The sequence below is a fragment of the Acomys minous genome, assembly GCF_964271855.1.
Source record: "Acomys minous genome assembly, chromosome: 11".
Taxonomy (NCBI): domain Eukaryota; kingdom Metazoa; phylum Chordata; class Mammalia; order Rodentia; family Muridae; genus Acomys; species Acomys minous.
This window is the reverse complement of record NC_140492.1, coordinates 72,169,219-72,284,275: the sequence shown is the minus strand read 5'-3', so window position 1 is coordinate 72,284,275 and position 115,057 is coordinate 72,169,219. Positions and strand designations below refer to the sequence as shown.

The 115,057-nt window shown below is 43.7% G+C and overlaps 2 protein-coding genes and 1 pseudogene across 6 annotated transcripts; 1 reads left to right on the top strand and 2 right to left on the bottom strand.

Moving 5' to 3' along the window:
* Positions 1-8,800: 8,800 nt before the first annotated feature.
* On the bottom strand, positions 8,801-13,342 carry MRPL40 (mitochondrial ribosomal protein L40). Its single transcript, XM_084802466.1, has 4 exons — positions 13,189-13,342; positions 12,537-12,620; positions 10,083-10,241; positions 8,801-9,240 (listed from the first exon to the last, which is right to left on the bottom strand). Exons 1-4 carry the CDS (start codon positions 13,242-13,244, stop codon positions 8,916-8,918), a joined length of 624 nt encoding a protein of 207 aa, XP_084658592.1. The 5' UTR covers positions 13,245-13,342; the 3' UTR covers positions 8,801-8,915.
* Positions 13,343-14,114: 772 nt separating this feature from the next.
* Positions 14,115-94,753, top strand: HIRA (histone cell cycle regulator). 4 transcript variants are annotated; one of them, XM_084802422.1, is made up of 26 exons: positions 14,237-14,253; positions 29,192-29,254; positions 30,284-30,308; positions 30,848-30,958; positions 32,128-32,218; positions 33,827-33,921; positions 40,175-40,270; positions 41,393-41,553; positions 44,275-44,442; positions 46,757-46,870; positions 49,970-50,040; positions 50,514-50,619; positions 53,921-54,136; positions 55,455-55,540; positions 61,142-61,336; positions 63,219-63,380; positions 75,377-75,581; positions 76,429-76,533; positions 78,455-78,603; positions 80,459-80,620; positions 80,930-80,988; positions 81,359-81,464; positions 81,907-82,029; positions 82,477-82,640; positions 84,115-84,203; positions 93,878-94,753. In XM_084802422.1, the coding sequence occupies exons 4-26, from the start codon at positions 30,880-30,882 to the stop codon at positions 93,992-93,994; spliced, it is 2,919 nt and encodes a 972-aa protein (XP_084658548.1). In that variant the 5' UTR covers positions 14,237-14,253; positions 29,192-29,254; positions 30,284-30,308; positions 30,848-30,879; the 3' UTR covers positions 93,995-94,753. The 4 variants fall into 4 exon arrangements, with proteins under 4 accessions (XP_084658546.1, XP_084658548.1, XP_084658547.1 ...); XM_084802420.1 differs by lacking the exon at positions 30,284-30,308 and having other exon boundaries at positions 14,115-14,253; XM_084802421.1 differs by lacking the exons at positions 14,237-14,253; positions 29,192-29,254 and having other exon boundaries at positions 30,292-30,427.
* On the bottom strand, positions 91,480-92,306 carry LOC311609388 (peptidyl-prolyl cis-trans isomerase NIMA-interacting 4-like; annotated as a pseudogene). The gene has a single exon. The product of its transcript is annotated as a peptidyl-prolyl cis-trans isomerase NIMA-interacting 4-like (transcript).
* Positions 94,754-115,057: the final 20,304 nt, after the last annotated feature.

The following is a 115,057-nucleotide window of genomic DNA, read 5'->3' as shown; positions in this document are numbered from 1 at the left end:
GCACATAGCATACAAACACATGTATGCACACACAAATACATGCATATAAGTACTCAAACACATGCAAGCACACTAACAAATGTGCATATTTAGCCAGGTGTGGTGATGCATGCCTTTAATCCCAGCACTCAGGAGGCAGAGGCAGGTGTATTTCTGTGAGTTCATGACCAGCCTGATCTACAAAGTGATCAGCCAAAGCTAACACAGAGAAACCCTGTCTTGAAAAAACAAAACAAAAGCCAAAAACAAACAAAAAATACAAGTGTGCATACTTACACACAAGAACACTAGTTCTTATAGAGGTCTCTTTATTACTAAGATGGTCAAATGTCCTGTGGTTGCACTCCAGGCCTTATCTGAGATGCTAAGGCCACTGTGGTCCAGCTACATGCCCTTTCAGCGGCCTTCCTGGCCATAAACAGTAGGGTGACCATCTGAGGCAAAAATATGGATTGCTTCAGAAAAGGATGCATTGTAGAATAAAATTTCCTGTCTGTGTTCTACACTGTTTTGAATGTTGGGACTTTGGTGCTCACAGGAACTCTGGACAGTCAGCCCCCGGCCTACACTGTGCTGTGTCATCAATGTGTTCTGCCTCCCTCCTTCACAGCTGCAAATCCACACCAACATAGAGTTTGGGCAGAATTTTCCTGCATTTACCCTGTGTTCGTTTATTTTTTGTTCCTTATTCAGTGTGGAGAAACAAAACCAGGACATTATGTAAGGGGGTCTCAGAGTCAGCACAGAACACACCCAGACACCAAAATTTCAGCACAAAGATCTATTACCCTCAAGGGATGGGGGAGGGGGCAGGGAGGCGTGGAGGCTGCCCCTGGATTGGACAAAGACAGACAGCAGATCTTTCTTTCTTTTTCAAGACAGGGTTTCTCTGGGTAGCCTTGGCTGTTCTAGACTCACTTTGTAGAGCAGGCTGGCCTCTAACTCACAGTGATCTGCCTGCCTCTGCCTCCTGAGTGCTGGGATTAAAGTGTGTACTATACTACTGGGAGAGACTTGTTCTGGTCACTTGGCTCTGGCCTGGGACGTGGGAAAGTTGCAATAGCAGCCTAGCTCTGGATGAAGAGACTCAGAAAGGCCCATAGAGTTGAGGGAGCCAGTGTTGACAGGACAAAGATGCTATAAGCTGTGTTTGAGGGTCTAGGTAGGATCCTTAGGCGGGTGGGAATATGAAGACCCAACCTTTCATTTTATACTAATATCTGGGTGCTGCATGGAAGAGAGGCAGGAGTGCACATGCCTGGTGTGCACAGAATTGGCTATTGGGGTAGGGCAGGTGACAGTGGCTTGGACATCAGATACAGCTGAAGAGGTTAGGAAAAATGGTTGCACATAGGGTTAGAATCTGAGGTAGAGTCAATGACTCAGAACCTCTATGCTGCATGTTACTAGCAAACCACACATTAATAGCCCAGAAGGAAACTTTTGCCAAACATTTTTTGTTGGGGTAATGGTGATACCCAGGGCCAGTTATTCATGGTATGTAAGCAGTGAACTACTGAGTTACACTCCTAGCCTTGTCAATCTTGGACAAAAGTACCAAGACCATTAGCTGAGTAAAGAACGGTGGGTGATGCTGGCAAAACTGGACCCCTGTATGCAAAAGGATGAAGATGGAGGGGCTTGGGACATGCCTCGGGGACAAAGTGCTGTGCAAGTGTGATGACTTTTTTAGTTTGGATCTCCAAAACCCACACATCCCTCCCTAATCCCTGTTTCTAAGGTGAGATGGCAAACAGCTTGTGGGCCAGCTAGCTAATACTGCCTTGCAGAAAGCTTTGAACAATAAAAACACCTTGTCTCAAACAAGTTGAAAGGTGAATGTTAGATTCCTGAGGCAGCTTAAAGGGACAGGATGCAGAAAAGAGACAGGAGCCAACTAACCCTTCACCTGACAGGACTGTGCTTATTGGCAGACACAGCGAGGGGCAGACACCCATGGGAAGCTGAGTGGTCTGCCAGAGAAAACAGGTGGCTGGGACCCTTTATAGGGGTGGCTTTTCATCAATCTACAATACCAATGTAAGATTTTTGAAGCTAGTAGATTCAATAATCTACCTTTTATTCTATAAACCTATACCTTCCCCTCCTTCCCCCCTTTTCCTTAGTATTAGATGGGAGAGAAAGATAAGAGAGAAAGATAGAAGAAAGAAATCCCTAAATGAAACGTTCATTAATTTATAGCTAACCCCCTTAGGCAAAAATGAGCATTGGTAATCCACTAAAAACAGCACCCCATCTACTGGGAATGGGGGCATCGTGTTCTTAAAATTACTTTATGTTGTTTAGGAAAAAAACATCTTTTGGGTTCCCTAGAAAAATAATATATTAGCCAAGTGCTGGAAAAGCTAGCTGTATCTGTTTTTGTCCAGTCTTTTTGGGATTGATCCTTTTGGCCAGCCCTTTTATTGTTAATATGCATGCAATTTCTTGAGGAAACAGTAGCGTCAGAGGCAGAGGTTTTGTCTTCATCGTTGTTTTTTGCTCTGAAAGTAAGCAAACTTTTGAAATCATTAGTATAGGTATATTAGTACACATATAAGTTTTCAAGGAAACAACAGTTGAGGCACCTTGCTCTCAGTGCCAGAGGCATTCTTTTGAGGCCAAATCACCCAGGCTGCCTGCTTTGTCTTCATCGTTGTCCTATTTTTTGCAAATAATACAGGGCTCTGCCTGCAATGTACATGAACAGGCCAGAAAAGGGCATTAGTTCTCCAAGCTGTATGAAACAATGTCAGGTTGTAAGAAACAGGGTAGCTCTTAAGATTCACTTGCTATGTGGTCAGATCTAATCTTTCTAAGTTTTGTTGGTAACCATATTTTTTCATTCCCTTTGGAAACATGCATACCTGCGACCCCATCTCAAAACTATTGCAGGTTTCCATTTCATACTTGACAAATCTTTGTAGAATATTGCTTGTCCTAGCGCCTCAGTTTTTTCTATCACCCAATGTAACTCCACAGCTGTTGTCCCTTCATCATTATCATTAAGAAAATTTAGAGTCATCAAAGCATTATTTAATCAGTCCCTGGGGGTCTTTACCCTTCCCTTTTGCTTAATAAGCATTTATTTTGAGGTACAATTAGCTCTTTCCACAACTGCTTGTCCTGTGGGGTTGTAAGGTATACCAGTAACATGTTTTATATTGTAATACACAAATAATTTTTTCATCTTAAGGGACGCATATGCAGGGGCATTGTCAGTCTTAATTTGTGCAGGTATTCCCATAATTGCCATTATTTGCAATAAATGAGTAACCACATAGCCAGCCCTTTCAGAACTTAAGGCAGTTGCCCATTGAAAACCTGAATATGTATCAATGGTATGATGCATGTACCTCATCTTTCAAAATTCTGCAAAATGAAACACATTCATCTGCCAAATTTCATTCCTTTTGGTACCTCTAGGGTTAATTCCAGCAGGTAATGGGGTTTGATTATATAAGGAACATGTAAGACACTTTTTTATTATTTCTCTGGCTTGTTGCCAAATAGTAGAGAATCTTTTCTTCAACCCCTTACCATTAACAAGACGTTTTTCATGAAAATTTGAGGCTTTGAATACATTACCTATTAATAATTTGTTGATTTCTTCATTTCCTTGTGCCAATGGACCTGGTAAACCTGTATGGGATAGAATATGAGTAATATATAAGGGATAGTTTCTGCTTCTAATGACATGTTGCAGTTCTATAAATAATGTAGTTAATTCTGAGTTATCAGGAGTATATGTAGCAGTTTCTATATGCAAAACAACTCTTTCAGCATATCGAAAGCCAATAATTATATTAAGAGATTCAGGAAAATCTAACAATACCATAATGATTGCATACAATTCTGATTTTTGAACTGATATAAAGGGGCTTTTAATCACGTTAGTCATTTTATCAGACTTATAAACAGCCATACCTGATTTATTTGCATCAGTGAAGAAGGTGGGTGCCCCTGGAATTGGTGACCTCTTTACAATACTTGGAAGGATCCAATTAGCTCTTTTTATAAACTGTATATGTTTGCTTTTTGGGTATCTATTGTTAATGTCTCCCAAATAGTTACTACAAGCTTTTTGCCAATCTTCATTAATTACCCATAATGACATAATCTCAGAATCAGTAACAGGCACTACAATGTCCATCGGGTCCATCCTTGACAGTTGGCTCAACCTTAGTCTTCCCTTTGTAATCATTAAAAATTTTTCTCCATGTAAGTTTTCAATTTTCTGCTTTGTTTATTTGCCAGGAATATCCATTCTATGATTCTGTCTTCCCTTTGCATAAGAAGCCCAGTAGGAGAATGTTTTGAAGGCATAATAACTAGAATGCAACCAAGTTCAGGATCAATTCTGTCCACATATGCCTTTTGCAGTTTTGCTCTTCCAGAATTAACTCCTTTTTTTGTTTCAGCAGTAAGACATCTTTGGTCTGTTTAAATCTGAATCCCCTTGTAATGTTTGAAACAAGTTACTTAACTCATTGGTAGCTAACTCGATTGTAGGCTTTAACCAGTTAATATATCTCATTAATTTTTGAAAGTCATTAAGAGTTTGCAATTGATCTCTATGGATCTGTACCTTTTGTGGTCGAACTTTTTGTTCAGTTATTTTATGGCCTAAGTAGATAATTGAATTTCCTCGTTGTAGTTTTTCTACAGCAATCTGTAATCCCCAGCATGGCAGAATTCCTTGTGCTTCATTAAACATTTTTTCTAAAACATTAGAATCAGAATAAGCTAGCAGTATATCATCCATGTAATGGTAAATGACAGATTGAGGAAACTGCCTATGAATTATTTCTAATAGTTGTTGCACAAAATATTGGCATTCCCTGTGGAAGTACCTTCCAATGATATCTGTTCATTGGAGAATTACTGTTCAGAGTAGGTATTGAGAAAGCAAACCTTTCCCTGTCCTTCTCATGCAGAGGTATTGTGAAAAAACAATCTTTTAAATCAATTGTGATTACATGCCAAGACTTAGGTAACAAGGAAGGCAAAGGAATTCCAGGTTGAAGTGAACCCATGGGTTGAATCACCTTGTTTATGGCCCTCAAATCTGTTATCATTCTCCATCCACCCGATTTCTTTCTTACTACAAACATAGGGGAATTCCAGGGACTGGAAGATTCTTTGATGTGTTGACCCTCCAGCTGCTCTTTCACTAAACAGTAAAGCGACTGTTACTTTTCTTTTGTTAAGAGACACTGCTCCTGCCATACAGGTCTGTTTGAAATCCATTATAGGGGCAGGGCTGTTGGTATCTCAGCAGGGGCCCCTCTTATAAATTTGAATACTCTAAACCTGAGGAGTTCTGAGGTTGGACGGTAGGCATAGCTTGTGGTCGCTCCTGATCACTTACATTAATCTCTTCCCCAGAAGCACATACCATTTCACCCCTAGTTTCAACATTATTTATCTCTGTAATTGTAGGAATATTAATCTGAGTATCCCATTGTTATAAGAGATCTTTTCCCTATAGATTTATGGGTATGTTAACCACATAGGGTCTCAGCCTCCCTGTTTTCCCTTCTGGTCCCACACACTGAAGCCACCGCACACTTTGTTTTATTTGAGATAATTTACCAATTCCTATAATTTCTGTATGAACCTTCTGAAGTGGCCAATTTGGGTTCCAAGACTTCTGACACATGATTTAGACATTGGCTCCTGTGTCCACCAAAAGCCTTCTATTTGAACTCCATTCATTTGTATAATTAATTTAGGTCTCTGATCATTAACTATTGTTTGCCAGAAGTGTAGGTTAGACATCCCAATCTTTTTGTTTTTGTTTTTTGAGATAGGGTTTTCTCTGTGTAGCCTTGACTGTCGTGGACTTGCTTTGTAGACCAGGCTGGCCTCGAACTCACAGGGACCTGCCCTGTGTCTGCTTCCTGAGTGCTGGGATTAAAGGTGTGCACCACCACACCCGGCCAGGCAGCTTCTTTTAATCAGGACACAGGAGGTCAGTAGAGCTGTGAGAAGTGCTCGTCTAGAAAGAAATAGTTACCATTGTTAGCATACTGGCTCTAGTCCGCCTAGCATCCTATGCTGTCATTACCTGCCTGCCACTAGATGGGCTAGCTGCCTAGCACATGAAGGACAAAGCCACCTCGCCTCTCTCTTACCTCTCTTGCCCTCTTGCCCCTATCTTATCTCTTACCTTCCTCTCTTGTTCCTTTCTTCTCTCTTGCGGTCTCTATCTCTTCCTGTGTCTCTCTTTCTCTCTGGGCACCCTTCCCTCTATAATAAACTTCTCTATATCATATCTGTTGTGTGGCTCATATTTCATTTTTAAAATTTGTACCAAGATACTTGATTCCCTATGAGCATATTCAGAGGGAGGAAGTCCCCCTCAGTCACAGTCATAGAGGAGGGGAGTAAGGGGAAAATGGGAGGGAGGGAGGAATAGGAGGATACAAGGGAGGGGATAACCATTGAGATGTAATATGAATAAATTAATAAAAGAAAGAAAGAAAAGGGGAAAAATTTGTGGTCCACATGGGGAAAGCAATCACACAGTCTTTACCCTGGGAACTTTCTCCACCTGCACACAACAGATCTGCTTTCTCTAAACTCTATTCTCAGTCCATGCTGCTATGCTGCTACCCTCTAACGTTGGCTGATGATGACTTCTGTGTGCACCATTACATCCAAGAACAGCAGGACACTCTTGGGCAGCAGATGGTTTTTCTGTTGATCTATCTTCCCAGCCCAGCCATGATTTATTTACTATGTAATCAGTCAAAAAAGATGAGCAATGTGGGGGCTGGAGAGATGGGTCAGAGGTCAAGAGCACTGCTCTTCTAGAGGTCCTGTCCCCAAAATAAATCAAACCAAAAGAAAGCTCAAAACCTAACCATAGTCCATGATGTTGAAAAAAAAAAAAAGAGATAAATTGAACTTCACATAAATGTAAATTTTCATGCATCAAAAGATTACGAATAGTAGGGTTTGGAGAGATAGGTCTGTGGTTGGGATCACTTGTTACCCTTGTAGATGACCTTGTTCCATTGTCATCACCCCCACAGTGGCTCACAGCCCTCATCACTCCAGTTGCAGGGGCGTTGTGGATGTAGGCACTAGGCATGAATGCAGTGATACACAGACAGGCTTGAAGGGAAAAACACCATATATATTTGGAAAAAAAAAAAAAGAAAGGCTATTGATAGTAAAACGTTTTCTATGGGAGAAAACATTTGCACATCACATCAGTAGCCATTAGGAAATACAGACCAAAACCACAAGACCACCTCGCACCAATGAAGAAAGCTATTACCCAAAACCCTGCAAATAAGTGTAGGTGAGGATATGGAGAAGTGTCAGTAGTGACATAGGGACACCGGAACTCTTCTGCACCGCTGGTGGGAATGTATCGTGGTACTGGGGAGCACATGGTGTTACAGCACTTGGGGAGTGGAAGGAGGAACAGGAACTCATAGCAACTCTGGCTACACAGTATGTTTATAAAAAAAAAAGTAAAATGACTAGAATTACCATACGAAAGCAATTCCCTTTCTGGGGATAAAGTCAAGAGAGTTAAAGAAAGCAGAGGGCTATGGCAGAGCTAAGTGGTAGAACTTTCCTAGCATGCTCAAAGCTAATATTTTCATCTCCACCACTTTTTCCTCAGAAAAAGAATTTAAAGCAGGGTCTCGGCGAGATCTGTGATCACAGCAACTTCGATCATGACAGCTAAACCATGGATGCAACAAGGTGAGTGGAGAAACAAAATATGATTTTTTTTTTTTCGAAACAGGGTTTCTCTGTGTAGCCTTGGTTGTCCTGGACTCACTTTGTAGTCCAGGCTGGCCTCGAACTCACATCGATCCGCCTGCCTCTGCCTCCCGAGTGCTGGGATTAAAGGCGTGCGCCACCACGCCTGGCTCCAAAATATGATTTATTCATACAACTAATTCACCCCCAGAGAGAAAGAAAACAAGTAAGGGATCAAGGCCAGCCTAGGTTACAATAGCCAGACCCTGTCTCAACCCCACACCACCCTAGAGAAGGGGAAAAAAAAATCTAGTGGTGTGTGCCTGCTGGTACACACTAGTAGGCAGTTCCTTGGGAGGCTGAGGCAGAAAGATCATTTGAACCACTTTGGGGGTAGTTTTCTAAAATATTTAATATATAGAGGCAATGTGCTTGGAGAAATTAGGCCCAGCAGAGAGCAACACTGATTCCACTAACTGAGGTGCCTGTCCTAGATGTTTTGTTGTGTAAGCTGCCCATGGTATTTCGTTATGACACCTGGTACAGAATACTGCATTCAGTAGTTCAGAGTTGCTTTTGTTTTGGAGACAGAGTCTCACATTGCACCTTAGGCCAGCCTTAAACTCCTGGCAGTCTTTCTGCCTCAGTCTTCCAAGTGCTGGAATTACAGGAGTCATTTCAGATTAACTGTAGTGAATGCAGCAGCCTCAGCCAGGTCCTACCCTCCCCTGAAGGCCAGAGCAGCTCTTGCTAACGTGTCCCTAGCTTGTTCTGGTCCAGAAAGCCCCTCGTCACCTTGAAACTCAAAGGGGAATCTTGCAGCCGTCCTTCAGCAAAGGTCCAGCTTCTGTCACACTTGCCCAACTGGCAAAATCCTGCATGACTTTCACCTCTAGTCCTTTGGGTTATTTTGTGCCTTCTGCAAATAGTTCAGAACATAACTAAGATCTTCATTTTTAAGCCATATTTCCCCTACTGGAGGGTCAATGTTGTTTTTTTGTCATTGTTTTACCAGCATCTGAAAACCAAAGCCAAACTTAGGTGAATTCATTTTGATTGAAATAAACGACAGAGATGCTTCTGATTTCACTTTATTTGTTACAGGGATGTCTCATCTGGGGAAAGCAGACTTCAGCTCGCTCATCCTGATTCCTGCGGCCAGCATGTCCTGAGGACAGCAGTTTTCAGTTCTATCTTTTGAATTCTACTTGTGTGTACACCTTGGTGATGTCATTGTACCTGCCTTCTGGGGCCTGGTAGTTAGAGATAGGCGGCGTGTGATGCGGCCCTTCTCTCTCAAAGGGGAACAGGCTGGGGTCCCGCTTCACGGCCTCAGCATGGAGCTCGGCCGACTCGAGCTTCAGCTCCTCCAGGGCTTCCTGCTGGGCCTGCAGCGCGGTTCTGATGGCGTCCCTCTCCATCTCGTGTTCCTGCTGCTTGTACAGGGCCCACCTCTTCAGCAGAAGAGCTCTGCGCTCACTCTCCTCGGAAGAATGCTCCTCCTGAGGTCGCTGTCTGTGAAAACACAAATCCAAACGTGTGAGGCCAAAGAGTGACTACACATGACTTAAGGGCTCTATGCGTAGGCACTGCCAGGAATAACCAGGTAAACTTGGGGGTAAGTTAAGAATGTAATGTCAAGGCTGGAGAGCAGACTCAGAGGTTAAGGACATTTAGTGTTTAAGAATTCCTCTCGTAGCACTAGAATTAAGTGGCTCATAGCTGCTCATAACTCCACCTCTCTAGGATCTGCTGCCCTCTTCTGGCCTCCGAGGGCACCTGCAGCCACATGAACATACCCTCAACACAAGCGCGTAAAGAAAGAAAGCAGCGCAGAACACGGCAGCAGTTGCTGTCCCCCAGCAGAGGCAGCATGCTTAGTGAGAACTACGTGAGAGAGGGTGCACAGAAGAAACATGAAAACACCAAATCCCAGCGACAAGAGCCTGTTTAGTCCTAGAGGACCACAAAAGCACCCTGACCTGCAAGGCTTTTAAAAACTGTGCACTTTTCCAAGGAAGCACAAGCTGCTGATCTTACAACTACACAACCGCAATACACACTCACTGAACATTTGTAGCAGAGGCTGAGAGTTTTCTATTGCGGCAATGGGGTGAAGGCTACGGAGCCAAGGCCTACGTCATGGTCACAGCCAACATGCGTGGAGATGAACAACATGAACCTTGGAGCAAACGTGATCTAAATTCCCTTGAGTTATGTTTTTCCAAATGCCCCAAAGCACAATCAAAATAAAAAGGGCCGAGTCAACCCTACTCACTCCTCCCCACCACAGACCAGAGCTTCAATCAGAACGAATTCATGTGCATTTAGGATGTCTTCCAGAGGAGAACCCTTACCTTGATTTATCCAAGAACCTCAAAGGGGTAATAAAATCTTCAATAGGAATCAGTTCTTGAGTGGCTTTTTCCAGTTTTCGTATCCTCTTTTTCAAGCGGTCCTTTGCTGCTTGGTCCTTCCTGGGGTCTACCTTCTTCTTCTTTCGTAGGGGTTCTGCTCTAGTGGGTACAAACATCAATGATTCTCCTGCAGTCTCAGGACAGGTATGGCGCTCAGTGAAGTGCCTCATACTTGTACCATGTGCTACAGGAAAGAGTGTCCCCAGTCCAGACTCCTTGAGTTTAGTCCATTGTCGCTGTGAGGACTTGTACGGGTCCTACCAACTCCAGGAAGCAGCACAAAAGCACGGGTTTTTGCTAAGAGGAACTGTTAACTTTGTCTTTTCTTTTACTTTTTTGTTTTTTTCCAGATAGGGCTTCTCTGTGTCACCCTGGCTGTCCTGGAACTCACTTTGTAGACCACGCTGTCCTTGAACTCAGAGATCTGCCTGCCTTTGCCTCGCAACAGCTGAGATTAAAGGGGTGTGCCACCACTGCCTAGCTTTTTTTTCTTCTTCTAAGACAGGGTTTCTCTGTGTAGCCCTGGCTGTCCTGGACTCACTTTGTACACCAGGCTGGCCTTGAACTCACAGCAATCCACCTGCCTCTGCCTCCCGAGTGCTGGGATTAAAGGCCTGCGCCACCACACCTGGCCTTCTAACTTCTTATTTTTATTTTTTTTAAAAGACAATTTGTCACATAGCCCTGGCTTGCCTTGAACTAGCTATGTAGTCAAGGATGCCCTTGAACTCTGATTCTATTGCCTTTACATGCTGAGTTCTAGTGTAGCTTTTTTTTTTTAATGATTCTGGTATTATAATGCTAGGGATTAACTTAAGTAAGGCTTTGTGCATACTAAGCAAGGACTCAATAAACCAAGCTACATTCTTGGCTTGGAAGTGTCAGTCTGTGATTCAGGGATACCTTGAAACTGCCCTGAGAAGTGAACTTTTTCAATTAATGGATTAAAAGTTGGGCGAAACCCTGTTTTGAAAAACCAAAAAAAAAAAAAAAACCCCAAAAAACAAAACAAAAACAAACAAACAAAAAACTAAAACCAAACCAAAACAAACCAAAAAAAAAAAAAAAAAAGAGTCCATCCACATTTCAAATGAATTTGTGATTTATAAAATGCTTTGAGCCTAAAAGAGACAGGATAGTCAAAGAGACTGGCTATGTCTTTATTTACTTCTCAGAACTTGCTACCAATTTCTGGGGTGTTGAGATGGCTCAGTGGTTGGGAACACTTGCGGCTCTTGTAGAGGACCTGGGTTTGGTTCCCAGCACTTACACAGTGGCTTACAACCATCATTAATTATAGTTCTAAGGGACCTGGCACCCTCTACTGGCCTTTTTGGGAACCAGGCATGCAATGTACACTCATACATGCAGACCTAACATATTAAAAACCAACCAACCAACCACAACCACCACAACAACAACAACCAACCAACCAACCAAACAAAACAACAACAACAACAACAACAACAACCAACCAACCAACCAAAAAAACCATGTCCTAAAGCTTTGGCAGTTTCAACAACAACAACCAACCAACCAACCAACCAACCAAAAAAAACCCATGTCCTAAAGCTTTGGCAGTTATCTGGTTTACTTTTAGGAACACACCTCCCAGGCATAATTTGGCATTAGGAATAAGCAAATCTGGGGATGGAGAGATGGCTCAGAAGTTAAGGGCGCTTGCTGTTCCTGATGACTGGAGTTGGTTCTCAGCACCCATATCCCGGGCTCACAACTGTCTGTAACTCTAGAGGATCTATAAACCCTGACTGGCCTCTGAGGGCACCTGAAAACATACATATAGCAGGCACATACACATAAAAAAAAACCTTAATAAAACAAACCTTTTATAGCATTAAAATCACCTAAATCAAGTTCTAAGAAAGTATCCAAAGTTCCTAGAGGAACTATATTTAGTTTTTTTTTTTCTTTTGGTTTTTCAAGACAGAGTTTCTCTGTGTAATAGCCCTGGCTGAGCTGGAGTCGCTTTGTAGACCAGGCTGGCCTCAAACTCACAGAGATCCGCCTGCCTCTGCCTCCCGAGTGCCCCGCTCTATTTTTAATCTTTGAACCTTCCTCCCACTCAGTGATTCACAATGAGCAGGGAAAAGCAAGGCCTGTGGAAATATAGACGTTAAGATACGCCCCTTAAAACACACAAGATTCCTGACAGCTAACTGCTATTTATTTAAATGACTTTACTATCAGTAGCAATGCATATATGCTGTCATAGTACAGCGCTTGTTGAAAGGACAGGCATCTACCTAAGTTTAACCATCAGCTTGACAGACTGTGAAATCTGCTAGCCAAAAGTTGGGCAGTCTTGCTTTGTCTTGGTCATATGCACACATGTGTTTCTCACACCCCAGGAGCAAAGGTCATGTTGAATTTTACCTCATAGGTATGAGCTCCCAGAAGGACAACAGCGAAGCTCTCTGGTGGGTGTGTCTGATCTGTGTCTGGCAGGTTCCGGGGACCCTGAAGGAGAGAAGGGTATGGAGAAAGATCTGATTGGGGAAAGAGAGGTACATACACATAACTACAGGGCTCCCCAAAACCTGGAGGGTGTTTGTAAGTATTTTTCACACAAAAGTCCATTCGGGCTATCCTGGAACTTGAGGAAATTCTCTTGCCTTGGGTGATCCAACAAGCCTAGGTCAAGCAAGGTCAAATTGATTATTTTTCAACTCCAGTTTCACACTTGGGATTTATTACATATCTATGTATCTACCTAAGGACAGGGTGTAATATAGCCCGAGTTTTACACGTGGCATGCAGCTGTTGATGACCTTGAATTTCTGACCCAGCCTCTATCTCCATAGTGCTGGGGTAGCCGGCGCGCGTGCCACCACGCCCACTTTTTTTGTGTTGCTAGTCTGGAGCCTTAGGCTTCACACTCGTCAGGCAAGTAGTCTGTCAACCGAGCACCCAGTTCGGACTTTCAGTAGCAACAGACGCGATCAATAACCTTTGAGCGCTAGAGCAGCTCCGGTTGCAGAGCCCGCGCACGCGTCTTAGGTACCCCGCCACCCGCGGCTGCACTCACCAGCTCCCAGGCCGCCGCAGAGCCCGCGTAGCCCACAGCATCACAGCGGTAGCCATAGCTTTTCACGCCACCCGCAGGCGGGCAGCTTCCGGGAGCGCGTCCTTGGGCGGTGCGATCCGCGGTGCCCGGTTGGATCTGGCAGGCCGCTGCCCGGAACTCGCAGAGGCGGGCCCGCTTCTGGCCCCGCCCCCGACGTGGCCCCGCCCCGAGCGAGCGCGGCAAGCTTCGTAGCGTCCTGCTACTGGCGTTCCGCTTTTCTGTGGATGCTGCGGTGCAAGTCCGCTTGTGCTGGGGTGGCTGCTCTCTGCTCCGCCTGGCTTATGTGTTCACGTCTATGCAAACGCCCCGCTCTTCCAATAAACGCGCCCGTCCGGCCCCCTGCCCCTCTCCATCAGGCTAGCTTTTTTTTCTGCATCTTATCGAGCCTAGGGCCGATAGCTTCCGAGGATAGCTGCATGCTGGCGCCGGCCCGGCTGGCGCTCACGAGATGGCCCAGTAGCGCGTGCTGATGGATGACGGATGCTAGTTACTAAGCTGGACTCGGAGCCGCGGACGGTAGAGCTAGATCTGGACACCACCCTGGCCCTGCATCGCCGGGCGGGATCTCCAGGCTCTGCCAGGCTGCCCACAGCGAGCCTCACCAACGACCGTGGCCGTGCCAGACCCAAAGCGGAGCAGCCCGGCGTTCTCCCTGCCTGCCAAAGAGCAGAGGCGGCCCCGTCCGCGTAGGGATCGGTTTCCCGCCGGGGCGATTTGGCAGGTGCGCGCCGTGACTTCCGGCGTTGCCCCGGAGCCGCCGGAGGAGGAGCGGCGCAGGGGATGCGGCTGTGGCGGCGGCGGCGGCGGCCGAGCGCAGGAGGCGGCTGTGGCGGCGGCTGGGGGCGCGGGCCGGCGATGGCGCGGCGGCGCTGAGGGAAAGGGTGGGCGGCGGCCGGAGGGCGGGCGGCGTGGGAGGAAGCTGCAGCGGCTCCATGGCCCAGGCGCGCTGAGGGACCCGGCTCTGGCTTCAGCCGGGCAGCGGCCGAACAATGAAGCTCTTGAAGCCAACCTGGGTCAACCACAATGGTGAGTGCACTCGGGAGTCGTGGGCGGCCGAGCCTGCCTCGGGGTAGGGTCTGGAGTTGGCTTGTGGCGGTGCTCAAGTCCCGCCCGCCTTGTCGGGACGCCGGTGCCGGGTGCTGGGAGCTGCAGAGCGGGCAGGAGCCGACTTTGTCCTCGGCCCGGGGACACTGGCGAGCCCGGGCACGTGCTTCGGGCTGGTTGCGGTGAAGTCCGCCTTCGCCCCAGGCCATGGCGCTGCGTCCCGCGCCGCCCACCCTTAGTCTGGGGTGCCTGGCGCTTGGGTGCTGTAAGCCGGCTTGAGCGCCGACCTGGTGCTGCCACTCGGCTTCACCGTTTAGTATGTGCTCAGATGGTTGTTGTGAGTATGAAACTGGGGCGACATCCCCCTTGTGGCCTTTCAGTGGCTCGGTGAAGATCTAGAATCCGCCTGCGAGACTGATTGTATTGCTGTTTCTCGGGCCTGGAGCTTGTGACAGTGCCCCCACTCGGGCTATTGCGTCCTGGACTGGGTAGAGCTGGGGCTCAGGTCCTTCCGAAGGACCACGAAGGGACCACGCTTAATGCGGAGTCCGGGCTACAGCGTGCTGACTAAGCTCGGAACTAGTGGTGCACAGGTGTGTCTAGGAGATGAGCGACTTTGGATACGTGGTGGTGACTTCAAAAAACACCCTGGTCCAGATGGCTGCTACAAAGCAGCCGGTGGCATCCAGTTTTGCCGAGAACTACTGCAGGAGTTGGTTTGTTCTGCCAAATGATCGCAAAAGAGCTAGAGCCTCTCCCAGCTGTAGTACTTGAGTCTCTGGAAGCACACGAAGGGCGCCCTAGTCAGCGGCTACCCTCTGCTGAAAGGGAAAGGGTCTCCCTGATACTGTCTTGTTCCTCATTTCTACTAAATGCATCTAGAGGGAGCCACAGTTTTTTTTTTTTTTAAAGCAAGAGTAGTAAGATGCATTTTCCTTTTTTTCAGAATCCACGTGGTCTTTTCATTTTGTATTTGGTCCCGGGTGCTTTTTACTTACAGCCAAACACCTGTGTTTTCGGTCACAAGGAACGTGGTCCAGAGTGTGAATATGTGCTCTCTGCACTTCACGGAATGATTGTGAAGTTAAGCTAAGAACGGAGACGTTAAAGTTCATTGCCCAGAAAATGCATTAGAAATCTAAGTAACGGGGAGGGAAAAGAATACGATAAAAATATATTGCATGTATTTAAAAAAATCTAAGCGATATGATTATTAATGATAAAAGATGTTGAGACTTAAGCAAATTTCTTTTTTTTTTTAATCTAAAGGCAACCTCCATCTCTAATTTGTCTCTATCTATGAGATGATGCTGTTTGTGAGTCACTACTAAGCAGGCGTTTAAAGATGGTAGTGAGTAGTTGGAGTTGCTTCCTTGCAGGACCCTGAATGGTAGTAGTAGCTAGTAAAATTAAGCTTCCTTTGGGTGAATAAACAGAACCTACTGCATTGGAGGGGATGCACGATTGTGCTTCCTGGCGTTCGCACTCTGCAGTTGTGTTTCCTGTCTTCTTAAACAGCATGGACATACTTTTCTGTAGTGTGAGAGTTCAGAGGAGAGGAAAAGAGAGCTGAAGGTTTCCCCTATGATGGCAGGGGACCCATTTAGACAAGACAGGCATCTAGAAGAGGCTAAAGGCAGAGAGAGAAGTGTTTGTTGGTCTTCATTTTTCTGGCCCAGCACTAGAGAAGCCTCTAACATAGCATTTTCAGCCACACACCTGTTTTAGGGGCTGCTCTTTGTATTGTGTGATCCTTACTTGACATCAGCAGTACCCACCACCGTAGTTGCCCATTTACCACAACCAAAAGTCTCAGTGGACATTGCTGATGTCCACTGGTAGTCTAGATCACCTACAGTGGAGATGTTCTGATGTATGGTTATCAGCAAGTTAATAAATCTTGACAATGCAATTTTGCAATGTAACTTACTTTGAGCCGGTGCATGCCTGTAATCCCAACACTCAGGAAGCAGAGGCAGGTGGATCTCTTTGAGTTCGAGGCCAGCCTGGTCTACAAAGTTTCTACACAGAGAAATCTGGTCTACACATACACACACACCAAAAGAGAAAGAGAGAGAGAGAGAGAGAGAGAGAGAGAGAGAGAGAGAGAGAGAAAGAACATGCTAGGGAGTGAGCTCAAACTCGAGAGGGGAGAGAAATTTGCATTGGATGTAGATTTAGGCTGAATTCAAGATAACATCACTTACTAGTTAAGGATTCTTGGGTTTTACTAATTTTAGGCCTTGGGAAAATCATGTAAAAACACTTCAGGCAGAGGCAGGCGGATCACTGTGAGTTTGAGGCCAGCCTGGTGTACAAAGTGAGTCTAGGACAGCCAAGGCTACACAGAGAAACCCTGTCTCTAAAAACAAAAACCAAACCAAAACAAAACAGACTTTTTTTTCACCTTGTACTCAATATAAAAGGTTGCCCCTAAAGTGTGATACAAAATAACAATAAGTATTGCTTATATTGATGTTGTATGCAGTATACTTTCCACACATTTTTGAGATGTAATCTTGTTGACTATATTTTACTTACTTATGTTTTTTGGAGACAAGATCTTTTAAGTGCTGAGATTAAAGGTGTATCATACCTGGCCATACAGTTTACTTTAATCATGGCAAAAATAAATTTCATTTCTGAGCCGGGCGTGGTGGCACACGACTTTAATCTCAGCACTCCGGAGGCGGAGGCAGGCGGATCTCTCTGAGTTGAGGCCAGCCTGGTCTATAAAGAGAGTCCAGGACAGCCAAGGCTGTCTGAGTAAGGTTAAGGTTATGTACTGGGTGCTAGTTGTAGTGGCACACACCTAATTATAGTAGGTGGGGAGGCTGAGGCAGAAAGAGTGAGTTAAAGAAGGGCTTATCTCCAAGTGTAGATGTGTCTCCGGGCAGAATGTTAATAACAGAGAGGTTGTTCTTGGAGAGTCAGGATCAAACAGAGAATGCTGCAGAAGGTAAACTAAGAAAGAAAGAAAGAAAAGAAAGAAAGGGAGTGTGGCTTGGGGCATGGGTGGAGTCATGAACACCGTGTGAGGAACTTGGGTTTTCTTTTTCGGTTGTGGCGAGGGGAGCATTGAAGTTTTTGAGGGTTTGGACATCTAGCAGGTGTTTTAGGAAGTCCTTGTAGGACTCAGAAGGTGTTCTCTAGATCTTGGTAAGATGTGCTGAGACAGGGAGGAAAAAAGGTTAGGGGTGGCAGAGATCAGAAAGAGGAGGCCCTGTACATAACGGAAGCATTAATGGGGCTTGGCCATTACATGCATGTAGTGTAGAATCGAGTGTTTTGAGTTTATTTCTTAAGCGTTCTGGAGAAAGACTACAGATGAGAGATGGGCAGCGGTGTTTTCTTTTGTGTGTGTAGTGTATGTGCACATGTATGTGTAACACATTTGGAGGCTAGCAGAGGATGGCAAATGCTCTGCTCTATCACCACTCTGCTCCTTACATCCCTGAGACAGATGTACCCTGGCAACCAGGAAGTCCCAGTGAGTCCCCTTCTTGCTACAGATGGATAAGTGTACAGTTTTGGGTTTTTATATGGGGGCTGGGGTTTTGAATTTAGGTTCTCATGTTTGCTCAGCAAACTCTCTTTACTCACTGAGCCATCGACTGAGCCCCCCAGTGCAGCTCTCAGGTGTTTATCTGTTTGTTTGCTTGTTTATCATGTTTGTGCGTGTGTGCATGTGTGCCAGAGGTGAATGTCAGGTTTCTTCCATTGCCCTCTCCCTTTTGAGACAGTGTTTCTCACTGAACCTAGAGCCATCCTTTGGGCTTAGGCTACCTCAGTGATCCCTCCAGGCACTCCTGTCTTTCCTCTCAAGTGCTGGGATTGCTGGTGTGGTGTGACACCTGGCTTTTCATGTAGGTGCCAGGGACAGAATTCAGGTCGCTTTACCAACTGAGCCATCTCCCTGACCCCAGACCCCTAAACATTTATTTTAATCAATGAGCTATACATGGTGGCTCATGACTAGAAACCTCACACCCAGGAGGCAGGAGGACTGCAGTGAGCTTGACTGAGGCCAGCCTGGCCAATAGATTGAGATCCTTTCTGGTATATATCTTGTGTGTGTGTATGTATATTTTTTTCATTTTAGAATCTTAATATAATAAGTGGTTGAAAATGCACTTTAAACTTTATAAGGAGATTCATAGTTTTACAGCTGGGAGGCACACCTGAGCAGTCCCTGCCTCTGACTAGTGAAGCCAAGTGGAGAGCCTGGTGGTTTTGTCTCAATCTTGGGCCTTGTGAGTCTCCATGGAAGTGATACATACTGTGTCTGTCTCGCCCGTATAATTAACCCAGATATTTCTAGTGTAACCTAATTACTTTCTGTATTTGTTTATAGATTAAGAGGGGCCTAGCAGATGACACAGTTCTGGTCTAAAAATTGAGGCGCGTTCTCCCCAAAGTCAGCAGCATCACTCAGAGGACTGGGTGGGGCTGTTAATGGTGGGAAAGGGTGCTGCTGGTGTCTGGGTTGCCTCCTTTGCCAGCAGAAACCCGAGGTTCTTTTTCTACAGGACAGTCTGTAGGTTGGGGCACATGTGCTAATGCTCCTAACCTGGTATTCCCGTGAGTGCCAAGGAGTGGTTTTTGTTTGTTTTTGTCTTCGTTTTTGCCAGCCCATCTTGCACTTTATTGTCATTGCCACCTCAGGCCTTGACTGCACACTTGTGCAGTGGATACAGCTGCTCCTTCCGCTGCTGCTTCTTGGTCTTCAGCTTCTCCTCGTGCTTGGTGAGATGGCGGCGCATGGCCATTTTTGTAATCACTTGGTACCTTAGAACTTATGACCTAGTAGATTTCATTTGAGTTTCTTGAAGAAACTTCTGGCAGTTGGCTTTTGAGAATTCTTTGGTCATGGGGGAATGAAAGCTCTGCTTTCTGAGACAAGCAGGAGGGAGGGACCTGTGCTCTTTCTTGGACCATCTAGGTTGTATGCCTTCTCATGTGCTGGTTACTGTTGCCCTCTGGCTTATATGGGTGAGAGGCAGATAAAATTGGAATGGCACTAGAGCCTGCCTACAGAAAGGCGGAGACTTTGTCTTTGCCCTTGCCTTATTCCCAAAGCTGAGAATGGTGCTCGGCATAGCCTACAGTATTCACCAACCCTCACCTGGTGAACACTGTGCTGGACCCTGAAGGAGGAGATAGAAGGTGGCCACTACCCTTGACTTGCTTCCTGTTTGTCCCAGCTGTGTCTTCTTATAGATCGGGTTTCTGGGGGAATCTGCTGGGGACTACAGTGATAAGGAAACATTTTGTTTAATCGTCTACCTAAGGAATTCATTTGTGTCAAGATTTCTTAAATTCTACTTATTTAAGTCTCTCTCTGTGTGTGTGTGTGTGAAGAAAGCAAGCGGTCACAGGCACATTGTGGGTATGGAAATCAAGGGCAACTCTTGAGAGTCAGTTCTCTTCTGGAACCTTGTGAGAACCAAGGAACAAACTCAGGCCTGTGTCTCTACTCACTGAGCCAAGAGCCACCTTACCAGCACTGTTAGGGTTGAAATATTTGCACTTTTTTTTTTTTCAAGACATAGGGTTTCTCTGTGTAGCCCTGGCTGTCCTGGAACTCATTCTGTAGACTGGCCTGGCCTTGAATTCAGAAATCTGCCTGCCTCTGCCTCCCGAGTGCTGGAGTTAAAGGCATGCACCACCACTTTGGCAACTTTTCAATTCTTGACCAATTTTTTAAATGTGCTTTTAGCTATATAAGCATATCATATCTATTGATAATAAATTTTAATTTAATACAATTCTATGCTATATAATTTTATCATTTATTGAAAACAGAATTTATATACTAACAATGGATATGTTTATTTTTACATGAAGATTTGAATCAGCTGAATAGTTGATACTGGGTGATGTAAAATAATCTTAGACATTTTCAGAGGTGATATTTTAATTTTATAATCGCCAATGCTGAGAATTACTTTCTGTATACATAGTGCAAAATGGTGGAAGTATGTTTAGGAACATCAGGAATGTTTTCAAATTCCCTTTTTTTTTTCCTTTTTCGAGACAGGGTTTCTCTGTATAGCTCTGGCTGTCCTGGACTCACTCTGTAGACCAGGCTGGCCTTGAACTCAGATTGATCTACCTGCCTCTGCCTCCTGAGTGCTGGGATTAAAGGTGTGTGCCACCACTGTTTGGCTGCAAATATTATTTTAATGCCAAGCCAAAACTACTTGAACTGTTTCTTGTGAAACTGAAATTAGAAACTCAAATAGCAACTTTAAAGTCAAACATTTCTAATACAACACTGTCTAAACCAGTGTGTTTCTATAAAATGAAAATGTCTACACAGTAAAAACACGATGGTTCGTGACACAGTAATCTTGAGTCTGAGCTGAGATGTTTCAACGGTGCTGCTTTGCATGATGCATGTGCAGTGAAAAGTGTGCATGTTGTAAGTTTAGAACTGAGACTGCAGTGAAGTTGTGTAGTGCAAGATAGACAAGAACTGCCAGAAACACACAGAACCTCTACAAGTTTGATCTTGAATCTTTGGCCATTGCGCTATCATAAACCTTTTATTGTTGCCAATTTTTCTGTGGTTCTTACATATGGGTGTGTGACCCACAGTTTAGGAATCCTGAAGCTGGGCCATATCCTTGTAGTTTACTTCTTTCCTTCTTTTCTCCCTCCCTCCTCCCTCCCTCTCCTCTCCATCCTCTCCCTCCTCCTCCTCCTTCTCTTCTAATTCTTCTTCTTTCAGATAGTGTTTCTCTGTGTAGCCTTGGCTGTCCTGGACTCACTTTGTAGACCAGGCTGGCCTCGAACTCACCGTGATTCGCCTGCCTCTGCCTCCTGAGTGCTGGGATTACAGTCATGTGCCACCGCACCCAGTTCGTAGTTTTCTATTTTAAGAAGGGAAGTAGAGTAAATAGAAAAGATAGAAAACAACTGCCAAACACCCCTCCCACAACAAAAAGAAAACTCATTTAGGTCAAAACTTGTTCCTAAAACTAGTATTTGTCTGCTGTATTAACTAATATAAGACAGGCCAAGCTTATACGGAGGTTGTCTTGGAAAACAGCACCATAGTGAGGGGTAGACAAAAGGGGCAGCAAATCTCCTTCGAGGACTAAGGATAGAGCTTTCTTGGAGCAGACTTTGGGGCTATGGCACGGTCCAAAGACATTCTGCAGAGAATATAATAAATATAATAAATTTACTCACTTGAAAAATACCAAGTGCTAACTGTGTGCCAGGGGCTGGGCTTAGAGCTAGTAACAATGAGAAGCTAAACAGCTCCCCAGAACAAAGCTGTCCATCTAGAGCTGGGTATCTTGTTCACAGGAAAGAGGTGGTAAGGGGGAGAGCTTCCGGAGTAGGCATCTAGCAAGTGACAACTAGAAGAAGGATGGAAAGCCACCGGTGTCAGCCTGGCAAGTAGGATGGTAGCAAGTATGTTGTCATGTGAAAATGGCAAGACAACAGCATTGCAGGTAAGGCCAGAGAGCAAAGAGACACCCTGAGCAAGAGCTGTCTGCAGTGTTAGGTAGGTCAGTGTGGAGGGGAATGACAGAGACATTAGCAACACTAGGGAGAGATGGGTATAGGAGAATTTCAGTTATTTGTTAGGCTTACTGGGTTTTTATTTGTTTTGAGACAAGGTCTCAGAATTATACCAAGGCTGGACTTGAACTTTGTAAATTCAAGAGGTTCTCCTGCCTCCCATGTTTCTGGAACTACACATACGTGTTACTATAACAACCTGAAATAGGAAAATTGTAAATAAAAGGCGCTTTGGGAAAAGCCTGAGCAAATACTTCCCTGCAAAGGTTGCCTGCTGCAGAGTTTTGTATGCTCTTCGCAGTCACACCAGTGTGAATTTGAGAAGTGATGTGGAAGGATGATGAGCTGGGAGGGAGGCAGAGCAAGAGCCACAGGTGGCCTCGTGAGGAGGAAACAGCTATACCACAACAGGAGGAAGTGGGAGCTGGTGACTCTTACGAAGCTGTTGTGGTGACCCAGGCAAGAGATAATTATATCTGATTGAGGTGGTGATCCTGATAAGTCACAGATGGTTTTATGTATGGAGCTGAATTGTCCTAAATCAGACTGACGGGTCAAGGCCTTTGGATTCCCTAGGATGGAGTTAGAGATGGCTGTGAGCCTCCATGTGGGTCCTCTGGAAGAGCAGCCAGTGCTCTTTACTGCTGAGCCATTTCTCCAGCTTTCCCTTTGATTCTGAGACAGGATCTTGCTTTATAATTCAGGCTGCCTTTTTCTCAAGGCTCAGCTTTCAACTTACTTTGATATGTACTCAGAAGTAGAATTGGTGGGTCACAATAGTTATTCTATTTCTGATTAGCCCTCAGACTTTCATATTGCCATTATACCATGGTTTATATTTTCCCCATCAAACCATGGGTAGCCAGGAAGCAATGAAAAGATGGTCATTCTCATCAATCTTGAAATCCAAATCAAAATGAGGCATCATATTACTTCAAGTCCTCGCAATGAGCAGCAAGTGACAAATATTAGCTTTGTAGAGTAGGCTGGCCTTGAGCTCACAGAGATCCACCTACTTCTGCCTCCATGCCCAGGGTCTAAAAGTTCTTAAAGAATTTTAAGGATTTTCTTCCTTCCTTCCTTCCTTCCTTCCTTCCTTCCTTCCTTCCTTCCTTCCTTCCTTCCTTTTTGTTGTTGTGTAGCCCAGGCCTCCAACTCAGAGATCTGTCTGCCTCTGCCTCCCAAGTGCTGGTGTTAAAGGCATGCGCCACCACCATCTAGCCCTGAGAATTTCTTAATAACCAAAATAGTCTTAAAAGTATAAAGTAGGTAAACCAGGTGGTGGTAGTGGCACACACCTTTAATCCTAGCACTTGGGAGGCAGAAGCAGGTGGATCTCTGAGTTCGAGGCCAGCCTGGTGGTCTACAAGGTGAGTTCCAGGACAGCCAAGGCTACATATATAAACCCTGTCTTGGGGGGGAAAAGTTGGAGACCTCATACGTTGTGATGGAAATAAAACAAAGCAAAACCAATCAAAACAATATGGGATTGCCTGGCATAAGACACCAAGAACAGTGAAATAAAGTAGGGAGCCTGGGGGGATACGGCCAGTTGACTTATCAAATGGTTGTTGCTGGCCCTGGAGAAGAGCCCAGAGCACAGCACATGGTAAGGTACTCTCCACCCCTGCGCCGTATGCCTGTTTGTCAAGTGACTGCTGACCAGCTGGCCTCAAATATCCACCTCCCCAGTTCTGGATTAGAGGTGTGTGATCGCTGCCTGGCTAGTCAGTAGATCATGTGTGGGCTGAAGCGGGGTGATCTGGAAGCAAATCCTTGGAGAAGAAGTGGCCTGTGATGAGTGTGTAGGAGTGGTCTGGTTCAGGTTGACTGGTAGAAAAGATACTGCCCAACACTGCTAGAGTTCAGGGTTTAAGCTGATTTGTCTTTTGTCTCTGTCTCTGTTCAAAGAATGGCCTGAAGTTGGAGGCAGTTGGGAGTTCATCATTATCTTGCTATGCTGAAGGAAAAGTCCTTTAGCCCGCCAGGGTAAGATGGTTTGCTTAGCTCCACTCAGAGAACCAACCCTTCACTAAGGCCACTCCCATCGACAAGGTGTAGTGACTGCTTTCCGGGGGCTGAGAGGCCTCTGCCGTAGGGAGCTGAGAGCCAGCACTTCATTGGCAGTGCTGCGAAAGTCCACCCCACACTAAACTGCTGTGCATCAAGTATCACTAAGGTAGAAAAAATGGTGCTACGTAAACCAGTCAGACCTTTGACTAAAGTGTATCCTGGTCTGAGAAATGCTAAGTGGATGCATCTGAGAAGCACTGTATCTTGGTCTGTCCACAAGGAGCAGGTGTGTGTGTCCACACCACAACTTCTACAGATTAGGAATCCAGTGTTTGGGACAATCAAACACTTGATCACGGTTGTAGAGAAGATAGGAGGTAGGACTGGAGAGTTGTCTAGAGAGGAACATTAAAATGTTCCTTTGGAGTAAGAGCTAAGCTCCTGGACGGAGCCTTATCTGACCATGCTTATAACCTCATGATCCAAAGCTGTGTGTCTCTACCTTTCTGCCTAGCTTGCCCTCTGCTGGGACTTAATTCAGTTGTTACTTCTGAAGGAAGCCCAAGGCTAGGTTTTGTGTGCGTGCGTTACATGTTTTTGTATTGGGCACATTGTAGGTGTTTACAAATGTGGACTGGGTGAGAAAACCTCTAGGGGATGCTTCAGATGTAAGTGTAAGGACACGGGCTATAATTGGTATCTGCGTACTTCTTGGGTAATAAGAACGGGAAGTGTTCTGACAAGCTTCCTAAGAAGGCCACTATTTTCTTTCTTCTTCTTTGGTTTTTTGAGACAGTATTTCTCTGTGTAGCCTTGGCTGTCCTAGACTGGGTTTGTAGACCAGGCTGGCCTTATACTCACAGCGATCTGCCTGCCTCTGCCTCCCTGAGTGCTGGGATTACAGGTGCATACCACTAGGCCTCTCTGAAGGCCAACTTTTAATATTACATTTCACAGACTTAAAGGACAGAAAATCATTCTTCCTTGATGCTGTCACAACATAGAGCTTTTTTATTTTTTATTTTTAAGTTAAAATGACTAATGTCTTTCTTAAAGTGTCTGAAGCCAAAAGGTAGATGAATTTTGTATTTTTGCTTATCCCTTTTGTGACATACACCTCCTATATCAATAGGCTTAGTGATTTAAAACAGCCATTTTTATCATTTGCTTATGATTCCACAAGTTGACAAGGCTCAACAAGTTGACCTTACCTCAGATTTCCTGAGTCTGCTGGGATGGCTTCCGCAGCCTGCAGGTAGAACACCTAAGCGTGTCTTTGCTCAGGGCCTTGATTTTCACTCTAGTGTACTCATCAGACCTCTTTCTGTGGACTGGGAACCAGATTTCTCCAGATGGCAGAAGCTGAGATGCTAGACCTTCCTAAGGTTCAGCCTATCGCAGGAACAGTGTCTCATCTGCTTGTTGGTTAAAGCAGCTGACAGACCAGTCCCAACTCAAGGTGGAGGAGCCCATATCGGAGCAGGGGTCCTAGGGAGACCCTGTGTATTTTACTGGGGCCTGCTGAGGTAGCCCAAAAGCCTGGAGTGATGTCTGGCACAGCAGGTTGTGTCAGGAGGACACATTCATGCTCTGGCCCACGTTCCCATCCTTCTTTGCTTCAGAGCCTCGGTAGGTGGTAATCGCTTAGCTAGTCCTATCACAGCACTCACAGCTCCAGGCTTTAGAGCTGTGTGCTGTATGGCTGTGGGCAACTTTCTGAGCCTTTCTGTGTGCCTGGGTTCCTTCCAAGTATAAAATGAGAATGTCAGAAGTATTTATCCAGGAAATGGTACAAGAGTCAGAAAATGCCTAGGCTGAGCACCCCCTCCCCTTGAGTTTGTGGGGCAAATCAGATACACAATAGCATGTTCTGCTAGTGAGGCTTGATTCTAGCCTTGGAGAGGCAGCATTCATGAGGTGTGCCCAGCATGGCCCTGGCTCTTCTTCCCTAGGAAGCCCCCAGTGGGGGTGGCTGTTGCATTCCTTACTGTACTTGGAGAAGTCTTCTGTCCTGGATGCTGCAGGATGTATTGGTGCTAATTTGCCACTGTACCTTGGTATCTGGCAGAACTCACCGCCTTAGCTTACTGCTGTATGCCACACCTGGAAAAGTACCTGCATGACTTGACATTAGGCTCACAGCCCCAAATGGCTTTCCTGGTTTCTCAAACCTTTTCTGTGAGTGGATGGGCAAGAAAGCTACTGTCTTGGAGTTCCTTCTCTCCTGTCCTTTAGCCTCTGGGTAAGTGTGATGCCAAAGAAGAGCAAAGGCATGCCAGTGTGCTAGGTGGGTGTACTGACAAGAAGGTACCAGGTGGAGCCCTTCTGCTCTGCCTCAGCTTGCTTTTAAGATCTACCTTCCATTATGCCACTGTAAAATTTCTGCATCCTCTTCTTTTTCTTTCTTTCTTTCTTTTTTTGGTTTAACTTTTTAGTGTGTGTGTGTGTGTGTGTGTGTGTGTGTGTGTGTGTGTGTGTGTGTGTGTGTGTAGGACAGAGGACAACTTGCAGGAGTTGGTTCTCCCACCATGTGAGTTTTAGGGGTTGAATTTAGGTTGTCAGACTTGGTGGAAAACACTTTTACCTGAGTCATCTTGCCAGTCAACGGATTCTTTTCTTTCTTTTAAAGATGTATTTATTATGTATACAGTGCTCTGCCTGCATATGTGCCTGCATGACAGAAGAGGGCATTAGATCACGTTATAGTTGGTGTAAGCCACCATGTGGTTGCTGGGGATTGAACTCAGGACCTTTGGAGGAACAGCAGAACAGTCAGTGCTCTTAGCCTCTGAGCCATCTCTCCAGCCCCCATGGGTTCTTAAAGACTAAGACAAAACTAATTAAGATCTGCTGTATGTGGCATCTGGGGGAAGACTTTGAAGCCCTCCCACCTCTAGGTGCAACCACTGTCAGGTCTGTTCTTCAGAGCTATCTAGAATAGCTCTGAGCTGTGTGGAGGCTTATCTCATGAAGCCCAGGAATAAAAGGATAGCCTGTGTCAGAGAGAACGAGGACTGAGCCTTCTACATGTCCAATGTCCAAGATAGCTTTTAGCAGTGTGTGTGTGTGTGTGCGTGCACACACACACATACACATGCTCCAGAGAGGCACCAAGCAGCTGCTTGTCTAGACTTGACCAATTTCTGTAGCATGCAGATCACACTGAGGGGACTTGGGGACCAGGAAAAGACTACCATGCGATGATGGCGTCTAATGTGTTAGCTTGTTAATTTGGAATTCAGCAGCCTCTAGAATATGTAGTGCGATGTCAAAACTTTCCAAAGGTTCCTATTTGTATTTGACATACCTGTTCTGTAGTGGTCTTGCACAGCTGTTTCTCCCACTACCACTTAGTGATCAGTAAGAATAAAAATATATTTCCCTGTGTTGTGGGAGTTCATGCTTGATTAGATCATACAGCTAAGTCTCAGGAAGATGATGCCAAGGGGCATCACTAAGGACCCATATAGGTTACTGCCTTTGGGTACCCACTTTGGATTTTCCATACTGGGATAGGGTCCATGGCAGGGTTTACAGCTCTCCCTCAGGTAGACATCATGAGCTCCCACCTTATTACTTGTGAGAGTCTAGAGCTGATGACTGCATCCCTTGTCTGTAATAGTAGCTGCTGATGCTCAGTTGACTGTCACACTTTTAGTCACTCATAGGCTGAGGATGTAGTGTGAACTCAGTAGCTTCTAATATGACACCTTCAGCTTTGGTGCCCTTGGCCTTGGAAGCAGAACAGGGAGATGGCCATTACCCACTAGGCACAAGGCCCTTGGATTACCTTCCACAGACTGCTTAGTTTTGGTTTCTTTGCCTGATTTGGTCTGCCCTGAAAACCAATTTCGTAAGCCAGGCCTGTGTACAGAGGGGCCCTTTGTGGTTTCTTTTCTTCTTTTTGGTTTTTTGAGACAGAATTTCTCTGTGTAGCTTTGGCTGTCCTGGACTCTGTAGACCAGGCTGGCCTCGAACTCCACAAGGATCCACCTGCCTTAGCCTCCTGAATGCTAGGATTAAAGGTATGAACCACCACCTCCTGGCTGCCTTTGTGGTTTCTTAGACCCTGCTTTAACCCCTGACCCTCAGGAACTCTGATCATTCAGTTTAATAGAGTGTACACTTTAACAGAGGACTAGACAGGGGGATGCTGAGAAGGTGTCATTGTATGATACTACTCCTGCAGAAATGTGAACAAATGTCTACTCATTCCATGTAGGGAACCAGTGGTGAGCCAGTGGGTTTTTCAGGTTACTTACAGGAGTATGGAAGACTCAAAGACAGCTGTATTTCTGAAAGCCCACCCTGGCTTGAGTGACAGCTCTTGAAAGCCAGAACCTAGAGTGTACTGCATAGCATGCGGTGCAGGCAGCTTGTAGGTTACAGAGTGTCTCTCTCAGCATGCTTAGTTGGTTTGAGCCTCTTCTAGGCAGCTCAGCTGGTCTGAAAGTCTCTCAGTAGGCCTTATTGCCTATGCAGTTTTGGGGAGGAAGGGGGACCAGTGTATCTGTCAGTTTCAGAAATTTCCTGAGGTTTTTGTTGTTTACTTTTTAGTTTTAAGTAACTTCCCTGAAGTATGGAATGTTTTACCTCCCTTCAGAACATTCTGAGTCTTACGAGCTTCTCTCCAAGATGGAGTGCTTTATCTTGGAAGGAATTGCTACACATCCTGTGAGTATAGACTTACAGGACCACTTGGAGGAACCAAAAGCTTAACAATGGAAGAGAGGGCCCTAGGCTGTAATGACCCATTGGACCTGCTTATAACCTTCTTTCCAAGTTGTTGGCCAAGTACAGACCCACGTGATTGGAATATGTCACCAGGCATAGATGTGGACCCTTTCATAGGAACCTGTGACTTGAGCTTTATTGCAGACAGTTTATAGCCTTTATATACTCAGGTCCCCAGGAAATACGCAGAGATGCGGTAGTCTCTTATTCTCAGTGGTGGCGTGCTTAGTGTCTGTTGGGCTTTCAGCTGTCTAATGTTGCTTGGAGAGTCTCTAGCAGTTTTGACTAACTGAACCTGTTTGTTTACCCCACTCTTACAGGTAATTTTACCTATAGCCTGATGGTTTGCCCTAGGTGTAAAAAATGAGAGATGTTATTTGAATAACCAATATTTTATTTTATTTTATTTTTTCTGTTTTCTTTTTGGTTTATTGAGACAGGGCTTCTCTGTGTAGCCCTGGCTGTCCTGGACTTGCTTTGTAGACCAGGCTGGCCTCGAACTCAGAGATCTGCCTGCCTCTGCCTCATGAGTCCTGAGATTGCAGGTTTGTGCCACCACTGCCCAGTGTATCAATATTTTGTTGTTATTCACCAGTGAATAAAAGCCCATCTAGATATGTTTTTTCTTTATTTCCAGGCAAACCGATATTTTCAGTTGATATTCACCCTGATGGGACCAAGTTTGCAACTGGAGGACAAGGTATGTTTGTAGAGTGAACATCACTTCCCTGTTGCCATACTTGGCTTCTCCTGGTGGTCCATGGTTAGCTGTACTGAGACAGTCTGTTGGCTGGCAACATTGCTGCACAATTTGAGCAGCTTAAATCACAAACTTCTTTTGGAGCTGGATATGGTGGCACAGGCCTGTGCTCTCAGCGTGTGGAAGACAGGAAGATATAAATTCTAGGCTAGCCTAGACTGCAAAGTGAAGTCCTACTTCAAGATGAACATTTTTTTGGGGTCTGTAGGATGATCTTATAAATATTTTGAAACTGGCTTATCATTCTAAATACTTACTGCTTTTTATTAAGTTAAAGCTAGAATGAAATTGTGTCCCTACACTCAGGTTATTAGATATAAATTGGTAGGAAGCCTCCTTAGACAAAGACCAGCTACAGAGCAGCAAGGATTCTGTCAGTAATTTCAGCTGAAAAGAGGAATAGATGGCTAGCCTGTGCCCATTGTCTAGACAAAGGAATTTGACTGCATTAGTGAGAAAGTAAGACTGTCAGAGCATTTGAAAATATCATCCATAGTGTTATCAATATGCTTCATTTGGCATCTGTTGTAATATTGAGATAACATAGCTCTGTTTGGAAAGACAACAAGCACCGTTTTTTAATGCCAGGAAACCAAGCTTTTATTTATAGCAGTGAGAAGTAGCATTCGCTCAGGATGCCCCACCTCCACCTTCCAGGTGCCCCAGGCTGGGCTGACAGTAGGCCATTTGCACAGAGGTAGGTGCAAGGCTGTTGTGGTTGAGACTTTTCCCTCTCAGGTCTAGGAGCGATATTTAGGAAATATTTTTACATAATGGCCAAGAAGTGGTTTCAAGCATTTTGCCAATACTTCAGAGCATCCATTCCAGACATTCATTATTTTCTCATGACTTGTAAACAATCAATCAAACACAAATAATTAGTAAAATGTATAGATAGACTTTCAGCACAGCTGGCATCAACTTATGACCCTCCTAAATTCCCTCTTCTGGTTGATCTCCCATCTATAGGTGACTGCAAAGGGCAGATAAGAAGGTAATGAGCCCTTTTTCCTGTGTTCAGGGCACATTTCAAATTTGGGTCTCAAAGCGTCCAGTCAATTCTGGAAACAGCCACCGGATCCAGGCAGCACCTTGAAGGGGAGGGAGACCCTGGTAGGGACTGCACTTTTCTCCTTTTCCTCAGTGCACAAGCACAGACCTGAAGGGGCCTGGTAGTGACTTTCCTTCCTCTTTGTTTTGTAGATGAGGAGTCTGTGTGTTCTTGATGAGAATGAGGACCTCAGAGGCTAGATGGGGCTCTGTCCCCTCCTAATTTGTAGTTCAGTCAGCACTCTTTTTATAAAGACAGGCTGGCCTCAGCTACTATTAAATTCACTCTCTTTTGGGTCCCTGTAGGTCCTTGTTTTTCCCTCCTTCACCTTTTGTGTCATTTACATTAATAATTCAAGATAAGTGCTTAGATCTAGTCAAGTATGAATTATAGAAACTAAATGAGCATTTTCTATAGTTAATGTTATCAATTTCAAATTTCCACTTTCTGCATATTAAGCTTTTCTTGCTCCTTCATTCCAGGACAGGATTCTGGGAAGGTTGTGATCTGGAATATGTCTCCAGTCCTCCAGGAGGATGACGAGAAGGATGAAAATATTCCCAAGATGCTTTGCCAGATGGACAATCACTTAGGTATTACAGAGTGGCCCTTTGCAGGCTTTGCGTGTTGGCAGAGTGCCCAAGGTTAGCACATGTGTTTGTAATTAGAGAGATAAGGCCCCGTGCGGCGTTAACTCCCCTCGGCCTGCTGTCTGAAGGCACAGATGTTGGCTGCACACCTGGGTGAGTTATTCGGCAGAAGACTCGGCCCGCCCACAGAACCGTCTTTGGACAGTCTGCAGGTACCTCTGGTGATTTCCTGCTCATGAGTCGTTACTGCCTGATTCCATGGGGCTTTGGGGCCAGTGACCTGGACACAGTAGGGTTCTGGGGAAGGGTACATGAGAGACACCAGATGTCTTGGATTGGCGCTATGTCAGTAAGAGTTTCTCTGCCAGGACCCTTTAGACTGCGGAACGATTTCATGTTTTCCTTCCCTGTTGTATGTAAAGCCTAAGTGCCTGTTGGCAGTTACTAGTGTCTGGTGTTAGTCCTTTCCTCTGCTTTGTGTGCTCTTCCCCTCCCAACAAGCCTCTTGGACTCACTAGGTCTAGAGCGTAAGTTGCTCATGGGCCGTGCGTTGGTGTCAGTATTATTAGGTTCCATCATATTTCATATCTCCCAAGATTGGGCTGTGGGTGCTCCTGGAGGCTCGGACCTAGCAGAAGCCTGAGAGGAATTCTGCTGGACTTAGCTTAACTGCACGCAGAATCAGTCAGTCTCCTGTGCTGATGAGTTCCAGAAATCTGAATTTAAAAGCGCTGACTCTGAACAATTGAAGTTATTCAGAGCTGTATGTTCTACCCAGCAGCTTCTTGTAAAGTTCTGGAAAAGGCATCTTGGCCTTCCTAGTACATGTTTCATTTTGAGAATAATTCCTATTGAAATTTGCCTCATCAATAGATTCCAACTCATTATTTGGAAATAATGAAGTTTATCACTGTTTATAGAAATAAGCCTCCTGCTGTCTGTTTCACTCAGCACAATACTCAGATGATGCATATTTCCCCTCTAGACTGTTCTGGTCATTTGTTATGGTATAAGATTAGTGTCTAGCTGAGTTGTTTCTCTGGGTCTCTTACACAGTAAGTGCTTTAACTAGATTGGGTAGTTTTTATAAACCTTTTACTTCTTGCCAGACTGCATAATGCAAATGGGCATGCCTATTGGATGTTCATCACCTTATTTTTTTTTCTTCCCAGCATGTGTGAACTGTGTGCGGTGGTCAAACAGTGGGATGTATTTAGCTTCTGGGGGAGATGACAAACTGATTATGGTGTGGAAGCGGGCTACGTAAGCATCATTTTCCTTTTTCACGTTTAATTTTTAGAAGCTTCTTTGCTGGTCTTTATCAAAGTCACCTTTCCCACCCTGGCGTAGAAGCCCCAACTTCATAAGTAGCAGGAAGTTGCCATAGGTCAGAAGCGGATGAAGCCTGACAGTGGCTTGGAGGCTGCCATCCTGCGCGCTGACCAGGTCAGCTGTCCTTAGCTGAGAAGAGAGGGCTGCTCCCTACAGCACTGACTTTGTGCCTCTGTTTGTTATTCAAATAAAATTGCATGTGGAACCTTCACCTACAAAATGGCTACAGTCTGATGGAGTCAGGCCTGGGGACCCAGAGCTTACCTTCTTTGCCTTATTTGTGGTAGCCTTGCAGTACTTCCTGCTCTGTACCCAAAATGAACTAAGTTTTCATCCAAGGAAATTTTTTTCTTTACCCCTGAGCATAATGGGTCCTGGTACTGTGTCCCATAGTAAGCTTTCCATGTGACTCTGGGTCACTCAGGCTGTGCGCCAGACCTGGCATCATTGTTTGGTCAGAGTAGCTATGGCCATGGCTTTGAGAGCCATGTCTGCTTAGCTGCCTCCTGAGCTCTCTGGGAGTGCAGAGCTTTCCAAGAACAAAGGGCATTCACAGAGGCCTTGGACACAGGTGCCTTCCATGTCACTTCACCTGGAAGGAGTCAGTACCTGTGGCTCTTGTAGTTTTCTTCCTTACTTTGTAAGGCAGGGCCATTTAATCCATTATAAAGGGACTTAAAATTATTGTTCTTTTTTGAGTCAGGTATAGTGGCTCCATCCTGTGGACCCAGCTACTCAGGAGGGATTGGCTTGAACCCAGGAGTTTGAGATTATTCTGGTAATGAACCGAGTGAGACCTTGCCTTCAAATAAAAATGCAGTTGACATTCTCCTTTAAAAAAAAAACAACAAAAACAAAAGCCAAAAAAACCAAACCAACCAACCAAACAAACAAACAAAAAAACTCCCAGAGGTCTTATATAGCGCAGACCCTTGGTTGACCTTGAATTTCTGATACTGCTGTCTCTACCTTCTGAGTGCTGAGATTAGCACTATGCACCACCATGCCCAGGCTTGCCTGCCTACCTACCTATTTATTTATTTATTTATTTATTTATTTATTTATTTATGATATCTTAAATAGCCAACACAAATAACAGTTTTAGTATGCAGTTTGGAAATGATAAAAATCTCTTATAATCTTACCACCTGAAGAGAGCTATGGTTAAGTTTTTTTTTTCTGATGTATATATATTCCTTTGCTCTATTCCATGTGTAGAGTATTTGTGCTATTTGTATTTTTTACTTTATATAAATGGTATCATATTATAGATGATGTCCTTTGGTCTGCTTCTTTTACTTAGTCTGTCTTAAAAATTTTCCTGTTGAAGATTTGCAATGGCTGAGTAGCATTTCACAAGCGCACGGACTGATCATAGGTTACCCCCTCTGCCACACCTTTTGTTTGGCAACTTGGTTCTTTTAGCTACTATCTGGCTTTGCTTTTTCTGTTTGCTATGATAAGCTGTGCTACAGGGAGCATCTCTGAACAGTACCTGGAACACTCCATGAGTACATATCTCATGCCTCTTCCACACAGGTACATTGGGCCCAGCACTGTGTTTGGCTCCAGTGGTAAGCTTGCCAATGTCGAGCAGTGGCGGTGTGTCTCCATCCTTCGGAGTCACTCAGGTGGTAAGTGGCTACTTGTTTGGGTGAGCGGGTTCCTGATAGTTGCCTTAGAAAATCGATAGTACCTCTGTGTCTCTTTGTTAGTATTTGGTCCTTTAAGTACTATCTGGGATTTTGGGATTTCCCTCTCACCACTTGTCCCTTAAGGCTTATGCAGTCACTGGTGCCACCACCTGCCTTCACCTGCATTCAGTTACCAACACACACTCTGAAAGCAGGTAAATGTATGCGCTTAACATGGAAGCCTCAGGTTTCTGTTGTCTATTCTGCAGGAGTACCTTCATTGGCTCACTAAGTCCATAAACACATTTTATTAATTCTTGAGAAACAAGCCTGTAGGTGCTTCTTTCTTTACACACACACACACACACACACACACACACACACACACACACACGTTACCTTATCTGTCTTTGTGAGCATGCATACCATCATGAACATGTACAGGTGAGAGGACCTTGTCTGAGTTGTTTCCTCTGCTCTACTATGTGAGTTCTGGGGATCAAAGATAGGTTGTCAGGCTTGGTAGCAAACACCCTTGCACACTGAGCCATCTCACTGGGCCTATTGGAAACTTTCTTAACTTGACTTTGATATATTTATAAAACGTTTTAAATAGGTTTGCTTTGGAAAGAGTGGCATTTTACAGATTGAAGCTGAGGAAGAGGAAGATGGGTCTGTATAGAGCCTGTGCCCTTTAGATACCAACACCATAATCCTCATGTATACAATTCAGATTGTTTGGAGAAGGCTGTGCTCCAGCCCAGTAGGGACTGTGGGCAGCAGAAAGGACAAGGCTGGATTGGGTGTGAGTGTTGAGGTGGAGCCCCTTATTTTATTGTTTAAAACCATAGCTGACCTCCACAGGCACAACAGGGAGCAGCGCAAGTGAGGCTGGCCAGGCATGCATGGCTGGGTCCTAGGAGATTAGTGTACTCCATTCATGAGATACTCACCATGGAAGAGCCTGAGTTGTTATGTGCATTGAAACATGAGAGTGGTCTCTCTAAGCACTCTGAGGAGCAGTTCAAATTAACGCTGCAAGGGCCTGAGTCTTTGGGAAGGCAAGCAAAGAGTGGGAAACCAGTTTGCAGAAAATGGAGGAGGGTGGTGATGAGCACCAGGGAAAGAACCATGGGAGTTGTTGGCAGGTGCTAGGGAGCAGTGAGGAGAGGGGAGATGCTATTGTGAACATCTTCCAGTGAAGCCTTACTGAGCTTGGTGAGCTCTAGAGAGAGAGGTGAGCTGGGGCAGAGGTCATGGAGTATGGACCTGTGCTTGATGTTTTCAGGGAGCATCCAGTGGGTGGAGGGAGCATGTAGGAGTTTTGGGGCTGGGCCTTTGAGACCACTGTGAGCCCTTTTGTGAGTGAACAGCAAGGTCACAAGGTTTTTCAGTGAGATTTTGAAGCCTGTGGCAGTCTCCCATGGTCAGGCTTAAAAGGCGGCACTGGAGAGACCAGTAAGAGGAAGCTGATCCAGGTGAGAGGCATGTTAGCCTAGTCCTGGGCCCTAACTTGGAATTCATCTTAGGAGTTCTAACACAAGTTCTGAAACCCGCAGAAGAATTCAGAGAAGATCATTTTATACTATGTCCATCCTGAGCAATGGAAAACGATGTCATTCTCAGAATTCTGAGATGTCTGTTTGCAAGGAGAAAGGTTTCTGAGTTTGGTTGTGGACAAGCTGGGGAGAATTTAGAATTAGGAACACAAGTAAGAGATGGAATGAAGGTTTGAAATGTTGAAACTAACAAGGGATGAGATGTGTATGTTCATTCCTGTGTGTCTGTGGACCTTTCTCAGCAAAGGAGGGCAAACATGGAGATCCCCCAATGTGCATGCAAACACTAGCTAAATGCTGGTTGAGCTTCCTTTTTTTTTTCTCTAACCATTCCCTACCTCATGATTGTCTTAAAATATTAAATTCATTTTCAATCATTATAATAGTCATTCATTAGGCATTTTCCTTCATAATTAAGCATGGCACCACTTCTAGAATAAATATTTTAAAACCCCTGTGTTGGGGCTTGAGAGATGGCTCAGTGGTTAAGAGCACTGGTTGTTTCTTCAGAGGACCTCGGTTCAATTCCTAGCACCCACATGGCAGCTCACCACTGTCTGTAATTTCAAAAGCCAGCACCCTCACACAGACATACAGACAAAACACCAATAAAAATAAAAATAAATTAAACAACAACAATAACCCTGAGTTACAAAGTGTGCTGTACTAAGCCCAGGTTCCACTGCAGGTCTGCTGTGTGGTGGATGTAAAAGCTTCTCTGGCAGTTTCACAATCACTTCTGAGTTACAGTGGTAATACCCTAAATTATATGAGGTAATACATATAAAATGTCTTTCCAGTTGCAACATAAAAATGTAAATTCAGAAGGAATCAGTTTGGACATTTCAGATGACCCTTCAGGATAATGAGAGTCATGAATAGTATAATAATTTGGGTAATCAGAATGTCTTTTTGTAGAGAGCTTGTCCAATTTATTTTTAAAAAGCAGTGATTAATTTGGTGGTCTTAGGACTTTTGTACTTTTATATTAATTTTATAGTCATTCTGTTTCTGTAAAGAATGACATTGACATCTGGGCATGGTGGCACTTCTTTAGTCCCAGCACTTGGGAGGCAGAGGTAGCCAGACCCCTGAGTTCCAGGTGGCTAGTCCCATAATATTCTTCTATTCTACAAACATGAGAAGTCTATCTGTCCTCTAGTGTCTTCTTCAGTTTTTTCCTTCAGTATTTTAAAGTTTTTATTGTATAGGTCCTTCCATCCTTAGGTTTGTCCTCAGGGTTTTGTTGTTTGTGTGTATGTTTGTGGCAGTTGTGAATGAGATTGTTTTTCTTATTTATTTCTAGCCATGTTTGTTATTGCTATATAGGAGAACTACTGATGTGGGATGTTTAATTTTGTACCTTTCTACTTTGCTGAAAGCAGTCAGATCTAAGAGTTCACTGGTGAAGAATTTAAAATCTCATATACAGAATAATGTAATCTGCAAATAAAGATGCTTTGACTGCTAAGAAAAAAAGGTGTGTGTGTGTGTGTGTGTGTGTGTGTGTGTGTGTGTGTGTGTAGAACAATTGAGCAGACTGTTTACTGAGATAAAGTGAGGCTTGGACTTAAGAACATGGAAGCCACTGTTGGTCTTGGTAGTTGCAGGTTTTGTTGGTGACATGAGGTTAAAGCTTGTTGGAGGTACTCAAGAAGGACAGAGGACAGCTGGATTGAACCAGGCTGACTTGTATGGGACCTGTGAAGACAGGCGAGGGCAGGGGAAACTGCTAGAAGGAATACATTCTCACTGGGAGGCATCCTGGACTGCCGTTAGAGCTGAGAATGAGATGCTGTTGCTGACTGGAGTTGGAAAGCTGGAATTGAGATCAAGGTTATTTCAGTAAGCTGTCCTGGAAGATTCTTCAGTGTGGCTGTGGGTGCAGCTGTGGTAGAGACTCAGGGGGCCGAGGAGTTAAGCAGTCTAGAGCCATGTGTTTTGGAAGACTGCCTCTTGGAGTTGCTAGAATGATGGGGTGATGACCAGAAAGTACATCGTAAAGGGTGGGCATGGGACTCAAGGGTGCTGGTCTTAACAGGAGGGAAAGGAGTGGTGTGTGTAGTTAAAAGACAAGCTCCAAGAGCGGAACTCAGAGAGTATCATTGCAGGTGTGGATTCTCTGAGAGCTAGACACAGATGTGAGACTGGCCAGTAGATAAATACTGTTACGGTTGAGAACATTCACAGTATCAGTCGCTGACACATTGTAAGCTTTGGATAAAGCAGCACACAAGAAGGCTACACTGTATTGAAAGAACTTTGTATACTACACGGACTCATCCACTTTCAGAAAGGGAATGGATTCTCCTCACATATCCCATAGTAACCATTAAGCACTTTATGAAGTTAATTTAAGGCCTCAATAACTACAGCATGCACCCAAGTAAATAGGAGAGAAACACTAGATAGTTAAACCAGGAGAAGACAGAAGCGACTATCAGATCTCTAGCCACTAGGACATTTTCAAGGTTAGTAGGAATAGAAGACATTATAATGGGTAGTAACAGACTACTTTAGTAAGCTCCTGCAGTATGGAGCTGAGGAGAGTGTGTTGATGGATAGGATATGTGACACTAGTCTACAAGTTGCTAAGAAGATCATGTCTATTTTCTGGGTTCTATTTGACCACATCACTATATAGACTAGGCTGTCCTTGAACTCAGGGATCGGCGTGCTTCTGCCTCCTGAGCATTGGGATTAAGGCAGTACACTACCATGCCTGACTCCTCCCTACATCTTTTCTGCTGTAGACTTGGCATTACAGATTTTAGAGCTTATGTGTCTACTCTTTATTTTCCTCACCAAGTAGACACTGAGTTCAGTTATGTTAGCATCCACTGTTCTGAATGGTTTCACAGCAGACAGTCATACAACATGAGCACATTAATCTAAAAAGACTACTTTAGATAATAGATTTCCTCGTGCTAGTGATCTAATTAAAGGCTTCTATTACAAATGGTGCCTAATAAATTAGAAGGAAAAATGGTTGCAGTCCTCATTGCTATTAAGAGAGTTGTGAAGTGGATGCATGTAGACATGAAGAGGCACTAAAGTCTTTTTCCTTATCTTGAGACAGGGCCTTGGTTCCTAGTCTAGCCTTGTTGTACTCACTGTGCCCAGCTCACAGAGGGCTTTGGCAAGTAGTCTACAGAGCATGGGCAGTGACAAGCACCTGTCATCCTAGCAGCGTATTGAGTTCAAGACCAGCATGAGTTACAGAGCAAGACCCTGTTGCCACAAAATAGAGCCCTGGGAGTCAGTGTTCAGTATTAATTTAGGTCTGTTTATGGTAATGAATGGTTTCTATGTAGAATATAGAGTAAAACAAAGGGAGCTGGGAAGATGTCCTAGACAGAGTATGGATGAAGCGTGCTGGTATAAATGAAGTGTGGGCCAGCAAACAGTGCAGCGAGGGGAAGATGCTGCAGGCGGTCACTGAAGATTTAAAAGGCTAGAAAAAGGTGTGATAGAAACTTTGAATATTTTTCTTCTATCTTAAAAAAGTTTCTGCATGTAAAGGTGACAATTAATTGTACCAGGGATTGGTGTTAGAAAAATAACTAAAACCATATTCCTTACCCCAGGAAAGATAAGAACCATTGTCACCAACACAGCTGACTGTTGTCAGTGCCTTTGAGTCCTTCACTGTTCTCTTGCAGCTTCTCACGTTTCATCCTCACAGTATTCTTAGGACACTAGACACTTAAAAAAAATCATTATTTTACAGACAAGAGAACCGAGTCACAAACAAACGAGTGTTAGTAAGCTCATGCTCATGGCAGCTCATACTCATAATCCTAGCACTTGGGAGGTCGAGGAAGAATGATGAGGAATTCAAGGTCATGCTTTGCCTACATATCTAGGCCAGCTGAACTGTGTGAGACCTTATCTCAAAAAATCAGAAGGGAACGAGAGATAGGAAGGTAAGAAATAAATGTTACTTGGTTTTGTGGTCTCAGTAGGGAAAGAATATTTATTCCTGGTAGATCAGTAGTGGGAACAGGCCCCTACGACTTTCAGATAGTCATATGCTCTTGATTTGGTTGTGTCTTCTGCTGCATGCTTTCCACTGTCTCATCTAATGCTGAGAAGGTTCTGGAGAAGGCCCAGTTAGAACTGTAGAAGAAGTTAGCAAGCGAAAGAGCAGCTTTGAGGCCACAGAAGCAGGAATGTCAGTTTATGTATGGTTCTAATATGTGGGCTTGAGGCCACAAGATCTAGATGTTTTCTTACAGGCTGTGTCCTCGGTTGCTTTGTAAATAATGTGGGTTACATTAGTCAATTTAGTGCTTGAAATTCACTACCAGGTGGTTAGAGGATTGGCTCAGCTGTTAAGAGCACTAGCTGCTCTTTCAGAAGTCCTGAGTTCAATTCCTAGCAGCATCCACAACAATCTATAATGAGATCTGGTGCCCTCTTCTGGTGTGCAGGCATAAATGCAGGCAGAACACTTCATATGTAATAAATCTTTAAAAAATGAATTTACTGCCTACTGAAAAATGCTAAATAGGAATTTTTTCAGCTTGATAAAATAAAAGTAGCTGTTTAACGGTCTCAGGCTAAGTGTCCTCATATGTGAAAACCCAGGGTCAGTTGACCTGGCTTAAAGAAAAGGCTGTTGCTAAGTGCCCATCATCACCCAAGTGCACACCAGGCAAGAGGTCTTACCTTTGCATCCTGTCTTCTTCCAGATGTGATGGATGTAGCGTGGTCTCCCCATGACGCCTGGCTGGCCTCATGCAGCGTGGATAACACTGTCGTCATTTGGAATGCCGTGAAATTTCCAGGTCTGGGACTGTTGCTATTCTCTGTGTGGAGCAGGGAGGGGGTGGAGAATGGGCTATCTGTCTTCTTAAGTGGTCAAGGATTTGAGTGTCTTGTTGGCAACCTGGTTTTACCGTTTCTTCCTTATCCGCTGTATTTATCTAAGTTTATGGTTAAGGAAAATTAGCTGAGCACTAGCTTGAAAATGTCACAGTTCATGGAGGTGGCATTGGGAGGCTGCTTTGGGATCTGGCCTCGGCTCAGTTGCCATCTGAAAGCACCCAGCAGATATGGGCTACCGCAAACTTAGTTTTGCAGGAGAGTAGCTTTTCTTCTTCTTTGCATCTAAAATTATGAGATTGTGCAGTTTGATATAGTGTTATAGTAAAATAATTGTCCCAGCTGGGTATGATGGCACATCCTTTTAATCCCAGCATTCAGGAGGCAGAGACAGGTAGATCTCTGAGAGTGTGAGGCCAGCCAGGGCTACACACCCCACGTGCTTCTGGAGCCCATTTTTCTCATGGGCTAAAACCACAAGATCCATTGAGTAGATTTAAGTGATTTTAATTCCTTATGAAAGCTACTACCAGTATGGGTGGGGCCCCTTGTTTTGGCCTTAGGAGGGGCAGTTTTAGGGACTGGTACAGCTTTGGGTACAGATGTGAGGTGCCTTCATCATTGGCTTCTAGATAACTCACTTAAAAGTTCTTCTTGAGATGATAGGCTTGCTGCCTCTGGGGCCTGTCCAGGAGGCCTGCATCAGAGTTCCTTGAGGAACCTTCTTGGTTACAAATGTCTGTGCCTGCTGCAGATAAGATTTGGGGGTCAGAACTGGCAGCTGTGGTGCCAGCCTGTACCCTTGCTGCTGTTCCTCTTGGGGCATGTGTGACCCCCCACATGTGTTAGCTCATGCTGGCCTCTATGATGCAGCCATTTCTTCAGTTTGCTGTTGCCTTGGTGGAGGTGAAATATGGGGCTCTTCTGCTTGCATTTATTTAGGGTTGAGGTTGGTCAAGGTAAACTACTCAGGACCCTTAAGGTCTGTTCTATAGGCTGTCACAACTTATGTTTCTGTATAGTGTTGTTTTTCTTATAAATAACACCTGTTCATATTTAAATTTTTTTTTTTTTTTCCTGAACAGAAATTCTTGCTACTCTGAGAGGTCATTCTGGCTTAGTGAAAGGGCTGACTTGGGACCCTGTTGGTAAATACATTGCCTCTCAAGCTGATGACCGAAGCTTGAAGGTATGGAGGACGCTGGACTGGCAGCTAGAGACTAGCATCACCAAGCCTTTTGATGAGGTAACCAGAAGCAGTCTAGAGCCTAGCCTCTGCCTCTGCTATAACTTCCTCAACAGAGGGGGAGCTGGCCATGGCTCAGGCCCTGTCGGGGCATGCAGTCTAGGGGTCTGAGCTGTAGTTTTATGAATTAGGTGATTAAAATCCTTCCTTTCTAAGAACGTGTTCAATAGCCAGCTTTGAAATGAAAAATATGTTATTATAGTTTCAATATTCTTAATTAGCGTATAGTTTTTTTAGGTTTCATTATATATTTTTCTTTTTTGTTTTTGTTTTTGTTTTTTTCAAGACAGGGTTTCTCTGTGTTACCTTAGCTGTCTTAGAACTCACTCTGTAGACCAGGCTGGCCTTGAACTCAGAGATTTGGCCTGCCTCTGCCTCCTGAGTGCTGGGATCAAAGGTATGTGCCACCATTTCCTGGCTCATTATAGTATTTTTAAACATAATGTATTGTTGTTGATCTTCCTCCTGTATCTTTCCTACTTCCATGTCTTAGGTTTTGTTGAGTGTTCCACTTCCTTAGTTGTTCTTTTCCCTCTGCGGTCCCTTTTTCACTTTAATGCGTGCGTGCGTGCGCGCGCGCACACACACACACACACACACACACACGACACACTCTTTCTGAGTCTAGAGTACCTTGCTTAATATAGTAATTTTCAAATCTATCAATTTTCCTGAAAATTTCATAGTTTGATTTTTTTCCTGTACAGCTGAATAAAGTGCATTATCCATTCATTTGTTCATGGACATCTGGGTAGTAAGTAACCCAGCTGTAATAGCCATGGATGTGTAGGCATCTCTGTGGTAGGGTATAGAGCTGGGTACATGCCCAGGAGTGGTAACACTGGATCATATAGTGTTATATTCCTAGTTTTTTTAAGACACCACTTTACTGATTTCTGTAATGGTTGCACCCCTATCACTGAATAAGGTTCCTTTCCTCTCTATCCTTATCAGCCTCTGTTCTTGAGGCTAGGCATTCTGACTGGGATGAGGTGGAAACTCTAAGTAGTTTTAATTTGCATTTTCCACTTGGTTAAGGATAGCAAACGCTTTTAAAAGTATATAAAACTGTTCTTTTGTGTTTTTCATTTCATTAGGCATTTACTGATTGTCAGCTTTACTTTATTTGGTATTAAATTTTCACCATTCCTTTAAAAATTTTTTAAAATTTATTTATTTATTTATTTATTTATTTATTTTTCAAGACAAGATCTCTCTGTGTAGCCTTGGCTGTCCTGGACTCACTTTGTAGACCAGGCTGGCCTCGAACTCACAGCAATCCGCCTGCCGCTGCCTCCCGAGTGCTGGGATTACAGGTGTGCGCCACCACGCCCAGCTTAAATTTATTTTTTGATAGCTTTATCACATGTATATTTTAATCATACTCACTTATCTCCCTTCTTTCTATGGAACTTTTCTAATACCTTGTTCCTCCTATTTTCTTTTTCATTTTGGAGACAGGGTCTCTCTGTGTAGTTCTGGCTGTCCTGGACTCTCTGTAGACCAGACTGGCCTCAAATTCAGAGATCCATCTGCCTCTGCCTCCTGACTGCTGGGATTAAAAAGGTGTGCTCCACCAGTACCTGTTTTTTTTTTTTTTAAATTAGATCTCTGAGTTTAATTTCGGTTGCCCAGACTACAGAGATAGCCTAGGTAGGGGGCTATGTGACAGAAGGCTTCCCAAAGCATGGGGCACAGGAATGTATATTTTCAGAGAGAACTAAGTTGCTTACTGGTATGGTCAGTTGCAATAGGAAACTTAAAATCATGTGTTCAGCTCTCCTTAAACCAACATCAGCTGCTTGGTTAGGTCTAGGACTAAGGCCAGATTTCACCTTATTTTCCCCACTTTCCTTGCTCACAACTGTGGTGTAGGGCATGTAGCTATCACATCTAGAATTTCTAGAGGCTTTGACTGCCAGGCACAGGGCTTCTGTGAGCTGTGTTCCTAGACTGGCTGTAGGAGGGCCCTGAATACTAGTGAGGTATGGTAGTGCTCGCGAGCCTCTGCTGGGGCCATCCTGCACAGAGGTGTAAGGAGGTGCTCCCACAGGACTAGGTTATGCTTTGCTATTCTGGGACCATGACGTAAGATCTTAACCCTAGTCTTGAAGGTTGCTCCTGAGTTTGGTGTTAGGTCTACTATGGAGGGATACCTGCCTCAGCCTTCAGGCCAACACAGGCCTAGTGCCTTTCCGCTGTGGCTCTCATAGTGTATAAGGAGTGTATGAACTTCTTTTCCTTCACAGGTGCCCTCACCACTCAAGGGACTGGGTAGCACAGCACTCTCACCTACTATGCACAGGCACAGGCTCCTGCTTGGCTTGTGGGCATCTGTAGGCCCCCCCTTTTTTTTGTAGCATTTTTGAGGTTGCTTTGTAGATACTCTGTTCTGGGGCTAACAGGTGCTGTGCAGAAGCAGTAGGCAAGTGGCCAGATAGATCTGGCCCATGCAGAGCTGGTGGTCTAAAGGAATGGTCTTTCTGCAGATTCTGTCTTCTGCTATTTTATATTCACTCGTGGATAAGTGGAGAGTGGATGATGCCACAGTACCCATACTCATTTGACCTAGAGCTCTTTCTGGTATGCCACCTGTGGAAACTAGAGTTCAGGCAGAATATGGTGTGTGTCACGGGAACATACATTTGTAAATCATACCTCGCTTTGTCCTTGACGCCAGAGTTTTCTTGAGCTCCTTTCAAGCTCAGATGTTTTTTACAGTGTGGAGGAACGACCCATGTGCTCCGGCTTAGTTGGTCACCTGATGGCCATTACCTGGTATCTGCCCATGCCATGAATAATTCTGGCCCTACCGCTCAGATCATTGAACGAGAAGGCTGGAAGACCAACATGGACTTCGTGGGGCATCGGAAAGCTGTGACTGTTGTGGTGAGTGTCCTCACCTCAGAAATCCTAGCAGCCATCACTCCCATCCTGAGCTGTCTAGAGCAGTGACATACATGGGTCTTGAGAACTCAGGGAGTGTCAGCTTCCCCAAACACTCCCTAAGGCTGTGTGTCTCATGTAGACTGGGCGGTAGGCTCTGGGAGTCAGCACACTGTGGTGCATCTTTCATTTTAAGCATGCTTAAATACTTTAGGGCCATTTTTGTAAATGGAATATGTATGTAGGATTGTTTTATAGTTGTCAGATTCTAAAATGGTAAATGCCTTCTGGGTCAGTCTTAGGAATACTGTAGCTCAGTGCTAACCCATAGGTGTTCCGTTGCCCAGTTCTTGTGAAGAAAACATTCTGGGTACCCTTGGAATGGTGTGCTTCTCCCTGTGCCCAGCAGCAGTACATCTGTAGTTGACTGCCTGAGCTGAGAGTACTGGTGCGTGCATCCAGTCTCTGTTGTGTTTTGTGGTGTTGGAGCCCAGGGCCTTGTGCATCTGTCACCGAGTTATAGCTAAGCCCATGCATTCAGATGGCCGCTGCTCATCCTTTAGGCTTGAGATAATGTCCTCCACTCTGGGTGACTTTAATTGAATGTCTGGAGAATGCCCAACACAGGCTATTAAGGAGTTTTAAATAACCTCTTAGAACCTGGATTTTCTTTACTGTAGAGTAACCAAATATGAGAGATTGATGATTAGGTTGATGACTGAAGGATCATCCAGAACCTGATCAAAATGGAATCTTGATTACATGTTTTTTAAAACTGATCATAAACAAGTATACATTGTACTTTAAATTTTTTTAGGAGTAAATTACTGCTTCTATACATTTGTTTTGTGTGGGAGTCCATGTTGGATTTTGTTGAGACTAGGGCCTTCTCACTAGATGTTTGGAATTACTGATTTATATTTAGTGCAGTGGTTCTGTGTCTCTCTTATGTGATCCTCAACAGCTCTGTAAGCTTACCAGGACCCACAAAACTTTTCAAGCATAACCAGTGGTAGTAGGAAGTCAAGCTCAGGGCACAAACCTTCACCTTCTGTCATGTTCAGTATCTGTTCTTCTGATCATTGCTGCTTATCCTCTGGAGGGAAAGCCTCTTTGTGCATCAGATACCAGGCTCTTAGGAGTAGATGTACTCCTTTATGATTTTAAGAACTCTACTGTCTTAATTCATGAAGGTGGCAAAGCACTCACTTTGTATGCCTAGCCTTTCTTAAGGCATGAGCCAGGTACCTTAGGGAATCAGTTGTCCAGACCAGCAGACAGTTAAGGAGGTCATTGTCTATCAGCAAGACACAATACATGGAGGAGAGGGGGAATTAAGAGGACCTCCTGCCAGTCCCTTTGGGCTCCCTTAAGAGATGCAGTGAGACATGGGTCAGTGGTGAAGAGCACTGGATGCTCTTCCAGAGGACGTGAGTTAAGTTCCCAGCACCTTTGTGGCGGCTCACAGCCATCTGTGACTCCAGTTCCAGGGGATCTAGCACCATCTTCTGGCCTTCACAGATGCACACCAAACACTCATTAAAAAAAAAAATGCAGTGAGCAGGCTGTGGTGTCTGAAGTCCCCTGGCAAGCTCAACTTCTCTGGTCCAAGGGCTGACTACCAGGCGAGGATGATTTGAGAATGTCAATTTTTATTCCCTTGATCTGTCTCCTGGCTTCATAAATAGAGCATTTGGTAGTGCTGTCTTCAGTCTTCACTTTACCATTCTATGCATTTATTTTCTGACCTCTTTGAGCTTTCATTTGCATCATCAACAAAATATCTCATTGTAGTTTTCAAGATGCATACTCAGAGCTGAGCTTAGCGTCTGTGAGGGACTCGTATCTGTGAGCTGAGAATTTGGTGTGTTTCTGATGCTTGCTGTTCTAGTTTGCTTTCTGCTGCTGTAATAAACACCATGCCCTTTTGGTAGAAACTTGGGTAGGAAAGGATTTATTGGGGTTACACATCCGGATGATAGTCGGCCGTCGAGGGAAGCTGGGGCAGGAGCCATGGAGGGCAGGAATATGCTTACTGGGTTGCTTTCTCTGGCTTGCTCAGCTTGATTTCTTATACAACTTAGCACCACCCACCCAGGTGTGGTACTGCCCACAATGGGCTGGGCCCTCCCACATCAATCATTAATCAAGAAAATGTCCCTTAGACAGTCTGATGGAGGCAGTTGAGATTTCTTTTTCCCAGAAGACTCTAGTTTGTGTCAAGTTGACAAAAACTACCCAGTATACTTGGGTGCTTGTACTTGGAGGACATCTTGGTAATAGATTATTTATTTTAACCATGGTTATTTGGCTTTAGAAATTCAACCCAAAAATCTTCAAAAAGAAGCAGAAGAATGGGAGCTCTGCAAAGCCCAGCTGCCCATACTGCTGCTGTGCTGTTGGCAGCAAGGACCGCTCGCTCTCTGTCTGGGTAAGTGCCTGAGCTTTGGTTGCATGGAGGTTATGAACTGGGAAGAGTCTGGAGGACTTCAAGGAAAGAGAGACCCACTGATTTTGATGGTTCTCAGTGTATTCCTCAACCTGTACCTGGCTCAGCTCCTTTTCAGAAACACTGAGGCTTTCCTGCTATTAGAAGGAAGCACTGAGACTGGGCCTGGGCAACAGAGGGCACCCTGCCCTGCACCTGCACCAGCTTCTGCAGCTGTCAGTGCCATAGCTGGCATGCTGTATCGCTTCCTGCTGGGAAGTTCTTTGTGTCTGTATATACTATATATAAAGTGTGTTCACCTGAAAGGTACAGTTAAGTGAATTGTCACATATGTTTGTGCTGTGCCAGTACCACCTTGAACACTTCCTATTCCTGACTTTACCACAGCAGCCCCACTAATAGCCTCTCTAATTGAAAGGTTCTTGAGCTTAATGTAAATGCAGTTGCTCAGTATATACTTTTTGTTGTCATTTAACTCACTTAACATAGTGGGTTTTGAAATTCTTGTGTGTTGTATTTAACAATAGTTTATTCCTATTGTTGTTTTATAGGGTTTAACTTGATGACCATATCATAAACTGTTCATGTGTTTGTCTGTGGGCAGATAATAAGGTTGTTTTAGTTGAGACAAAGTCTTTTTGTGAGGCCTGGGTTGGCCTTGAGCTTGAGCTCCTCCTGCAGTCCTGGCCTGCGTGTGTTGACTTGTTTATGTGATTAGCTGCTACCTCCATTGACTTGTCTGTTTGACACTTGAGATAACATTGATGATTAAAGACTGTGTGTCTTGTTCTCTTTGCTAGACAGTAGTGTCCAAGAGGAGGGTCTGTCTTAAGCTCTTTAGACCCAGCTCGGTGTGATCCATCATACAGATTCTCAGCATATATTCAGTGATAAATTGAGAGTGAACTGTGAGGTTTTTCAAGATAGGGCTTTGAAAGGTTGCTACCAGAGACTGATGTTCTGTGACCTAAGACAATTCCACCTGTCTTGTAGACTGTGCATGCTGAAAGTCTCTCTCTCTCTCTCTCTCTCTCTCTCTCTCTCTCTCTCTCTCATACACACACACACACACTTAGAAAAATAAATTAAAACTTTCTTCAAAAGCAGAATATATTTGAGGTTATGTATTTGGAGATTACCCTCTGGCTACATGCATTATAATTTGTACAGAGAACTGTGTTGCTGGAAGGGACCCAGGTAGCATTCTCTTCACACCAACTCTGGGTCTCTGCTTACAGTGAGCAGTTCAAGGCATGCTCTTTTGGAATCTGCCCTGTCTGAGGCCATAAAGGGTGCTGCCTTAGTTTGATATAATTCTGAGATCAGATGGTATACATACTCCAGATTTTAATGGGAAAATGGACAAAATTGTTTTCTAGAAATATGGTGGGCTAAGATACTTTAAGTAAGATCCAGGTAGCTCAAACTCTAGTCTCAGATGGCTATGCCTCCTCCTTGCTCACCGGTGTAAGGCAGAGAGATCAGCCTCCCATAATCTGCCATGGCATACGGAAGGACTCCCCTCCCCCACCCCCACCCCCATCATGTGGACAAGTGCATTCTTATCAAATCTATGGGACTTGGCTCTGCACCTGTCTTTTTAAAAATATGTATTTATTTATAATGTATATAGTGTTCTACCTGCATGTATACCTCCATGACAGAAGAGGGCACCAGATTTCATTAGCGATGTGTTTGCTGGGAATTGAACTCATGACCTCTGGAAGAGCAACTAATGGCCTTCACCTCTGAGCCATCTCTCCAGCCTGATCTGCGCCTGTCTTCGAGTGCTCAGGCACTTGGTATGAGAGATGGCACTTGTTACAGTGTTAGAATGACTAGCTGCTGATCACCCACCTGCTGAATATTACAGAATCATCTGCAAAAGGTTTTCACAGGATAATCAATGACATGTTCATGGTATGAGGAATATAAAGATAATTCACAGACATATTTTGTTTTAAAAACTAAATATTTACAAGTTCATCAGTTTTTTATTTTATTATTTTTTAAAAGATTTACTTATTATTATGTATACAGTGCTCTGCCTGCATGTACACCTGCACTCCAGAAGAGGGCATCAGATCCCAATATAGATAGATGGTTGTGAGCCACCATATGGGTGGCTGAGAATTGAACTCAGGACCTCTGGAAGAGCATCCAGTGCTCTTAACCTCTGAGCCATCTCTCTAGCCCGTTAATCAGTTTTTTTAAAAAAGATGTATTTAAAAAAATTTTATGTATATGAGTGTTTTGAATATGTGTATGTGTGTGTATCACATGTGTGCTTGGTTGCCTGTGGAGGCCAGAAGAGAGTGTCCATCCCCTGGAACTGAAATTACAGTTGGTCGTTAGCTTCCAAGTGTGTTCTGTAAGACAGTAATTGCTTTTTAATGCTGAGCCATTTCTCTAGACTCCTTGCCCATTTTTACGTGTATAGCTGTGTGTGTTTGTGTGAGCATGCGTGCACACATGTACTGTGGCCAGAAGTAGGTGTTGGATCTTCTGGGAGCTGGACTTAGAGGTGGTTGTGAACTGCCTGATGTGGGTGCTAAAACTGAACTCAGGTCCCCTGGAAGAGCAGCAAAGTGCTCTTGACTCTTGCTGAGCCATCTCTCTAGCCCTATATTGGAGTTTAGCAGTTTATTTTGTGTTTAGGCTAAGGGAAATTTATACTGGTGTGTGCTTGTGAGCTATCTGACACACAGGCATGAGCCTGAATGATTTATATAACTGTCTTCAGGAGCCTTGAGTACTGTGGAGCTGAGCTCTGCCTAGAGCAGGTGAGCGGGTTCTTTCTGAGACTATCTCATCCTGCTCTGTAGAGCCTCTGCTTTTGCTGTTGCTGAATGATTGCAAAGCTGTCCCCTCTGCCAGATAGTAGCTTCTTTAGTGTGTGAACTTCTGGTGGGTCTTAGTTTCCCCAGCTTGGGGTTTTGGCACTTGTGTTTTGATTGAGTTGAATATGCCATGTACGTTAGGGAGGTGACTGAAGCTCCCGGGCACATAAAAGATGGTTGAGCTGAGTGCATGAGCTGGTTCTCAGTGATTTCATTAACTTTAACCTTTTTTTCCCTGTAGCTCACGTGTTTGAAACGGCCTCTGGTTGTCATCCATGAGTTGTTTGACAAGTCCATCATGGATATTTCCTGGTAAGATGGATTCTTGCTGCAGTGCACTGGCCCCTACAACATGAGACCTCTTGGATATGTTCGGCCAGGCAGCCTGTTATCTTCCTCGGGCCATGTAGGCCCCAACGTGCTGTTTGCACTCTGCTCAGTAGCTGCAGCTCAGCTCTGCTGCTGTGAGGGTCTGCACAGCCAGGGTTCGTTGTAGGGAAATGCCTGCTTGGACAGACTGGGATTTCTGTAGGTTTATAGCAGACACATTCCTCAAGATTTAAAAAACAGAAACAAAAAACTTGGTAAGAGATTCTTTGCACTAGTACCTAGCCCTAAAGGTCCCCAAAGGCTGTGTCTATTGCCCGTCGTTGCCAGTACCTATCTTCAGGCCACAGAAGGGAACCTTAGGTTTCCAGCATCTATCAGAGGATTCTCTGTGTGTCCTCATGTGGCCACTGCAGGTACATTGTCCTACCTAGGCTGCTGACAGCTGTCTCTTTCAGGACTCTGAATGGGTTGGGTATCCTGGTGTGCTCTATGGACGGCTCTGTGGCGTTCCTTGATTTCTCCCAGGATGAACTCGGAGACCCGCTGAGTGAGGAGGAAAAGGTAGGCTTGTGGTCTTTGTGCTGCCTTAGTAGCTCTGAGACCCCTTCAGTTGGGTCCTCTTCTTATGGAAGACTTAGACCCATTAATTCTTAAGTATTCTAACATGTTTGCTTTTTATAGATTATGTAATCCATTTAAAAATAGATTAATAATAAGTAGTCATGTCAAAAATAAGTATTTGGACAAAGAGTAAACTGGGTGTCTGTGCTTAAGCTGAGAGAAGCAGTAGCTATCAGGAGGCCTTCATGCAGGGTGGGAGTTGGAGTCACTTCTGTGGGATTCTTTCTTAGGTCTCTTCCTTCATCTGTTTCATGCTGGCATAGCAGCAGCTATGTGACAGTTAATACTGGTCATTCTTAGCATCTATGCCAGGCTCTCCCCAAGTACGGGCTTTGTAAATGTTTATCATTTAAACTTTTTACAATTGCTGGGTGCAGTGGCATACACTTTTAATCCCAAAGAGGCTGAAGAGAGTTCAGGGCCAGCCTGGGCTACATAGTGAGACTGGTTTAAAATAAGTAAACTAAGAAAACAGAATAACCATTTGCAAAGTGAGGCTTATAGATATCAGGGATCAAACCCAGGGCCTCCCACATGATGGGCAAACGCTGTGGCCACTGAGCTATACCACCAGTGATTTATGTTTCATGTTATTTTAAGGAATGTCTGTAAGGCCTTCCTGAGGGCGCCCTACCCCCCGCCCCCCCAGCCCCAAGACAAAGTTTCTCTGTATAGCCCTGGCTGTCCTGGAACACACTTTGTAGACCAGGCTGGGCTCGAACTCATAGAGATACGCTTGCCTCTGCCTTCCAAGTGCTGGGATTAAAGGCATGCACCACCACTGCCTAGCCGTTTGTATTTTTAAACAGTGTTTTAAAAAAGTAAGATAAAGTTGAAAACTTGGTAGAAAAATTGCCAAGAGAAGCTTTGCACCAAGAGACCAAACCCAGTTGCTGAAAAGTAGGAACTGGAGTAAGCCAGTGCTTCTGTGGAGGTCCGTTTGCTATTTTATTTTTCTTAACATGGTGTTTGACTTCTGCCTTCTTTTTCTGGTTTGTATTTTTTTTTCTTCTTCTTCTTACATCAGTTTCTCTGCAACCCCTTTCTTCCTAGATGCCATAATAAAGGACTGAAATATTTTTATAAAAATAACATTTATAAAGCAGGTCTCATCATTAGTGAGGTAGCTAAGCCTAAGAAAAGAGCATGGCCCTTTGTCATTCTGTCCTTAAGTTAAAAAGTGGCTGTGTGAACTGGGCCTGCTGCCTTTGAGTCAGGCTCCCTCACCTGTGTCTCTTCTCAGAGGATGGGGCCTCCCTGTACTTTGTATGGGTTCTGGGAAAGGCTCTGCTTTACCTGCTGTAGACACAGAAAGTGTTCTTCCTACCGATAGACATTTGCCAACCATTAATGGGGTATTGTAGGCTCAATTTTCTTAACCAATATATTTTATTAACAACTTAGTGACCGAGCATACATCACTTATAACCTGACTAACCAAAACAATAGGAAATGAGGATTAATGGACACAATAACAAAACCATAAGGGTATCAGTTCTGAGGAACGATTCTCCTGGCACAATCTGCAGGATTTCTTCTGCTGGAACCTAGAGCAACCAGAACCCAGAACCTCAGCAGGAGCTGGAGCCCCAAAGCCTTCCCTCGTGGTTCTCTCTAGGAGAGTCTCAAAGTGCAGCGATGAACAGCCAAAACTATCCCAAGTCTCCAAAAGGCCCCGTCTCCAGTTCTGGGCTCATTTATATATCTCCTCCCAGAGTCTGTTCACGGTATCTTTTCAGCTGGCAACAATTAAGCTCCTGCACGAGGTGGTTGCTCTTCTAGTGAATTGACCTCACCTGTTCTCTGACAAGACCCTTCTGATCCCGCACTTGGGATCCTAAAAAACAGGTTTATCTCGCCTTCAGGGTGTTATATCCATTTGTCTGAATGGAGCTCTGTGGAAGCCCAGAGCAGATCAGCAGCTATCCTCTTAGTGGTGCTGTTGTTGGGGGTAAGCCACCTCTTCACCTGCTGTGCGGCAACACCCGTAACTAAGATGTGATTGATCCCTGGGGTGGAGTCTACCTTATGCGCTATGCTTGCAATGGGGGAAGCCAGGGTTTGTTTGTTTGTTTTTTGTTTTTCGAGACAGGGTTTCTCTGTGTAGCCTTGGCCTTCCTGGACTCACTTTGTAGACCAAGCTGGCCTCGAACTCACAGTGATCCGCCTGCCTCTGCCTCCCGAGTGCTGGGATTAAAGGCGTGTGCCACCACGCCTAGCTGCTGCCAGGGTTTTTAAAGGAGTATGTTTCTGAGTGACCTAGAGTCTTCATTCTGCCTTATCCCTGTCATCAAGGACCCTTGGATCTCTCAGTGCCTCTTGGAGAGTCACTGTGAGAGCCTGTGGAGGAATCCCAAGTGTCTTACCATTTCCCAGATCATTGACAGTGACTCTGTGTTTAAGGAACTCTAGAAAAATCCTGGCCAACGTCAAAATTTTAGCTTGAGGTTACAGAGGTTGGGCTTAGAAGAGGGGACAGGACAGCAGAAAGGGAAGGTCCCTGGGCTTCCTTAGGTCTTATAGGAGTGAGAGTCAACCCCTGTCATAGAAAGCTACCTACCAATTAGCCATCATCTGGTATGAGCCAGATGCCATTAACTCTAGTGCCTGGTTCCTGGGCAGGGTACAGCACTGTCATCTGCACATCTGTTTGTGGACCTACTTCTCAGAATGTTCTTATGAAAACTGTTTACTATGGTGTTCTGGTATGCTGCTATTCTCTCCTGAGGTTCCTATCTAGCTTGTTATGGCGTAGGGTTGGGAGGATACCTTACTCAGAAGGACCATAATGGGGGAGCTGAGAAACCTCCTGGGCTCTTGAGATACAATGCTAGTTTCAAGGGACCCCTTGCTGTGGTGGCTGGCATCCACAAGAACAGAGAGAACAGGTTGGTTTTGTGAGAGCACTTAGGGTTCTTGGCATGACATCAGAACCTCAAGGAACCAGTTCAGGAACCTGCAGTTCAGTTGCGAGAGTATCCATGGCCATTTGTTTTGTATTAGACGATGTAAAAAGGTGATTTCTTGTCAGTATCTCACTATCTTCCCAGTAAACACCTTGTGAGAGGTGAGAGGTTTTGACAGATATGTATAGTCAGTGGGAACTGATGGTGAGCTGGCCTCCTGGGCCATTCTGCTGTTAGAGCTAGGAGAGTGAGCACTAAAGTGCACCTGCTGGTAGGCAGCTTCGGCCATAGTGATACTCAAATCCATATGTCAAACCTTTCCCTGCTTCTTACAGAGCCGCATTCACCAGTCCACCTATGGTAAGAGCCTGGCAATCATGACTGAGGCCCAGCTTTCCACAGCTGTTATTGAGAACCCTGAGATGCTCAAGTACCAGCGGAGACAGCAACAGCAACAGCTGGATCAGAAGAATGCCACGGCTAGGGAGACAAGCTCAGCATCCTCAGTCACGGGTGTGGTAAATGGGGAAAGTCTAGAAGATATCAGGAAGGTGAGAGTGTGGCCTGGTGGCACTAAAAGACATGAGCACATGCCCAGAGACAGGGCAAAGGGGACAAACAGATGGAACACGAAACAGGATGCCTGGACAGGCCACAGAGACAGGGCTGGGGCATGAGTGGTGGTGAAGAGGGTATGTGGGGAGTATGGGGCTGGACCAATAGCCAGCTGCGGCCCATACTAGTAATGGCTTGAAACACCTTTATCAGAGGTCTTTTTCCCTCCCAGGGAGCCATAGAAGAGGTTGTTCTTTGCAGGAACTGCAGAGCCTTCATTTACTCATCAATCTGGGAAATTGTAGATGATCAGACATTAGATTACTTGCCTCAGAGCTGTTTGGGCTCCCCTTCTCCTGGAACCCTGAATTTCATTGGTGGACTGGGATAATGGGGCAGTGCAGAGTAAGAGACATGGGGGCTCACTGGGAAGTGAGAATTTAAGTAATAATGTGTAGAAGCTTGTGGAAGTCAACAGATCTCTCCAGGTCAATCTGATGGAACACATGGCTGGGAACCACTGTTACATGCCTTTTATGAAGGAAGGAAACTGTGAAAACAGTCAGTTTGGAAGCCAGCAATGTTGGGTCACATCTATAATTCTAGCACCTGGCAGGCTGAGGCAGGAGAATTACTGCAAGTTGAACCCATCTTAGGCTATATAATGTGTTCTAGTTCAGCCTGTGATACACGATTATTATTTATTTTAAATAAATAGAGTCACCACTTGTGACAAGAGTGGCCCCTGCACTAGCTAATGTCTGTTAGATGTCATATGCTTACGGCTGTGGTCTTGTCAGGTACTGATGACAGGGCAGAAGGCTCTTGGAGCCAGTTCAGCTGGGAGCTCTTGATCTCTGCTTCTTCACTGTGTTGAAAATAAAAAAGATGCCCTGCTAACCATGTCTGTGCTTGGCAGCTGCTTGACTGTGTGCCAACAAGGCTATGGAAAGGGGAATTAGAACACATTTCCTTAGAAGCCTTTATTTTCATCACCATAGTGATATAGATGTGGCATAGCCAGAAGCAGAACTACTGCCTGATGAGAATAAAAGTAGTCAAATTCAGAAGAGCAGAGAAGAGAGGAGTGGGTGCCAGGGGGTTGGAAGGCAGTGTGAGCACCAAGCCACAGTCTTAAGAGTTCTGTTGTACAGCATGAAGACTGCGGTTACCAATACTTTAGTTCATATTGGTTTCCTAAAAGAGCTAAATGGTCTCATCACGAAGGCAAAACAAAAGACAGCTTTCTTTTTGGATGTTTGGAAATGGTTAGCTGAAACTTTTGTATTCACTTATTTGACTCTACTTTGCCAGAATCTTTTGAAGAAACAAGTGGAAACACGGACAGCAGATGGTCGGAGGAGAATTACGCCTCTCTGCATAGCACAGCTGGACACTGGGTACTCATTCATTCACCAAGCTTTCTGTGACCTTGTCTGGGGAGGTCTTCTCTTTTTCTTTTGTCAGTTAGCTAGTTAGGGTCTTAGAAGACTCTGGGGCCAACCCCCACACTCTCAAAACCCCGTGGTCCCAAGAGAGCTCTTGACACTTGTGGAAGGGTAGGAACTGAGTGGCCTGAGGCCAGCAAGACCCCACTTGCTGCCTGCCTGTCTATCTACTCTGCCTAGCTGCTGGCAAGGTACTGCAGGGCAAGAAAGGAAGTTATGTTTTCTTTCTTACTTTTGTAACAGTTTTTCTTCCCTGACCATGAAAGACATATAGTTGAAAAATTAGAAAGATAGTAAAAAGTCTAAAGAAGAGGATAAATATCATTCATAATCCAGCTTCTGTTTTTATTTTGATATCTGTATTTCCAGTCCTTCCCCACTTGCTTCTGTATCTTGACCTTTCATCCACTAAATAAATAGTCCTCTGAAGCATTGCTTGCTGATTATCCAGATTCCTGGCGTCTGAATGGACCATGAGTTAACGGACCAGCTCCTTAACTGTGGACTTCTAGCTTGTGTCCAGTTTTTGTGACTGTTACTCTTTGAACACACACTTGACTGTCCTCTTGGGTAATTTCTGATGTGGGACTGCTGGCCAGAGGGTAGGGCTGTGAGATACAGGGACTGGAGTACAGCCTCTTCCCATTTGCTACTGTCTGCACATCTGCAGTCAGTTTGTGTTTGTAGTGGTTGTTTTCTAGCAATGACCTGTGCTGAATCAGAGGGTACTAAGTGCTCTTGTAGGAGCACCCACTGTCAGGTGTCTCACTCAGGGATTTAGACCCACATAGTGAGTAGCTCAGGGCATCACGAAGTCCTTCACAGAGACTGTATAATAATCATTGACATTTTGCAGTTGCCTGTTTATGTCCGTTGAAAGCTAAAGAGGCTTCATTCATAAGATGTGCTAACCCCACTTCTCAGGCTAGGTGTATTAGACACCTGTTGAGAATCCGCTATCTTATTTTCACCAGCCCTCCCCCATTATAGGGTAAGGCCACCTTCCTAACCTTATTAGAATCAGGTGCTTTGCGCACTGCAGGCCTGTGGCAGGGAAAAGGTAGTGGTGGTGCATTTTGATCCATTGCATCTTTCCATGCCTTACCCAGTGAGGAGGCAGAGGAGATAGGGTCTTTGTTGCTGGCCTTGAGTCAGCTTTCTATTACGGGGCACTTAATTCTGGTATCAAAACTTGTATTATGTTAAAACTTTCACCCTCCTATGTCAAAACAAATAGCTGTTTAACAAGTTATTAGCTAATCAAGAAAGAAAAAAAAGCTGGGCAGTGGTGGAACATACCTTTAATCCCAGCACTTGGGAGGCAGAGGCAGTTGGATTGCTGTGAATTTGAGGCCAGCCTGGGCTACAAAGTGAATCCAGGACAGTCAAGGCTACACAGAGTGAGACCCTGTCTCGAAAAACAAAAAACAAAACAAAACAAAACAAACAAAACAAAACAAAAAAAAGAAAGAAAGAAAAAAAAAGAAAAACAAATATGCAAGGTAATTATAAGTGGGAATTAATCACAGATAAAGAATGAGTAAGAAGGTTGAGAGACTTTGTTAAACTCTGAAAATAAGTTTTATATTTATGTTTAAATAAACACTTAAATAAATATTAAGTATTTATTAAATAAAAATGTATTTAAATAAAATTACTAAAAGTGAAATATTGCTGGACCAGAAATTGTGTTCATGTTCCTTAAAGTCACCAGATTAGAAAAGTTTCACAGGGGAATGCTAATAATATGTTACACGTTCAAGTACGTAGATATTTTAAATCCAAATGTAACACAAATGGCGATTCATTCTAGTACAGCACATAATCCCCACTATCCGGGAGACTGAAGTAAGATGGACACCTGAGCTCCGGCATTCTGATAACATTCAACATTGTTCTGACTTCACATGCAATGAAATGAAAGCAGGGAGAGGCTTCTTTACCTGGTAGTTTACCAGTTCTTTCACATCCCATTTAGAAATAAAGCAATCTTCTTTAATATCACATTTAGAAATAAAACGCCCTTGTACACCCTTGATTATAATTTAATGTTCCCCTTGAGGCTCTTTGTAGTTAGTCAACACTGAGTTCCAAAGGAGAATAGGAAATATGCTGTTACTCAAGGATGATGTGAGCTGGAGGAACATGACTGGGTTGCTGTGGACAGCAGAGAAAATAATAAAGCTCACTGTGCTGCCGCATGCCGCTTATCCCAGCATTTAGGAAGTGGAGGCAGGGGGTTTGTGTTTATGGCAATCTTGGCTACATAGCAGGACCCTGTCCTGAAGAAACTCCATGAGTGAAAGCGTGCACTGGATACAGCTGAACTGAGATCAGGCTTAGAAGCAGTTCCTTTAGAAGATATAAACTTCACAAATAAAAATTAAAAAAAAAATAGTGTCAACCCCCCCCAAAATGGCCCCCCCCCAAATCAAAACCAAAACCAAAAATAGATGGTGTCTTATTCTCTTGCCCAGACTGTTCTTGAACTTGCAGGTAAAAGTAACCTTTCCCCCTTACCCTCCTGAGTAGCAGGGCTTATAGGTGTACACTGTCAGATTGAACTAATATATATTTGTGGAGAAAATTGTAAGGATTCTGCTTAGTGGGCTGGGGAGATGGCTCAGTGGGTGGAAGTCTTGCTGCACAAGCATGAGGACCTGAGTTCCTGTCCCTGGCGTCCAAGTAAACTCCAGGTACTTGTGTGTGTGTGTGTGTGTGTGTGTGTGTGTGTGTGTGTGTGTGTGTGTGTGTGTGTCTGTGCGTGTGTGTGTGTGTCTGCGTGCCTGTGCACACACCCGTGTGTGTGTGTGTGTGTGTGTGTGTGTGTGTGTGCGCGCGCGCACAGAGATTGCCAGATCTTTGGGGTTTACTGGCTGGCTATTCTAGCTGAAATGTTGAGCTCCAGGTTCAGTGAGAAAGGTGGTATCTAAGAAAGATAAAGATCAACCGGGTGTGGTGGCACACGGCTTTAATCCCAGCACTCAGGAGGCAGAGGCAGGCAAATGGTTGTGAGTTCAAGGACAGCCTGTTCTACAGAGCAAGTCTAGGACAGCCAAAACCACACAGAGAAACCCTGTCTTGAAAAACCAGGGGGTGGGTGGAAGAAAGAAAAAAGATGAAAAGTAATAGACACAGGTACTTGGCATGGACCTTTGGCCTCCTCATAGGCATGCAGACATGACTTCTCTCACTGCATACACATGCATTCACCATACATGCACATAGAGAATTCTGAGAGCCTTAATGAAAACTGTACAAAATAAAAGTGCAAAGATGTGCTACTCATTAGCCAAGATGATTCAACATCAAGACTACCAGGTCATTTCTAAGCAAACTTAATATGAACCAAGAAGAATAGCCATTTCTGAAGTTATATGGAGAAATAACAATATAAGAGATATTTCAGAAGGAAAAAGTGGGGTTGATTAGGGAAAACTAACTACCAGAAAAATAAACTGTAAGAGATAACTTGTTTAAACAAGGAGATGCTGACACGTGAGCAGGCAGACCAGTAGAATATAAAAGAATTTCCAGAAAAGGCCCAGATTGTCAAGGAAGTAAGTGTGTGTGTGTGTGTGCGCGCGCGTGTGTGCATGTGTGTGAAGGCAGAAGTTGTCATAGTGTCTTTCTCAATTGATTTCTACCGTAGTTTTTGGGACAAGATCTCTTCCTGGACCTGGAGCTTACTAATTTACCTAGACTGTCTGGCTACCACATTTTCTGCCTTCACTTCCCTAGCACTGGGATTATAAGGCTTTTTATGTGATTGCTGGAGATCAAAACTCTGGTCCTCATGATGTTGTGGGAAGTAGTTCCAACTGAGTCATCTCACTACTCCATTCAAGGGATTTTTTTTTATTAAAGACAGAGTCTCACTGTGTAGCCTTGGCTAACCTGGAACTCACCATATAGACCAGGTTGGCATTGAACTCACAGAAATCCCCCTGTCTCTGTCTCCTGATTGCTGGTATCAAAGGTGTGTGCCACCATGCCTGCCTTATGGAATTTTTAAAGATAATGTCTCAATTAGTGATGAAGCATTGGCCAGTTCAGTAAATGAGAAACAGGACGATTGTATCCCACCCTCTTTACCAATTTAAAAGTTGGAATGTCTACAGCTTAACAGTCTTTTGTTGTCATGTAAAACTTTTATTTTGAAAGCCAAGGTCTCACTATGTATCCTTGGCTGGCCTGAAATCTAATATGTAGACCACATTGCCTTTGAACTCACAGAGATCTACCTTTCTTTACCTCCTGATTGCTGGTGTAGAGGAGTGAGCTACTGTGCCTAGCCTTAAAACATTTTTTGTTTATAATTTTATAAGATTTCATTGAAAAATACTTGTATAATCTTAGAGGCAAAAGTTGTTTTCTATAAATGATATAAATTTAGACTACATCAAAATGTCATTGTTTTAGCCAAGCTAAAATCAATAGTAGCAAAAACCCCATTCTCATTTGTTCCCTTTGATCAAAACTGTAATAAAATACTATTTATTATCCATCAAATTGAATGGTAGCAAGAAATGTGATAAAACTGTAAGGGTGGTCCTTGCAGGACAGGCCTGTAAGCCTAGCTACCCAAGAGGCCTGTCTAGGCCACAGAGTGAGTTCACGCCTGTCTGGGTAACCTACCAAAACCTTTTATCAAAATGAGAAGTCTGGGTGCATGGCTCAGTGATATTACAGTTGCTTTACATGTGTAAGGCTCTGGATTCTATCCAGTACCACAGAACCAACCAACAGACACAACCACCACCACCACCACTGCCAGCTCACCAAACTTAAGAATCCTGGTAGGGCACGGGGAAATAGGCACTCCCCTTAGGAGGAAGCTTTAGAGATGCTTACCAGAAACCATGTGTAAACATTACATTTGCTACTCTAACTACATTTCTCTGAATATATTACACATCACACAGGAATTGGATAGTACAAGACAGTAACTTTAACTCCATTATATTTGAGCAGCTGTTATGTGCTCTATATACGTGCTACTCAATATTCTTTAATCAGGGTTTAGTCATAACCCATTGGAGAGAGTCCAAGCCCTTGGCGTATGAGAACTTGAGGCACAGTGGATGTGACTGAACTGCCCAAGTGTCGGAGCTTGCAGTTGGCCAGGGGTTGCCCTGCGTGCTCTGGCCCAGGTCCCTCAGTCTCAATACTTACCTCGTACCTTCTGTTGGGGCAGTATGTCACAGCAGCAGGGAGGTTAACCTGCTTCTCAGTAGAGGCTGTGTTAACTAACTTAACATGCCCATCTAGTAGGAAAGCCTCTCAAAAGGGAGGCCTCTGTAGGTGCTGTAGGGTGCAGGGTAGGCCCAGGAGCATCTAACAGCTACAGATAACAGCCTGGTTGTCTTTCATAGTCGTATGTGTATTCCTAGATATCTTTAGAGTCAATCAAATGGTATATTAAGTGCTTTTTTTTAAAAAACTCTTTGCAAATTACCCATGCCTCAAGAACCAGAAAAAATTTTATTTGGAAATTGTAAAATACTAGATGTGACATTTTTGAGCTGACTTCCTTTTCCTTGTTAACGACAGAGACTTCTCCACGGCATTCTTTAACAGCATCCCACTCTCCAGCTCCCTGGCAGGCACCATGCTCTCCTCTCCTAGTGGGCAGCAGCTACTGCCACTGGACTCCAGTACCCCCTCCTTCGGCGCCTCAAAGCCTTGCACAGAACCAGTGGCAGCCACCAGTGCCAGGCCTACAGGCGAGTCTGTCAGTAAGGACAGGTTAGTAGACGCCAAGGATTAATCACGTCCTTGGGGAAAGTTCAGGTTTGGGACATGGTTCCAGGGATAAGAATTTCATTCTAGGGGCTGGTGAGATGGCCTAGCATTTGAAAGCACTGGCTGCTCTTCTAGAGGATCTGGGTTTAATTTCCAGCACCCACATAGTAGCTCACAACTGTCTGTAATCCAGGTCCAAGTGACACCATCAACAAAGACACACATGCAGGCAGAACACCAGTGCACATAAGACAAAAATAAATAAATCATTGAAAAAAAGTTATATTCTATTCTTAGTTTGTGGACATTTTACCAGAAAAGAGAAGAAATGCTTGCTTTCAATTGAGGATCTTCCTTAGATGGGAGGATTTGTTTAAGTTAGTCTCTGTCTCTGAGGCTGTGTCAACTTGACAGAGAAGCTGGCTGAGGGTAAAGCCACAAAGGTTTGGGGACCTACCAGAGAGGTACTTACTTCCTGCAGCAGGATCAGTCCACTTTCCTGCAGTCTAAATTGGAGGTAGCCTGACATTTCTGGCTCTGGCCTTCACTGAACTGAGTTTTAAATGTCATTCCTGCCAGGATGATCCTGTGAGCATGTAGATTCTCCCATTACACTCAGAATCAAATGAACTCAGAGTCCTTATCTCTAACTGTCCATCCTATCTAGTCAGGACTGGGGAGCATGAGTAAAGTGAACATTGGCCGCACTCCTATTCTGGATACTACATTGTAAGGATCAGGTATCTACAGGGCATTGACTGGCAGGTGCTTGTCCTCCAGTCAGGCTTGCAGGGTAGCTCTCAGGGTCTTTTAGCAGAAAGGGCTGTTTGTCCATTGGAAAGTTTAGCAAGCAGGTTTCATTGAGACTTTAGAAAGTATTTCTTTCATAGCTCATGAAAGACAGTCAAAGAGCCAGGACAATGGCAGAAGCAAAGCTTCGAGTCCCTTAGGTGGACTGGGAAAAGAGGGAGAAAAGCTGGGTTCCTCTTCTGCACTAGGTAGCCTGGGCTTTTCTCAGAGGGGAGACAGAGGCCTTTGGGTTCCGGTAGGCCATGGGCCCAAATGTAAATAGCACCTCCTCCTCATGCTCCCTGATAAGGAGAGTGCTTTCCTGTCCGTGGAACAAATCTCACGTTACTGCAGCCTCCTAGGCTCTGGCATGATGGCACCAAGCAACAATGTCACTGCATATCAAATCATGAGTGCACATCAGAGTGGAAGCAGTGTAGCGCGGTATTCAGGAAGCAAAGCAAGGGCTGTCTGAGAGGGACAGATGCCACCAGAGCTCAGCAGTGTTTCATAGGTTGGAGTTAGAGATCGTGTAGGAAGAAAACAGTACCATTGGAGATGGCAGGCAGAGGAAAGTAGAGTAGCCCGCATGAGGTAAGGCAAGGCGTGGTAGCTTTGCTTCGGAATTGGCATAGTTTAGAGCAGGAGGAAAGCTAGACAAGCTTTCCCATAGAGTGCTAAGGTTGACTAGAGGGAAGAAGAAGGGCAGGGGTTAGCTAAGACTTCGAGAGCCCAGTGAGGGCCTTCCCGTGGCCACCGTGGAAGTGGCAAAGCTAGTGGTTGAGTGACTTGGTGTGGACATTCTGTCTTCAGGTTGTGGAGACACAGTACGTGGTCTAACTCCAAAAACTGTTAGAGCAACACAAAAGGGAAAATGTGACTATATTAGCCCTTGAACTTCTCAGGTAGACTTCCAGAATTTTAGTGCATGAACATTAAAAAAAACAAACTGTAGATTATATTTTGAAGTTTTCTTGTATTTGTAGAAAGAAAGTTGATGTTTATGCTTCTTTAGATAGGCTCCAAGTTTTGTATGCCCTCGACTGTAAAGTCCTTTGTTCTTGTGTTTGATGAACCTCCCATCTTCATTCCCCAGCACGAATGCTACCTCTACTCCTGCTGCATTGTCACCCTCCGTGTTAACAACCCCATCCAAGATTGAACCCATGAAAGCATTTGACTCCCGATTCACAGAGCGGTCCAAAGCCACACCAGGTGCTCCTAGCTTGACCAGTGTGATTCCAACAGCTGCTGAAAGGTAGGTGGCAGATGCTTCTCTCCCCAGGGCTTCCCCCATGCATCCTGCCTGCAAGACGGCAGAGCCTCTGAGTGGAAGAAATGAGTGCCTGCTGAAAGTGGGCCGGTGGCTGGGAGGAACTGTGGGGGAGGGTATTGTAGCCTAAGGATAGGAAGAAGAGCCACAAGAGCCAGGTTTTCTAGCCTGCTAAGAATACACTCTTTTGAATGGATCCTAGAATTTGCTGAGCAGTGGAGCAAGAGTGTGGTTGGCAAAGTAGAAGGCTCTGCTATGGTTACACTGAGGAAGTCAAGGCCTTGTGCTCAGAGGTGACATAAGACACAGACATTTAAGTGAGGCCTGTGTAGGACACATAACCCTCTAAGCTCTACAGACTGCATGACTTGCCTGATTCTTCTGTCTTCCTAACGTATACAGTAGATACTAGGCCAGCCAGGGCCACATAGGACCCCTGTCTCTAAACATGCAAAAAGCAAGCAAACAAACCCACACCTCTAAAAATATGTGATTATTTTACAGTACCCAGGACCTAAAATCTGTGGATGAACAATTTCAGAGCAGTGTAAATACTAGGTGACAGGCTAGCAAAGGACCTTGAGTTTTGATGCCACATGAGTTCAAGACAAAAAGTCTTTGCTCTGAGACATGTAGGTGTTGTGACTGAGTCACTAATTTGAAGTCATGCCACTTGGAAAAGCATAGCTCCATTGAGAGTTGAGTGCTAGGAAAAACCCAAGTGGACTTTCAGAGAAGTTGGAATGTCTGAGCTAGTCCCAGTGTTAGGTGCCCTTGGAGTCAGTATATTACTGCCTGTGTCAGCTAAGAGTCACTAACCCAGAAATGAGCACAAATGAGGATTTTGTTCTTGTTAACATCTGGAGGCACTTGGCAAAGACGCACATTTGGGTTGCCGCCAGTAAACCATCACCTGGATGGAAATAAAATACGTGAGGAAGCACGTGTAAATACACCTGTAATCCCAGCACACTGGACTTAGAGACAGAAGGATCATGGGGGTGGGAGAGACAGGAATGGTGTGAGGGGGAGGGAGGGAAAGAGAATCTGTTACGTAGAAATGTTAAGGATGTAAAGGACATAAAGCTCAGGCTTTGGCAAATCTGATCATAGAATTGTTAGAAGAATGCAATTGTTGAAAGACACAATTAGTATTTTATATCTATAACAGTTAGGAAATGCGGCTCAAAGAGCTGAAAGTATAAAACTCATAGGAAAACAAATCTGTATATCATTTGGTTAGACAACTATTTTTTTAGATTTGCTATCAAAGTACAGGCAACTAAAAATAGATTACTGAAAAGTCCTTGAAATGTAGAATTTAGGCTTTCTGAGGACACACACATCTCCAGGGAATCTCTTGCAGGATATTTGGTGGGACACTTGTTGAGTTCACATGTCTGTTTGAAGGCACTGAAATCTGTTTGGAAAACGAAAGAATTCTGAACTAAATGCTGACTGGAGAGAGCAGTAAAGCATATACACGGGAAGACCTTGTGCTCCTTGTGAGCTATGTCATGACTCACTTAGCAGTTCTAATGGCCAATCACCATTTCCTTCAGTAGCATACTTGGTGGCACAGAAGCTGAGCGTAAACTCGAATTGGCAGTTTTATTGAACATCAGGGTTGGTCTTTCCTCAGTGGCTTTGTCCCCAAGGTCTCACAAAACCTAGCTGTGCATATATAAGAAGGGTGTGGTTTAGCTTCCCAATCTGTGGATGAGCATTCAGCATTCACTTCTTCTCAGTAGTTTAACCAGCTAGAAGTGTCTTTGATCAAGGCTGGCAGCAGCACTTATCTAGAAACAAAAGCATAAGTATATATAGAAGGCAGTGGTCGGGCGTGGTGGTGCACGCCTTTAATCCCAGCACTCGGGAGGCAGAGGCAGGAGGATCTCTGTGAGTTCAAGGCCAGCCTGGTCTACAAAGTGAGTCCAGGACAGCCAAGGCTACACAGAGAAACCCCGTCTCAAAAAACCAAAAAAAGAAAAAAGAAAAAAAAAAAAAAAAAAAAGAAGGCAGTAAGTATATAGGTATATAAGTATCTCATATCCATTTAGGAGAACAACCCTTGAAGCTTCTAGAGTGGGGTCTATGATCTCTCTAGCCAAGGCTTTTGCTGAGGTTTATAGTAACAGATAGTACAGTGTCTTCTTGTGGAGTGGGCCTCAGTTCTGGTAAGACAGTGTTTACTTACCGTCATGACAGGTTTGCCACTATTGTACCAATGGACACATCGTGCTTGATCATTCAGTTTGCATGTAACATGTAAGGTCTGTAGCTTGGTAATATGGTTGATGACAGTTCTGCCCCATCAGCCTGCACAGCACCTCCTGGCGCTATGAGGACTAGCCGGCAACGAAGAAGGGCCCATTCTAGTTTCCGTTTAATTTTCTCTGTCTTGAGAGCATGTGGTATCTTTGACAGTAGGGCTTTACCATCTAGCTGAAGTGAGCAGTCAGTCTTAGTGGCAATTGCTTATATTATTTCAGGGTTCTCAAGGCTCCCTCACCAGTGTCTTGTAAGGAAGTAGTCCTGACATGAAGACTTTATTTAATAACAGGTGGCTTCTGGGAACAGTTTCATCCACTCTCGCCTGGCACTGCCATTCACTCTTCTTTTCTTTTTAAACCTTCATTAGTGTAGCAGGTGTGGTCTCCTGTGGCTTTTTCATACACCCTTAACTTCGGTTGGTCCTGCACTTCCTCTCTCTTTCCCATCTCTGTTCTTTCATCTTGCTTAGCCTTTGGCTCCTAGCATCCCTCTTCTACATTCATATCACATGTGTTACACTTCGCTCTTCCTACACTTGTGCCTGTTCTTTAATGGTCTTCTTTCTTGTTTCTTAAACTTAACATTCATTCTCACACGAATGCAGACATATAGAAATTAAAAGCTAGGATTTGCATTTGAGAGAGAAGTAGTTACTGTGAGCCTGGGTTACCTCACTTAATATTTTATTTTTCTTTATAGTTGAATAAAATGCCAGTGTTGATTATCCGTTCATTCATCTGTTGTTTACCTCACTTGCTTCCTATCCCGAATAAACATGGATATGTAAGCACTGCCGTGGTCCTTTTGGTATGTGCCCAAGGTGGTGTATCTGAGTTATGTGGTAGTTCAGCTTACACTCACACTAACAGCGAATAAAGCTTATTTCCACACACATTCTCACCATTTTATTTTATTATTTGTTTTCTTGGTAGCTGTTCTGACAGGGTGAGGCAGAGTCTCAGAGTAGTTTAATAAATTATTTTATTGCAATGATTTATTTATTTAGTGTAGAATATATGTTAGTATGTGTAGGCATGTGCATGCCACCTTATGCATGTAAAGTTCAGGAACAGATTCCTTCTACCACGTGAGTGCCAGGGGATTGAACTCAGGATGTCAGGACTGGTGTCAAGTACTTTTTATCTGTTGATCCAAATTGTTAGTCCCATGTCTGGTGGAATTTTGCAGTAAATTTCCCTGTGCTTGGGCTTTTATTGCTTGGGAGATTTATTTTTTATTACTGCTTTAATCTCATTGCTTATTATTGATTTGTTTAAATTATTTATTTCATCTTGGCTTTTGCGTCTAGAAATTCACCTATTTCTTTTAGATTTTCCAGTTTAACAGTCTATAAGTTTTTAAGGTATGTCCTATCCTAGTGCCTTTCTGTATTTCACTGCCATCTGTTGTCATGAATGACTCTCTGTTCTTCTCACTCTAACTTGGGTGCGTTCTCTCTCTCTCTCTCTCTCTCTCTCTCTCTCTCTCTCTCTCTCTCTCTGTCTCCCTCCCTTGCTCCCTCTCTCTTGTTAGTTTAGCTGAGGGTTTTCAATTTTGTTTGTCTTATCAAAGGACCAAATCTTGTTTTTGTTTTGCTTTTTGTATTTTCTTTTCGTTACTTGTTGCTATGATGGCATTTCTTTCTGTCTGCTGATGTGGGGTTTTGCCTATGTCATTGTTGTTTTCCCAAGGTGCTAAGGCCCGCTGTTTTTATTTGTGGTTTCTTTTGTTTTTTAAAATGTATGCAGTTCTTGCTATAAAGTTCCCTCTAAGGGATACTTTTGTTTTATACAGATTTTGGTATGTTGTGTTTTCATTTTCATTCACATCTATGTTTTGTGTGTGTATTAAGTGACAAATGAGCTAAATTTTAATAGTATTTTACTAATTTCAGTGACTTTGTATATAGTTCCTTGATTTCCAGCTTTATTTGCTTGTGGTCAGATCAGGATAAAAAGGTTGTTTTAGTTTTCTTATATTTACCAAAATTTCCTTTTTGTGCCAACATGTGATCTGTTTAGTGAGAGCTTCAGGGGAAGCCAAGAAGACTGCATATTATACAGTTGTTTTAGTTTTATTTCAGTTGCTATGACAAATGCTCCAAGGAAACACCTTAAGGGCAGAATTTTATTTGACTTACAAATCTGGGTTGCAGTCCATTATTGAGGTAAAGTCAAGGCAGGAAATTAAGTTAGCACATTCACAGTCAAGAGTAGAAAGAAGAAATTGCTTGTTCTCCGCTAGCTTCTCTTACACTCAGCTCTGCCTAGGAAGTGCGTGCGCCCCGCAGTAGTCCATACAAGTAGGACAGTCTCCTTTAAACATGCCCTTATGCCTGTGTGAGCTAGACTAGATAGCACAGTAGTGTTTGTGTTGAAGGGTCTATAGATGGTTTTAGGCATATTTGATCTGTGATGTCTGAATGGAAAAAAGAAATAAAGGAAAGGAAATGACACGACTGCTCCTAGGTTTAGTGGAGCAGAAAGTTAGTATACATAGGGAAGAGCATAGCCAGAGGCAGACCCATCTGGGAGAGTCCAGAGTGGTCATGACCCTGAACCTTGTGGGGAGATGGGGAGTAGAAGAGAGAGTGGGGGTGGAGGATTGGGGGGGGTGGGGGGGGGTGGGGACCTACACCAGGTGCAGCATCCAGGAGGCCAAAGGAACAAAAAAATAGGCAGGTAACCAAACTGTCTTGATAATTTAGGGAAGACCCTCTGGGGGAAGGGGCAGCCCAGCCCCTGGGCTGGAGAGTTCAGGGTAGAGATCAGATGTGCCAACCATACCCTGTAAACAGGTAGGGACTGAGGGATTCTGGGGGAAGAACCTGGAGGCCAGATACACTTGGATATGTTAAATCGGCACATCGGCCCCTTGTGGGAGAAGTGTGAAACTTCACAATGTTGTTTAACTTTGATGTTTCTCTGTGAGTTTTTCATGTGTTTGTTTATGGTCTACATGACCTGTCTTACTAGCCGTTGTTAGATAGATAGGCATTGATGGAGGTGAAGTGGGAATAAAAGAAAGCTAGGCGTCTGCAGAAACAGAATTATTCTTTAATTAGAACAACTGGAAGGCCACAGTCTTTCCATGAAGTAGAGACCGCATGCATACCGTGGGGACTTCGGCTTTTTTAGGATAGAAAAGGGGGCACTTTGGGTATTGCAGATTGCATCTGCAGTTCAGTTCCCCTACAGCCTTGAAGTGGTAGGGAGCAGTGGGCTTGGTGTGTGGGTTTTGTTACTGAAGCATCCACAGATGTTATCAGCCGAGTCCGCTTTCCTGTCCGCAGCTTCTCAGTTCACCTGGGCGTTCAGGTTATTGAGTACACTTGTATTTGGTGTGTGCATGTTCTTGTATTGGGCTCTTGATAGTGTGTACCCCTAATCATATGAAGTAACTGATTCATTACTTCGGACTAGTTTTCATTTGAAGTCTATTTTGTCAGAGTAGTGATGCCTGTGTGTTGTATAGTTCCATTTTTCTTGGGGGATCATTTTTTTTTCTATCCTTTCACCCCAAAGTAGTGATGATAAAGTGTGTGTCTTGGAGGCAGCAAGTAAGTGGATCCTGTTTTTAATCCAGTCTATTTGTCTGTGTCTTTTGGGGAATTGAGATCATTAAGTAATATTCAGAGTTATTATTGGAAGGGTTGTACTAATGCCTGTTATTTTGTAGTATTTGATGTTTTCCTACTCCTGCTCTTCACAACTGCCGCATTAGCTTTGTTAGTTGTTTCCTACAGTTTTTTGGGTGTATTTAGCATTTTCTTTAGTTTGCAGAATTCCTTCTGGTATCCTTTATAGTAGGATACTGTAGGGCTTAGTGCTCACAAATACATTAAGATTTTATCATGGAAAGTTTTTCTTTTTCCTTCAGTTGTGACAGTTTAGCTTGGCATAGTAATCTTGGTTGGTATTCTTTTCCTTTAGAACTGGAAACCATGTTTTCAAGTTCTGTCATTTAAACTTTCTGTTAAGATATCTTTTGTTAGTCTACATTTATATGTGACTAAGTACTTCTCTTTTGTAGCTTTTAATACATTCTTCTCTGTATTTAGTGTTTCAGTTATAATGTGGTGTGGGTTCCCCCCCCCCCCCCCCATTCTTGTCAGTTTGGTGTTCTCTATGTCTCATGTATCTACACAGGTATCTATTGAGGTATAGTGAATTTTCTCCTATGAGTATATTGAAAATAATTTTTATACCTCTGTCATGGAATTCTGTGCCTATACTTTGGCCTTTTCACAGTGCCCACACATCTTGGGTGTTTTTATTACTTTATCTTAGGCTTGAGTGAGTGTTCTATTCCTCTTTAAATTCTGATAAAATATTCCTAATAATTCCTTCTATTAGTGAGGCTTTCCACTTATCTTCTTGTTACTTAAAATAAATAAATTCCTTTACTAATTGTACTCAGGGTTCTCTAAAGAAACAGAACTGATATAAAGAGTGATGGGTGTGTGTGTGTGTGTGTGTGTGTGTGTGTGTGTGTGTGTGTATGTGTGTGTGTATAACCATGTCTGTCCCATGAATCTGGTAGTTCTATTTATGAGACTGGAGGTCTCAGCAGTCCCAGTCTGGTGCTAGAGTCCTGGAGGATTCTTGAGAGTCCTTTGGTCTCCATTGAAATCCTAAAGACATTGGTGCTAATACCAATGAAGGAATGCCTAAGCAGCAGAATAGATAAACTTGCCAGTGAAAGTGGAGGCAAAAAGCAGAGTTTCCCTCTTCCACATCCTGCTATATAGGCTGACACCAGAAAGTGTTGCCCAGATGTAGGGTGCAGCCAAGTAGACAGGATAGGTCGTCACACTTGTCTATTTATTTATGTGTGCATGTTGTATGTGGTACATGTGTGAGTGTGCAGGTGCATACATAGGTGTGCACATTTTGAGGCTAAAGTAAAATGTCATGTTTCTTTTATTACCCTCTGTCATGTTGCCTTGAGATAAGCTCTGTTACTAACCTGGAAGCACACTGTTTAGAATAGGCTGACTGGCCAGAGAGTTCTCAGGAGCCACCTGTTTCCAACCCCTGTCCCTCAATCTGCTGCTTGACATCTTATGTGAGCTCTGAGGATTCCAACTCAGGTACTTGTGCTTGCAGAGACAGTATTCTTACCCATCTGACCTAGTTCCCCAGGGACCCTACGTTTTTCTGCTTACATAGTAAATTTTGCTAATTCTCTCTCTCTCTCTCTCTCTCTCTCTCTCTCTCTCTCTCTCTCCAGCTCTCTTGTTTTTTTTTTTTTTTAAAGACTTATTTATTCATTATGTATAGTCTTTTGCCTGCATGTACACCTGCAGGCCAGAAGGCATCAGATCACATTATAGATGGCTGTGAGCCACCATGTGGTTGCTGGGACTTGAACTCAGGACCTCTGGAAGAGCAGCCAGTGCTCTTAACCTCTGCCAGCTCTCTTGTTTTTATCTGAGAAAATATTTTCCTTATTTTTTTTATGTTTTCCTCTTGTGGGACTAGCTGTGTAGTTCATGCTGGTCTGGAACTCCCTGACCTTTTGCCTCAGCTTCTGGAAGGCTGCGATTACCACCATACCAGCTCTCTCTATTCCTAGGTTGTGTATTGTTTGGTTTAGATGGAGTCTTGTTTTATTCCCCAGGTTGGTTCCAAACTCCTAGACTCATTCAGTATTTCTGCTCAACCTCCCAAGTTGTTGAAACCACAGATATATACCACCATACCTGTTTTGGTTTTTCTATTTTTTTAAACACTTTTAAGTATTTTTCTTTACCCAAGAAGTTTCAGTAGTGAGTGTAATTGTTATCAAATACAATGTGGCAAGGGGTATCTTTGGTAAGGCTAATGCTAAGGTGTACCCCTGGGAAATTACATTATGCAACAGATCTGATGTAAAAGAGGTCTTTTGGGAGGCGAGGGGTGATGAGTGAAGCCCTGATGAAGGGAAGGAGGCAGACAAGTGGACGTGTAGATAGGCAGACAGACAGACAGGGAGCAGAGAGAGCGCCATGAGGGTACACACAGAGAACAGTGAGAAGAAATGCAGAGCGAGCTCGCGCCGGGGTGGCTGGCGGCTCTCGTAACCCGTGGCACACACCTGGCACACTTGGTGGCAGCTGCAGGTGATGACCTAAGCAGTTGCTAGGTCCTGAGAGCAGGCCAGGGGAGCTGTTTTTAAGAGAGGAAAGATGTACTTGGGCTCATAGCTGTAGTGTTTCACTGCCATGTAGAGCAGCCTGAAGGTGCTCGAAAAAAATCCTTCTCAAAGAAGTAGGAGCAAGACAAAAGTAACCTGGAATTATAGCAATATCTATTTTTCTGGAGGTTTGCTACACCCCTCCCTCTTTCCTCCTAAATAGCCATTTGGATTTTCTACCTCACTTTAGACTGTTTAGTTCCCAAGTAAAAGACATCCTTTTAGATTTATAATAAGCCTTAAAGCACTAGCGCTGTGCAGGCATCAATACTCTAAGCTATTTTGCAGTTTCCCAGGCACATACAAGTTACTGGCCTTAACTGCTCCTGCCTGGGATGCTTCTGTTCCGTTTGAGCAGCCCTCATGGCCACATGCTCATGGTCCATACGGCCCCATGGTGACTTCCTTCTCCCCAGCTTCCTCTCTGGCTTCTCTGCCTACCTCATGGTCCCCATGTGAACCCAAGCCTGGGGGCCTGAGCTTTGCCTGCTTCTTTTCTGCCCTGCTATAAGATGTGTAGCCTTTTTTTTTTTTTAATTAACCAACCAACTATAAATTGGGGAGTAAAGGTTTCTTCGTTATCACTTGGTATATGTGAGAAAATGCTCATTCAGATAGCAATCAGATCGTGGGGGCCACTATTTAGCATTGGAATATATAGCACTGGATCTGCTCTCAACATAGCAGTTTCTTCTTGAAAAAAAAAGATATGCCAGGTTAATGGGCGCCTCAGCTAGCCATTTGTCCCTGGTGGGTTTTGACACCAGGTAAATTAAAAAAAGATATAAAAAGGAAAGGACATGACAGGCGGTGGAGGAGGTTTGTTGTAGGTAAAAGGGAGAGCATAGCCAGAGGCAGAGACATCTGAGCGAGTCCAGAGTGGACTTGACCCTGAGCCATGTGAGGAGGAGGGGAGGGGAAGGAGGTGCAGGAGCCAAGAGAGTGAAAGCTAAAAAGATTGGCAGGTAACCAAAGTGGCTAGATCATGCAGAAAAAGGCCGCAGTGGGAGAGAAGCCCAGCCTCCTAACTGTGCTGGAGAACGTTAGAGTAGGAGATGGAGTACACCAGCCAGGAGGACGGTAACAGGTAGGGACCGAGGGATGCTGGGAGAACCTGGCAGCCAGGTCTGCTTTGATATGTTCATGAGCACTCAGCCATTCATCCTGGGTTTGAGACCTGACATGCCCTGTGACCCAAACAGGACTAACAAGTTCACAGGTAGGAACTTGACGTAGTTTTTGTTCTAAGATAGTGACTGTGTCTCATCCTATTGGTGGGGACTTGACCTCACAGTCTTACACAATTGGCTAATTGGTATGAAGGACACAGCTGTGACAGACTCTAGGATTTGGGCAAAGAGATAAATCATAAGTTGGGGAAGTTTATGAACTGTTGACCCTTGGTGGGCTAGCTAGCTACCTTTGATAGGAAAAAACACTTTTTCACAAAGAGAAGAGTAGTTCACGGTGTGGTGGGTAGAAAGCAAAGACACTTCAAAGATGATTCTGCACCCTGCCACCTTCTTACAATTCTTTTTTTGTCCTACTTTTCGTGGTTTGAATATAATGTTTAGGCATGGGCATTTGCTATTATTATTCTCGGTTATGTTATAATCCCTATCTTTACTATGTAATGTCCTTAATGTTTCCTACCACAGCCATTAGTATGTGAATGATACTTCATTAAAATTTTAACCTTGTAGTTTCAGAATTTCTGCAATATCCAGATTTGATCCTGCCTTTTTTAAAAATCAGGGTCTTTTTATATAGTCCTGGCTGACCTGGAACTTGCTGCATATATAGACCAGGCTGGGATTGAACTCATCAAGATCCATCCACCTCTGCTTCCCAAGTGCTGGGATCAGAGGTGTTGCCAACATGGCCAGATTTTCTTGAAGCTGTGCTTTGTTTTGAGATCTATTTTTGTTTTTTGTTGTTGTTTGTTTTCATTTAGCTTTTTCAACATGACTTAAGATTTTTTCTTTTAAATTGAAATTGGGCATATTGTATTACACAGGTTAGAAGTTAGGATCTGTTTTCTGTTTCCTATAACCGTTAAAACACAGTTTTGCACAGCAGCTTTCTTTTGTCTGTAGTTGTGTTTCATGTTCCCAGAAGCAGCTCCCTCAGCTGTAATCTGTTACAGAACCTGCTGCGTGGTGGTGAAGAATTGATGCTGTCATGGTGATGTCTGGGGTTTTAACAAGGATTTCTTTTCTGCTGTGTTGAAGAACAAAAAGGCAGAGGCAGGAAAAGCAGGGTCTTGGCGTTTAGCCAAGTTTTATTGAAAATGACCCACTCACATACAGCAAAGCATCCAAAGGACAGATTCCCCAAGCTGGAATCCAACAGATCCACAGCTGGAATCCAACTTTGTCTGGAAAAATCAGACTTTTCCTATGTTCTGTGGTAGAATGGGTCCCCCTCCCTGCCACCACCATCCCCAGAGTTGGCTGGTTTGGCCTGTTTCGGGGGACTGGATAGTCTAGACCAAAAAAAGGAAAATTGTTTCCTGACATAGGAGCTTCAACGCAACCCCCCAAGATTCTAAAGTCTCTCCAAAGAGTTTCCTTTATTGAAGAAAAAGCCCACCAAGATTTTATCTTGGAGAACTCAATCTTCTGAAATGGTTAAGCAAAAAGTACATGAATCTGCTTAGAGCCTCTTTCCCTGTCTGCCTAATGGCCAGCTGACTGGCTTCTCTGCCTGTAATCTTATCATTCACCTTGTCCCTTTGTTACTGCACTGGAATCCCTGGGCCTTTGTACAGTCCATGAGCGCATCGATCCCCCTTTAAAAGAATCCCATAGCCTGGGGAGCAGCCGCTAGCGGGTTCTGGAGCTGGCTGCTTGTTTGCCCACTGGCAGTGAGCAGGGCCCTGGTACAGTAGTTTTCCCGAGGGAAGGATATTGTTTTGGAGAATGGAAGGGTCATGGTTCAAAATTGCTGTTTTCTCCTAAGCCATGGGGAATTTCTTTCATCTTTGAAAAGCTAGAAGTATCCTTGAAAGTAAAAACTGAATATGTGGGAGCCCTTCTGTCACTGGCTCCAACAGCTTTAACTCGAGGTTGCCGGCACTCAGTGCCTAGCACATAACTGGCACTGTCATCCTCTGATGGGTCAGTTCCCAGCTATCTTATTGTTACTGAACATCACTGATCTGTTACAGCTGAAACCACAAGCCCTCTCCACACCATTTATCATCTTTTGTGAAGAGTGGAGTTCTAAAAAGTACAGGGTTAGGCAGATGGCTTGGGGTTAAGAGCTCTTATTGCTCTCAGATAGGACCTATGTTCAGTTCCTGGCACCCACATGATGGCTTCTTACAACTGTCAGTAATTCCAGTTCCAAGAGGTCCAGTGCCCTGCTCTGACCCCTGGAGGGCCCCAGGCACATACGTGGTACGAAGATACACATACAGGCACAATACCCATACGCATAAAACAAAATAAATAAAATCTAAAAGAAAGAAACAAACCGTTATAGAATAATGGCTTTGTAGACAGAATTATAGATGTCTTTGTTTTCAGGTTGAAAGAGCAGAACCTGGTGAAAGAGCTGCGGCCCCGGGACCTCCTGGAGAGTAGTAGTGACAGTGATGAGAAGGTTCACCTGGCCAAGCCCTCTTCACTATCCAAGCGGAAACTTGAGCTTGAGGTAGAGACAGTGGAAAAGAAGAAGAAAGGTCGTCCTAGGAAGGATTCCCGTCTTCTGCCCATGTCTCTGTCTGTCCAGGTAAGGCCTGCCCAGCCTGCTTCCTTGGGAGGCCCTTGCATTTGAAGGTGTGTCTTATTAGTGTGGGGTGCTTAGACACACCGTTCATGGTACCTTGTAGGCCATGTTCCTTCACATCTGCCTGCAACTCACAGTCAGACTTTGAGCTAAGACTTTTCCTGGGAGACAAAGAAGAAGTGCCCATTTACTTCAGATAGGGTACCGACCACTCAAAGAAATGATTCCATCCAAGTCCAGCTTTGGGTTACTTAAGAAGCATGATCAAGGAGTATAGATGATTAAAAAGCAGTGACCCCACTGAAAAGTCCCACCCCAGCACAGGTGACAGATCATATAACCTGTATTGCTGGAGTCCTACCTTCAGTCAAGCTTTTGCCTTAGTACTCTAGCCTACTCCTTAGGACCACGTGCAGCCTGGTGGTGGGAGGGAGTGTCAGGTGAGGTCTAGTAACCTCCCTCCCCCAACTTCACCGAGGGACTGATGACAGCTCCATTATTGGTATCGTAGACCCAGCTATCACTGTGTTGTTTTGCTTATTTCGTTGCCATGACATGGGGCCAACATATTCTGTAGGTCACCACAGCAGTCTCTGCTCCATGATGGCGAGATGGTACTCAGAGGAAATAGCTACACCACAACTGGTCCCCTGATGTCAGCCCCCTCATCTGTCAGGTGGGGATCCTTGTAGCATTCCCCTGTGCTTTCTGCCTTCCAGAGTAGGTGGATATGTCTTGGGAGCAGGCCCAGCCTCATCGTAGGTCCTTATCTCTGGGTGACTTACTCTCCACCCTAATGCTACCTCTGTAGTGTTGAGGTGGAGCTCAGGGATGTTTCTGGCTCTTTTAGTCTCCAGCTGCCCTGTCTACAGAGAAGGAAGCCATGTGTCTGTCTGCACCAGCACTTGCACTGAAGCTGCCAATTCCAGGCCCGCAGAAAGCGTTCACCCTCCAGGTGAGGACTGGGGTGCCTACCACTCCCTCACAAGTGCATGCATTCTCTTTCCCGTAACACAAGCCCTACCTCGCCACACCCTGGGGGCTCGGTTTTAGTGGCTCCCCATCCCCTTCTGGAGGAATTCTAGCAGACTGGTGTATTGCTAGCCTCCCATCCCTACCCTCATGCCTCTTCCGCTCTCTAGTTTTGCTTTTAACTTTCAGCTGCCAGGGCTGTCCTCATTATCAAATCTGGACAGCAACTCCTTCAAGGCCTGGCTCATGTGTCTCTTCTGAGAAGCCTCTTGCTTGCTTCCCACCACTCTTGACAGCTTCAGGATCGGTGCCCATATGTTTATTATAAGCTCAGTACCTGGCTTATAATAAAAGATTCTTTCTTGGGGCTGGAAAGATGGCTCAGAGGTTAAGAGCACTGGCTGTTCTTCCAAAGGTCCTGAGTTCAATTCCCAGTAACCACATGGTGGCTTACAACCATCTATAATGAAATCTGGTGTCTTCTTCTGGTATACAGGCACACATAGGCATAATGCTGTATAAATAATTAATTAATAAATAAATAAACAAATAAATCTTTTTAAAAAAGATTATTTTCTCTTAAAATTTTTTTTTTCTTTTTAGATTTATTTTCATTTTGTGTGTGAATATTTTGCCTGCATCTATGTATGGATATACAGCATACATGTTTTTTTCCAACAAAGGTCAGAAGAAGGCATTGAATCCTCCGGAATTGGAGTTACAGAAGTTGTGAGCTGCCATTTGGGCACTGGGAATTGAACTCAGGTCCTCTGCAAGCACAGCACGTGCTTTAAACCACTGAGCTATCTCTCCATTCTAAGAGTAGAGTCTTAAAACCATGAAATTATTCAAACACAGTGTTAGAATAAGTAGTCCCTTTTATGCAAGTGTGCCCTCACCCTTGAGCACAGCATCTGTGTCCACGCCTCTCCCATTACAGTGGCTTTGCACTCCACTGTCACCTCACGACGGTCTCTGACATAGCTCAGTGCCTCTGGACTCAGTAGATGTCATTTTCCTCTGGCTACATGGTGTGGCAGGCCTGAGCTGCTGTTGGGGTACTTGAAGTAGGTACCATCTCTTCCAGCCATAGGTCTCTGTGGATCATGCTGCAGAAGAGGAGAGCAGGTTGAGTGGAAGGACAGCACCTACATGGTTTGCTCATGTGTGTGTGTGTGTGTGTGTGTGTGTGCGTGCGCGTGTGCGCGCGCGCGCATGTGTGTTGAGTACTTTCAGCAGTCAACAGCTCAAAACTCAAGTTCTATTAGATCTTCTCCAGGTGTCTTCACCTCTCAGCACCACCTGCAGCCATCCTTGGTTGTGCTGTCAGTAAAGAAAGTGTAGCCCTTTGCTTTTAGCCTCCCTCCATTCCAGTTCATCCACTTGTATTGCACTCATGGAAACTTGTCAGCTGCTCTGCTTGGGTTTCCATACAGAAACCCAAATTATATAAGTCAGACCTGCAGATATGTATAAGGCCGAATCCATTTCACATCAGGCACTGAACTAAACCATGATAATATGTGTTATGCAATACCGTAGCATCATATAGGGGAGTTTGCTAATGTGGAGAGCACACTGGGGTTTTTTATACTTTCCTCTCTTATCAAATATTGCAGCCTTTGGTGATCCTTCAGGTAGCAGGCTTACTCCCAAGCTCATTTCTGTTTGGCTGTAGTCCTCACAGGTATTCTTGGGCAAGTTACACCTCTGTGCGGTGACATCCCCTGGTCCCTGTCACCCTTCTCTGGTGGCCAGCCAGCTAGTCTGCCTCTTTGTTGTCTTTGCCCCGTCTCAGAGCCCAGGTTGCCATACAGTCCCCAGCTGTCCTACGTTTCCAAGAGACCACCACCTGAACAGGCCCACTGCTACCTGAAAAGACATGTTTGCTTTCCTCCATCCAGGTGAGCTCTGACCCCTCCATGTACATTGAGGTGGAGAATGAAGTGACCGCTGTTGGGGGGATAAGGCTGAGTCGCCTGAAGTGCAACCGTGAAGGGAAGGAGTGGGAGACGGTGCTCACCAACCGTGTCCTCACTGCTGCTGGCAGCTGGTAAGAGCAGTGATGAGCAGCACTGGCACAGTTATGTATTGTGACCTGTGAGAAGAGATGGCTCCGATTGAGCCTCCACTGGGCCTTCCCCTGCACATGCTTATTCACCACGTCAGCTCCTCCTGCCAGTGTCAGCGTCCTCACCACGTGCTATCACAAGGCAGGCTTCGAGCCTGGGCTTTATTGCCGTGTGTAGCAGCAGCACCCCTGACTGAGGTCTGCCTGCAGCGCTCTCCCTGGCCTGGGCAGGTCCTTTCCCTGGACCCTGAATTTTTATCCAAGGTCCTGGGTAGGGTGCACTGATGGTGCTGCAAATCATAGTCCTGCTGGCTTGTCCTGTACTGCATGGGAGGTGGGGCCGTGGTAGGGGTTGTCTTAGTTCATTCAGTGCTATCACCCAGGGTCTTCTTACAGCAACACAAGGGTCTCAGCCTTCTTGTCTTCCTTGGAAAAGATGGCCAGCACTTTCTCTCAGGCACCTACTAGTCTTCTGTTCACAAATGTCTATTTTCCAAATAAGAATGTAAGAAAACTTTGAACAGGACCCAGCAGCAGGGAGGGAGCTCTCTTTGATGATGTGACTGTGTTCTGTCAATCATCTCACTTCCACTAGGGCTTTACAACAGTGATCCCTCAGAAAACCACTTCATTTAGATCCTTAGTTGCCTGTCTTGAGGTCATGTGTGAATGTCTCTCATTTAGCTATCCAGGTAGGTCTTAGGATTCCCTTGGACCCAAGTGACTTTATAGTTTTAGGTCCTGAAGAACCCCACAGTTCAGTGCCTCCTTGGGACTCTCTCTTGGCACAGCTCACTGAGCTATAAGTCCTAGGTTCCTGTGTGTTTGCTCCTGTTGTGGCATCGGTTGTATGTCTCTGGTTCTAAGGCAAGTGGCATGTCCCAGCACAAGTCCAAGGATGCAGCATAGACTCTACTGCAGCAACACGGCTGCTGGCGGTGGAGCCTCTCCTGTACAGGCCAAGCCCTCAAAGAGCCCTGGCCAGTGTTGCAGCCCATGTCACAGCTTCATTGCTTAGACCTGGCTAAGGGAAGGTCCTGTCACATCATCAGAGAGAGCTTCCTCCCTGCTGCTGGGTCCTGTTTAAAGTTTTCTTGTATTCATTCTTTGAAAATAGACATTTATAAACAAGAGTGTCTTGCTTATGCTCCTTCCTTAGAATCCGGTATCATGTTTCATTATGGAAGAGACTGTGTACCTGCCTCACTGGGTTAGACATAATGAAGGGGCTCCATATGTCTTGCTAGGGGGTGAGCTGTAGCAACTCCTGCCCCAGTGGCCTGGCATTGGAAGCCATCTTGGAAGGCAGTGGCCTCTTTGTGCTAGGCTTCCTTTAGGGCCACATCTGAATCAGGGGTGCTCTTCTGAAGCACTCCTTGCCCATGGAGTAACGGACCTCTCCTGTCCTAGCTTGGCCGCCTGGAGTGCTCAGCTATAGCAGGTGAGGCTAGAGTGCTACCCTTCTCCCAGCTGTCCTCTAGACTCCCCTGACTAGTTGTCAGCTGGGCACTCTGCTCTTATCTGATGAGTTGGACATACTTTTTGGGTGACCATCAGGTGTAGTAGCTCTGTGAAGTTCCTGCACCCCTTGGTCAGTACCAGTGTGAGCAGCTCTTCAGGTGAACAGGGGAGGACAGAGGTCCCTTTGTAAGAGCTCCAGCAGGCTGCCTGTGTGTTGTTCCTGCCTTGGTCCTTGCATAGCCCTTTCCTTGCCACGCCAGTAGCAGCACCTGTTCAGTGCAAATGTATTATTAGACCCACTAAGGCCCTGGAGGAAGCAAGGCTCTGCATCATTCACCTGGCCCCTGTGACGCTTTCCCCTCCTCTTCCCTTGCAGTGATGTGGTGTGTGTTGCCTGTGAAAAGAGGATGCTGTCGGTGTTCTCTACCTGTGGTCGGCGTCTCCTCCCTCCCATCCTCCTTCCATCTCCAATCTCCACTTTGCACTGCACGGGCCCCTATGTCATGGCACTCACCGCTGCAGCCACACTGTCTGTCTGGTGAGAGGCAGGCACAGGCTGGGGCCTCCAAGATATGCAGGGGTTGGGTTGGGGAACCAACAGAGAAGTGGCCAGTGGGCCCAGAACAGTTGTTTACTGGTGTGATGGGTGTCTTAGCAGAGGGTGGCTACACTCCTGTTTCTTTGGGTATGGGTGTTAGGAGTGGCCCAGTGGCTCTGCTGCCTGGAAGTTCTTATGTAGATTTGGGCAGAGTGGGTGGGGACATATGCAGGGACCAGGGTGTTGAGCAGCGAAGACATTTGGTGTCTTTGACTTGGGTGTAGAGTAAGATGTTCCCTGTCTCTTTAGGGATGTTCACAGGCAGGTGGTTGTGGTGAAAGAAGAGTCTCTACACTCCATCTTGTCAGGTAACCCCTATGCTGGGCACTCCTCTTCCCCTGGGGCAGAGTCCCAGGTCTGATACAGATATGGTTCATGGCCTCCTAAGCCCATACAGAGAACCAGGCTCAGGGTACAGCTTGAGACTCGCAGTGAGCTAGAGCTGGGAGACATGCTTTCTGGGCAATGATTAAATGGGTCCCTAAAATGGGTGTCAAAGATCCTGGTGCTTATCAGAATGGCTTGCCTAAATAAAGCACCATGCATCAATACAGAGATTATGTAGCAGTACTCCAGAGGTGTAGTGTTGGGATCGTGGGAGCCAGGGTTCTGATTTCTCCATTAGTGAATATGTATTCATATTTACTAATTAGAATTTATTGCTATGGTATTTCCCAGGAAGTGATATGACGGTGTCACAGATCTTGCTAACACAGCATGGGATCCCAGTGATGAACTTGTCTGATGGGAAGGCTTACTGCTTTAATCCATCACTCTCCACATGGTAAGAAGATGCCCTTCGGTCTTGTTCCCTGGGAGTGTGTTGACAATGGACACCAGGGCACAGGCCCTGGGCCCTGGAGGTCAGTTCTGCTTCTTTTGAACGCTCATCCTGTATATGCACTACCATCCCCGTGGGATACCATGGGTCTGGGCTTCCCTCCCTTCAGATGCTGTGGGTAAGGGCACAGGGCCGTATGCAGCCACAGCGTTGTGTGAGCCAGGCATTTAGAATACACTTCATACAAGAGTCTTTTAGACATCAAGAACCAAGACTGTATAGCTAAAATGTTCAGACTCATGACTAGAAAAACTGCCAGTAATGGGCACCTGTAGTGGAGGACAGAGGCTCTCAGTTTCTGCTGGTGTACTGCCAGTGCGGTGGGCAGGGTTTGCTCTCCTGATTTTTTTTATCTTTTGGTTTTCCTGACACTTTGCTTTCTCAGGAACCTGGTTTCTGACAAGCAAGATTCACTGGCCCAGTGTGCGGACTTCAGGAACAGCTTGCCATCCCAGGATGCCATGCTGTGTTCAGGACCGTTAGCCATAATTCAAGGCCGGACCTCCAAGTACGTGAGCTGAGAATCTTGGCATTGCTAGCACTGCTGTACCGTGAGGGACCTGGGCCTGGTCCTGCTTATTTGCTGTGTCTAACTGTTGCTTAGTGCAAGAGGGGTTGTCAGTTTTGACCTGGCCCCATAAAGCACAGGTCACAGTCAGTGAGGGTCCTAAGAGTCATAGATATCCATGCGGCATAGGGTTTAGGAGTGGTTAAGGCTCAAACAGCAGGTACTGAGCAAGATGTTTCTGGAATGCCATGCTGCTGCCCAACTTGTGATGAGGGATAGAGCGGCTGACAGGAATCTGGCATCTGCCAATAGACTACTTAGCTGATGCAAATAATGTTGCCTCCACCCTTCCATCTCCTCTCTGGTACACCAGGGCACATGGAGCAGCCCCTCTACACCAGTGTAGTACATCCTGTCTTATTGTGCCTGCCTTGCTGGTTTCTGCAGCTCTGGAAGGCAAGCTGCCCGGCTCTTCTCCGTGCCTCATGTGGTACAGCAGGAGACCACACTGGCCTACCTAGAGAACCAGGTTGCCGCAGCACTTACCCTGCAGTCAAGCCACGAGTACCGCCACTGGCTCCTCCTTTATGCTCGGTACCTTGTGAATGAAGGTAAGGCCACTCCAGAGAAGGGTGTCTGTTGACAAGATTTTTCTCCCTTCCCTGAGCCCCTTATGATAGAAGATCCTGCGTGCTCCCCAGTGCTCTCCAGTCCACCCCCCCTCCCCCCAGGGCTCTCAGAGTGCCTGTGCCCTCAGCAGCTCCATCCACAGAGAGCAAGGTGTGGTGGAGGAGGACAGTGCAGTAACCTCTAGCCACCTCTCATCCTTGGTGGGCAATTCTTCATTCTGCCTTCCCAGCTTCTCCTCTTTCTTGAGTCTGGCTTGCGGTGTGTGGCACAGGCCTGGCCCCTCCAAAGCTCTCCTGTGACCCACATAGCCCCAGCTCTACTCCCAGAGCTTCTCCACAGCTTGCTTGGCCTTTGTCCTTCATCGCCTTCCCCATTTTGATATGATTGAAAGAGAATAAATCTAAGTATCTAAAAGATAGAAAAATGCACCAACTGTCTAAATGTGACTCACAGAGCCAGCGTCTCATGCTTCCCTCTGACACAGTGTGACGATACATGTGTGTTGGTAAAGCCCTGTCGTCACAGTAGACTTTACAGTCTTTGTTCTGTGACTCTTTCTGTGTTCTGGTCACTGGCCTTCCTGAACATGTTGACCTCCCAGGTCCTCATACTGGCGTATGTCACTCATGTCTTAGGTTGTGTACCCTGTCCTGCAGAAATGGTTTGCTCCTTCCTGAGTCATGAGCAGAACTCACCCTTACATGTCATGGAGGCGCTGCCTCCTATGGGCTCTTCACTTCTCTGTGTCTATTCATTGTCCTCGTCTTTCCCCCTTGTTTTCTTGGCTGTGTGTTCAGCCACATGAGACACTATTTACTTCTCTGATTCCTCAGATTCTAGCTCCATCCTTTTTATTCTATTTTGTCCCCATGGCCCTAGCTGGCCAAGCACTGCCTAAAACTCTGCTTCTAGATTTTCTGGTAGCACTGCTCACACTGTCGAGCCTGTGTCCCTTGATCCTGCCTGCCATGTTCTGTTATCATGCTGTAGCCAGCTGCCCTACCCGCCCCCTCTCTTTTCATGTTGACTCCTGACTTCTGATCTCTTCACACCAGCTGCCAAAATCTCTTCTCTCAAGTAGGTCCTGTTAACCCATTCCCTCCACCAGTTTCCCCTGCTTTCCCACTATTTTTCATCATAGAGCTGCCTGTGTCTTACTTCCATGGGCCCAACAGACAGGGCGGTACTGCCTGCTGTCCAGGGGCTGTATGAATGCGTGAGAAGCTATTCACAGGCCTGCAGGCCCCAGAGAGCGATCTGTCTGTCTATCTATCTATCAGTCAATCAGTCAATCAATCAATCAATCAATCAATCAATCAATCATGTTTTGCCCATAGTAGGCAATAAAATATTTGTTCACTCAGTTTGGATGTGTATACAACTTAGCATATTCTTGATTTTCATTTCCTTTAATAATGTGTTTCTGTTTTTGTTGTTTTGTTTTTCCATGATTAGGATTTGAATACCGACTCCGAGAAATATGCAGGGACTTACTGGGTCCAGTTCACTGCTCTACCGGAAGCCAGTGGGAGTCAACAGTAGTGGTAGGTGCCTCTTTCATTATTTACACAAGAATTATATCACATTTAATGAAGGCAGAGTTTTAAAAACAGGTCCTCTCTGCCTGTCTCAAAGAATGCTTTGAGAGTTCTTGTCATGAGGCATCCAGCTGCCTACCTGAGCCAGTGTCAGTGGAATACTGGCATACTGGCACTGCACACCTGGGCAGTTCAGTAGGCACTTGTCACATCTGTGCGGAGATGTGGTAGTAAGAGTGAAGGATCATGCCAGGAATAGTGACACACGCCTTTGATTCAGTACTTGACAAGCAGAGGCAGGCAGATCTTTGTGACCAGCCTGGTCTACAAGAGAGTTCTAGGCCAAAACAGCCATGCCTATATAGTGAGACCTTAAAAAAAAAAAGTCAAGACCTATGTTTGTGAGAACCAGTGTCCCTGGTAAGGAAGCACACATCGGCAGGAAGGTTAACAGCTTCTCTGAAACGGAATTGGTCTAGAGGAATGGCAGGATTGTAGAGAAGGACATTGTAGACAAAATCCAAGGGTGAAGAACCCTGGACCAAACATTCTGGTGGAGGTAATGAGGAAGGCAGAAAGGGCTTGCTGCACACATGAGCTTCCATCGACTGACACACAGGAAGCAGAGGAGAAGGTGGTGTGGGATGATGGGGATGATGCAGAAAGGAGACCTTTAAGCCCTCCTGAGGACCCAGGAGTCAGTGGTGAGTTGGATTAGTGTAATGGTCATGGAGAGGGGCAAGGAGACAAATCCAGTATGTATTTAGCAGCAGGGCCAACAAGACTTGCTAGATAGGTGAGTTCTGTGGGAGGAAAGGGGATAAAGAACTTTTCACCTTCATAGTTTTTGGCTTGACAAAGGTGGTTCAGAGTGCCACTGGCTGAATTGGAAAAGGATAGGAAAAACTATGGATCCAAGAGTTAGCTCACAGCTAACAACTGCTCTGACCAGGCACATCCCAGGCATGGAGCAGTACAAGGCTGACCTACTTCCCTCCTCAAAGAGAGGGACAGACTTATGTCTTAGGTGTTAGAGGAAAAAAAGATCAAGAGGTTAGGTGGATAATGAGGCATTGGTGGGATGTTATTTTGTACTGAGTCATCTAAAAGGCCTGACTTCCTAAGCAGAAGAAACCAGAAAAGGAGAGGGACAAAGTCATGTACATGTTTGAAGGAAAAATGCCCCAGCAGAGGGAAAAGCAGGTACAAAGGTCCTAGGTGAGAGTACCTAGGGAAGGCAAAAGGAAGCGAGATGGCAACGCTTGGAATGTCAGTACTCACAGGCTTTATTGCTGGGCACAGTGGCTGATTCTGCATTTCACTGGGTACTTTTTTTTCCATCCTTTTTTATTAATTTATTCTTGTTACATCTCAATGGTTATCCCATCCCTTGTATCCTCCCATTCTTCCCTCCCTCCCATTTTCCCCTTATTCCCCTCCCTTATGACTGTGACTGAGGGGGACCTCCTCCCCCTGTATATGCTCATAGGGTATCAGGTCTCTTCTTGGTAGCCTGCTATCCTTCCTCTGAGGGCCACCAGGTCTCCTCATCCAGGGGATGTGGTCAAATATGAGGCACCAGAGTTCTTGTGAAAGTCAGACCCCACTCTCCACTCAACTGTGGAGACTGTCTTGTCCATTGGCTAGATCTGGGTAGGGGTCTTAAGTTTACGGCCTGTATTGTCCCCGGCTGGTGCCATAGTTTGACTGGGATCATAATGTTCTCTTGTAGGTTTCTAGGACCCTCTGGATCCTTCTATTTGAGGAGGACATCCCACTGGGACTCACTGGGTACTTTCATTGCAGTACTTTGAGCTGGGTTCAGGATCTACTCTTAAGGGCCCAATTGATACACTCTTTCTCAGACTTCTAGTGTTGAGGGTTTTGCTAGAAGATCTGCTATCATCTGATTGCCATGGCTGTGCACATACTTTTGGGATCCTGTCTTGAGAGCTTTGCTGTACAAAAGTGTGCATGGTTGTATAAAGATAGATGCTTTATTACCACAGTAGAACAGTAGCTAATACAGTAGCTATTATGAATGGAATTCTTTCTCTGTATGTTTACTGTTGCTATGATATCTCTGTGTTATTTTCTGTCCTGCCACTTTGTTGAAGTAGTTATCAGGTCTAAGAAGTTCAGGAGTTTGTAGCACGTGTCATGTATAGAATCATGCCATATGCAAATAAAGATTCTTTGACTGCTTTTCTTATTTGTATCCCTTTTATTTCCTCTTTGTCTTATTGGTCTAGCTACGACTTCAAGCACTGGATTGAGTAGGAGTGAAGAGATTAGACACTCTTGCATTGCTCGTGGTCAGATTGGGGATGTTTTGAGTTTTTTTTTTCTCATTTAGTATGATATTGGCTTTTATATATAGCTTTTAATATGGTGAAATATGCTCCCTCTACTCTTATCATATAGCTATGTTGGATTTTGTTAATCTTTTTCTATGTCTATTGAAATGATTTCTGTCTTTAGTCTATTTGATGGGTATTATTTGTTGATTTATGGTTTTTGAATTATCTCTGCCTATCTGGAATGCCACCATCTTGGTCATGATGTCCGTTCTTCTTGGCTGGAAATTAAATTTATTTTGCAAGTATTCATTGAAGTTCCCCCCCTCCCCCATCAGTCATTGGGAAGATCATCTTTGACTTTCTTTTGCTATGTTTTTTTCTGGCTTTGGGATCAGGATAACATTGGCTCTATTAAAACAGTTTGGGAGGGCTGGAGAGATGGCTCAGTGGTTTAGAGCATTGACTGCTTTCCCAAAGATCCTGAGTTCAAGTCCCAGCAACCACGTAGTGGCTCACAACTGTCTGTAATGTAATCTGATGCCCTCTTCTGGCCTGCGGGTGCATATGCAGACAGAGCACTATATACATAATGATAAATAAATAAACTTAAAAAAAAAAACAACCAGTTTGGGAGCCTTGCTTCCTTTTCTGGTTCATGCAGTGATTTTAGTAGTGCTGGTGTCAGTTCTTCAGAGCTCTGGGACTTGGCGTTTTTAGTCGGGAGACCATTACTGCTTCAGTTTTGCTGCAGGAATCTCTTATAAATCTGATAGTAGTCCAACTGTATCTTTTGACTGAGGACAGGACTTTGAGCTAGGAGATATTCTTCTGATAGAGGGTAAAACACCAAAATTTTGCTGGGTGTCTGTGAGTCTAGCTGTGTCTCATCATCAGAGCAGGTGGTAGTGGCTTTCAGTTTATGTAAAACATCTCTTTGTAACAGGGTAGGGACAGTTAGGCAGGACCAAGAACTGTGTACTCTTCCCTTTCCTAGGTTGATGGAACAAGTGCTGGTCCAGGGGTAGGAGGCTGTTTTTTTCTACTGCCCTTGGCTTGCAATCTTTTGTTCAGCTAATTGGCCTATAGGACAGAATATGTTTTCCCAGTATTAAGTCAGTTGCTTTACCCACACCTTGAAGAGTGCTGGGTTGGTTTATTATCTGGGTTTTCTCACAGGACCACTATTTTCTTACTATGGCCTTGGTAAGTCTCTTGTTCATCTGGCTCTTTGATAGGTTCTCTGTTGTTAACAACTTTTGAGGTACCGTCAACACAGGGACCTGTTCACACTGCAAATCCCTTCAGCTTTTGTAGCTTCTTGCTAGTATCTGGGTGATGTTGAGTTCTCTGGATGCTTGTTCTCCAGTGCATCTTGACCTATGGACATAGAGATATGGTTAGCCTCTAGGAATGCCACAGGATGTTTTGAGGTGCCCTGTATGATCTCAGTTATCTTGATAGGTTTGTGGGCTTCCTTGCTGCTGCTTCCTTACCTTGGTTGCTGTTGGCACCCCAGTAGGGTTGGGTAGTCAGCTAAGTGTTATCAGCCTGAGATCCCCTGGCTGGACCCCCAACTGCTGTCTTAGTTTCTAGCCTCGTGTGGCTAGTAACTGTTGGGAATCATCCCAGGTGGGCTGGGATGAGAGAGATGAGTGCCTGTGGTTTCTCAGAGAAAGAGGGGCAAGACAGATCTACAGGTCATTATCAGAGAGGGAAACATAAACAGGGGATGGGCTTCTTGCTCAGCTCCTTTGGCTTAAAAGGAGTCTAGGAGGATGGTGAGAGCTGTCAGGGTCTGGGTTGTGTTGGGAGTCCAGAGAATTGGAGCCACTGTGGGTCAGTGGGGGGACATAAACTTGGGGGAAGCCTCTGTACAGGAAGGAGATTTAGAGTTTGGTTTGTTCTTGTTTTACACAATGCATTATTTGGTTGATTGTTTACCTAAGGTCTCTTGAGTTTTCATTTTGAGTACTTAGAGATATAAATTTCACTCTTAGGACTGTCGTCGTTGTATTCCATAAATTTTATAAGTTGTATGTTCATCTTAATTCATTTCTAGGATTTAAAAAAGTTCTATCTTGAGTTGGCCTGTCCACTGTTCAAGCATGCTGTCTAATCTTCTTCAGTCTGTACCTTTTATTAATTTGTAGTCTTACTCAGTTTTGCTCAGAGTATAGGAATTCTTTGAGTTTTCCTATATTTGTTGAGACGTGCTTTGTATTCTAATGTGTGCCCTGCTGTAGAAAACGTTCTGTGGGCTGCTGAGAAGGATTAGTATCCTTTAATGTAGGGGACAGCCCTGGTCCTGTAGACGACTTTGAGGTGCATTTAATTCCAGTGTTTGTCCTTGGTTTTTTTTTCCCTCCCTCCCTCCTTCCTTCCTTCCTTCCTTCCTTCCTTCCTTCCTTCCTGGTTGACCCGTATAATGATGGGAGTAGGGGATTGAAGTCATTGGCTGTCATTGCTTTGGAACTACTTCGTGGCTTTGTACCCAGTAGTATGTTAAGAAACTAAGTGAGCCTGTGTTGTATGACTTTATTTAGAGCTGTAATTTTCTCTTGGTAAATTGCTCCTTTGATCAGTATGAAATGACCCCTCCCCCTTAAAAAAGTCTACTAGATGAGATTTAAAGTCAGTTTTGTGGGATATTAGAGTAACGTGCATGCTCGTTTTTGTTGTTTTGTTTTGTTTTTGGTAACATTTGCTTGGAAAACCTTTTTTCTATTTTATTACTCTAAGGTGGTGCCTGTCTTTGATGGTGAACTTGTTTCTTAGAGGCAGCAAAAGGAAGGATCTTTTTTCTTCTCTTTCTCTCTCTCTCTCTCTCTCTCTCTCTCTCTCTTTCTCTCTCTCTGTCTGTCTCTCTCTCTCTCTCTCCCCCTTTCACTTGCCTTTCCTTCCATCTCTCTCTTTTTTTTCCCTGAGATAGTGTTTCTCTGTATAGACGAGGCTAGCCTTAAACTCAGAGATTGCCTGCCTCTGCCTCCTGAGTGCTGGCATTAAAGGTGGATGCCACCATCCCTGGTATTAAAGGTGGGTGCCACCATCCCTGGCAGGATCTGGTTTTCTAATCAGTCTATTAGTCTGTATCTTTTTATTGGGAAATTCTAACCATTGACATTCAGAATTATTACTTCAAGATATGTGTTGGTGCTTATTGTTTGGTTGTTTTTGTAGATATGTCTGTATGTGCATGCAGGTGTGCATGGTCTTCTTGATGTGGTTTCCTTTTAAAACTTCTAGTTTTGCTTATTTTTTCCACTATATCCTTTTGTGTATGTTTATCTTCCTCTTTAGTTCAAAGTATTACTTTCAGGATCCTCTGTAAGGCTGACTTGGTGGTTACAAATTCCTTCAGCCTGCTTTTTTACAAACTGATTTATTTTAATATGTGTGCACATGCATGCTTGCTCTTGTGCATGTGCATGCATATAGGATATGTTCATGAATGCATCCTATGTGCATGTCATACATGTGTAGAGCTGGGTGTCATATCTTTTGGAGCTAGAGTTACAGATGGTTGTAGGCACCCAGGGTAGGAACTGAACTTGGGTCCTCTGAAAGATCAGAAACATCAGCCATCTCTCTAGCCCCCTTTAGCCTGCTTTTGTCATGGAGGGTTGTAGAATCATTTGGAACTGTTTTGCCAGGTACAGTAGGTTTGTGTTGTGTTCTTCCTTCTGTCTCTGAGGGTTTCCATTGAGGATGAGTAGCTATTCTGGCCTGACTTTACATGTGACTTGGTCCCTCTCTTTTGGAGTTTGAGCTACTCTTTACTTGTTCCTCCATAAATTTAGCATTTTACCTGTGATGTGATTCTGTTTACCTGGTGTTCTGTGAGTTTATTGTCTGAATGGTATTCTCTTTCTTTACGTTCAGGAAAATTTCTTCTCTGATTCATTGCAAATATCACCTTTTCTTTGGCAAGAAGCTCTTCTCTTTCTTGTATGCCCATGATTCATAAATTTTGATTTTTCTTAGTGTCTCAAAGATCTTGTCATTATCCTTAAACATGCCTTAAAAACAATTTGTATCTTTTTGTTTTTGTTTTTGAGATAGGGTCTTACTGGCTGTCCTGGAACTCACTATGTAGAGCAGGCTGTCCTCAACTCATAGAGAGTCTTCTGCTGCCTCCTGGAATTAAAGGCATGTGCCACCATGCTAGGCGGTGGCTGCTGCTGCTGCAGCTGCTATTTTTTTCTCCTCCTCCTTCTCTTCCTACTTTCTTCAGAAATGGCTTCTCTGTGTAGTTCTGGGCCCAGAACATGCAGTCTTCATACCTCTACCATTCAAATGCTGGCATTACATGTCACCATTTCCAACTATATCTGTTATTTTTATTTAGCTTGTCTGCCAGGACTTTTGTTTTCTACATGGAATAAGGAATCAAATCAATAAGCATTTTGCATTTTCTAGTTCCATGGCTTTCTTTGCTAAACACTTTAGTATAATTTTGAAATCTTTTAATATAATACATTATACATTTTTTTTATCATCTAACTTCTTTTATTTTTCTGAACTAAATCCAATTTGGTTATAATTTCATTTAAAAGATGCTCATTTATAAGAGATTTGTGCATGCAGTTTCATGGTGACATCCATCGGTGTAGAATCTATTTCATTTCTACACTGCTTTTATTAAGTTTAAGGGTAGCCTGGGTTATTTGCAAATAGAGTTGGGGTTCTTCAATAAGGTTGGAAAATACTGATCTTTGGGTATTCCTTAGAGGACATTTTACAAACCTGGTACTTTCTTCGGTAAACAGAGTGTAGCAGGCTGTTGCCCTGGCGCTTTGTTAGTTTTCATAACAACTTTTGTTGTCTTTAGCTCCTACTTCCTCTGTCCATGGTTATGTGTTATTGTCCTTTGCAGACTGCTGGCTATGGAGCCTGGAGTCTCGTACATTCAAGCAAATGCTTTTCCATTGAGCTTGCTTCCTGATCCTAAGAATACTATATAACACATTCAAATTTTAAATAGAACTTTGGGTGTATTTAAAGAAATCTAGATTATAGGATTGAGGCTATAGCTCTGGTGTCATGGTAAATTCCAGTGCATGGGTGACAGCAGCAAGAGGACAATATGTTTAAGGTCATCCTTGGGAACATAGGGGGTTTAAGGCTAGCTTCATTGACTCAGACCCTGTTTCAAAAATAAAATTTAGTGAAATTGGTCTGAAATTCTCTTTTTTTTTTTCAGTCTTTCATGTAATTTTATTTTCTTCCTTCAACCATAATAATCTGATATCCAAATTTTGTCTTAACTGGTGGGTCTGTGTACACAGGCTTATCCGTTCCACTTAACAGGCAAGGCAAATGCTGCTTCTTGAAATGGTCCCACCATGGACCCTCTGGTCATCCAACCCAAGTCACCCCCTTGCCTGGCTTTATCTTCACTGTATTGGGAGGCCACTTCACTGAATCTCATTCTAGACTTTAACTTTTCCATGGCTTCCATGATTTTGCCATGTTTTTCACATAGAATGTGTCTGACCTTTACAGCATTGCCACCACCTTTAGGGCCTTGAGATTTCTTGTCAGCATTGTCACTCCCAGAGGCTGCACCTCCTTTCCCCCTTTTTCCAGAACCACTTTTCCCCTTTGGCTGCATCTCTTAAGCTTGCCATTGAATTCGCAACTGTTGAAATTCTCTTTCTTTGTTGAGTCTTTGTGTGGTTTAGATATCAAGGTGACTGGCTTCTTAGACTGAGTTTTGCAATGTTCCTTCTGTTTCTATTTTGTGGAATAGTTTGACGACTATTGGTATTAGCTATTCTTTGAATGTCTGGTAGAATTCTGTGCTAAAACCATCTGGCCCTGGGCTTCCCCCCCCCCCCCCTTTTTTTTTTTTTTGGGTGGGAGGCTTTAATGACTGCTTCTATTTTGTTGGGGGCTATAGGACTGTTTAAACTGTTTATTTGACCTTGATTTAGCTTGCATAAGTGAAATATACAAAGAAAATTGTCCATTTCTTTTAGATTTTCCAATTTTGTGGAATATAGGCTTTTGAAGCAAGACCTACTGGTTCTTTGGATTTTCTGAATATCTGTTGTTATCTCCCCCTTTTCATTTCTGATTATGTTAATTTGGATACTCTCCCTCTGCCTTTTAGTTAGTTTGGCTAAGAGTTTGTCTCATGTTGATTTTCCTCAATGAACCAGCTCTTAGTTTCATTGCTTCTATGGATTGTTCTCTTTGTTTCTAATTTATTGATTTCAGTCCCGAGTTTGATTTTCTGTCGTCTGCTCTTCTTTGGTGTTTTTGCTTCTTTTTGTTCTAGAGCTTTCAATCTCTTCAGTTTCTTTCTTTTTTTCTTCTCTCCAATTTCTTTATGAAGGTGTTAGTGCTATGAACTTTCCTCTCAGCACTGCTTTCATTGTGTCCCCATAAGTTTGGGTAAGTTGTGTCTTCATTTTCTTTGAATTCTAGGAAGTCTTTAATTTCCTTCTTTCTTTTGTAACTGACCCAGTGCGTATTGAGTAGGGAGTTGTTCAGTTTCCGTAAATTTGTAGACTTTCAGTTGTTTCTGTTGTTGTTGAGTTCCAGTCTTAATCCACGATAGCCTGATGAGATGCAAGGGGTTATTTCAGTCTTCTTGTATTTGTTGAGTTTTGCTTTGTGACCAAGTATATGGTCACTTTTTGAGAAGGTTCCTTGGGGTGCTGAGAAGAATATGTTGTGGGATTTTGTTTATAAGTATGTGCTGGGGATTGAACCTAGGACTCCACATACTCTGTGGTATGTCCTTCACCCAGCACCAGTCATTACTCATGCAGCTTTTCCTCTTCCTACCCCATCAGTTCCTGTGTCTTAGTTGCCTGATCTGACCTGGCCTCTGGCAGCTCCCATTCTCTGCCTCAGTTCTGGGCCCCGTCTGCCCTTGGCATGTGCCTTTTGACTGTCTGGTTTCTGTTGGATACTGTTGTTTGGACTTACTCTATGGCCTGTGTGGCAGAGAGCCTACCTAGTCATAGCTGCTGCCAGCAGGAGCAAGGGAAGAGGCACAGAAAGAATACCAGAAACCATTACTGCCCCTAGGTACCTTAATGACCCAGGATCACCCTGCAGTGCCTGGAACAAGAGAACATTGGTCAGAGGGGCAGTCTAGCTATGCCACCTGCCCTACCCTTATAAGATTAAATCTTTAAGAACCCTACCCAGGAAGTGCAAGGTTAGTGGTGACTCCATCAGCAAATTAGGTCAGGTCAGGACAGAGCCTGCTCTTTCCTCCTTCCCTGTACCACAGTGCGCCTTCTAGCCCCCTTTTCCTCATGTACACTCATCTGGTCCTGCCTTTTAGTTCTCTTTACCTCATCAGTTGCAGAGTCTCTTCCTAGCCAGGAAAGGCACATCCCTCAGCTGTTACTCTTGTGTCCACAGGGTCTGCGGAAGAGGGAGCTGCTGAAGGAACTGCTGCCAGTCATCGGGCAGAATCTTCGATTCCAGCGTCTCTTTACTGAGTGCCAGGAACAGCTGGACATCCTGAGAGACAAGTAGCTTGCCCTGGCTTGCTTGCTCCAGCTGTGGCCCGGGCAAGGCCATACTCTTGCACTGGCAGGTGCCTGGGGCTAGCCCCCACCTGTCAGGGTGGTAGTGGGAAGAGACCTTGGCAGAGGTGTGTTGTCCTGCACCAGCAGCAGCCCGGTTCCCTGGGTGGACATGCCCTGTATCCCAGGCCTGGGGTGACTCCGCAAGGTGGCAGCTTGTCCCTCCATACAGGCCCAGCTGTGGCCCTGGGGCTGGGACTGGAGCTCTGCCTTGCTGCCCTGGGGCCAGCAGGGATCTCTTGAGCCTGTCTCTAGCTCGGCCCCAAAGTAGACACTGGCTCCTGCCACTGCAGGTGCCGTGCTGCTTCAGCTATGACGAATGAGCCATTTGTGAGAGCAAGAGCCTGGGAGCATTAGGGATTATGCAGTCAGCAGATGGACCCTCAAGCCTGTGTAAAAGCAAAGCTGTTCTGACACATGGACTATTTTTGTACTAGAATTTGCTAACTTGGAATATGGAGTTTGTTTTGGTCGATCAGGAAATCCCTATAAGTTACTTGGACGTTGGTCACTTGTAGGAAATTTAAACTCTAATTATGACAGCTACACTGAAAAATAATTGTACTGAAATTAACTTGTCTATCTTCATTTGGTTTAATTTTTAAATGTTTGTAAAAAGAGACACTTTGTGCGGGGGGAGGGGTGGGACAAAGGGTAGGGCAATTTCTTTTCTAAGTGTAAAATAAATGAACATGCATTGGATACCAAACTATCTGCCTTCCTTGCCTTTTCCTTCTAATGTCCAGTCCTCCCTCACCCCGAGTCTTTTTCCTGCTATGGCAGAGGCAACATTGGAGCCTAAAGGATCTTTTGGTGTCATCTTCCTGCCCCCGTTTCCCTGTAGAAGTTCATCTTTGGTGTGTGGGATCACTTATCTGTTGTACAGGAACACCTCAGGTTGGCCTGGGACCAGCAAACAGGCTGCCGGCATGTTACCCCAAGTGAGGCATAAATGACCCTTGGTGCCTCAGCTATTGTGGTCACTCTTGGCTTCAGCATAAAGATACAGCCTTAGAATCCTGAAGAATCATCAGAAGCTTGCTGTGGTACAAACGCCCCTAATGTTAGTATTTGGGGGGCTGAAGCAAGAGGATTGAGCACGTATTCCGGGCCAGCCTAGGCGATGCCAAAACATTTTGTCTTAAAAATAGGGGCGGGGCAGGAAGGAACCACTTATGAGGAAGCTGCAGTTTTCTCAGAAAGCAAGCAAGAGGCCAATCAACAAGCACTGGCAAAGCATGAGAACACACACAGCGTTCTCTGTTACACTTGGACCTGTTATGGATGCCTTGTTAGATCCAGGAGCCCTGGACTTGGAATCCTGAGAAACTGGCCTGACTGCCTCCCTACCTTGATTTCTTCCCACTTGTTTTCTTATGTCACATACCTAGATAAGACCCTGGAACACATGCCTGCTAGACAGACCACATGAAGAGCCAGGCTGTAAGTGGTGACTTCAATTCAAGAAAGGACAACATCTTCAACAAGTGATGCTGCTCAAACTGGATGGCTGCATGTAGAAGAGTGCAAATAGATCCATATTTATCACATTGCACAAAACTCAACTCCAGATGGATCTCAACATAAGAATGTAAACCCGAAATCTGATAGAAGAGAAAGCAGGGAATAGTCTTGAACTCATTGGCAGAGGACAAGTCTTTCTGAATAGAACACTGATAGCACAGGTATTGAGAAGAACAATTAATAAATGAGACCTCATGAAACTGAAAAGCAAAAGCTTTTCCCCATAATTCTGACAAAGATTTTTTACCAATTACACATTCGATAGAGGTTAATATCTAAAATATATAAAGAATTAAAAAACTGGACATCAAGAAAACAAATGATCCAATTAAAAATGAGATCAGAAATAAAGGGTTCTCAAAAGATGAAACACAAATGGCTGAAAAACACTTAGTCAACATCCTTAGGCATTAGGGAAAAATCAAAAGTACATTGAGATTTCATCTTAACATTTATCAGAATGGTCAAGATCAATAGAACAAGTGACAGTTCATGCTGGTGAACATGTGAAGTAAGGGGAACGAACACTCATCTATTGATGGTAGAAGTGCAAACTTGTACAGCCACTATGAAAGTCAGTGTGGCAGTTCCTCAGGAAGCTGGGAATAGATCTACCTCAAGACTCAGCTACCCTTGGACATATACTCAAAAAGACACTTCACTCTACTATAGAGAGACACTTGCTCAACCATGTTCATTGCTACTATATTCATAATAGGAGAAACTGGAATCAGCCTAGATGTCCATCAACAGATGAATGGGTAAAGAAAATATGGTATATTTACATAATCAAATATTGTTTGGCTGTTTAAAAAAATCATGAAATTCACAGGTAAATAGATGGAACTGGTAACCCAGACTCTGATAAGACATGACATACATTATTTTATATGTGGATGTAGGCTTTTAAGCCTTCAGTAGCCATACTACAATCTGTATAACCATTGACCATAAGTTTAGAGTAAGGGACTAGCGGGAGGGAAAGGTTTCTTGAAGGAGAAGTAGAATATATAGTCATACAAGATAGGGGACTGGAACAGGAGGATTAAGTGGAGACAGATTGGTAAGGAAGATTATAAGGGGATACTGGGAGGATTAGCTAACACTAAAGAACAGGGGTTTGTAGAAACTGGGCGGTGGTGGCACATGCCTTTAATCTCATCACTTGGGAGGCAGAGGCAGGTGGATCCCTGTGAGTTCAAGGCCAGCCTGATCTACAAAGTGAGTCCAGGACAGTCATGGCTACACAGATAAAACCTGTCTCAAAAAACCAACCAACCAACCAACCAACCAACCAACCAACCAAAAGAAACCAAATAGAAGCATCGTAGATGGCTCAGAGGTTAAGGCCACTGACTGCTCCTCTAGAGGTCCTGAGTTCAGTTCCCAGCAACCACACGGTGGCTCACAACCATCTATGCCCTCTTCTGGCCTGCAGGTGTACATGCAGGAAGAGCACTGTATAAATAATTATTAATAATATCTTTAAAAAGATATATACATATATATCTAAATGGCATCACCAAATAATGGGAGAGACAAAGGTGCAACTAGACATTTTTTTGCCACCAAATGAAACTGCTAGTGCCAGGAATGGATTACACATAATTGAGTTGTTGGCCAATGGAGCCCCCATTGAAACCCTCACACAACTCAGGTTAATATAAAGACTATTGATTGCTCTCCACAAACTCATAGTAAGGCCCTGTTGCTGGAGACAATACTTGTATATCTCACTGAACACGGGGAAGTTGAGCTGGTAACTAGCTAGAGCCTTTAACCCTACTCACTCCTGTTCATGGTACTGGAAGGTACTCTGCATGCTACTAAAAAAGAAAGGTAAACACCAACTCTGTTATTCTGTTACATCTGCAATGATGACCTGCCTACATGACATACTGGTGCAGTAGTGATATAAACATTGTGGGAGTAACCAACCACTGCCTGGATTTGAGGCCCATCCCATGAGATGAAACCCATCCGTGACACTGCTTGGGTGCCAAGAATCTGAGACAAGACAGGTCATGGACCTAGGGGAAAAACAAATGCTATTGTTCTTCTAAGAAATATAGCAATAAAATGACTCCTAACGACATTTTGGTGTACTTTTAGATCTGTGTCTCATTCAACCATCAGAAAAGCTTCCTCCTGTAAGAGATGAAACCAAATATAGAGATCTTTCCAGGACAATGTGTAGAGATTGAGAGACCTTGAAATACTCTGTCCTAAATGGGATATCCCCACTGTATCCTCCCCTTGGGGCTCATGAAACAATGCAGAAGAGAAGGCAGAAAAATTATAAGAGCCAGTGAGGAGGGAGGACTCAAGGAAAGAGCACCTTCCATCCACAAAAGGACTGACACACATAGGAACTCAGAGACTGGCAAGCATGCTTAGAGCCTTCACAGGCCAAACCAGATAAGGTTCCAGCACTAATGTGGGGAAGTGGACAAGATCTCCCATTCCTAACCATTAAGCTATCTCCAATTGAGTGTTACAAGGTGTATCATTCTTTGCAGAATGTCTGGCTGTGTCTATGTATGTATGTTACCATCTGCTACAAGAGGAGACTTCTCTAATGATGGCTGAGCAAGGCACTGATCTATGAGTTTAGTAAAATGTCATTAAGGTTATCTAGTCTCAGGTTATTGGTCACCCAAGCAGTGTTGGGTATGGGTTCCATCTTGTGGCATGGGTCTTAAGTAAAATCAGATATTGGATGTTTACTCCCACAAGCTTTGTGCCACCATTGCACTAGCATATATTATTGGCAGAACACCATTGTTGATCCAAGGGTTTGTGGCTAGATTGGTGTTTATGTTTCTCTTTTGGTTGCTTGCAAAGTACCTTCCTGTACCAAAAACACTAGGACTTAGTTATGAAGGCTCTATGTAGGAACCAGCTCAGCTCCTCCATGTTTAATGAGTTTGTGTAGGTGTTGTCTTCATCAATGGGGATTAGTTTTATATGTGTAATAATATAAATGCATATGTAAAAAATTAAAAAAAGAGAAAACTTTAGACACTAGGATAGGACTCATTAAGATAGGATAGATAGATAGTAGAATACTTTCTCCGAGATTGTCAAATACATATAGACTAGACATTGACACTTTTACCTGATAATTCCCATAATTATTCTTACTGTATATAGTTTATTTTTTCTTTTTAAAAATATTTACTTATTTATTTTTATGTATACAGTACTCTGCCTGCATGTACTCCTGCAGGCCAGAAGAGGGCACCATATCACATTACAGATGGTTGCGAGTCACCATGTGGTTGCTAGGAACTGAACTCAGGACCTCTGGAAGAGCAGTCAGTATTCTTAACTGCTGAGCCATGTCTCCAGCCCTTGTATATGGTTTATTTTTTTTTTAATAGAAAGGGGGATATATAGTGTATGTAAACATGTTTTTGTTTTAATTCCAAATGTAGAATGTGAAACAGTTATGTGAGCTGTGCAGTGTTTGTCCACTTGAAACAGGCTTGTAAGAGAACACGTGATATTTGTCCACTAGAAGAGGAACTGCCTCTTGACAGGGCATGGGCTTTGCCAACTTATAAACCCAAAAGAGGAGTTCAACCTCTACAGAAGCAGGTTGTCCTTCAATCATAACAGTGAAGGACAACATTCTCTGTGGGTGTGGAGACTGCTATTAGGATTGTTTTTACTTAGGGGGAGTTGTTTATAGTGGTGCCATCTGGGGTTGGAGAAATAGCTCAGCGTTAAGAGCTCCTACTGTCTGTATAGTAATTCTTCCTGTGTATAATCTGTAAATTTGGGTGACAGGAGTGGCATATTTAACAAATTCTTTATGAGCACAAACCTTATTCTGCTAATTAGAACATTTAAAGGCGATTCCAAGATGGTAGTGAGTGGTGTGGACCTTGTTTAGAAGCCAGAGAAATCAAATCTAAAAATTGGACTTATTTCTTAAGCAGGAACACCAAGCTCCCCATCACACTACAGCGGGAGAAACCATAGTGCACAAGGAACAAACTAGGGACAATCTTGTGCACCCCCGAACACAGGAAAAAGCACGGACTCCCAGGGGAGCAGACCATTCGAGGTGGTGGCAGCGATAGTGGTGGTGGCTGTGGCACGAGCAACACCAGCAGCACTAGCTGAGGTAGGCTGGCCATGGGAACAAAACACCTGCAGAGGTAGGTGACTGGTGGAGGGATCTGTGAGACCAGCCGCGAGAAGTGGAAACCAACATGGGCTGCAAGGGACTGTAAGCAGCAGCAGTGGGTGACAGAGAGTGGTCCAGTGCCTTGTCTCAGTGGCAGGCTGCTACCAGCAAGGAGAGAGAGAAGGTCAGACTGCTGGACAGATCAGTGCACCAAAGCACAGTGGCCTGCCTACAGAGCAAAAGATTAACAAAACAGAAGTCACACAGCATCTGACATCCAAATCACAGATCTACTCACAGTCGATCAAGCAGCCAGAGGAACCCTATAAAACCATGGAATCTAGGTGCAGAGCTCAAACAAATATAGATACAGAAAGGCAGAGTATGAGAAGTCAGTATAGGAAACAGCTCCCTATCAAAGGTACTCATCCCTGAGACCACCAGCTCAGAAAGCCCAAGCCCTCTAAGCAGATGCCTAAAGGTAAGAATAAGAGGTCTAATAACAAAAATCAAGACATCACGGCTCCACCAGAAAGCCCAGAAACCAACAGATACCCTATTATAGCAGAGTCACAGGAAAATGACCTCAAAACCATGCTTATACAGCTATTTGAGAAGTATAAAGAGGAAATGAATAGATCCTTCCAAGAATTCCAGGATAACACAAACAAATGAATAGAAGCCATCCCGGAGAAACAAGAAACCACAAGCAAACAGATGAAGGAATTAAATAAAATCAATTCAAGACATGAAAACAGAATTAGACAATATTAAAAAATCACAAATCGAGAAAAACAGTGAAATGGAACAATTAAAAAAGGAAGCAGGAATCCAACAGACAAGTATAACTAACAGAATCCAACACATGGAAGAGAGAATCTCAGGTGCTGAAGATACAATAGAAGAAATTGATACATCTCTCAAAGAAAATCTTAAAACAGAAAAATTGGTGACACAAAGTATCCAAGAAAGCAAGGACACCATGAGAAGGCGTAACCTCAGGATTATAGGAGTAGATGAAAAGGAAGATGCAAAGTCCAAAGGACCAGAAAATGTCTTCAAGAAAATTATAGAAGAAAACTTCCCCAATCTACAGAAAGAGAAACCCTTGAACATACAAGGGGCCTACAGAACACCAATTATGCTAGTTGAGAAGAAATTAAATAGAGAAATAATCAAGCTAACAGAGGTCATGAATCAAATGGACCTAACAGACATTCACAGAACTTTTTACCCAAATAGAAAACAATATACTTTCTTCTCTGCACCACATGTAACCTTTTCCAAAATAGACCATGTAATTGGTCACAAAACAAGCCTCAATAAATACAAAAAATTCAAATAATCCCCTGCATCCTATCAGACCACCATGGCCTAAAGCTGAGCATCAATAACAATAGAAATAACAAAAAGTCTACAAACACATGGAACTGGACAACTGGACCAGGGATGAAATAAAGAAATCAGACTTCCTAGAGTTCAATGACAACGAAGGCACAACATATCTAAACCTTTGGGACACAATGAAAGCAGTGCTAAGAGGAAAATTAATGAGATCCAAGATGGCGGCAAGCTGGGTGGACTTTGTTTAGAAACCGGAGTAATCGAGTCAGAGATTTGGACTGTTTTCTTAACCAGGAACATCAAGTTTCCGACTTCACCACAGCGGGAGAATTCCACTGTTCAACAGAAATAAATTACAGAAATCCTGCACATCCCAGAATGCACGGAGAGCACGGACCAACTGGCAAGGAGCTGCTGCGGTGGCCGCAGCCGCACAAACAGGTAGCCGGGGATACAGGCAAGATCCGCCCGCAGAGGGGTTTGGTACAGTGTCTGGAAGACCTGGACAGTAACAGGACCAGGGGGATCAGAGAGCATGCATCAGGGGGTCCACAGTGAGACCCTGAACCTGCGCAGAGTATGGACCCCCTAGAGAGCAGCGACCACTGCGCCTGCTGACACTGAAACGGGTAGCGCAGATCACTGGCAAGGCCCCGCCTACTGTGGCGATTGCCCGGGAGTTCAGAAGAGTTGGACAGAAATAAGTCTAGGGGGAACAGAGAGCGTGCTTCTAGGGGTTCACAGTGAGACCCTAACCCGTGATGAGCATGGATCCCCTAGAGAGCAGCCGCTGGGCCTGCAGACACTCAAATGGGTAGCGCAGATCGCTGGCAAGGCCCCGCCTACTAAGGCGATTGCCAGGGATTCCGGAAGAGCTGGACAGAAATAGGTCCAGGGGGAACAGAGAGCGTGCTTCTGGGAGTCCACAGTGAGACCCAGAACTGGCGAGCAGCTGCTGCGGCTGCAGACTCTCAAGCGGGTATCCTGGAGTAGGCAAGGTCCCGCCAGCTGAGGTGATTGGCATGGTGCCTGGAAAATCTGGACAATACTAGGCCAGTGGGAACAGAGAGTATTTCTGGGAACCCACAGAAAGTTTCAGAGCCCGTGAAGAGAGCATGGGCTGCCCTGAAGAGCAGCCGCCAGGTCTGCAGCCATCCAAGTGGGTAAACAGAAGCAAAGACAAGGCCCTGCCTACTGAGGTGATTAGCGTGGTGACCCACCTGCAGGTGTGTTTAGCATGGAGTCTGGAAGATCTGGACCATACTAAGTCCAGGGAGATCAGAGAGCGTGTCTCTGGGCTCACCAGTCTGCAAAGAGTCCCAGAGCTCGACAGGAGACCAGGCAGGTGGGGATACACCCACCAGCGGCAGTGCTAAAGCTGCGCTTACAGCTTGTCTGTTTTGTTCTAAGAATTTAGAGGAAGGGTGCACTATTCCCAGCAGTGGGACAGGTGCTTGCCATCATTAACCGGGAGCTTTGTATCTGAGACTGAACTGTGGGCAGTGTATCTCCAGGCTGGATCTACTGGCCCAGAAAAAACACAAGACCACGGGTGGCTCTGATACTAGACCAACCCGCTACTCCCGAGAAAGCCCCAGGGGCCAGTGTCCAGGTGAGCAGGAGTGCAAAACCTAAAACCAGAGCTGACGGTGTTAGCCTCACCTGCGCCCCATGTCTTCCTCTCAGGGGACCAAGCAGCTGTGGATATCCCCCCGCCCCCCGCCGGACACAGCGCAAAAGTGGTACACCCAGATGGTCTAATCTAAGAACCAGGAAGAAGGGTGCACTTTGTCCAACAGCTGAACGGGTTCCTGCCAGTGATAACCAGGAACTTGGTATCTGAGACTGAACTGTGGGCCCTGTAACTCCAGACTGGGGCTACTAGTCTAGGAAAAACACAGGAAAACAGGTGGTTCTAATCTCAGAAAAACCTGCAAGTCCTGAGAAAGCTTCAGAGTCTGGAAACCACTGTAACGTGAACACAAAACCAGAACTCTGAGCCAATGGTGTTTGCATCAATTGCACCCCCTGTCTTCTTCCCTGACCACCTGCGGGCACGCTGGTCCAAGAGGAATGGAGAGCGTAGATCAAGCACACCAGCCCTCGGAGAGACCCAGGACCCACACAAGGTTTCAGGTAGCTGCAAGTCACACCTCCGCCACAGCTTTAAGGCGCGCCTGTGGGAGTGTCACACCTGCCCACCCTCTGTCTCCCTCTCTGGATGCTCGGTGGGCCTTTGGCCCAGGCGGAACAGAGAGGGTGGATCAGGGCCCCAACTTCAGAGACAACAAAATGACTAGAGGTCAACACAAAACCTTAAGCAACAAACCCCCCCAAAATATGGCTTCTCCAGATCCCAACTATCCCAATGAAAACAACCCTAAGAACTCAAACACAATTGAAATGCAAGAAAATGACATCCAATCCATAGTAATGAAGATGGTAATGGAGCAAACAAATAATATCCGAAAACAAATGCAGGAAGATGCAGTCAAACAAATTGAAGACATTAAAAAGGCCTAAAGAGAGGAACTGGAAGAAACTCAAGAAAACACAAACAGCCAGATGAAGGAAATCAATAAAACTGTTCAAGATCTGAAGGTGAAAATGGAAACAATGATAAAAACAGAAGACAGAAGAAAGACAGGAACAAACGAACTTAGAGAAGCACACAAGTAATACAGACCTGAGCTTCTCTAACAGAATTTAAGAGATGGAGAAATGAATCTCGGCAGTAGAAGATTCTATGGTAGAACTTGAAACAAACATTAAAGAAAATGCTAAATCTGAAAAGTCATGACATAAAACATCCAAGAAATAAAGGACACCATGAAAAGACAAAATCTGAAGATAACAGGAGTTGAGGAAAGAGAAGATGTCCAGCACCAAGGACCTGAAAATATCTTCAACAAAATCATAGAAGAAAATCTCCCCAATCTAAGAAAGGAGGTGCAAATAAACGTACAAGAGGCCTTTAGAACACCAAATAGAATAGGCCAGAAAAGAAAATCATCCCGCCACACAATATCAAGACACAATATAATCAAGACACAATAATAATCAAGACACAAAATATACAGAATAAAGAAGAAATATTATAAGCAGCAAGGGAAAAGGGCCAATTAACATTCAATGGCAAACCTATCAGAATTACACCCGACTTCTCAACAGAGACCATAAAAGCCAGAAGGGCCTGGACAGAGGTCCTACAAACTCTAAGAGATCATAGGTTCCAGCCAAGACTACTCTACCCAGCAAAACTCTCAATAAATATTGATGGAAAACAAGATTTTCCATGATAAAAACAAATTCAAACAGTTCCTAACCACTAATCTGGCCTTACAGAAGTTAATAGAAAGAAAACTCCAAACCAAAGAGACAAACTACAACCAAAACTATATGGGATTTAGATAACTATACTGTCGCAAAAACAAGCACATAAGTACTCTACTGCAACCAACATCAAAATCATGAAACTTAACAGTCACTGGTGACTAATATCTCTCAACATTAATGGTCTCAATTCTCCAATAAAAAGACACAAACTAATTGAATGGATGCATAAGCAAGACCCAACATTCTTCGGCATCCAAGAAACACATCTCAGCCACAAGGATAGATATTACCTCAGGGTAAAAGGCTGGGAAAAAGTATTCAAAGCAAATGGACACAAGAAGCAAGCTGGTGTAGTCATTTTAATATCTAACAAATTAGACTTTACACCAAAATTAATCAAAAGAGATGAGGAAGGACACTTCATACTCATCAAAGGTAAAGTAGAAGAAGATGACATCACAATTCTGAACATCTATGCTCCCAATATAAGGGCACCACATTTGTAAAAACAAAGCTCAAACCACACATTGATCCCCACACACTAATAGTGGGAGACTTCAACACTCCACTTTCGCTGAAGGATAGGTCATTGAAACAAAAACTAAACCGAGAAGTAACAATATTAACCAACGTCATGAATCAAATGGATCTAACAGATATCTATAGAACTTTTCACCCAACCACAAAGGATTATACTTTCTTCTCAGCACCCTACGGAACCTTCTCCAAAATTGACCACATAATAGGTCACAAAGCAAGCCTCAACAGATTCAAGAAGATTGAAGTAATATCTTGTATCTTATCAGATCACCATGGTCTGTGACTGGACTTTAACAACAACAGAAACAAAAAAAGCCTACACACATATGGAAACTAAACAACTCTCTACTTGATGACACCTGCATCAGGGAAGAAATAAAGAAAGAAATAGAAGACGTCTTGCAATTCAATGAAAATGAAGGAACAACATACCCAAATTTAAGGGACACATTGAAAGCAGTGCTAAGAGGAAAATTCATAGCACTAAGTGCATTTAAGAAGAAAGTGGAAACATCCCACATAAGCAACTTAATGACACAGCTAGATGCCCTAGAAAAAAAATCAGCAGAAACACCAAAGAGGAGTAGACGTTGGGAAATAATCAAATTCAGGGCTGAAATCAATAAATTAGAAACAAAGAGAATAATTCAAAGAATCAACAAAACCAGGAGCTGGCTTTTTGAGAAAATCAACAAGATAGACAAACCATTAGCCAAACTAACTAAAAGGCAGAGAAACACTATCCAAATCAACAAAATCAGAAATGAAAAAGGAGACATAACAACAGATACTGAAGAAATACAAAGAATCATAAGATCCTGTTTTAAAGGCATATATGCCACAAAATTTGAAAATCTAAGGGAAATGGACGATTTTCTTGATTGATTCCACTTGCCAAAATTGAATCAAGAACAGATAAACCAATTAAACAGTCCTATCTCTCCTATAGAAATAGAAGCAATTATTGATAGTCTCCCAAACAAAAAAAAGCCCAGGGCCAGATGGTTTCAGTCCAGAATTCTACCAGACCTTCAAAGAACTAATACCAATACTCTTCAAGCTACTCCAAAAGATAGAAATGGATGGAACATTACCAAATTCATTCTATGAGGCCACAGTCACGTTGATACCTAAGCCCAATAAAGACCCAACAAAAAAAGAGAACTTCAGACCAATTTCTCTCATAAACATTGACGCAAAAATACTCAATAAAATACTTGCAAAACAAATACAACAACATATCAAAGATATCATTCATCATGACCAGGTAGGCTTCATTCCTGGCATGCAGGGTTGGTTTAATGTTCTGAAATCCATCAATGTAATCCACCTTATAAACAAACTGAAGGAAAAAAACCACATGATCATCTCCTTAGATGCAGAAAAAGCATTTGACAAAATCCAACACCCTTTCATGTTTAAAGTTTTGGAGAGATCGGGAATATAAGGCACATATCTAAACATAATAAAGGCTCTATACAGCAAACCAATAGCCAACATCAAATTAAATGGAGGGATACTCAAGGAAATTCCTCTAAAATCGGGGACCAGACAAGGCTGCCCACTTTCGCCATATCTCTTCAATATAGTTCTTGAAGTTATAGCCAGAGCAATAAGACAATGAAAGGAGATCAAGAGGATCCAAATAGGAAAGGAGGAAGTCAAACTATCCCTATTTGCTGATGATATGATAGTGTACATAAGTGAGCCCCAAAATTCCACCAGAGAACTCCTACAGCTGATAAACACCTTCAGCAAATTGGCTGGATACAAAATTAACTCAAAACAGTCAGTAGCCTTCCTATATACAAATGACAAAGATACAGAGAAAGAAATTAAGAAAGCTACACCGTTCACGATGGCCACAAACAATATAAAGTATCTAGGAGTAACTATAACAAGCAAGTGAAAGACTTGTTTGAAAAAAGCTTTAAATCTCTGAAGAAAGAGATTGAATATGACATGAGAAGATGGAAGGATGTCCCTTGTTTGTGGATCGGGAGAATTAACATAGTAAAAATGGCCATCTTACCAAAAGCAATTTACAGATTCAATGCAATCCCTATCAAAATACCTACACAATATTTTAAAAACATTGAAAGATCAATTCTCAACTTCATATGGAAAAACAAAACAAAACAAAAACCCAGAATAGCAAAAATAACCCTATACAATAAAAGATCCTCTGGAGGAATCTCCATTCTTGATTTCAAGCTGTACTATAGAGCAACAGTAATTAAAACAGCATGGTACTGGCACAGCAATAGGTCTTTGGATCAATGGAATTGAATTGAAGACCCAGAAATGAATCCACACACATATGGTCACTTGATTTTTGGCAAGGAAGCCAAATATATTGAATGGAAAAAGGATAGAGTCTTCAACAAATGGTGCTGGTCTAACTGGATGTCTACATGTAGAAAACTGCAATTGGACCCATATTTGTCACCATGTACAAAACTCAAATCCAAGTGGATTAAAGACCTCAACATAAAACCAGAAACACTAAATCAGCTAGAAGAAAAAGTGAGGAAGAACCTGGAACACATTGGCACAGAAGACAACTTCTTCAACAGAACCCCAACAGCCCAGGCCTTAATGTCAACAATTAATAAATGGAACCTTATGAGGCTGAGAGGCTTCTGTAAGGCAGGAGACACTGTCATGAGAACAAAGCAACAGTCTACAGACTGGGAAAAGATCTTCACCAACCCTACATCTAACAAAGGTCTAATATACAAAATATATAAAGAACTCATGAAATTAAACACCACCAAACCAAATAATCCAATTGAGAAGTGGGGCTCAGAATTAAACCGAGAATTCTCAACAGAGGAATATCAAATGGCTAAGAAACACTTAAAGAAATGCTCAACATCTTTAGTCATCAGAGAAATGCAAATCAAAACAACTCTGAGATTCCATCTTACATGCATCAGAATGGCTAAGATCAAAAATTCAAGTAACACCAAATGCTGGTGAGGATGTGGAGAAAGAGGAATACTCCTTCATTGCTGGTGGGAATGCAGTCTAGTGCAGCCACTTTGGAAAGTTATCTGGTGCTATCTCAGGAAACTGGGAATAGGGTTTCCTCAAGACCCAGCTATTCCACTCCTTGGAATATACCCAGAAGATGCTCCAGCATACAACAGGGACATATGCTCAACCATGTTCATAGCAGCCTTATTCATAATAGCCAGAACCTGGAAACAGCTTAAATGTTCCTCAGTAGAAGAATGGATAAAGAAACTGTGGTACGTTTACACTATGGAATACTACTCAGCTATTAAAAACAAGGAATTCCCGAAATATGTGGACAAATGGATTGAACTAGAAATGATCATAATGAGCTAACCCAGAAGCAGAGAGACTCAAATAGTATATACTCACTTATATCTGGACACTAGGCCAAGGAGTATGTCTCATGAAAGTCTTTTCTTACCAGGAAAATGGGATAGTGGTGAGGACACCCTAAGGTGGAAGAAATTTAGGAGATAGGGAAATAGATGGATCCAGAGGGTCCTAGAAACCTATAAGAACAACACTATGATGGGCAGATCTGGGCCCAGGGGTTCTGCTTGATATATGGCAGCAACCAAGGACAATATGTGCAGTCATCATCAAAACCCTACCCAGACCTAGACAAGGGACAGAATATTCTCCACAGTTAAGTGGGGATTGGGGACTGACTGTCACACGAACTCTGGTGCCCCTTATTTGGCCATGTCCCCTTGATCAGGAAGCCTGATGTCACTCAGAGGAAGGATAGTAGAATACCAAGAAGAAACTTGATACCCTAGCATCATATTCAAGAGGAGGAGGTCCCCATCAGTCACAGTCATAGGGAAGGGGAATGGAGTGAAAGCAGGAGGGAATGAGGAATGGGAGGATGCATGGGATGGAATAGCAATTGAAATGTAAGATGAATGATTTTATTTTTCAATAAAAAAGAGGATTTTTTTTTAAAAGAGGAAAATTCACAGCACTAGGTGCCTTCATAAAGAAACTGGAGACATCACATGTAAGCAACTTAATGGAACACCTGAAAACTCTAGAAAAAAGAAGCAGACACACCCAAGAGGAGTAGACAGCTGGAAATAATCAAACTCAGCACTGAAATCAGTAAGTTAGAAACAAAGAAAACAATTCAAAGAATCAACAAAACCAAGATCTGGTTCTTTGAGAAAATCAACAAGATAGACAAACCTTAGCTAAACTCACTAAAAGGCAAAGAGAGAGTACACAAATTAATAAAACCAGAAATGAAGAGGGATAAATAACAATGAATACCGAGGAAATCCAAAGAATCATTAGTTCTTACTTCAAAAGCCTATATGCCACAAAATTTGAAAATCTAAAGGATATGGACAATTTGCTTGATAAATTCTACTTTCCAAAGTTGAACCAAGATCAGACAACCAAATTAAACAGTTGTATAGCCCCTAAGGAAATAGAAGCAGTCATCAAAAGTCTCCCAAACAAAAAGAGCCATGGGCCAGATGGATTCAGCACAGAATTCTACCAAATCTTCAAAGAAGAACTAATACCAGCACTCCTCAAACTATTCCACAAAATAGAAATGGAAGGAACACTACCCAACTCATCCTATGAAGCCACAATCACCTTAATACCTAAGCCACACAAAGACCCAACAAAAAAAAAAAACCCAGAGAATATTAGACCAATCTCCCTTATGAACGTAGATGCAAAAATACTCAACAAAATTCTGGCAAATTGAATCCAAGATCACATCAAAAATCTCATCCATCATGACCAAGTATGTTTCATACCAGGCATGCAGAAGTGGTTCAATATAAGGAAATCCATCAATGTAATTAATCATATAAACAAACTGAGGGAAAATAATCACATGATCATCTCTTTAGATGTGGAAAAAGCATTTGACAAAATCCAACACCCTTTCATGTTAGAAGCCTTAGAGAGATCAGGGATACAAGGCACATACCTAAACATAGTAAAGACAATATACAGGAAACCTATAGCCAACATCAAGCTAAATGGCGAGAAACTTAAGTCAACCCCACTGAATTCAGGGACACAACAAGGCTGCCCACTCTCTCCATTGCTCTTCAATATAGTACTTGAAGTCCTAGCTAGAACAATAAGACAGCTAAAGGAGATCAAGGGGATACATATAGGAAAGGGAGAAGTTAAAGTTTCACTATTTGCAGATGATATGATAATATACATCAGTGATCCCCAAAAGTCAACCAAAGAACTCCTACAGCTGATAAACAGCTTCAGCAAAGTGGCAGGATACAAAATTAACATGAAAAAGTCAGTAGCCCGCCTGTACACAGATGACAAAAGGGTGGAGAAAGAAATTAGGGAAACCACTCCCTTCACAATAGCCTCAAACAATATAAAATATCTGGTTGTAAATCTAACCAAGCAAATGAAAGACTTTTATGAAAAAAACTTCAAGTCGCTACAGAAAATGGAAAGATCTCCCATGTTCATGGATTGGGAGAATCAACATAGTAAAAATAGCCATCCTACCAAACGCAATCTACAAACTTAATCAAAATACCAGGTATTCTGATAGGGATTGCATTGAATCTGTAAATTGCTTTTGGTAAGATGGCCATTTTTACTATGTTGATTCTTCCAATCCACGAACAAGGTAGATCCCGCCATCTTCTGATGTCATTTTCAATCTCTTTCTTCAGGGGTTTAAAGTTTTTTTTCAAATAAATCCTTCACTTGCTTGGTTAGGGTTATTCCTAGATATTTTATATTGCTTGTGGCTATCGTGAAAGGAGTAATTTTTCTAATTTCTTCCTCTGCCTGTTTGTCATTTGTATATAGGAAAGCTACTGACTTTTTTGAGTTTATTTTGTATCCTGCCAGTTTGCTGAAGGTGTTTATCAGCTATAGGAGTTCTCTGGTGGAATTTTGGGGGTCACTTATATACACTATCATATCATCTGCAAATAGGGATAATTTTACTTCTTCCTTTCCCATTTGGATCCCCTTGATCTCCTTTTGATGTCTTATTGCTCTGGCTAGCACTTCAAGAACTATATTAAAGAAATATGGGAAAAATGGGCAGCCTTGTCTGGTCCCCGATTTTAGAGGAATTTCCTTGAGTATCTCTCCATTTAATTTAATGTTGGCTATTGGTTTGCTGTATATAGCCTTTATTGTGTTTAGAAAAGTGCCTTGTATTCCCGATCTCTCCAGAACTTTAAACATAAGTGGGTGTTGGATTTTGTCAAATGCTTTTTCTGCATCTAAAGAGATGATCATGTGGTTTTTCTCTTTCAGTTTCAGTTGTTTATATGGTGGATTACCTCTTTCAAATCAGCATAGGCATGCATCAAAAGATCATCTGCAGATATTTGTCAGGTTTATTTGATATATAAATATGATGGTTTTTCTGTTACTTTTTATTTTTTAGTCCAGATGACCTATCTTTTGGAGAAAGTGGGGCACTGAAATTATCTACTATTATTGAGTTAGAGTTAATATATGTCTTTAAAACTTTTTATTTATTTATTTTATTTTTAAATTTTAATTTAAATTTTTTTACTTTAAAAAATTTAAAAATATGTGTCTTTATTTTCTTCCTTCTTTCCTTTTTCATTTCCCCCCCCCCTCTCTCTCTCTGTGTGTGTGTGTGTTTGTGTTTATTTCTAGTAGTAAGTTTTTAAAAAATGAAATTTGGTGCACCAAAGTTTGGTTCATATATGTTTAAGATTGTGTTGTCTTCTTGATTGATTTCTTTCTTGATTGGAATGTAGTGTCCTTTTTAAAAAATCTCTTTTGATTAGTCTTAGTTTGAAGTCTGTTTGTCAGGTATCAGGATAGCAATGCTTGTTTGCTACCTGGTCCCATTTGATTGGAATTTTTTTCATCCTCTCACTTTAAGGTGGTATCCACCTTTAAAGCTAAACTTCTTGTAGACAGCAGAAAGATGGATTTTGTTTCTTAATCTATTCAACTAATCTGTATCTTTTCTTGGAAAATCAAGGCGACTAATGTTGAAAAGTGTGTTGGTGTTCCTAGTAAGTTTATGTTTTGGTTATCAAAGCTTCGCCCCCCCCTGCAGTCTTTTGGCTATATTTATTCCTCTCTTCATTCCAGTGTTCTCTGCAGGGCCAGTTTGTTGCTTATTAATTTATTTAGCTTGCTTGTACCATAGAAAGCTCTTCTTTTGCCCTCAACTACGGTAGGTAGCTTAGCTGGCCATAGTAGTATAGGTGGGTATTTATTGTATTTTAGAATGTGAAGTACATTGCTCCAGGTCTTCCTGTTTTCAAAGTTTCATTTGAGAAACCAGTTGCTATTCTGACTGGGTTTTCCCTGTACTCTTGCAGCTTTCAACCGTTTTTGATGTTTTGTTTTTTCTTCTCATCTTGTCTGTTTGTATTGTGCTTTTCCTGTATCTATCTGGGTATCTCTTTCCTTATTTTGGGGGCAGTTTTCTTTCACAGTCTTTTTGAAGATGTGCCCTGTGCCACTGACCTGAACTTCTTTTCCCTCATCTATGCTTATAGCTTAAACGTTTGATCTTTTCATGATGTCCAAAAATTCCTGTTTATTCCTTTTTCATGTTTAGGTTTTTCCTATTTGCTTGTGCGGTCTAACTCTTCTACTTTACAACAGAATATTATATCCTATACTTGCAAGACTTTTCTCTGAGTTTTCTTATTCAGATATTGAATTTTTCAATTCTGTCTTCATTTCAGCTTGAGTTCTCTTCAGTCCTTGGTTTTCAATTCCTGGATTGCCTTTGTTATTTCAGTCAGCCATATATTTGTGTTTTCTTAGGCATCTGTAAGGCATTTATTTTCTTAATTTAATTTTCTTCATGTTCATTTGTGTCTTTTTAAAATTTATTGAACTTTTTGATGTAGTTTATGGCAGCACTTTTAAAGATCTGTGTCCTGGGGTTTAACTAATTCTCACTAGAGAACATTTCCATAGGGCTGGTGGATTTGGGGGCAGAGGCATACTGTTTTGACCTTTTATATTATTTGTGTTTTTTGTGATGAGGTTATAGACTTTCTTGTTGTTGATGTGTCTGATGTAGACAAAGCAACCTGGGATGGGGGCAAAAATATGCATTCTGGACCAAACCTGGGTTGGAAAAGCAGGGGAAGAGCTCCTCAGAATGGCCTGGAATACTGGTTATGGTACCCTGGTTCTGCCTGAAGATTGTGGTGAAGGCAGGATTAAGAATGTGAACTCAACAGGCTAGGCTAGACTTCAGGATGTGCTAGTCAGGGTGGGCCTGGAGGATGGGGGTATGCTGTGATAAGATCTGGAGGACAGAGACTGTAAATACATATTTCATTCCTATTAGATATCAAGTCACCTTCCTATTATTATGGGCAGGGTATTAATGGTAGCTTCCAAGGCCTAACTCTCATTTATGGTCCAGAATAAATTAAGTCCATGATATTTAATCAATTGAAGAATTTTAGCTAGAGATAAATTTAATTTAATGTTGGCACACAGTGACTGAAAAACCAATAAAACTTTCTGTGTATTATTTTTTATATTTAAATAACTAATTTTAGTTAATTTTGGAATTCCAAATACCATTCATAGTATGTGGTTATTTTATCTACATATGTACAAATCTATTTATCTTTATATACATAAGTCAGATAGAGATAAAGAGAGAAGAGGCCCCATATTATTAATATGAGTTAATTATGCACACACACACACACACACACACACACACACACATTTGGAATATGTGTAAACCTGTTTTGAAGTAGTTCTTACATTATTTTGATTTTGAACCTGTATGATTCATATAGAGTTTATAGAAAAATATTTTTTGTATATATTTTGTACATGTCTGATGCTTCTATTTTCTGCTGTTAATAATGGTGCAGATATACCCATTCCTGTCAATTATGTTTTCATTTTGTTAAAAATAGCATTTTGTTTTTAGGCTTCTGGTTTCTGTCAGTTTTCTTCTCATTTAAAGAATATTATGATGATGCAAGTTCATAGTGCTTTCTGTATGATACAATAGCAACCTTTCACATTTTCACATCATATCTCATAAGGGTTGAGGCCTTGTTTTATCTCATAATATATGGTTATCAGAGTTCAGATAATTTTGACTGTATTTGAATGTGATCAGTGCTGCTTGCCTTGTGGTCAGGCTTGTTTTTCCCACGGTGTTGGAAATCATGCATCTGGTTTAATTCATGGGTTTAGATACCCCTTCTAAGCATGTTGGGTTTGTACAACAGCACCTTGTCCTCTATGGAGGCTTGCAAGTCACAGAATAGGTGTAGGTGCTACCAGGGACCTTCCAAAGTGAGGGACACACTAGGGTCTACGACACAGCGTTATCCTCGTGTCAGAGACAGGCTTGTAACTTTCTTCTGTGGATGAGGATTACACAGAGTGCTCAGGCAGACATGACTAGGAAAATGAGCTCCCAGAGGGAAGACATGGGAACACAGCTGCTCTGTCTGTTGTTTTTAGGAACCTGGTAAATTGGGTTTTCCCATTGGTAGTACCGCTTTCTAACATTCCCAAGGCCAGGGCTATCTTGGTGAACAGGAGGACTTGATTGCTGGTCTAGTGGGAGAGAAGTGGAAGGCATTTTTTCCATATAACCTTGTCTGGGGCCTCACTTCCCTTGAGTTCACATAATTTTCTCAGGCTGGTGAGTGCTTCTCTCTCTACTTCATTTGCAGTAAGTACTTAAGACTGAAGACCTGGGGCAGGAGTTTGGAGAAGTAGCATGATGTCCACTAGAACAGCAGAGCTATATCTGTCTAGAATATTGTCTAAACAGACACAGAATCTTGTCACAAAAAAAGAATAATTTTACAAAAGATGCAAACCCATAAATATGTAGGTTTCTTAAAGGTTTTTGCTTTTGTAGCATTCTGAAGTATTGTATTGGATTTATATTTGGCTTTTCTCTTTTCACACCTTTGCTGGTTGTCTTTTTGTATGTATCTATTTGTAATTCTTCTATTAGAATAACACCATATCTGAACTAACTCAGTGTGCTATAGTCATATTTTTAAAGTCAGGAGATACTTTAAAACATTTTGATAAAAATTTTATGTGCATATCAATTTCACATGGTGCTGCATTATGTAATGATTTCACATTTTAAGGCAACTTTAT

Coding starts and splice junctions, on each gene's coding strand:
- MRPL40 (XM_084802466.1), bottom strand. CDS start 13,244: ATGGCTACCGCTGTGATGCTGTGGGCTACGCGGGCTCTGCGGCGGCCT. Junction 12,621..13,188: donor CTGCGGCGGCCTGGGAGCTG/GTGAGTGCAGCC, acceptor TCTCTCCTTCAG/GGTCCCCGGAACCTGCCAGA. Junction 9,241..10,082: donor AGGTTCTTGGATAAATCAAG/GTAAGGGTTCTC, acceptor GTGTTTTCACAG/ACAGCGACCTCAGGAGGAGC.
- HIRA (XM_084802420.1), top strand. CDS start 14,217: ATGAAGCTCTTGAAGCCAACCTGGGTCAACCACAATG. Junction 14,254..29,191: donor AACCTGGGTCAACCACAATG/GTGAGTGCACTC, acceptor CTTTATTTCCAG/GCAAACCGATATTTTCAGTT. Junction 33,922..40,174: donor CCTTCGGAGTCACTCAGGTG/GTAAGTGGCTAC, acceptor GTCTTCTTCCAG/ATGTGATGGATGTAGCGTGG.